The 144,179-nt window shown below is 43.5% G+C and overlaps 1 protein-coding gene and 1 pseudogene across 1 annotated transcript; both read right to left on the reverse strand.

Annotated features, from left to right (window-relative positions):
- Nucleotides 1-1,206: 1,206 nt before the first annotated feature.
- On the reverse strand, nt 1,207-1,292 carry LOC143950428 (U2 spliceosomal RNA; annotated as a pseudogene).
- Nucleotides 1,293-55,854: 54,562 nt separating this feature from the next.
- Nucleotides 55,855-82,895, reverse strand: LOC143942889 (ETS translocation variant 3-like protein). The gene is made up of 5 exons (XM_077464295.1): nt 82,851-82,895; nt 77,646-77,883; nt 63,581-63,764; nt 62,389-62,509; nt 55,855-57,937 (listed from the first exon to the last, which is right to left on the reverse strand). The coding sequence occupies exons 1-5, from the start codon at nt 82,888-82,890 to the stop codon at nt 57,354-57,356; spliced, it is 1,167 nt and encodes a 388-aa protein (XP_077320421.1). The 5' UTR covers nt 82,891-82,895; the 3' UTR covers nt 55,855-57,353.
- Between the last annotated feature and the right edge of the window lie 61,284 nt (nt 82,896-144,179).

Consider the following 144,179-nt stretch of genomic DNA (forward strand, 5'->3'; position numbering starts at 1 on the left):
GGGCCAGTCTGGAGATGTGGGGGCCAGTCTGTGGATGTGGGGGCCAGTCTGTGGATGTCAGGGCCAGTCTGTGCAGTATGTGGGGGCCAGTCTGTGTATGTGGAGGCCAGTCTGTGGATGTGGGGGCCAGTCTGGAGATGTGGGGGCCGGTCTGTGGATGTGAGGGGGGGCCAGTCTGGATGTCAGAGGGGCACCAGATGTAAGGAGGGGCTCCGCTGATGGACACAGATGTGAGGAAGGTACCTCTGATTTCGATTGAAAAAGCCCATGGCGTGCAAACACACCCAAAAAACTTCCACCCGGTGCATGAAAAAAGTGAACACACATCAAGAGTGACACACTAAAAAGTGCAGACGGGCGTCTGATGTCCTCCCTAGGAAGGACCATACCCTGATCCCCCGGGGCGTTAGGCTCCTGACAGGGACTGAGGTACCAGACTCATCTAGTGGTCATCTAGCCGAAGCCAGACGACTGCCTTTCCCCGGGAGGACTGCCGAAACAGAACCTCCCAGGTACTAGGTACTATGGGGCTTCCCCGAAGGTAGGCCCCCCAATGGAGGTTGGACCAAGCCAGAAGGCCTATGTCCGCCCTCCCACAAGACTTTCAGGATTGGTCCAAGGACCGACACCCTACTCATCAAAAACGTGAAAGTGACAAATGTGATACACAAACACAAATAAAATAAATAAATAGTGAGGAAAGGGATAGTGAAGAGGAGAGTGAAAAGGTGACCATTGTGTAATACAATGGCCAGGCCCTCCAGCCAGGAATCAAAAATTCCTCTGGTCCTAGCCAAAAGGCCGGGCTCTAGAGGCAGGTGTAAAAAAGCGTGTAGTCTGGTGACGTGACCTAGCTGCCAGATATCAAAGTGCAAGCACAGTGAATATAAGGCACCCCTGGACTGCCACTCCAGGGGCACATCACCATGGGCTTTTCAACAGAAGCATCCCTGACCCCCCCAGCCCAGACCACGACAGCCCCCACCCCAGTCAGGAAGGCATGGAGATCCAGGAGCTTAGTGAGACCCTTTACCATCAGGTCCCACCCTCGCTCCCATCACTCCTACCTAATTACATTCGGGAAGTACTGGCCATTCCCCCCGAAGGCAAAAAGGGGAACAAACGTTCCCTCCCGAAAAACTGACCGGAGCTAAAGCTGCCACAATCCAAGCCAGAAGGCCAGGGTCCCCTCCCCTGGCTTCGACCAGTGGTTCTCCATCCTCACCAGAAGGCTTCCCAACTGATAAGAACAGATACTACACTTGATCTTAGCCAAAAGGCCGAGAAGCGATATGTGTCATCTAGTGTGTGCCAGTCTGTGGATTTTGGGGGCCAGTCTGTGGATTTTGGGGGCCAGTCTGTGTATGTGGGGGCCAGTCTGGAGATGTGGAGGGCCAGTCTGTGTATGTGGGGGCCAGTCTATGGATTTCGAAGGCCAGTCTGTGGATTTCAGGGGGGCGGGGCGGTCTGTGGATGTCGGGGGGGCGGTCTGTGGATGTGGGGGGCCAGTCTGGATGTCAGATGGCACAGTCTGGATGTCAGAGGGGCACCAGATGTAAGGAGGGGCTCCGCTGATGGACACAGATGTGAGGAAGGTACCTCTGATGGGGCACCTGATGTAAGGACAGACTCCGCTTGGGACACCTAATTGAATCTGGTGGCTAGTGACGCGCTCATGGCTCCCACTGATTCTGCATTATGGTGAGTTGAAAGATTTAATTTCATATTACAATGTAATAATAGAAATAATGTGCTTCAATCATCCTGACACCATAACAATCATAATAAATATATATATAATAATAAAAATACTACCACGTGAATATGCATTTCATGTACAAATCCCATTCTTTCCTGGCTCATATCTATGGGCTGCAGGTTAGAGTAAACAGAGAAGAAATATAGGCTCAACGCCTACGCATAACTATGCATGCTGCAAGGCGAGGACATAGATGGGTTCCTGTATTTTGTACTTTAAGATGCATTGCATTACCATAGCCCATAATTTTTTAATATTTTCCCAATGTACCCCCATAAGTGCCGCTGGCTTTTTTTGGGTCCCCCCTCACATGTACAGCCAGGAAACAGGAATTTTCTAGCATTCACTCAGTAGTAGGTCCAGTCCAGGGTGCTTTGCTTTGTTTTTGGTTTATTAGGGGATAAACTGGGATAAGGATGGGTAGGTATGGGATGCCCAGAACTGTAGTTTGAATGCAACTTGAGGACTTGAAACTGTCATTGGCTAACAAAAGTCACAATGTATAGGGTAGAGCTGTACTGGCTGAGCTGTCCATTGTTACGTGTCCCAGAAGATTGCCTAGATGGAGGGGCCGCCTAGGGGGGAGAGGAAGAGTCACCTATTTGCCGAGAAGCGGAAGAAAGAAGTGGGACAGGAAGTCCCTCTCTAAAGTATGCACCCACCCCCCCCCCCCCCCCCCCCAAAAAAAATGACATGCCAAATGTGGCATGTAAGGGGACGAGGAGTACATAAAGCGAAAGTTCCACTTTTGGGTGGAACCCCTCTTTAATACTTCTGAGTAACAAACAGGCTCATTGCAGCAACAAATGTACTGAATGTATCTGAATACAGTTTGTATAATAATAAGCTGTAGAATAGTCAACTGGCTTGTTGCAAAATATTTTCCAAGATGCAGGCAGTCATCCACAGCATCAAAAGCCATAGGCCGCCTGTCACTCCAATCACCATGCCCTGTCATAGGTTTTATTAGTAGCATTTGTCTTAGTGGGAAAACTACAGCCAATGGCCTGAGACATTACCACTTACCGAAGAAGTCCCTAGCATGCAGTATGATTGGTGTTCGACGTGTTGCACCCGCGCATGCGCCCAATAGATTGTAGATACAAAAAAAAATCAATCCCACACTGCATGCTGCAAAATGATGCTATGAGATTTGGTGTAGCACCCTCTAGTGTGTGCTAGGAGTAGAGCGGGCAAACCATATCCTGACTCCTGCTGTAAATTTGTGAATCTCTAATTGTATCAGGGTTATTGGAGTTCAGGGCTGGATGACTCATTGTGGCAGTTCTCTGGTGCCTCCCTCTGATGTCTGAAAGGTTGGGGAACCTTATGGAATTAGAGGGCGGGGGGAGGAGCTGCCAGTAGTGGTCTGGCAGAGGACTGAGATAACCTCAAAAATAGACATGGACCATGCCAGCAGGGCAGTCGGGTGCATTGTTGAGGAGGCTGTCAGTGGCCATTGAGGGGTGCCCCCTAGTCGGGGGATGGGGTGTCCTGCCTTGGGCCGAGGCTCGGGTGCTGGAAGAATCCTGCCTAAAGGCCAGTGCCCACGATCAGAAAATCGGAAGTAAAGTTTTGTCCAAAGAACGATCTGCCGATTTTATGATAATTTAGTATGGTGCTTTCAATAGCCGATTACGAATTTTCACAAAAAAACTGCATGTGCAGGCTCTAAAAAACTGTCGTACATAAGCACAATGTCCATTTTCGTTCAAGTAGTACAGTTTTGTCCGGAAAAAAGCGTAAGAGCAAGACTACACATGCTCAGAATGAAAGAACACATACAAAACAATTCAACACATTACATCACTTCAGAAGTTGAATTCTGTCGTATGAGAATTTTCGTAGGTTGATTAACCTATTCACGACACAAGAGAGGTGTCAGAGCTGGGCTCAGCCCTTTCTGGCTAGCTGCTCAGCTGCTGGCAAATTGCCAGCCTCCATCTCTCTCCACAGTTACTCAGCTGTTGATGATATCCTGCTCGTCAGTCCTGCCTACTTAAGCCCTCCAGTCCAGAGGATCTCTGCCTTCGCCTTGGTCAACATCACAGAAACTTTCTCCTGCTATCCTTTTCAAGACTGGCTTTGCTGACATCCCTTCTGGCTCCAGATCCTGCTTGCTGTTCCACTACATTGATCCCTGACTTCTGGCTTGGCTGACTATGCATTCTGGTTACTGAACTCTGGCTATGTTTTGACTGTGTTTGTTCTTTATACTTTTATTATTAAACAAGTGTGATTTAACTGTACTTTAATAAACCACAAAAAAAAAAAAAAAGCTACGGACTGTTCTCGGACTCTGCATGCCTGTGAAGATTCAGTGTGCCTGGCTGTGCGGGAGTGGGGGATCCCTGTTCATTTGCAGCTCCTACGTGGGGTGTGCTAAATGCACATAATTCTTTGTAATTGATAAGCAACACAGAAAATACTCAGAGCACACACAGCACATCTGCAACACACACACACACAGAGCAGACAGCACATGTGTAACAAACAAACAGCACATGTGCAACACACACACCATCAGAGCACACAAAGCACATCTGTAGCGCTGGAATTTTTGCCATGTAATACTATTAAAGAGGAAGTAAACCCTGATGGGTTTACTTCTTCTTTCATTCCCTGCAAAGGCAAAGCATAATGGACTACTATGTATCGCATAGTAGCCCATTATGTGTCACTTACCTGACACAGGAGCCAGCGATGTCACCGCTGTCCCCTGTAGTCCGGCACATCCATCTTTTCGGTGGGGTCTCGCAGCTCCGCCGCTGTCATTCGGCGGAGCCGCGATGACGTCACTCCCGCGCATGCGCAGGGAGCCGACACGCGCAGCAGCTCCGTTATTGGAAATGCCGCGCTCAGTGCGCCTGCGCGCCGCTGTCTACGGCGCATGCGCCGTAGACAGCGGTGCCTGTCTTCGGGCAAATATCTCCTAAACCGTATAGGTTTAGGAGATATTTCTTGGACCTACAGGTAAGCCTTAATCTAGGTTTACCTGTAGGTCAAAGTGGTTTGTAAGGGTTTACAACCACTTTAATAGGACCATGCTAATAAATTGGTATTTGGCTCCCTCTACTGGTATGAAAAGGAAAGAGACTTTGTTTAACTTTCACATAACAGCTAAGCAGGAAGTGACTTAATTGTTTTGCTTTGTGAAAGGACTCGCCTACCCACAATGCACACTCACCTACCCATGAACACTGAGTGACTGAACTGCATGCTGGGTAGGTAATAAAAGGCCCGGCACGGCCATTTTCTGTCTCTTTTTGCTGGGACGCGTGGCCTGCCTACAGAGATCTGTGGGTGTGCGTTTGAAGAGCGGCGGCCTGCATCATGCAGGGCGGAACAGCAACCACTGAGTGTGTCTTACCACAGTGTGCTGGAGTAGTGGTGTGATCTGACCAGAGGATCCAGAACGCCTGGCAGAGCCAAACGATGGTACCGGTCATCTTGCCGAGCGGTGCAGCGTGACAGAGCTGGCTGGCAGCAGGACTGAGACCACCGGAGTGGAGGCATCCAGTTATCCAGGCCTGGTGTGGTGAGAGGGCTGTTGCCCAAAAGTTATACAGCACTTTACACACTTAGACTAATCTCATAGTATTGCTGAGACCTGTAGTTTCACGGAACAGTCCCTTTCAATTAGACTGTGCTCAGATAGGCCTCCAAGCCTAACAATTGACGGATGGTGGGGGTACATTCTCAGGAAAGGAGTTTATAAGTGTATTGCACAATTGAAGTTACTGTTGTTCATTACTTTACATCACATTGCCACCTGCAAACCCTATGGAGTACAAATACTGCAATACAATGGCTAGCGGAAGAAAGAAGACAAGAGACTATAGCATTTACTGTAAGGCCTTGCAGTGTTGCTGCGCTATACAAAGAACTGTATTCACCACAGGGGGGAGCTCTTCAGTAATTACATTGTGTTATATTGTTTTGCTAGTGCTGTATAGTGTATTGCAGTTTTAGAGCTCTGTATGGCTGTTGCTGGAAGTGGAAAGGTGCCCAGTGCCAAGAGTTTATCACTCTGAGCATTAGTCCCACTTGGAGACATGCTTGCAGAGATCATTTAAGTAATCTTTGGGTGTAGCCATTTGCAAGTACTCACCTCAGTATTGTGTCAAACTTGTGCCAATACAATTCTTGTGCTTATTCATATTCAGTAAACTCATATTTTGGTTAAAGTGCAATTGTTGTGAGGCTTGTTCATTCTCCTAGTAGGTGGAGCAGCGGATACCCAGGTAATAACCAAGGTATGGTGTATGTAACCTGTCATTGTTGAATTGTTCTTTTTTTATTGGGTTTCGCACCAACACTGTTACACAGCTGTGTCAAGCCGGTTGAGCCAAATTATTGAGGGTGGAAAAGTAGAGTACAGGCCCATTCAATTACCAGCAGCTCCTTCGGGGGTAAGTGCTACACATGTGTAACACACAAATAGAGCACAAAAAAAGCACACATGCAACACACAGTCAGAGTACACAGCACATGTGTAGCACACACAGTCCAAGCACCCACAGCACATGTGTAAAACACACAGTCCAAGCACACACAGCACATGTGTAAAACACACAGTCCAAGCACACACAGCACATGTGTAACACATACACAGTCAAAGCACACGCAGCACATGTGTAACTAGGGTTGTCACCTGTCCAGGATTCACCCGCAGAGTTCAGATTTGTAATCATTTTTAGACCCGGACACATTATTCAGACAGGACTACGGCTTCCCAGTAGAGTTGCTGGCTGCAGTTGTCTAAACCGAGAGTGTCTGTTACACTCGCTTTCACACTACCCAAAGCCAGCACTAATAATCCCCCCCCCCCCCCAACACAGACAGGAGAGGAGAGAGGGCTCAATCTGCTCCTCTTCCTCCCACCCCTACCCCTCTGTGTCTGCCCACACTCCTCAGAAAAGCAAAGCAAATAGTGCAGTTGTTAGATGAAGGCAGGATAGGCTTCTCTGGAGAGGAAAGCTTTCAGGGATCGCCTAAAAGTGGATAAATTTGGAGACAGTCTGACAGATTTGGGGTAGTGAATTCCAGAGGATGTGCGAGGCTCGGGAGAAGTCCTGGAGGCAGATATGGGAGGTAGTGATGAGGGAGCTAGAGAGCGGGAGGTCTTGGGAGGAACGAAGAGGGCGATTAGGTTGGTATTTTGAGACTAGGCTAGTGATGTAGCTGGGGGCAGAATTGTGGATGGCTTTGTAAGTAAGTGTTAGTATTTTGAATTTAATTTGTTGGGCAAGTGGCAGCCAATGGAGGGATTGGCAGAGAGGGGTAGCAGACACTGAGCGGTTGGTAAGGTGGATGAGTCTGGCAGCAGCATTCATGATGGACTGAAGGGGGGAGTGTATTTAGAGGTAAGCCAATGAGGAGGGAGTTGCAGTAGTCAAGGCGAGAGATAACCAGGGAGTAAATCAGGAGCTTTGTGGTTTGCTTGGTTAGAAAGGGACGTAGCTTGGAAATGTTGCGGAGGTTGAGGCGGCAACTTTGGAAAGTGATTGGATGTGGGGCCGAAAGGAGAGTTCAGAGTCCAGGATAACACCTAGAACCTTGGCATGTGGTGATGGGTGGATGGTTGTGCCATGGCTCTTGATAGAGAAGTCAGGGGAAGAGGCGCGCGGGGGGAGGAAATATTATAAGTTCGGTTTTGGACAAGTTGAGTTTGAGGAAGTGTTGTGACATCCATACCGATATGTCTGTTAGTAAGTTAGAGATGCGGGAGGAGACTGGTGGAGTGAGTTGAGGGGTGGAGAGATAGATTTGAGTGTCGTCAGCGTAGAAATGATATTGAAAGCCATGAGAGGCTATCAGCTGATCCAGGGAAGAGGTGTAGATTGAAAATAAAAGAGGTCCAAGAACAGAACCTTGGGGAACCCCAACAGAGAAGGGAAGAGGAGTGGAGGAAGTATAATTGTAAGTGACACTGAAGGTGCGTTGGGATAGGTAGGATGAGAACCACTGAAGAGCACAGTCACGGAGACCCAGGGAGTAAAGTATTTTGAGGAGGAGGGGGTGGTCAATAGTATCAAAGGCAGTTGAAAGGTTCAGAAGTAGGAGTACAGAATAGTGTCCGTTTGGTTTTTGCAGTTAGTAGGTCATTTGTGAGTTTTAAAAGAGCAGTTTCTGTTGAGTGTTGAGGGCGAAATCCAGATTGAAGGGGATCAAGAAGGTTATTCTTAATGAGGTGGTCACCAGGCGTTCAAGGAGTTTAGAGGAAAAGGGGAGCAAGGAGATAGGGCGTAGGTTGTTAAGATTGGTAGGGTCCAAGGATGGCTTTTTAAGTATGGGGGTGACCAGTGCATATTTTAGAGCATTGGGGAAAATGCCAGAGGTGATGGAGAGATTGAAGATGTGGGTTAGAGAGTGTAGGATAGAGTCAGATGGCGACCGTAGTGTTTGAGAAGGAATAGGATCCAGGGGGCAGGTGGTAAGGTGGTCGTAAGAAAGGAGTTTAGCAACTTCGTCTGTAGTATCAGTTTTGAATAAGGGGAGCGTTGAGAGTACCTGTTGTAATGGGGTCTTAACTTGGGGAGATACCTGTAGAGTGGAGATTTCATCACGAATTGTATCAATCTTGTTTTTGAAGTGATCAGCAATCTCCTGGGCAGTGAGTGAGTCAATGGGTGGAGGACGAAGTAGAGAGTTGAAGGTAGAGAAAAGTTTACGAGGACTGGACGAGAAGGTGTTAATAAGAGTTGTAAAATAGGTCTGCTTGGCAGTGCAGAGGAAAGAGTAGTATTTTTGGAGGGCAGATTTGTATTGGTTGAAGTCTTTGAGAGACTTGGTCTTGTGCCACAGACGCTGAAGAGCGCGACCATGTTTTATATGTTTTTTATAGATATTTTTATACAGTTCCATACAATAGATCCAGCTTGGCCCAATGTAATTCCATACAGTATATAACATACCTGTGGGGCCGCTCTAGAAGCTGGAAGTCATTATTTAGACACGGCTACTCCAGTGACCTCCACAAGAGGCGTCTGCCCTGCTCTATTATGAGCACAGGAGGTCGGTCATTCGGCACGGGTGCTGTTCAGAAATCCCTTTGCATTTTCTCAATGTAAAAAAAGGCATTCTCTGATTGGACGAGAGGGAGAGGTGGGGCACGACGTGATTGAACAATTTTCCGTTTTAATTATTTTTGTCTTTGTTCTTTATACTGATCTCAGCATGTAGTGGTGATATGATCATTATTTTCTACCCAGATGGGGAGGTGGAAAGATTTTTGTTTAAGGCCCAATTTACACTTAGCGATTTTATAAAAACATTGAAGCATGTATGACCACCATTAGATCTACCACCGAATATGTAGTAACTTAATATTGATGGAGTGGATTGTTTAGGTTTATCCTTATATTACATATTTTGGCAAATCTAAAGAAGATTGTACAGTGCGCGGCTAGTCTAACAGTCGCCATACACGTTTTAATTTTATTATCAGAAATCAATCGAATTCCCTTCTGATTGATTTAGACCTGGTTTAGTTAAGATTCAACTGATTTGACTGGCCAGGGCAGAATGTTTTATTGATTGTTTATGTCAATTGACAGCACTGAGCTGATTCAATCATAAATTCAATGGCAATTCGATTGATCAGATTATGACATTGCACGGGGGAAACAGAGATATGATGGATAACTTACAACCGCATCTTCGAACTTAGGCCGCGTACACACGGGCGGACTGTATGGCCTACTTAGTCCGTCGAAACACATTTCAGCGGACAGTCCGCTCGTGTGTGGGCTTCAGCGGACTTTTTCAGCGTGCAGTCCGGAGTACTAAGTATTTCGGAATTTCCATAATTCTGTCCGTCATACTTTGGTTTCAGCGGACAATCCGCTCGTCAGTAGGCTAGTTCGACGGACTAAGAATGGCGCATGCTCAGAAAGGATTTACACGGCGGAAGGGTGCATTGCTGTGTATTGGACTTCCTATTTCTAGTCCCGTCGTACGTGCTGTACACGTCATCGCGCAAGCTTTCGACGGACTGTTTGTGCATCTGTGTGTGGTCAAGTCCGTTCATTCGAAAGTATGACGGACTAAGTAGGCCATACAGTCCGCCCGTGTGTACGCAGCCTAAGTGTGACCGAATCCAATCAATACTGAGTCTAAATTGATCAAAAGGGAAGTTTTGGCTATTTTATTGTTTGCAAATGTAATCGTTTAACGAATTGGAGCATGTATGGCCACCATTAGATCTTCCACCAACTTTTAAGTGACTTAATATTAAATGGAATGGATTATATAGGTCTATCTAGACATTACAAAGTTTTGGTAAATCTAAAGAAGATTGCACAGAGATTGTACAGTGTAACGGTGGCCATGCACACTTTGATGTTATTATCCAATTGATGTGCGATTTGATCAAAGTGATTGAATCAGAAACTGGTCTAAAAAATTCCTTTCCGGTTGAATTAGGACAGGGGTCTACACATTTTCTAAACAAAGGGCCAGTTTACTGTCCCTCAGACTTCAGCGGGGCCATACTGTAGCCAATGGGAGTAAAAAAATTCCCGATGTCAGTGCGGAAAAAACACTGACACCATCTTTGGTGTCAGTGGGAAGAATTGTGACCCATCATTGGTGTCATTGGATCCCATAGTTGGTGTCATTGGGAGAAATTGTGCCCCATCATTGGTGCCATTGAGCCCCATAGTTGGTGTCATTGGGAGAAATTGTGCCCCATCATTGGTGCCATTGAGCCCCATGGTTGGTGTCATTGGGAGAAATTGTGGCCCATAGTTGGTGTCATTGAGCCTCATGGTTGATGTCATTGGGAGAAATTGGGGAATTATGTCCTTTTTGTTATTATTACTGTCCTTCAGACTTTAGGGGGGCCAGACTGTAGTCACTGGGAGTAAAAAATTTCCCAATGTCAGTGCAGAAAGAAAAACACTGTCACCATCTTTGGTGTCAGTGGGAATAATTGTGACCCATCGTTGGTTTCATTAGATCCCGTGGTTGATGTCATTGGATCCCATGGTTGGTGTCATTGGGAGAAATTGTGCCCCATCATTGGTGCCATTGAGCCCCATGGTTGGTGTCATTGTGAGAAATTGTGACCCATAGTTTGTGTCATTGAGCCCCATGGTTGGTGTCATTGGGAGAAATTGTGCCCCATCGTTGGTGTCATTAGGAGGAATTGTGCCCCATCACTGGTGCAGTGGGGGGGGGGGGTAATTATGTCCCTTTTGTTCTTATTAGTTGGTGTCATTGTGCCCCATAGTTAGTGTCACTGGGAGAAATTGTGGCCCATAGTTGGTGTCATTGAGCCCCATGGTTGGTGTCATTAGGAGGAATTGTGTCCCATCATTGGTGTAGTGGGGGGTAATTATGTCCTTTTTGTTCTTTACTTTACTTCCCTTCAGACTTTAGCAGGGCCAGACTATAGCCACTGGGAGTAAAAAAATTCCTGATGTCAGTGCAGAAAAAACACTGACACCATCTTTGGTGTCAGTGAGAATAATCGTGACCCATCGTTGGTGTCATTGGATCCTGTGGTTGGTGTCATTGGATCCCATGGTTGGTGTCATTGGATCCCATGGTTGGTGTCATTGGATCCCGTGGTTGGTGTCATTGAATCCCATGGTTGGTGTCATTGGATCCCATAGTTGGTGTCATTGGATCCCATGGTTGGTGTCATTGGATCCCGTGGTTGGTGTCATTGGATCCCATGGTTGGTGTCATTGGATCCCGTGGTTGGTGTCATTTGATACCATGGTTGGTGTCAATAGGAGAAATTGTGCCCCATCGCTGGTGCAGTGGGGAGAATTATGCCCCATTTCTGATATCAGTGGATGAAATAGTGCCCCAAGGGACAGATTAAAGCGGGAGTCCGCCGGGACTCCGCGTTTTTTTTATTTTTTTTAAAGCCAGCAGCTACAAATACTGCAGCTGCTGACTTTTAAAATAGTGACACTTACCTGTCCAGCGCGCCCGCGATGTCGTCACCCGAAGCCGATCTCTAGATCGTCTCTCGGGTGCTGCCGTCGCCATCTTGGGTATGGGAATCAGGAAATGAAGCCTTTCGACTTCATTTCCCGGTTCCCTACTGCGCATGCGCGAGTCGCGCTGTGCAATAAGGATGGTCCCCGCTGCCTCTGGGATCTGTGTGTTTCCCAGCAGGCAGCGGGGCACTTGCGGAAAGGGGCGTAATCTACGCCCCTTTCCGCAGAGAGCTATCCCGGAAGTGGGTGCAGATACCTGTACTGTACAGGTATCTGCACCCCCCTCCCCCCTGAAAGGTGCCAATTGTGGCGCCGGAGGGGGGGAGGGTTCCGATGAGCGGAAGGTCCACTTTAGGGTGGACCTCCGCTTTAAAGCAAGCAAAGGGCCACAGTTTGGAGACTACTGATTAAGGGCATGGGTTTGATAAAAATTGATCAAGCTCAGTTGATTGGCCAGGGCACATTGTTTTATTGATCATTTTACATCAATCAGCAGCACTGAGCTGATTCGGCCATAAATTTTATTGTATTTCAATCGATCAGATTATGAGGTTGTGCAGGTAAATAACTTACAACACTCTTCCAACTATCGATCCAAATCCTCTTCCCTGTGCAAGGCATATTGATTGATTGCATTATAGACTATCGATTGATTATCCCTATTTAGAGAGCTCGATTAGAAAAGAAATCGATCATCGATCGAAGCATCTATTGGCCACCATAAGACACTATTTCTGAGTCAGTGCAGTCATGTGAAGGGCGATGTGATGTATCTTCTGGTGCTGGCAGCGCTCTCCCATGGCAGACGCCGCTCTCCCGGCAGGAAGTTCCATTGCGCTGGAAAACATTACAGTAGCCACTAATGAAGTAATGACTTGTGTGTAGCGGATGTGAGGCTGTCTTGTTTTCTCCCAGCTGGACGGTTATTCTCATTCTATTAAGCACGCAGATTCCATTTAACCCCCGATCGTCCTGCGTTATCTCCTCCGGACAGCCGGCTCCTCTGAGATCTTGGCGGTCTGCTCTATATTCCAGGGATGGAGGGATCATCCATAGCTCATCGCTCTTTTTTGATAAAGTTTATCTGGAGTCGTATCATTTTGCCCCAGTATAACTGACATTTTTTTGTAGATCTGTATAAATAAAGCTTATATTTAAAGGATAACACCTTTTTCATGGGAAAAAAAAAATTGGAAATAAAAAATAAAAATAAAGCATATACGGTACATTTGTGACACAAGTCATATTGTAAATGAATGTTATTATAAATCACCTTTCCTTTTCAATCTGCAGCTCTGTCATTTTCTGTAAAATGCAATATGACTACTTGGAGGTGCCCCCCCCAGAAATGTAATTTTTCTGCTTGTGTGATTAGCTCACTTATTTTCCCAGAAGTCTGCACTAAGATGCAAGTTCGATTTTGAGCATCCTCTGCAACAAAAATGTTATTTTTGGTGAGATACTTCAAAAAGGAAAGCACGCCTAAAGGGATGCAGACCCTGCTACTTTCCTCATTAGAGCCCTGCAGGTGCAGCAGTTGATTGATAATTATAAAATCACTTACGTACAGATTCACTTAGCACAAGGACACCAACAAACAAACACCTATTTCTTCAGAGTAACAGGTAGGAATCTGCAACAACAATGTTTGTCAAAATCCCTGCAATGTACAAAGATCAAGGGGAATGCTTATTTTTCTTCGTTTCTGTTATAACATTTTTCAAATAAGTAATTTTTCTTCATTGATGTGCGTATGTGTACTGATGAGGAGGCACTGATAGGCAGCACTAATAGGCGGTACTGATGAGGCTGCACTGATAGGTGCTGCTGATGGGCACTGATAGGCGGCAATGATGAGGCTGCACTGATAGGAGGCACTGATGAGGCTGCACTGATAGGAGGCACTGATGGGCACTGATAGGCGGTACTGATGGGCACTGATAGGCGGCACTGATGAGGCTGCACTGATAGGAGGCACTGATGAGCGGTACTGATGGGCACTGATAGGCGGCACTGATGAGGCTGCGCTGATGGGTACTGATAGACACTGATAAGGAGGCACTGATACGTGGCACTGATAAGGAGGCACTGATATGCAGCACTGATGAGGAGGCACTGATAGGCGGCACTGATGGGGCTGAACTGATAAATAGGGCACCAATGATCAGTGCCTTGATTATCTGTGTAAGGCCCCTTTCACACTAACGTCCCGTTCAGGCCCGCCTGTCAGTTTTTCAGGCGGACCTGAACGGGTGCTCCATAGAGCTCTATGGAGCGTCGGATGTCAGCGGTGACATGTCCGCTGACATCCGACCCGCTCCGATCCGAAAAAGTGTGACGGAGGAAAAAGCTATTTTTCCATCCGTCTGCGGATCGGATCGGATGACGACGGGCACTGCGGTCCGTCGTCATCCGATCTCCCATAGGGGAGAGCGGCGCTGTGACAGGTCCGTCCCTGCACAGTGTGCAGAGACAGACCTGTCATCTCCCTGCTCAGCGGGGATCGGCGGAGTGATCCCCGCTGAGCAAACGGATATCCACGGGGCGGATCAGAACTGATCCGCCCCGTGTGAAAGGACCCTAAGTGTCCCCTGTCACACTTGCCAGTTACGGCTCCTCTCTTTACGCTGAGACAACATGTGAGGAAAGGAATGCCGATAACCGGCAAGTTCGTTTATATAGGATCAACTGTTATTAGACACGTGATAAAGGGCCACTGTGATTGGCCATTTACCCTGATCTGGGAACAGCTGCGCCCGAAGTACACAGCAATTAAAGAGTGGGCTGGATGCGCCTCCCCAGGGGAAGTCATTCTGGGAGTACGTCCATAATGGACACAGTATGCACGAGGACCTGGGAAGTTAAGCATAGAGATATCACCAATAGATACCCCAAGAGACATAGGAGCTCAGCCCAAACCCAGAAATGTCTGTTTGGAGTGCACTGATCCTTTAACGGCTCTCTCTTTCCTCCCTCCTGGAATGAGAGAGCCACGCTGTAGCCGTCTTTCAGATATAGCGCAGTTATCAAGTGGTTAAAGCAGGGGTAGGCAACTTGGGGCCCTCCAGCTATTGTGGAACTACATTTCCCATGAGGCATTACAAGGCTGGCAGTTAGAATTACTCCCAATGGCATGATGGGACTTGTAGTTCTGCAATAGCTGGAGGGCCCCAGGTTGCCTACCCCTGGGTTAAAGGATCAGTCAACTCCAAACAGACATTTCTGGGTTTGGTAATAATTACTGATGTCAGTCAGTGCTGCCTTTCAGTGTCTGCTCATCAGTGCTGCCCATCAGTGCAGCATATTAGTGCCTCTTCATCAGTGCCACCTAATCAATGCCCATCAGTGCCCCTTCATCAGCGCACATATGTAAAGGAGAAAAAAATCTTATTTACAAAATTTACTGAAATAAACTAAGAAAAACTTCTTTTTTTTTTTTCAACATTTTATGTGTTTTTTTCTTTTTTTTCAAGCAAAAAATAAAAAACCCAGGTTAAATACCACCAAAAGAAAGCTCTATTTGTGTGAAAAATGTAATTTGGATGTGGTGCAATTGTTATTCAAAGTGTGACAGCGCTGAAAGCTGAAAAGTGGGCTGGGCAGGAAGAGGGTGAAAGTGCCCAGTAGGCAAATGGTTAAATGTATCTTAGTTAGATGCATCCCAATAGAAAGGATCCTAATATCATAAAAAATAAATGTGATATGTGTACCAACATCATCAATCCAATTACAATTGGAAAAAAAGAAACAAAAAATGGAGACCCAACTATTCCAATGTGACACAAAAAATACCAATAAATAAATCAGTAAACATAGATCCTGATGGAAACCCACCCACTATATGCAAATGTCCAAATTAAACAGTTATGTAAAGGATGGTTCCACCACCACTGCAAATCTTGTCATGTGTTCCCACTTGTGAATGACAATACACAGCCTTGTGAATTCAACACCGCCAGCCTCTTACCAAGTGATAAGACCCCCAAATTATAGGTGGTCTTATAACAGCATTTTATCAGTAATCATCCATCCACAGTCTTGCAACCATATGGGATCACAGCAACAGGTTGTTCAATGGCACCTCAGGAACTCCAGTGTACATCAGCAGGGATTCATTGTTTGCACCTTCGCTCCAACAGATGATTAAAAGTTCAACAGATGATTAAAAGAAATGTCAGTAATCAACCAAATTAACAAGTCCAATTTCTTGAAACATGTGCTGAATAAAGTGCTGGGTGCTATGAACTCCAAACAGTATCTTTCACCAGTTGACTCACCAACATAAAGTAAGGCTGTACTCTTACCACACATGGTGGACCCTCTGTTATGGAAGGTCAAACAAGCATAGGAAATTGTCAGCTCCTGGCATAAAAGGGAACAGTGGTATAAGGGATATGCCTCTCTCTGACAGTTCCTCCAATGGCCAGATCAGAAACTCATGTCCACCGAGCAAATTCCCAAAGGAAATAAAAAAGGAGGGGCTTCTAATAGTGTAAAAATACTTTTTGGCAAGGCGTTTTATTCAGACACTGTGCACAACATAGAATACATGGTGCATCAAGGCTTAAAAACTGCAGCTGAGAGTTTAAAATTTGCGGTGGCAGGATAGTGTCTCCTCGCCCGACCGGTTTCGTCACTAAAGGAAGTCCTCAAGTGATATTAAGCCCTTTAGGTTCAGAAGCAGAGGTCAATACAAACTTTCTAAACAAAGGGCCAGTTTACTGATATTCAGACTTTAAGGGGGATAGAGTGTGGCCAGTGGAAGTAGAAAATGAACTGGCATCAGTCACTGGAGTAAAGAAGGTCCCATCGTTGATGTCATTGGAAGGAATAGTGCCCCCATCGTTGGTGTCGCTTTTTATACTCACTGTGGAACCTAAGGGGTTAATCCTTTGCATTGGGAGAAATAGTTTCCCCATCATTGGTGTTATCGATGCACAAGAGTGCCCCATCGTTGATGTCAGTGGAAGCAATAGTGCCCTATCATTGGCATCAGAGGAAGGAATAGTGCTCTATCACTGGCATCAGTGGAAGGAATAATACCCCATCGTTGGTGTCAGTGGGAGGGATAGTGCCCCATTGTTGGTGTCGGTGGCAGAAAATATGTCCCATTGTTGGTAGAGATGTGCCAGATAAAGGCAAGCCAAGATCCACATCCATCCCCTGGGTCGTAGTTTGGAGACCACTGCCCTAGATCAGTGGTTCTCAACCTCAGTCCTCAAGTACCCCCAACAGGCCATGTTTTCAGGTTTTCCTTTATCTTGCACAGGTGCTTTAAATCAAAATCAATGGCTTGGTATTGTGGACTGTTTTATCTAAAGCCCCATACACACTATCAGTTTTTCTGCTGAGTTTTTCCTTCAGATTTACCAAAACCATATAATATGAGGTCAAACCTTAGGCCGCGTACACACGGGCGGACTGTCTGACGGACTTGGTCCGCTGAAACGTGTTTCAGCAGACAATCCGCTTGTGTGTGGGCTTCAGCGGACTTTTTCGGCGGACAGTCTGGCGGACTAAGTCTTTCGGAATTTCCGTAATATTGTCCGTCCAAACTTGGTTTCAGCGGACAGTCCGCTCGTGAGTAGGCTAGTTCGACGGACTAAGTATGGCGCATGCTCAGAAAGGATTTACACGGCGAAAGGTTGCATTGCAGTGTATTGGACGTCGTATTTCTAGTCCCGTCGTACGTGCTGTACACGTCATCGCGCAAGCTTTCAGCGGACTGTCTGTTCATCGTGTGTGGTCAAGTCCGTTCATTCGAAAGTAGGACGGACTGTCTGTCGGATTGTCTGACGGACTTAGTTGGGCAGACAGTCCGCCCGTGTGTACGCGGCCTTAGGAGTTTCAATTTGTATGCAATCAGGCAGACCCTTGTACTACATGGTTTTGGTAAACCTGAAGGAAAAACTCAGCAGAAAAACTGATAGTGTGTATGCGGCTTTAGAGAAATTCCCAAAACATGGCCTGTTGGGGGTACTTGAGGACTGAGGTTGAGAATCACTGTCCTAGATGATTCTTCTTGCTTTACAATTGTCCCTTTCTATCCCTTTTGGCAGGTCCCCAAGCAGCTGACCCCCACCCTGGGTTTCTCCTTTAGCTGGCTGGGCTTAAGAGACACTTGTGCATGCGCATTTCTGTTTGCAAGATATAATGTTTGTTTTGTCAAAGGTGGCCTTATGGAGGGTAATACATATCTTAATGCATGGTTTCATGGCAGCTAGTGTCCCAACCTCTTCTCTTTCTCTCTGGAATGTGGGCGGGCCCTGCTATTATCACTTACAATGCAGGACAAGCAGCGGCCCTGCATTGTATGTGATGACATTGGCAAGAAGGGAGACTGCATGACCAAAGAAGGAGGGGGGCTTCATGGGAATGGGCATCATAGGTAGAGTGGGGTAAGGTGGGTATTCCTCTCTTTGATCCATTATATTCTACATAAACCAAATGGGGGTAACGCACATTTAATTTGTAATTTTTTTGGCCAGAGCGGAGTCAGGCTTTAAAAATTAGGTCTACATTCATTTGGCTCAAACCAAATTATCAACCCTCGGTAATGAGCTCAAGGCAGATTAAAACGGACTCCAAACAAGATTTCTCTAATGCCTATGAATACATATAGACCGGTTTCAGGAGATTATCAGAGGAGATGATATTTGAATTGATGGTGGCACAGATATGAAATGTATTTTTGAACACGTAGATGACTTCCTGTCTAGTAATCCCATCAAGGAAAACTGGCAACGATCATTTGGTGCCACCTTTTGTGAAAATAGCAGCTAACATGGATGCCAAATATTGGAATGTTTGCACAGGTGTGGGAAGGTCTACACTCATAGTAGTGAGTGTGACTAATAGATCTTTTATGTCAATTACTTTCCTGTTTTGTTTAAAAGGAACCTCTTATTAGAAAAGCTGTAAAAACTATTATTTATTAAAATTGGAGTTTATCAACAGAAACATTTTGCAGAACAGGAAACCTTCAGTTTCACAATTTTAAGAAAAATTAGCTTAAACAAAAAAAAAAAACGAAAGTTTCCAAATGTCTGGCAGGCTGGATTTTATTGTAGCAGAGACTTTGTTGTCTTCTCTCAACAAAATAAGTTTTCCTACCTGCCAGCAATGTTTTTGTGAATGTATTCTGCTCCATGCATGCGCAGGTCACTGTACAGCCTCGGCATCTGCTGTGTGCTAAATGAATTAACTCCAGCTCATATCGTTGGGAGTTATGTCACCCTGGGCTAGTCGTTGAACCTGGAAGAAGACCAAGCAAAGAGGTCAGCGGCAGCGATGGAGCAGTGAGGGATATCGCTACTGTAGCAGCACTGAAGTGGGGTGCTTTGGCAGGTAAGTGACCCGTAATGTACAAATAGGCCTGCCAGAAATGTGTTATGTAAATATATACTAAGACAAATATGCACAGCTCTGCTTACAATATGGCATCTTCTGGGTCCCTTAAAGAGGAAGTAAACCCTTCCAAACAACTTGGACCTACAGGTAAGCCTAGATTAAGGCTTACCTGTAGGTCCAAGCAATATCTCCTAAACCTATATGGTTTAGGAGATATTTGCCCGAAAATGGGCACCGCTGTCTACGGCGCATGCGCCGTAGACAGCGGCGCGCAGGCGCACTAAATGCAGCAAATCCATGAATGGATTTGCCTAATTTGTCGACTCCCGTGCGCATGCGCGGGAGTGACGTCATCGCGGCTTCGCCGAGTGGCAGCGGCGGAGCTGCGAGACGCGACTCCCGTGCGCATGCGCGGGAGTGACGTCATCGCGGCTTCGCCGCTGTGATTCGTCGGAGCTGCGAGACGCCACCAGCAACATGGATGCGGCGGACTACAGGGATCAGCGGCGACTTCGCTGGCTCCTGTGTCAGGTAAGTGACACATAATGAGCTACTATGCGATGCATAGTAGTCCATTATGCTTTACCTTTGCAGGGAAAAAAAGAGGAAGTAAACCCATCAGGGTTTACTTCCTCTTTAATGAACTAACACCTGTGTGCATGCACAGGAAATAACTTAGGCTGGTCAATCCATATGGCAAAAGATGTCCAACCTGCACAGATACTAGCTGAAGATGTCAGCGGCAGCAATGGAGAGGGAACATCTTGGCCGTTGCAGTGTTGAAATGGGGCACTTTGATTGGTACAGTGGGGCAAAAAAGTGGGGCAAAAAAGTATTTAGTCAGCCACCAATTGTGCAAGTTCTCCCACTTAAAAAGATGAGAGAGGCCTGTAATTGTAATCCTAGGTATACCTCAACTATGAGAGACAAAATGTGGAAACAAATCCAGACAATCACATCAATCAAATCTGTCTGATTTGGAAAGAATTTATTTGCAAAAAATGGAAAATAAGTATTTTGTCAATATCAAAAGTTCATCTCAATACTTTGTTATATATCCTTTGTTGGCAATGACAGAGGTCAAACGTTTTCTGTAAGTCTTCACAAGGTTGTCACACAGTGTTGCTGGTATGTTGGCCCATTCCTCCATGCAGATCTCCTCTAGAACAGTGATGTTTTGGGGCTGTCGCTGGGCAACACGGACTTTCAACTCCCTCCAAATGTTTTCTATGGGGTTGAGATCTGGACACTGGCTAGGCCACTCCAGGACCTTTAAATACTTCTTATGAAGCCACTCCTTCATTGCCCGGGTGGTGTGTTTGGGATCATTGTCATGCTGAAAGACCCTGCCACGTTTCATCCTCAATGCCCTTGCTGATGGGAGGAGGTTTGCACTCAAAATCTCACGATACATGGCCCCATTCATTCTTTCATGTACACGGATCAGTCGTCCCGTTCCCTTTGCAGAGAAACAGCCCCAAAGCATGATGTTGCCACCCCATGCTTCACAGTAGGTATGGTGTTCTTTGGATGCAACTCAGAACTCTCTCTCCTCCAAACACAAAGAGTTACGTTTCTACCAAACAGTTCTACTTTGGTTTCATCTGACCATGTGACATTCTCCCAGTCCTCTTCTGGATCATCCAAATACTCTCTAGCAAACCTCAGACAGGCCCGGACATGTACTGGCTTAAGCAGGGGGAGACGTCTGGCACTGTAGGATCTGAGTCCCTGGTGGCGTAGTGTGTTACTGAAGGTAGCCTTTGTTACGTTGGTCCCAGCTCTCTGCAGGTCATTCACTAGGTCCCCCCATGTGGGTCTGGGATTTTTGCTCAACGTTTTTTTTGTGATAATTTTGACCCCACGGGATGAGATCTTGCGTGGAGCCCCAGATCGAGGGAGATTATCAGTGGTCTTGTATGTCTTCCATTTTCTAATTATTGCTCTCACAGTTGATTTCTTCAAACCAAGCCGCTTGCCTATTGCAGATTCAGTCTGCCCAGCCTGTTGCAGGTCTACAATTTTGTTTCTGGTGTCCTTCGACAGCTCTTTGGTCTTCACCATAGTGGAGTTTGGAATGTGACTGAGGTTGTGGACCGGTGTCTTTAATACTGATAACAAGTTCAAATAGGTGCCATTAATACAGGTAATGAGTGGAGGACAGAGGAACCTCTTAAAGAAGAAGATACAGGTCTGTGAGAGCCAGAAATCTTGCTTGTTTGTAGGTGACCAAATACATATTTTCCACCATAATTTGCAAATAAATTCAGACAATGTGATTGTCTGGATTTGTTTCCACATTTTGTCTCTCATAGTTGAGGTATACCTATGATGACAGTTACAGGCCTCTCTCATCTTTTTAAGTGGGGGAACTTGCACAATTGGATGCTGACTAAATACCTTTTTGCCCCACTGTAAGTCTGCCATAATGTGCAAATAGGATGTGCGTACCTGCACATTATAGCAAAAAACCCAGGCATAGTCTCAAGGGGACTCAATTGTGTCCCAGTTGATATGGCTGTTAACTGTCTTTGGGTATCTTAAGATCCACACTATCCATCCTTAATAGTCAGTTGAGAGGGGAAGGTGAGGAAGAGATTGGGAATGGCAAAAGTCACAATTCTTAACCAATCTATTCAATTGTTCCTCCAACTGCTCATGGTCTCCAAAGGCCAACTGCTAATGGTCTCAGGGGGAACAACCAATTTATACCCCTTAGTTTTTGGTAGCTTAAGCTCCACATTGTCCATCCTTATTTAATAAGAGGGAAAGGCGAGGAGGAGTTCGGAAATGGCAAAGGCCACTGTTCCTAGCCAATCCAATTAATTGTTCCTACAACTGCCAACTGCTCATGGTCTCCAAAGGCAAACTGCTCATGGTCTCAGGGGAACAACTGATTCCTACCCCTTTGTTTTACCAACAACTACCTTTGGGTAACTTAAGCTCCACACCGTCCATCCCCGATAGTCAGCTGAGGGGGTAAGGTGAGGAGGAGATTGGGTTTGTCAGAAGCCACATTTCCTAAACAGTCCAATTATCTGTTACTCCAAGAGAATTTGGCTTACTCTCTGATGGGGAACAAACCATTCATACTCCTTGATTGAGCTAATAACTGTCTTTGGGTAGCCAACTGCCAATGACTCATGGTTTCCAAAAGCCAACTGCTTGTGGTCTCAGGGGGAACAACCAAATGCTACCCCTTTGTTTGGTTTATTACTGTCTTTGGGTAGCATAAGCTCCACACCGTCCATGCCTAGCAGTTGAGAGGAGAAGGTGAGAAGGAGATTAGGAATACCAAAAGCCACTATTTCTGACCAATACGATCAATTGTTCCTCCAAATGCTCATGGTCTCCAAAGCCAACAGCTCATGGTTTATGGGGGAACAACCAATTTCTACCCATTTGTTTGGCCAATAACTGCCTTTGGGTAGCTTAAGGTCTATCCCTAATAGTCAGTTGAGAAGAGAAGGCGAGGGGGAGATTAGGAATGTCAGAAGCCACATTTCCTGAACAGTCCAATCAACTGTTCCTCCTGAGATAAGTTGGTTTATAGTCTGAGGGGGGAATAACATATGGCTACACCATGATTAGGCCAATAACTATCTTTGTTTAGCTTAACTGGTTCCCGACTGGCTCACGCAGATATCCTGATACCCCGTATGGGTAAGTCCTTCCGATTTTCGGCCACCAGAGGGCGGGCGCCTGCTGCAGTGCGGGAGACCCAATGTGCATGCCTGGTGGGCATGATCGCCGCTGGCCACACGCGATCGCATGCATGAGCGTCAGCATGGGAATTTGTGGTTGTAAACACACAAACCCCTGTGCTGTCAGGGAAGAGGAAACAGATCGTTTTTCCTACTTAGTAGGAAGAAACAATATGTCTCCTCTACTAGTCACTTCCATCCCCACACAGTTAGAACACACTGAGGGAACACACAGTTAATCCCTTGATTGCCCCCTAGTGTTAATCCCTTCCTTGCCAGTGACATTTACACAGTAATCAGTGCATATTTTTAGCTCTGATCGCTGTATAAATGTCAATGGTCCCAAAAAAGTTTAAAAAGTGTCCGATCTGTCCATTGCAATGTCGCAGTACCACTAAAAATTGCCATTACTAGTAAAAAAAAAAAAATAAATAAAAAATTCCATAAATCTTTCCCATAGTTTGTAGACGCTATAACTTTTGTGCAAACCAATCAATTTACGCTTATTGCGATTTATTTTTTACCAAAAATATGTAGAAGAATATATATTGGCCTAAACTGATGACATTTTTTTATTTTTTATTTGGGGGATATTTATTATACCAAAAAAAAGTTGAATTTTTTTTCTTTTTCAAAATTGTCACTATTTTTTGTTTATAGCAGAAAAATAAAAACTGCAGAGGTGATCAAATACCACCAAAAGAAAGTTCTATTTGTGGGGAAAAAAGGACGCAAATTTTGTTTGGATACAGCATTGAACGGCCGCGCAATTGTCAGTTAAAGCGACGCAGTGCCAAATTGTAAAAAGTGCTCTGGTCAGGAAGGGGGTAAAATCTTCCGGGCCTGAATTGGTTTTCAGCTCTTTAGCGCCACCATTTGGGCTCCTTCTGCTAATTTCATGTTAATAGAAGTCTGATGAGTGTCAATTCACGCTTTTCATTCTGCGCTTTTCATTTAGCGCTTTTCAGTTTGCGATTTTCATTTTGTGATTTTCAGTTAGTTTCTGAATGCTGTTTGTCAACCAGACATGTTGCTGAATCGGAGGAGATAGTGTGTTATCTATTATTGGCCTTGGAGTTATTGCTTTCAAGTCCAGTCCAGGAACAGGAGGAGGAGGATTTCTTGGAGCAAAAATTGGTTGCTTTATTAATCGTGACCAATTATGTCATATGCCTTTGCTGTGGGAGCTCCAGGAGAATAATCCTGATGATTTTTGGAATTATCACCGGTTGACGGACCCCTGCTTTCACCAACTCCTGGCATTGCTGATCCCCTATTTTAAGAAGCAGGACACATGCATGAGGCTTTTATTTTATTTTTTGGTTGAATAATAATTATTTGATTTGTTATATTTTCTATATTTTTGGATGCATAGAATGCACTTTTTGGTTAAGTTCTATTGGCAGATAGCATGTCTAATTTTATTTGTTTTCTTTTTTTAATGCACAATAAAAAAAAAATTGTAGAATAATACTTGGCTATGTGTTTTACTTCAAATGACAGTTTGGGAGTAGGCAGTTACATTTTAAAAAATATGTAAAATGTAAAATTAACAAGGAAAACACCAACATAGTTGTATCTTTGATTTAAAAACTATGGGATAATGGTGTTGTGGTAACTTGCCCAAAAAAAAATCATACCAATATTATTCTTGATATCAGTAGAAAAAAAAAAAAGCCTTTGAAAATTTGTTTGCAATAACTCCATCAGTATCACCAGCAAAGCAGCTTCATTATTATCCCATTAAAGAAGAAGAGAATGTGCGCTGCATTTGGAGATTTCATAATTTGCCACGTCACGAATGTTAATTCTTCATTACGAACGCTAGTTTACAAGACCAACCACTTCTGGCTCATCCTTGCTTCCAAGCATGAGTGTTTGTACTTTAGACTTTTGTCCGACGGACTTACATAGTTACAGAGTTAGTAAGGTTGAATAAAGACACCAGTCCATCCAGTTCAACCTGTGAGTGAGTGTCTACAATTGTCCCTATCCCTGTACATTGCACACTCACATCGGTACCTACCCTCAAGGAGCCCACAATCCAAGGTCCCCACTCATATACTAGGGCCAATTTTGGACAGAAGCCAATTAACCTACCTGCATGTCTTTGGACTGGTATACACACGCTCCGAAAATCCGACAACGGACACTTGTCCGTGGAAAATTTTCAAACCTGCCGTTCAACATTTGTCCGTGGAAAATCCGACAACAATTGTCCAATGGAGCGTCCAAAGGTTGGATTTGGATTCCGCCAACATCCTGTCATCACACAATTCCCGTCGGAAAATCCGATCGTGGATTTAGCCTTGCGTCATCCACAATCGAAACCCAACTCCAATTTTATACTTTCTCTACAGTTTCTTAGAACTCTTTAACCTTCTAACCTTTTTTTTTCTTGTTTTTCAGTCCCAACTATCACGTACAAAAAATGTTGCTGCCCTCCAGAATCTCCATAAAAGTCCAGTAGAGGATACCAGTAGAGTTTATTTTGAGAGGGCTCCTCAAAGCTTGTCCCCTAATATAGAATCTTTTTCGAAAGTACAGCAAGCTTCCTAAATCTTTGATCCCATTGTGTCACGATTCTTCCCAGCAACAGCAGGATATCGCTGGGAATTCATGCTAATAGAGGCATGCAGTTCCTATCAGAGGTCAACAAGAGCAAGACGGCCGTTTAACCCTTTGGGTGGATGAATGAGTCATGTCCCACAGAACACATTTTAAAGCCCAGATATGTCAAACCAGCACTTCTCGCCCTTTTAAAGAGATTCTATCTTTAATACTATTGTTTTTAATTCTTTACATATTTGAATATATGATAATTGTCTTTAGAGTATATCTCTGCCCACTTTGTTTCATTTTGGATAATGTACTGCTGTTCGTTTTTTAGCCATCTGAATTGCGTTAGAGAGACTTTTCTTCATTTCCTACCTTTAAGAGTCAACAGGAAGTAAAAGGATATCGTTCCAATATGAGCGATATCTCCTCCTAGAGAGTTTCCATAGGAATAAGTGTCCCCATTGAAAGACGTCCCCTTTATTTGCGTTCTGGTGGCAAATCAATGTTTGAATTTACCTTACTTTTATTCCCGATGAGACTGGGGGTGAGGACTTTTGGAGAAAGTCAATCTCCCTAATGGGGGCACATATGGCAATAAAAGCCTGACTGTTCTAAATATGTATTTTAAATAAATGACAGGTGCTCTCTACATAAATATGCATTTGGAAGGTCTTGAAAGTCTTCCTTATCTTTGGAAATTCATTAACTGTTGGTGGGTCCAAAGTTCAATTGAACTAGACTCTACCAGCATGGTGTGTGGAAGCAGTGGACTCTCTGCTAAGTTCCAACACACCTCTGCTGAGTCAGACTAATAGCCCTACATTTAGAAAAGTTTACACTTCCTGCCAGTTTAAGAGCTCTAGCAACGACTCGGCAAGGGGTGTGATTGACACCTTCTGAGAACCCACTGCTTCCACACAAAACGCAAGGGTCCTTCTCTATATCATGCTGGCAGGTGACAGGCATTTCTACTTAGCTCCAATTCCCAGCCACTCTGTGAATTTGGCTCCTGCGGGCCTGGTATATGGTGGAGGTCTCCTATGCGGCTTGCCTTGACAGGAATCAAGGTGGGGCCACCGTAAAAAAAAAAAAGGAGGAATTTGGAAGCAGCAGTCTATCTGCTCCAGATCGCCTCTTCAAATGAGCCAGAATACTGCACTACACTTTTCACTGAAGCTGGAAATGAGACAAAATGTATCCTTGGATCCCCTTCCCCACACTGCAAGGGTTAAATGCTCATTTAGTCTAGTTGTGCAGAGATAAGGTGTATTAACTTACTTTTGCCTTTAGCAAGGTCTCTCAATTAATGTACTGAAATCAAGAAATAAACAGAGGGCACACTGGCCTAGTGCATTATCCTGATTTGACTTTATTGGATAAAACTCCAGTTGGCTCTGATGAAGAGGCGATACCTCGAAACGCGTCAACCAGTCTTACTGTGGGACGTTTCATCTGTTTTGTGATACCATGGAGGTAAAGCTGCCTAGTATTTGCTATGCTCTGTCCAAGCGCATGTTTGTGAGTATCATTTTTATCTAATAATAATAGTAAAGTAATACTACTGTGGGGCCTGTCTTCGAGCTTGTTGTTTATATTGAACTCTTAATTATTGTGACTGGTCCACCCCAGTGTCCTCTCTAAGACACTTTAGACCGTAGTTGCAGACTCACCCCCTCATGCACAGTACGATGCAGGGTTTGCATGATGACAAAGGGGGACTACTCCAAGCCTGAAGCTTCAGGACAGTGCTGGAGCCTGAAATAAGGTAAGTAATACACCTTATCCCTGCACCCCTGTACTATCACAAGTATTTGACTCTTGGGTGGGGGGCACTGCAAGTGTACATTTTTTCTTATTCCCAGAGTTCAGCTTTAAGCCTCTAAATAATGGTGTAGCGACCTACTCTAGTTAGGCTGTCAGGCTAAATCTTGTTTTTGGCATCACTGTAGTGGGTGGAGCAGTGATCTATTGTTTTTGTCTGGTCAGGATTTCTTAAGCTGGGTGTTTGATTTCTCACACCTGTTTTTGGAAGAAGCTTCCACAATATAGGCCAGGAAGAGTCAAATGACCAGTATGAATATTTATCATGCTCCATTCCCTAGAGGGAGGCATCCATAAGGTGGCTGGGGAGGTGATAATGATCTGCCAGGAATTTCTAGAGTGTTTGCTCCTCTCCAAGGAATACAAAAACAAACAGGTTCCTCTGTGGGACTTTTAAAGGCAGAAATTCCTTGACAAATAAATGTAATGAAAATATATTTCCAGGGAGGGTTCCAGTACTCCTGCGACTGCTGCCTCTGTGGAATGTTTATTGATAAGAAGAAATTGCAGTCTGGGCCTCAGCAGGAGCTGGGCTGAGGGCCCAGGGGAGACTGGTAAATGATTAGTCCAGGAAGGTACTGTCTGAAGTCCTGGTTTGGAGAAGGACCTTTTATCTCCCATCTAGGATCTCCTGGTGGAAGATGGATGGTGGTCAGCTCCTGGGACACTGTGAGTACAGTAGGACCTCATTCAGGACCTTCATGTGTGACTGCACTTAGGAGGATTTAGTGTAAAGTGGGATTTTTCTCACTCTCCCCTCTTTGCCTGACCAGAGACCATGTTGACCTTTCATTGGCCCTTTAAGATTGTTCTCTCATGGCTATCGTCGTTTTGGAGTATCCTAAATCCCTTTAACCCCTCTCCTGTTCTTCAGCAATAAATTCTAAAAAAGATATCACCTACCTAGACTGAGCCTGTGTTGTTGGTGTACATGGAACGCTGCTTGTAGCAGCCTCTGTCTTAGCAAGGGAGACCTGGGCATATTCTCAGCAACTCCTCCAGGGTAAGTGCTCCAATTGCATTAGGCATTTTGAAAAGTATGGAGGAAATGTAGAGAAAAAAATTATTTGTGGGTTTAAGGGCTCATTCACATGGCTGACTTTCTAAAAAAAATAAGCAGTGCTCAATGCATATTCTTTTTTGTATCTGCTTTTTATTGGGAATTTGACAAGTAGAATTATTTTCACTTCCTGTCACTACTGCCATACTAGTGAATTCTTCTTTATATTCAATTAGGCTACAACACTGACATCTGCTGGCCACATAGAGAATTGCAATCCCCTCCTTTGTTGTATTTTTCATCATCTGCAAAAGGCATGAGCTTACAATGCAGTATGGCCAATTCTTATGTATGCAGCATGGAAAAGTGTGCGATATCACATGCATTCTTACAGCAGGCTATTTTCTGGCAGGCGTGCCAAGGTGCCATTTATTCTTAATGGCATCTTAAACACACCAGCCAATTCACTGCGCTGAATCACACCGCAATGGTATCCTATTGACATATTGTAGTGCGATCTGATTGAAAGACGCCCGTTCTTATTTTGTGTGATTGTTGCATGAAGGGCAACCCATTAAAAAATGAACATAATGCACCTTAATGCACAAAAATGCAAGTGCGCCGTCACATCCGCATAGATGGAAAGCAGCCTTAGCCCTTGTACACACGGTCAGACATTCCGACAACCAAATCCGTCGGATTTTGTCCGACGGGTTTTCTCTGAAACTGTTGCATACACACGGTCGGACAAAGTTATCGGAAAATCCAATCGTTCAGAACATGATGACGTTCATTCGTTACGACGGGACTACGTTCAGGCTAGTAGCCAATAGCTTTGGTGTAGGAATTTGATCTGAGCATGCGTGGCACTTTGTCCGATCGGAATTCTCTACACATGATCGGACAAAGTCCGATCGGATCATGTTGTCGGAAAATGTTTTATAGCCAAGCTGGAAAACTTGGTCCGTCGGATATTCCGACGGAAACAGTCCGATGGAGCCCACACACTGTCGGATTATCCAACAACACGGTCCGATCGGACATTTTCTGTCGGAATGTCCAACCATGTGTACAAGGGCTAAGGCTATCTTCACACTTTTGTGCTTCTGTTTGAATGCATTTTCTATGTGTTTTTCAATGCAAACGCATTTTTTTTGCATCTTGTGCCTTCATACATCATGCGTTTTTCATGTTGCCTAATTAGAAACTATTTGGGCTTATTCACACACAACTCATACTCACACAAACAAGACATTTTTGGAGCATTTGTCTATGCGCGTTTTCAGGCTTGAGCGTTTTTATTTTAGCCAATAGAATGATAGTTACCAGGAGAAGGAGACACCAAAAAATTACACAAAAAAAATACTTATGCGCATGCCTCCCATCTGTGCACTGCATTTTTTTAAATATCTCAGTGCAAATTATTTTGCCCACTTTCACGTTCTTTGGGGCCAATAGAAGTTGTTGTGTATGATGCATTTTTCATGCGGTTCCAGCCACTGTTAATAAACCTAAATAGTATTTTATTGCTCAAAATAAAAAAATCGCACAATGGACGAAAACACATCAAAAACAAACATCAATGGATGTGCAAAACATTCAGCATGCATTTGAAAATGCATTAAAAACACATCACAGCTATTACCCTGTTTCCCTGAAAATAAGACCTAGCTTGATTGTCGGTGATGGCTGCAATATAAGCCCTACCCCCCAAATAAGACCTACAAGGACTTTAACTAGGGCTTATTTGGGGGTAGGGCTTATATTGCAGCCATCACCAACAATCATGGTCTTATTTTCAGGGAAACAGAGTATATTCATAGCTCCCAACTGTCCCTGATTTCGAGGGACTGTCCCTGATTTGGAGCAATGTCCCTCTGTCCTTCATTCCTCCTCATTTGTCCCTCATTTTGGTCTGATCTATATAGTTATATATGTTTCCCAGTGCTAAACCTTTAATCCAAATTCTAAATTGCTGCATTTGTAAATTTAAAAAAAGCCAATATAAAGTAATAGCAGTGGTATCTGTATTGGGGTACCCACTCCTGAGTCCTGCACCCTGTGCAATGCCCACTCCTGAGTCATGCTACCCTGTGTAATGCATACACTATGTGAATGTTTTTAATCCCCTGTACTTTAGGATCAGACTTAAAGTGTGAGTGTCTTGGCAATGTCCTAGAAACAAGGCAGGATGGTGGGATGTAATTTCTGGGAGTTTTTCAGCCAGGCTTCTGGAGGTATGCAAATGGTCTTCAGCTATAGCAAGGGCATTATTCAACTTCAGTCCAAGCTGCACAGTTTATTTTTATCTAAGGCGCCCCTTATTTTAATAAGCATTTTTTTTTTTAACATTTAAAGAGGAAGTAAACCCTGATGGGTATTTCTTTAACTACTTGCCACCCGCCCACTGACATATGACAGTGGGACGGTGCAGCTCTCGTTCTGGGATGCCGTCATATGCGCCCATGCATCCCAGAACCGCTGCACAGGCGCACAGGGATCGCGGCCACGATGTGTTGCTAGGACATGGTGAAAGCCTGATCTCTGTAAAGAACCGCATTCGCGGCTCTTTAACCATGTGATCGGCTGTGTCCAATCAGCTGATAATCACTCTGTCAGTGTGAGGCAAGGAGAGCCGATCAGTGGCATCCCCTCGCAGGGAACAACAAAACATGTAATCAGGGCACTGATCATCAGTGCCCTGATTACAATATAATGCCACCATGTCACCAGTGCCAGCAATCAGTGCCCACCAGTGCCAGAAATCAGTGCCCACCAGCCCCACCAAGTGCCACAAATCAGTGTCCATTAGTGATGCCAGTGGGTGCTGGCTATCAGTGCCGCATATCAATGCTGCCTATCACTGCTGTCCATCAATTCCCATCAGTGCCGCCCATCAATGCCCATCAGTGCCGCCTATCAGAGCCCACCAGTGCCAATCAGTGCCCATCACTTCACCTATCAGTGTCCATCAGTTCCACCTATCAGTGCCACATATCAGTGCCCCATCAGTGTCTATAAGTGCGGCATATTAGTGCCTCCTCATCTGTGCCACCTAATCAGTACCCATAAGGGCTGCCTCGTCAGTGCCCATAAGCACCACCTCATCAATGCCCACCAGTTCAGCCTATCAGTGCTGCCTCATCAGCGCACATCAGTGAAAAAAAAAAATTACTACCAAAAGAAAGTTATATTTGTGTGAAGAAGATTATAAAAATTTTAATTGGGTACAGTGTAGCATGACCGCGCAATTGTTATTCAAAGTGTGACAGTGCTAAAAACTGAAAAATGGCCTGGGCAAGAAGGGGGTGTAAGTGTCCTGTAGGCAAGTGGTTAAATAATAAAACATTTAACAATAGATGACCAATACAATTCTGTACATATTGGAAACTTTTTACAAGAAATAAGCTAAAATAAAAAGCTTCTCCCTCTAAGACCTTGTTCACATACTACAGCGGGGTCCCATATGAGAACCGTGTTTACTTGCACAGGGATACTCCATGCATCCCCGTGTAGTCAGACCCACTCATGGTACTAAGGACATGGCGGCTACATGGAGGGAGCCAGTGCTCCCAATCTGACATCCATGTGGTGCGGGTGCAAGGCCCTCAATGCAGACAGTGTGCATTCAGGGACCCCGTAACCTGCATACACCCACACAGATGTCAGACTGGGAGGAGCAGCTGTGTCCATGCAGCCGCTGCAAGAAATATGTCACAGCACCAAGGAACTCCAAGGAAATGGCCCAACACTTATTTGATCCAATCACAGCAGTAAAACGTGATGTTTTGGAGCCATGCAGGACCCCTTTATCAGGCATGTGTGCCCAATGAAGGGGTCCTGTGTGGCTCTGAAACATTGCTATCTTCTGCTGTGACATAAAAAAATCAATCGGTGCAGCGTAGAAAAAAATGTTTCATCCTTCAAATCTTTTTGTTCTCTTGTCTTAAAGCGGGATTCCACCCTAAAGTGGAACCTCCGCTGATCGGATCCCTCCCCCCCTCCGGTGTCACAATTGACACCTTTCAGGGGGGAGGGGGGTGGAGATACCTGTCAAAAGTAGGTATTTTCACCCACTCCTGGGCATAGACTCCCGTGGGAGTCTACGCCATTTCCTGCCCTGCCGCGCTGTCTGCTGGGACACACACGGGTCCCAGTGACAGCGCGGAGATTTCCTACTGCGTGGCGCGGCTCGCGCATGCGCAGTAGGGAACCGGGAAGTGAAGCCGATTCGCTTCACTTCCTGATTCCCTCACCCAGAATGGTGGCGGCAGCAGCCGAGAGCCGAGCGATCGATCGGCCTCGGCTGCCGGCATCGCTGGAACCCGGGACAGGTGAGTGTCCATTTATTAAAAGTCTACAGCTGCTGGCTTTTAATATTTTTTTTTTTGGTGGAATCCCTCTTTAAATGCATTTTTAAATATATCTAGTGTAACTACTTGGATTTGTCTTTCATTAAACTTTTAATACTCTGTACAATAACACTCAGACTGAAAGAGGGAAGGGTAGCACTAGGAGCCCAATCAGTGCACATGAACTGGTAAGGCGCATTCTGACAGAGGCACGACCAATCATCTCAAAGTCATAGGCTGAAGGTGGGGAGCTGACCAGGCTGTACTGCTAAACTGCAGTAAAAAAAACAGGTCACTAAGCTGGCTGTGCTATCTGGCAGGGCTGAGGACTGGCTGAACAGCTCTCATATTCTGTATGTATTTTATGTGTTTATATAGCTGTCTGCATAAAATCCAAATAAAAAAAAGAACTCCAGAAGGCTATAATATAAACCTCCCGTTCATAGGCGTGCGCAAGGGGTGTGTCGGGCGTGCCTAGGCACACCCTATTCACCATGTGCGGTGCAGATTCCTCCTGCTGATATTTCACCAAAGCAATGGGGCTCCTAAAAAAATAGAAAAAAATTAATTAAAAAAAATAATAAAAATAAAAAAACTACTGACACCATCCACTGCCCTACTGACATATCCACTGCTCTACTGACATATCCACTGCTCTACTGACACCATCTATGTTTTAATACATTTGGGGTGCACACCCTAATGCAATAAGCTGCGCACACCTATGCTCCCTTTTAATGAAAGTACACTGTAATCAGGACAACCAGCTCTATGTAAGAGTCCGCAAGGATCTAAGAGTCGCTAAGCTGTAGATAGATTTAAAAATTCATAACTCTCACATGGATTCTAATCTGCATTCATTGCATGCATGGCTAAGTCGTGGCACAATATACAAAACTCTGCATCCCCTGACATAAAAAGGTTATGTGCCTTACCTTTTTCAGCCACTAAATGGTGCTGTTGCATACCCTCCAGCACCAATAGAAAACATTTTTCTTTTCATTCTGCCAATACAAGGAATTTTGGTACCACCATGTAGCCCATCCATTCTGTTAGCGTGTACCAGCCGCCTACCTCTGAAATGCGTTGGCTCATTCTATACATTTTTATATTTTCAATAAACATTTGTTTTCTCCAGCTAAGAGTTGCATCAATTCGGACACTGGGCGCTCTTTCCTTCCCATTCAAGTATTGAGGGACAACGGAAGTCTTAATCTTTTGGGTTATGCTGCCTCCTACAGGAGGACTGGACACTAGCAAACAGAAAACTGTAACAAGCCTAGGGTATTACCCCTCCTACTACCAGCATGTCTTACTTTTTTGCTTGCAGGATGGATGTCCTTTCTCATTTGCACTGGTTTAAGACTTAAGACCTTCTCATGCTATGCTCCAAAACTATGAAATTCACTTCCTAAGAACGTCAGAGAGTCATCTTCTCTAAACTCATTCAAATCAAATCTAAAAACGTTTTTCTTTAGACAAGTCCTTTTTCCCTTATGTTATGTTATCCTGTGTATTTCATGTGTCTTCCTTGTAAAGCGCTTTGAGAAGCCACCTTTAAAGGCGCATAAAGTTGATTAATATTATTATTACCTTACTTTAATTCCTTTTAAATCCAGATTTTTCCATATCTAGTTGTATGCGGTTTCTTCACTTCCTGGCAGCTACCCGTCACCATAGTTTTGACTTTCAGTCCTAAGCTGGCCAGACACTAGTAGAATTATGGTCAATCTTTATTTTTTTAGGACAGTTTGTTCAATTTTCTAATGGTTAGTGTGGTCAAATTGACATTCATTTTCAACTATAGTAATGAGAAAATTTAAAGGAGTAGGATGGATAATTGTTATGTATGTGTTTTTTCATTTAGGAAATTACACACGTTAACCACTTCAGTCCCGGAAGGATTTACCCCCTTCCTGACCAAGCCCTTTTTTAGCGATACGGCACTGCGTCGCTTTAACTGACAGCTGTGCGGTAGTGCGACGTTGTACCCAAACAAAATTGACGTCCTTTTTTTTCCCCACAAATAGAGCTTTCTTTTGGTGGTATTTGATCACCTCTGTTTTTATTTTTTGCGCTATTAACATAAAAACATAAAAAAAAGGCCGACAATTTTGAAAAAAAAGTAATATTTTTTACTTTTTGCTATAATAAATATCCCCAAAAAATCTAATTTCTTCCTCAGTTTAGGCCAATATGTATTCTTCTACATATTTTTGGTAAAGAAAAAATCACAATAAGCGTATATTGATTGGTTTGCACAAAAGTTATTGCGTCAACAAAATAGGGGATAGATTTATGGCATTTTTATTTAAAAAAAATATTTTATTAGTAATGGGGGCGACCTGCAATTTTTATTGTGACTGCGACATTGCAGCAGACAGATCGGACACTTTTGACACTATTTTGGAAACATTGACATTTATACAGCAATCAGTGCTATAAAAATGCCACTGGCAGGGAAGGGGTTAAACACTAGGGGACGATCAAGGGGTTAAGTGTGTTCCCTCAGCGTGTTCTAACTGTAGGGGGATGGGCTCACTAGGACATGACAAAGATCACTGCTCCAGATCACTGGGAGCAGTAGATCCCTGTCATGTTGTTAGGCAAAACAGGGAAATGCCTTGTTTACATAGGCATCTTCCCCTTCTGCCTCTCCATGCTACGATAGCAGGCCACCGTTGGACATTGAACCCATGGTCATGCTCCAGCGGCGTGCGCCCGTTAGCCGCCGATTACGGAGTGACATACGAGTACGTCGTTTTGTGCACACCAGTGCCACTTTGCCAATGTATATCGGTGTGAGGTGGTCGGCAAATGTTGTTAAAAGAAAACTCAATTTTTTGCAGTAATTTTGAATCAACATTTGTCAAGTCATCGAATGTATCGAGAATTTTCATACCATTATTCGTATGAACGTTTGTTTAACAATCTACTACGGTAGTATATGGCCAGCTTTACTATGATTGGACCCCGCTGGATTGGACTTCATGGGCTGAGCCTGGAAGTTACCGTTGGGCACTGAGCACATCACTTTCCAGGTGTAGAGTTGTTGGCATTGCCTCTGAACTTCCTTCATTAAGATAAAAAACCTTCTACCTATAGAACCACTTTAAACTGAGAAAATGTATCATTTTAAGAAGGTCATTTTGAAATTGATGGCAGCAACAAGTCTCAAAAAAGTTGGTACAGGGCCATGATTACCACGTTTTAGTATACCTTCTCCTTTTAACTATACTCTGTAAACATCTGCGAACAGTGGAGACCAGTTTCTGGAGTTTTGAGAAAGGAATGTTGTCCCATTCTTGCCTGATACAGGATTCTAACTGCACAACATCCTGGGTCTTCTTTGCCGTATTTTTAGTATCAAGATGCACCAAATTTTTCAATTGGTGAAAGGTCCGGACTGCAAGCATGTCAGTTAAGCACCCATACTGTTTTTCTATGAAGCCATGCTGTTGTTATAGATACAATATGTGGTTTAGCATGGTTCTGCTGAAATATGTAAGGTCTTCCCTGAAAAATACATCATCTGGACGGAAGCATATGGCATATGTTGCTTTCAAACCTGGATTCATCTTTCAGCACTGATGGTGCCTTTCCAGATGTGCAAGTTGCCCATTCCATGTACCCCCATACCATCAGAGATGCAGGCTTTTGAACTGAGCGCTGATAACAGGCTGGAAAGTCCCTCTACTCTTTAGTCCAGAGGATGCAGCACCCATGGTTGCCAAAAAGAATGTCTTTGATTCATCTGACCGCAGAACAATTTTTCCACTTTGCAACAGACCATTAAATGAGCTTTGGCCCAGAGAAGATGGCAGCTTTTCTGGATCATGTTCAGATATGATTTCTTCCTTGCATGATAGAGCTTTAAAATGCATTTTTGGAAGGCACAGACAACTGTGTGGAAGTATTCCTGAGCCAATGCAGTGATGACTGTCACAGAATCATGCCTGTTTTTAATGCAGTGCCATCTGAGGGCTTGAAGATGACATCCAATATTGCATTTTGGCCTTGTCCATTGCGCACAGAGATTTCTTCAGATTCTCAGAATCTTTTGATATTATGTACGGTAGATGAAGATATATTTAAAGTGATACTTTATATTTAAAGTCTCCTTTTTTTTTTCCTTTAAAAATAACAAACACGTCATACATAACTCCTCTGTTTAGTGTTTTTTCACAGAGCAGCCTGGATCCTCCTCTTCTCAGGTCCCTCTTCGGTGCTCCTGGCCCCTCCCTTCTGTCAAGTGCCCCCTCAGCAAGCAACTAGCTTTGGGTTCACTTGGAAAGCCATATGAACCCAATTGAACTCTCCCCTCAATGACCTTAACCATCAAACGATTCAGATCTGGGATCACATCCTGTCCAGAGGGGGCTTATCGAATCACCTGAGGCCTATGACCCCCCGTCTTTGGAACCCCGGCCTTCCTTTCAGCTATGTACGTAACAGGATTCGAATCACGGCGAAAAGAATATCATAGGAGGCTTGCCCAAGTCCTTAGAGCAGACCACACGCTAAGGACAGATACCCCTTCCGATTCGCTTTCCCGACACCCCATGCAGTGGCTTCAGAGGCTACAAACTCCTTCTTACATTCAGACTTTCCCATCCATACCAGACATCCTAGCTGAAAAAGACAGGATTTGAGGAACTGCTCAAGTAGGCAGAACCCTCAACGCATGTGGTCTCTCAACTTTACTCCCCTTTGCTCAATATTTCTTCTCCTGACCTTCCACCATTTACAAAGGCCTGGGAGGCAGAGCTACGGCACTCTATCTCTCTTATTGACTGGCAAAAATGCTTTATCCTGATGCACAAGCAATCCCTAGCCACCAAGGGAAAAGGATTTAAATGGGTAAGAAGATGGTACGACTTTACACCATTTCAACTCAACAGTGCCAGATACCTGTTGGCGGTGTCTTGGCTCCCGGGGTATCATGCTCCACATCTGGTGGGCATGCCCTCCTGTACAGGGATTTTGGCAATGGATCTTCAAACTTCTGTAAACTGATGGCGACATCTATTCAACCTTCACCTGAGGGAGTTTTCTTATCTATACTCCCTGGAATGTTCAAATCCATTAAAAAAGATGTATTGCGACACTTTCTGGTAGCGGCCAGAGTAGTGATTCCCCATCACTGGAGATTGACAACCATGCCTTCCCTGGGGGATTGGGCTACTGAAGTGGGCCGCAATAGGGACCTTAAACGTCTGTTGACTGAGGAATATGGTAAAGATGAACAGTTTTCTCTCTTTGTGGTCCATCTTCCGATACTCCTCGGAGTTTATCTCCTGGGCTGAGAGTAGCCTGGAGGACATCACTTCATGACTAGGCAGTAATGATACCACTTGTAAATGTTTCACTTCACACTGCAGCTGGAGGTTCGTTTGGGTGGTCGCTCTGGAATCTCCATAGGTTCTCCTCATATTATTTCCCGTGCTGGTCAAATGTTCTTAGTCTATAGTATTCGGCTATTTTCCGTATTGATTGGTGATTGTTAACTCTCATGGTCAAATGTTCTTAGGAGTATTTTATTCTTGATTTTTTCAGATATTTTTTATTAGGATCGAACGTTATGGAATATTAGACCCCATTCAAATGGGGCGGTATCTGTCCAAGCGGGGTGTCACCACTGATCCTCACCGAGCAGGCGGATAACAGATCCCTGTCCGCTCCACTATGCTGTCCAATGACATATGCTGCCCCATAGAGAACAATGGGTGGTCCGATCGGGTCTGCCTGAAAAACAGACAGGCGGACCCGATCAGTCCACAGGTTTGAAAGGGGCCTTAGATTCGCTTGACGAATGCCAAAAAGGAAACTATAAGCCCTTGTACACACGGTTGGACATTTAGACGGAAAATTTCCGATCGTACCGTGTTGTCGGATAATCCGACCGTGTGTGGGCTCCATTGGACTTTTTCAGTCGGAATGTCTGACCAACAAATTTTGAGAGCTAGATATAAAATTTTCCGACAACATGATCCGATCGGACCTTGTCCGATCGTTGGTAGAGAATTCCGATCGGACAAAGTGCCACGCATGCTCAGATCAAATTACGAGACCAAAGCTATTGTCTACTAGCCTTAAGCCTCATACACACGATAGGACTTTGTACAAACTTTCCCTTGGATTTTTGTACAAAGGGCGTCGGCCCTGAACTTGTATTGCATACACACAGCAGGACTTTTTCAGCCAACTTTCACCAAATCATGTGGTTTTTCTGCTCTTTACCGCCACCTTTGGTCAACTTCTGTATTGTTGTCTGATCTTTTGCATTGGTCCTGAGCATGCCTGTTTGTACTTTGTACAAAAGTCCTATGGTTTTCTGTACACACGATCAGACTTTGCTCCATCGGACTTTTGTTGCCAGAAAGTTTGTCCGTTCGCACAGCCAACAAAAGTCAGATGTAAACCAAAAAAGTTTGTCCGATGGAGTGTACACACGGTCGGATGTTGCTCCAAAACAGCTAATTTGCATGTTTGTTGTTAAAAAGTCTGATCGTGTGTATGGGCCTTTACCGTAGTGCCGTCGTAACGAACGAATGTCATCATCGGATTTTCCGACAACTTTGTCCGACCGTGTGTATGCAACACCAGTTTCAGACAAAATCCGTCATAAAAAATCAGACGGATTTTGTGGCCGGAATGTCCGACCGTGTGTACAAGGGCTTACACACATATTATAAACATTACAGGTATTATGTGTAAAGGCCCATACACACGATCTGACTTTTTGACAACAAACATGCAAATTAGCTGTTTTGGAGCAACATCCGACCGTGTGTACGCTCCATCGGACAAAATTTTTCTGTTTTCATCGGACTTTTGTTGGCTGTGCGAACAGACAAACTTTTTGACAACATAAGTCCGATGGAGCAAAGTCCGATCATGTGTACGCAAAACCATCGGACTTTTGTACAAGGTACAAACACGTATGCTCAGAACCAATGCAAAAGATCAGACTACAATACAGAAGTTGACCAAAGGTGGCGCTGGAGTAATTGAACGTCCTCTGTTGAAGTGTCATCAGTACGTTGAAACGTCACTACGATCGTGTTTGTTGCCTAAAAAGTAGGACTACGCCCTTTGTACAAAAGTCCACGGGAAAGTTTGTACAAAGTCCGATCGTGTGTATGAGGCTTTACAGTTGCACAAATATTAAAGGCCCATACACATGATCAGACTTTTTGACAACAAACATGCAGGGCTGGTGCAAGGATCTTTGACACCCTAGGCGAAACCTAATTTTGCCGCCCCCCCCCACTGCTGCGCCCCTGACTCCACTTTACCCTGCCCTTGCTACACATGTGACCTATCTGACCCCTACACTGACCCCCTGACACATATACTAATCCACCTGACTCCTACTTCCTGCACTACTCACATCACACTGACCCCTACACTGACCTACCTGATAATTACACTGACCTACCTGGCACCTACACTAACCCACCTGACACCTACACTGACACCTACACTGACCATGACACTGACACCTACACTGACACCTACACTGACCATTACACTGACACCTACATTGACACTGACACCTACACTGACCATCACACTGACACATACACTGACACTGGCCATCACACTGACACATACACTGACACTGGCCATCACACTGACCATCACACTGACACATACACTGACACATACACTGACACTGGCCATCACACTGACCATCACACTGACACATACACTGACACTGGCCATCACACTGACACATACACTGACACATACACTGACACTGGCCATCACACTGACCATCACACTGACACATACACTGACACTGGCCATCACACTGACCATCACACTGACACATACACTGACACTGGCCATCACACTGAGACATACACTGACACTGACCATCACACTGACACCTACATTGACATTGACACCTACACTGACCATCACACTGACCATCACACTGACACATACACTGACACTGACCATCACACTGACACCTACATTGACATTGACACCTACACTGACCATCACACTGACCATCACACTGACCCATACACTGACACAGGCCATCACACTGACACATACGCTGACCATCACACTGACACATACACTGACACATACACTGACACATACACTGACACATACACTGATACATACACTGACCTACCTGACTCCTAGTTCCTGCATTACTCACACACAAACCCCCTACATACAGCTCAATGTAGATCAGGGAAGAACCACCCTCCTCCTTACCTCTGCTCTTTGATGCTTCAGCGACCATAATCAGGGCCTCTCCTCAGCACTGGGTGTGCAGAATTGTTCAGGAGTCCATGCCAGCGCCGTCCACCCGCTCCGCCTCCACGATGTCCTGCCAGGGCCAGGCCAGCGCCGTCCACCCGCTCCACGATGTCCCTCCAGGCCAGCACCGTCCACCCGCTCCACGATGTCCCTCCAGGCCAGCACCTAGGGTTGCCACCTTTTCTTCAAGCTAAACCCGAACACTTTAACAGCGCACAGCAAATTTTTGCCTCTCCTTAGAGACCCCCCATTAGAACAGAGTGCCCTTATATCAGTGCCCTATTAGATTAAAGACCCCCATTATATGAGAGTCCCTTTATATCAGTGCCCCCTAAAGACTTCCATCAGTTCAGGAATCCCCCTTTCACATTAAAGTCCCCTTTAGATCAGGAGTCCCCCTTCATCAGGTTTTGGGAGTCTGGCGTCCCCCTTTACACCAGGAGTCACCCTTTACATTAGGAGCACTGTACTGTGCATCAATGGTCCCCCTATGAGATCAGAGTCCCCCTCTTCACATCAGAGTCCTCCCTCACAACAGCAGGGGCCCGTTATATCAGTAACTCCACATATCAAGGGCCCCTTTACATTAGGAGTCCTCCTTAAATCAAGAGACCCTCTTTCAAATCTCAATTTACATTAGTAGTCTTCTTTACATCAGTACCCCGGTGTGAAAGTAGGGGGCAGAGTGATAGGAGGGTAGCAGAGTGTGACAGGGGGGCACATAGTGACAGGAGGGGGGGCAGAGTGTGACAGGAGGGGGATGCAGAGTGTGACAGGAGGGGGATGCAGAGTGTGACAGGAGGGGGATGCAGAGTGTGACAGGAGGGGGATGCAGAGTGTGACCGGAGGGGGATGCAGAGTGTGACAGGAGGGGGTGCAGAGTTTCAGGAGGGGGCAGAGTGTGACAGGAGGGAGGAAGGGGTGCAGAGTGTGACAGGAGGGTGCAGAGTGTGACAGGAGGGTGCAGAGTGTGACAGGAGGGGGTGCAGAATGTGACAGGAGGGGGTGCAGAGTGTGACAGGAGGGGGTGCAGAGTGTGACAGGAGGGGGCGCAGAGTGTGACAGGAGGGGGCGCAGAGTGTGACAGGAGGGGGTGCAAAGTGTGACAGGAGGGAATGTGGTGTGACAAGAGGGGGTGCAGAGTGTGACAGGAGGGCGTGCGGTGTGACAAGAGGGGGTGCAGAGTGTGACAGGAGGGCGTGCGGTGTGACAGGAGGGGGTGTGGTGTGACAGGAGGGGGTGCAGGGTGTGACAGGAGGGGGGGCAGAGTGTGACAGTGGGGGCAGATGTGACAGGAGGGGGCCGAGTCTGACAGGAGGGAGTGCAGTGTGTGAAAGGAGGGAGTGCAGTGTGACAGGAGGGGGTGCAGAGTGACAGGAGGGGGTGCAGAGTGACAGGAGGGGGTGCAGTTTGACAAGAGGGGGTGCAGAGTGTGACAGGAGGGGATGCGGTGTGACATGAGGGGGTGCAGAGTGACAGGAGGGGGTGCGGTGTGACAGGAGGGGGTGCGGTGTGTGACAGGAGGGGGTGCAGTGTGACAGGAGGGGTGCAGTGTGACAGGAGGGAATGCGGTGTGACAGGAGGGGGTGGAGAGTGACAGGAGGGGATGCGGTGTGACAAGAGGGGGTGCAGAGTGTGACAGAAGGGGGTGTGGTGTGACAGGAGGGGGTGCGGAATGACAGGAGGGGGTGCGGAGTGACAGGAGGGAATGTGGTGTGACAAGAGGGGGTGCAGAGTGTGACAGGAGGGGGTGCGGTGTGACAGGAGGGGATGCGGTGTGACAGGAGGGGATGCGGTGTGACAGGAGGTGGTGCAGAGTGTGACAGGAGGTGGTGCAGAGTGTGACAGGAGGTGGTGCGGTGTGGGGTGCAAAGTGTGACAGGAGGGGGTGCAGAGTGTGACAGGAGGGGGTGCGGCGTGACAGGAGGGGTCCGTGCAAATACAGAGGAGTGGGGCAATTACAGAGAAGGGAGGGACAATTACAGAGGAAGGGGGTGCAAATACAGAGGAGAGGGGCAATTACAGAGGAGGGGAGGGCAATTACAGAGGAGGGGGGTGCAAACACACAGGAGGGGGTGGCAAACACAGAAGGGTCAAAACATAAGGGAGAGAGAGGCGACAGGCAGCTGCTGGTGCAGAAGTTTTTAATAAAATAAATGCTTAAAAGCAATCCACTCACTCTCCATGTCAGAGCTGTATATGTCAAGTCATATGTCAACTTCTGTGAAGTTGGCTGTCCCATTCTCCCCTCCGATCCACGCTGCTCTTATCACTGAATCGGGAAACTCATGTGAACTCATGTGAACTGTCAGCCTCTGATGATGGAGGCGTGGTTAAGCCTCTGGATTGCTCTGATTGGTCACAGCATCCCATGCTGACAGCTCACTGCAGTCTCCCCGCAGCTCTGTATCCTTGGCTTCCTCCAGCGATTCAGTGATAAGAGCAGAGTGGATCGGAGGGGAGGATGGGACAGCCAACTTCACAGACTGACATATACAGCTCTGACATGGAGAGTGAGTGGATTGTTTGCTTTTAAGCATTTATTTTATTAAAACCTTCCGCACCAGCAGCTGTCTGTCACCTCTCTCTCTCATATGTTTTGATTGCTCTGTAATTGCTCTCCCCACCCGCCGCTCCGATGCCCCTGCTGTCCAGGTCCCCCTGTGTGCTGGGGCTCGTAACGGGAGGCCCCATGGTACCCCTGTCAGCTGTCCGGGTGTGAGGCAGAGGGAAACCCGGGCACAGCCTCCCAAACCCGTACTGTCCGGGTCAAAACCGGACAGGTGGCAACCCTACCAGCACCGTCCACCCGCTCCACGATGTCCCTCCAGGCCAGCGCCGTCCACCCGCTCCACGATGTCCCTCCAGGCCAGTGCCGTCCACCCGCTCCACGATGTCCCTCCAGGCCAGCGCCATCCATCCACTCCATGATGTCCCCGCCGGGCGGGAGGTCAGCTGACAGACCTCTCAATGCTCCCATCTCCGCCGAGCCCCGCCCCTCCGCTGCACTCATAGAGACACACAGCGCCTCTCCACAGGGACAGGCTGGAGCAAAGGAGTCCCTGAGCGGCGCTGTGAGATAAACCCATGTGAGCACAGCGGGGCGCTCAAGGGGAAACATGGGGGATTGGTGGCGCCGGCGGCACATCACTGGGAGCGAGCGATCAGGAGAGCTGAGCTCACACTGGACAGAGGCCGTGGTTGCGCCCTAGGTAGTAGTGCGCCCTAGGCGGCTGCCTACTTCGCCTAGTGGTAGCGCCGGCCCTGCAAACATGCAAATTAGCTGTGTTGGAGCAACATCCGACCGTGTGTATGCTCCATCGGACAAACTTTTTTGGTTTTCATCAGACTTTTGTTGGCTGTGCGAACGGACAAACTTTCTGGCAACAAAAGTCTGATGGAGCAAAGTCTGATCGTGTGTACAGAAAACCATAGGACTTTTGTACAAACTACAAACAGGCATGCTCAGAACCAATGCAAAAGATCAGACAACAATACAGAAGTTGACCAAAGGTGGCGGTAAAGAGTAGAAAAAAACACGTAATTTGGTGAAAGTTGGCTGAAAAAGTCCTGCTGTGTGTATGCAATACAAGTTCAGGGCTGACGCCCTTTGTACAAAAATCCAAGGGAAAGTTTGTACAAAGTCCTATCGTGTGTATGAGGCTTTAGACATTTGAAAGGTGATGTATTTATTTTTTAATAAATTGATCCCTAAATGTATGCTGCTTTTCTGAAAATTGACTTTCTTTCAGTTCTGAAGGCCAGGTACACCAACCTTTTATGTGAAGACCTCCTTAAATTCATACATGAGGAACACACTGGCACAGAATATTTACACAATGACATAAAAACGGGTCACTCAACAAAAAAAAAAAAGCATTTTGACATTTCATAAATCATTCCATCTATTTAGTAAAACAAGCTTATGGAAATATTTTTGGTCCCTTTTTGAAGCCAACGCAATTGTTCTGTCTGGGAAAAATAATAAATGTGGTGTTTCCAATTTGATTTTAAAATTCATGGTGGTGAAAGAGTTAAGTTTTTGCAGACATGACTCAGATGAGAAAGTTCATTTTGTGGTTTGTCCAAGAATCTGACATGGATTCTTTTGTAATGGAAGAGAGAAAAAAATTTAGCATGGAATACAGAGGGCAACTTCACCCACCCATAAAAAATAGATGAAACAAAATCTCAATTGTATTAATTTTTTTTTTTGGGGGGGGGGGGGGGGGGACACTATTCCATGTTAGTTATGTATGTAGGTGCATTTTCTGATCCTATAATTGTTAAGCAAGGGTCTCTAAACTGCAGCCCACTACAAGATTTTATCCAACCCAAAGCGGGTAAGTAAGGGGCGCTTTGATGTGAACTCTGATGTAAGGGGGGACTCTGATGTAAGAAGGGACTCGAATGAGGACTCTGATGTAAGAAGGGACTCTAAAGGAGATCATGATGTAAGAAGAGATTCTGATGGGAACTCTGATGTAAGAAGGGACTCTGATGTCAACTCTAATTAAGTGGGGCTTTGATGTGGATTCCAATGTAAGGAGGGACTCTGATGTGGAGTCTGATGGGGACCCTGATGTAAGAAGAGACTCTGATGGGGTCCCTGATGTAAGAAGGGACTCTGATGAAGACCCTGATGTAAGAAGAGACTCTAATGAGGAGCCTGATGTAATTTTCTGATTTTTTTTTGGGGGGGGGACTCTATTCCCTGTTAGTTATCCTTTATAGTTGCTTTATGAAGAAGCATGTAGGTGCATTTTCTGATCCTATACTTGTTAATCTGTAGAGCAAGGGTCTCTAAACTGCAGCCCACTACAAGATTTTATCTGACCCGGAGCAGGTGTAAGGCTGGATTCACATCTATGCAGTTTTAGTGCTTTTTGCATTTTGCAGATTTGCACTACAGTCCATGTAATATGGATTCCTAGGGAGCACGTTCTGTAGAGCAAATCTGCAAAATGCAAAAAGCACAAAAAATGCATAGGTGTGAATCCAGCCTAAGGGGGGGGGGGGGGGGGACTTTTATGTGAACTCTGATGTGGACTCTGATGGGGACCCTGATAAAAGAAGAGAGTCTGATGAGGACCCTGATGTAAGAAGGGACTCTGATGAAGACCCTGATGTAAGAAGGGACTCTGATGAAGACCCTGATGTAATAAGAGACTCTGATGGAGACCCTGATGTAAAAAGGGATTCTGATGGGGGCGCCAACGTAAGAAGAGACTCTGATGGGGGCCCTGATGTAAGAAAGGTCTGTGATGTGAACTCTAATTTAAGGGGGGCTTTCATGTGGTTTCTATTGTAAGGAGGGGCTTGGGTGTGGACTCTGATGGGGACCCTGATGTAAGCAGAGACTCTGAGGAGGATCCTGATGTAAGAATAGACTTTGATAGGGACCCCAATGTATGAAAAGACTCTGATGAGGACCCTTATGTAAGAAAGTACTCTGATGTGAAATCTACTTTAAGGGGGCTTTCATTTGGTTGCTATTGTAAGGAGGGACTCGGATGAGGACTCTTAGGGGGAACCTGATATAAGCAGAGACTCTGATGGGGACCCTTATGTAAGAAGAGACTCTGATGAGAACTCTAGTTTAAGGGGGGCGTTTATGTGTCTTCTGATGTAAGGAGGGACTCTGATGTGCACTGTGTGTAACAGGGGCACTGATGTGAACTCTGGTGGGGATCCTGATAAAAGAAGAGACTCTGATGGGCACCCTGATGTAAGAAGAGACTCTAATGTGAACTCTAATTTAAAGGGGGGGGGGGGGGTTGATATGGATTCTGATGAAAGGAGGGACTCTGATGTGGACTGTGGTGTAACAACAGGGGCACTGATGTGAACTTTGATGTACAAAGGGACTCTGATGTGGGCCCTGATGTAAGAGGGGACTCTGATAGGAACCCTGAACTAAGAAGGGACTCTGATGAAAACTCTTATTTAAGGGGGGCTTTGATATGGATTCTGATGTAAGGAGGGACTCTGATGTAGACTGTGGTGTAACAGGGGCACTGATGTGAACCCTGATGTAAGGAGTAACTCTAATGGGGAACGATCCTCCCTAATGTAATTAATGTAAGGAGAGACACTTTACTGGACTTTAATATAAGGGGGCTCTGATAAGGACTCTGATGTAAGGAGGGACTCTGATCTGGACTCTGGTGTAAGAGGTGCACCGATGAGGACCCTGATTTTAGTGGAATTTAGAGTTTCCGCACTGGCTCTTTAAGCCTGCAGATTTCTGTGTGAAACTGCCTACAGTGGGTATAAAAATTGAGACTTTGAACTCTAATTTAAGGGGGCTTTGATGTAGATTTGGATGTAAGGAGGGACTCTGATGTGAACTGTGGTGTAACAGGGGCACTGATGTGGGCCCTGGTGTAAGGAAGGACTCTAATGGGGACCTTGATGTAAGGAAGGACTCTAATGGGGACCTTGACGAAGGATAGACTCTAATGGGGACCTTGATGTAAGGAAGGACTCTAATGGGGACCTTGATGAAGGATAGACTCTAATGGGGACCTTGATGTAAGGAAGGACTCTAATGGGGACCTTGATGTAAGGAAGGACTCTAATGGGGACCTTGACGAAGGATAGACTCTAATGGGGACCTTGATGTAAGGAAGGACTCTAATGGGGACCTTGACGAAGGATAGACTCTAATGGGGACCTTGATGTAAGGAAGGACTCTAATGGGGACCTTGACGAAGGATAGACTCTAATGGGGACCTTGATGTAAGGAAGGACTCTAATGGGGACCTTGATGTAAGGAAGGACTCTAATGGGGACCTTGACGAAGGATAGACTCTAATGGGGACCTTGATGTAAGGAAGGACTCTAATGGGGACCTTGACGAAGGATAGACTCTAATGGGGACCTTGATGTAAGGAAGGACTCTAATGGGGACCTTGATGTAAGGAAGGACTCTAATGGGGACCTTGATGTAAGGAAGGACTCTAATGGGGACCTTGACGAAGGATAGACTCTAATGGGGACCTTGATGTAAGGAAGGACTCTAATGGGGACCTTGATGTAAGGAAGGACTCTAATGGGGACCTTGATGTAAGGAGGGACTCTAATGGGGACCTTGATGTAAAGAAGGACTCTAATGGGGACTTTGATGTAAGGAAGGACTCTAATGGGGACCTTGAAGTAAAAAAGTACTCTAATGGGGACCTTGATGTAAGGATAGACTCTAATGGGGACGTTGATGTAAGGAAGGACTCTGAAGTGGACTGTAATAAAAGGGGGGCTCTGATAAGGACTCTGATGTACACTCTGGGGTAAGGGGCACCTTGACTTTAGGGGAATGTAGATTTTCAGGCCCGCAATGCACTGACCTTTCTATCAGAACCAGCATTCACTTTTTCAGCAACTTGAGTTCCAGTGGCTCTTTTATTAGAATGACTACATGGACCAGCCTTCCTTCCCGGGGCACCAATGAGCCTTGACCACACACGGCCTTGTCGCTGATTTGACGGTTTTCCTCCCATGGACCACTATTGGTCGGTCCTGACTACTGCAGACCAAGGACATCCCTGGAGCTGCCGTTTTGGAGACCCGGTCATCTATCCAATACAGTCCGGCCTCAAATCCTTGCGCTTGTCCATTCTTTTCCTGTTTTCAACATAACAACTTCAGGGACAACATGTTCACTTGCTGCCTAATATATCCCACCCACCATTGTAATGAGATAATCAATGTCATCCACTTTACCTGTGGTCATAATGTTATGGCGGATCGGTGTATATTCTGTAAATCAGCTTCATCTGTGATTTATATTAGAAAGCTCTGTGATTGGCTCCTCCATGGCATCCCATAATAGTTCTCGTCGCCCTCCCCGCGCTCATTCCACTATAATCAGCTGTTTTGCAGAGATCCCTGAAACGTGTTATCCAGATTATTACAATTAAATCATAGCCGTATAATTACTCCTTGTCTAGGACTCAGATAATTAGATGGCAGTAGTTTAGGTGGTTAGGCAAAATTAAACACGTCGTCAAATGAAGGGGCTTGTCTCCATAATAACTAAAATACATTCAAAAGAATTTTACATGAAGTAAAAGAACTCAGCTGAGCAGTACCAGTGTCCAAAATCACAGAATTCATAACAGATCCCTATAAAACCCTCTGTAATAGGAACTTCTTATTTAACCCTTTCAGTACCGGACACTTTCACCCCCTTCCTGCCCAGGACCATTTTCAGCTTTCAGCGCTCTCACACTTTGAATGACAATTACTCAGTCATGCAACACTTCACCCATATGACATTTTTTTATCATTTCTTTGAGACAGAGCTTTCTTTTGGTGGCATTTAACCACTTCACCCCCCCCCCCCCCCCCCCCGGAAGAATTACCGCCTCAATGACCAGGCCATTTTTTTGCGATACGGCACTGTGCCGCTTTAACTGACGACGTTGTACCCAAACAAAATCAATGTTCTTTTTTTCCCACAAATAGAGCTTTCTATTGGTGGTATTTGATCACCTCTGCGTTTTTTATTTTTTGCGCTATAAACAAAAAAAGAGTGACAATTTTGAAAAAAAATATATATATATTTTTTTACTTTTTGCTATAATAAATATCCCTCAAATAAAAAATAAAAAAAAACAATTTCTTCATCGGTTTAGGCCAATATATATGCGCCTACATATTTTTGGTAAAAAATCGCAATAAGTGTATATTGATTTGGTTTGCGCAAAAGTTATAGCGTCTACAAACTATGGGAAAGATTTATGGCATTTTTTTTTTTTTTACTAGTAATGGCTATTTTTAGTGGTACTGCGACATTGCGACGGACAGATCGGACACTTTTTACACTTTTTTGGGACCACTGACAATTATACAGCGATCAGTGCTATAAATATGCACTGATTACTGTGTAAATGTCACTGGCAGGGAAGGGGTTAACACTATGGGGTGATCAAGGGGGTTTAATGTGTGACTGACAAAAAAAAACAATATTTTTTTACTTTTTGCTATAATAAATATCCCAAAAAAAAGTCTTCATCAGTTTAGGTCAATATGTATTCTTCTACATATTTTTGGTAAAAAAAAATTGCAATAAGCGTATATTGATTGGTTTGCACAAAAGCTATACCATCTACAAAATAGGGGATGGATATATGGCATTTTTATTTATTAATTTATTTTACTAGTAATGGCGGTGATCTGCGAGTTTTAGCGGGACTGCGACATTGCGGCGGACAGATCGTACACTTTTGACACTTTTTTGGGACCATTGACATTTAAACAGCGATCAGAGCTAAAAATAGCCACAGGATACTGTATAAATGTCACTGGCAGGGAAGGGGTTAACACCAGGGGGCGATCAAGGCGTTAAAAGTGTTCCCTCGTGACTGTTTCTAAATGTTGGGGGATGGGACTGACTGGAGGAGGAGACATATCGCTGTTCGTAATTACTACGAACAGCAGATTTGTCTCTTCTCTTCTGTCAGAATGAGGATTTGTGTGTTTACATACACAAATCCCCATTCTAGCTTTCATGCCCGCTGGCCACACGCATTGGGTTCTCTCTTAAAGGAGCCGATGTACGAGTACGTCGATTCGCGGGAACGAACCACTTTGCTGATGTATATGTGCGTTTAGCTGGTCTGCAAGTGGAAAAACAGCACTGCGTTTATTTTTTTTGCTATATAAACCAAAAAAGACCATTAAAAAAAGTCCAGATCTTCCTCTTCCGAGTTCCCTCGCTGGCGCTCCTGGCCCCTCCCTCCTGTTGAGTGCCCCCACAAGCAGCTTGCTATGGGGGCACAGGAACCAAGCTGCATGCACTGTGCGTCAATTCAGATATATAGGCTGTGGTTTGCCCCACCCCCTCTCTCTCCTCATTGGCTCACTGACTTTGATTGACAGCAGCGAGAGCCAATAGAGCTACGTAGGCATCTTAGCCAATGAGGAGGGAGGGTCTCGAACAGCCGAGACACTTGTGCAGCATTCCTGGATTGAGATCGGGCTCAGGTAAATGTCCCTATAGGGCTTGCTGTGTGTTGACTACATAGGTCTCCCTCGGATTACCTGCAGGAAGTTGCTAGGGGTTTTCACATATCCCCCCTTACTCCCGTTTGCTCTTTACTCAGTCCAGGGTGTTTTTATTTATTTATTTATTTTTTTTAATATTTATTGCGGAACTTGAATGGGAGAAGGGAATAGTAGGATACTCCAACTTGAATTATTAACAATAGATGAGGACAACTCTCACTTGGCCTCACCAGATTACTTGTTGAAGCAGACACACTGATTTTACCATATTGCCACATGCTGGTGCTCAAAAATTTTGGGGGAGGCGCAAAAAAACTCAAAATTCTGAAAAAAAAACCCATCAATTGCAGCCTCACTGTACCATCAATCGCAGTCAATGTGCCCATCAATTGCTACCACTGTGCCCATCAAACGCAGCCACTGTGCCCATCATTTGCCGCCACTGTGCCATCAAACGCAGCAACTGTGCCCATCAAATGCAGCCACTGTGCTCCATAAAATGCAGCCAATGTGCCCCATAAAATGCAGCCACTGTGCCCATCAATTGCCGCCACTGTGCCATCAAACGCAGCAACTGTGCCCATCAAATGCAGCCACTGTGCCCATCAATCGCTGCTACTGTGTCCATCAATTGCCGCCACTGTGTCCATCAATTGCCACCACTGTGCCCATCACAGCTAAGTGACCTGCGAGCGCCCAGTACATGTGCCTTCTTGAGGAGGGGGACCTTGTGGGCGCTGTAGGATTTCAATCCATAGCGGCATATTGTTTTACCAATGTTTTTTTGGTGACTGTAGTCCCAACTACCTTTCACAAGCTCCTCCCGTGTAGTTCTGGGCTGATCCCTCTCTTTTTTCTCATGATCATCCTTACCCCATAAGGCAAAACCTTTCATGGAGCTCCAGACCGAGGGTGATTGATGGTCATTTTGTATTTCTTCCATTTGCACATAATCACTCCAACAGTTGTCTCCTCACTAAGCTTCTTGCTGATGGTTTTGTAGCTCATTCCAGCCTTGTGCAGGTCTACAGTCTTATTCCCAACATCTTTTGAAAGCTCATTGTCCATGATGATGACATTTGAATGGAAGAGATTCTGTGGACAAGTGTCTTTTATACACATAACGAGTCGTTAGGAGCACCTTCTTAAATTGTCTGTGGGAGCCAGAATTATGGTTGGTTGGTAGGGGATCAAATATTTAGTTTACTCACTGAACTGCAACTCAATTTATAACATTTGTATCATAATGCACACGACCAGACTTTCCGGCAGACTAGGTCCGACATGATCAGTCCGTTAGATAATCCGATCATGTGTGGGCTAATCTGATCATTTTTCGTTATAAAAATACAAAGAAACCTAGAAATAGAACATGTTTCAAATCTGTCCAACCGACTCAATTCCTATCGGGAAAACCGTTCGTCTGTATGCTGGTCCGATGGACCAAATACGACGCAAGGAAAGCTATTGGCTACTGGCTATTGAACTTCCTTTTTTAGTCCCGTCTTACATCATCACATTAAGGCTGGGTTCACACTGCTGCGGGGGGAAATCCGGATGTGATTCGCACAGCAAATCACATCCGATCTCCGTAGCAATGCGAGTTCAGCCATACAGATAGTATGGCTGAATTCGCAGCGCTCCCGCAGCAAACTCGCACGGGACCCTTTTTTGGGTCCGCAACAGAATCGGATCGCATGGGGGTTCACACCATGCGATCCGATTCCTGTGCGAGTCGGCAGATCGCACTGCGATATGCGGACGGATCTGGGGGTGTCATTAACATAACATTGACACTCCCAGCCGTCCGCATAGGGCAGTGTGAACTGCCGGCGGGAGGTGTGCGATGCGGGAAAACGCCGCGGATTCGCGGCGTTCCCGCATCGCTATAGTGTGAACCCGGCCTCAAAACGAACGGACTGAGTCACTTTGTGTGTGGCCAAGTCCGTTCGTTCGGAAGTCCGTTGGAACTCTGCTGAAAAGTCCGTTGGGAAGACCGTTGGACCTAGTCTGCCAGAAAGTCCGGTTGTGTGTACGCGGCATACGTTTTTCTGGATTTCTTCTTGATATTCCGTCTCTATTATTTAAAATACACCTATAATAACAATTATAAGCCCTTCATTTCTTTGTAAGTGGGCAAACTTACAAAATCTGTAGGCCATCAAATAATAATTTATAATAATAATAATATAATATATAATAATTAATATAATATATAATTAATATAATAATAATAATATATTAGAAAATTGATCAATTATCATGTACCTATTTCTGCAGACCCTAAAATGCCAGGACTTTTTGGAAAGTAGACAGTCCAAGAGATTTAGCAAGAGCCATAGTAAGTTTTTGTCCAAATTTTTGGGAAAATTAAAAAATTTAATCAAATTAGATTTTTATATATTTTTTTTATACTGTCACCAGAGCAGTACAGTGATATATGACTGGTGTGCCAGTTGGAAACACTTTGTTGATCAGCAGCTGCAGGTGAGTGCCACTGCCAGAATACTACGTCCTGTGAGGGGATTCCTCCCTTGACCTCGCCTGTATTAAAGGAGGAATGTGTTTTTTTTTTTTGTTCAGCCTAGTGCCTGATGAAAAAAAAAATACTCATCTATGGCAAGCTTTACAAGAATGGCTTAATGTCTTTTTCCGTTTCTGTAGGGAACGTAGGAAAACAATTTTTTTGTTATATTTAATGATTTCAACACCCCCAGTTTAAAATTCTGTTTAGTTCTTGAAGAAGACACAATGCATATGCTGTGTACAATACGGATTGTTATTTTTAGCCAGGTGATTGTTAATTATAGCTCTCATTGCTGAAAATAATAAGCATTATGTCAGATTATGAAGATTATACTTAGAGTCTAAGCCCTTGTACACACAGTCGGATATTCCGAGGGAAAATGTCAGATCGGACCGTGTTGATGGATAATCCGACTGTGTGTGGGCTCCATCTGACTTTTTCAGTCGGAATGTCCGACCAACAAAGTTTGAGAGCTGGATATAAAAATTTTCCGACAACATGATCCGATTGGACTTTGTCCGATCGTTTGTAGAGAATTCCAATCGGACAAAGTGCCACGCATGCTCAGATCAAATTCCTAGACCAAAGCTATTGGCTACTGGCCTGAACATAGTCCCATCGTAACTAAATAATGTCATCACGTTACGAACAATCAGATTTTCCGACAACTTTGTCCGACCGTGTGTATGCAACACCAGTTTCGGACAAAATCCGTTGGCCAAAATCCGACGGATTTTGTTGTCGGAATGTCCGACCGTGTATACAAGGGCTTAGGTGGCCATACGTGGTTAGATTTTCATTCAAAGGTTTGTAGAAAAGTGTTCATCAGAACATTCGATCTTGCCGGGAGCAAGTCAACTAATTTTGTTCAAAATTCCTTAAAATGTCTTCCAGACCTGCTATTTGAATAGAATCCCAGATGCAATAAACAGGTTTTATTACAATATATATGATTTTTTTTCCAAATGAAAACCACATTTACAGTTAGAACTTTTTTCCATCCTGCTCCTTCAAATTTTCTTGTCACTACAGTCAAAATCTAAATTTTTGACTTCATTAACCATTATATAATGATGATACTTGTATATGGCCAGAATAATGGTTCTAATTAGAAGAGGCCCTGTCAATTTGCCCATTCACGATGATTTGGGCCAATTATACAATCATTGGTCTAATCTACTGATACTTACCTATTCAGCAAAACTTCATTATGCCTTTTTCTACCTCGACTGCTAAATAAATACCAGGTGCTTCCAAATATGTGACCACCTCCCATGTGGCAAAGCTTGGGTCTAATGGCCGAGTACTGTCATATGATGATCACAGCTTACTCTAGGCCTTTCTCAACCTTATTACCCACTTGGAACCCTAGAAATAATCACCAGGTTTTCAAGAACTCCTACTGAAATGAATTGATTTAGGTTAATGGGAAAAATACATTTGTGGCAAATAGGAAGAACATTCCTTACATTGGTGGCGAGTAGGGAGAATGTTCCTTACAAGGGTGGCGAGTAGGAAGAATGTTCCTTACATTGGTGATCAGTAGGAAGAATTTTCCCTACATTGGTGGCCAGTAGGAACAATGCCCCTTAAATTGGTGGTCAGAATATCAATTTTACATCCAAAACAATCATTGATGCCATGCAGCTGGCTCTGCCAAGTAATGTTGGCTCATAAACTATGCAAGGACTGTTGAATTGGAGGTCAATCAGCCACAGATCAGGTAATTCCTAGCAACTTTTGGGGGTACACTAGGGTTCAACACATGGGCTAACTGGCAAGTTTTGGCACAGGGTCAAGTACAACCCAGAGGCCTATGGTGCAGTGACTCGCCCTCCCTCTCGCTCTGCCTCTTCCCTGCCTCCTTCTAACCCCATCCCAGGCTTAAACTCTGCACTAGGCATTCTTGGTTCAATGGGCAGGACAGTGCCTGCTGCACTGACTCTGGGTTCATGACCTGGCTGGCAGGGGGCTGCAGGGGGGAGCTGGGGCAGCTCAGTTGAGGCTGGCCAGAGGGAGGAGATCCTCCAGTGGGACACGGAGCTGGCCTCTGCTCTGACATGGCGTACACTATCCTGCGCTCTTTTCTCGTCCTCATCCTGCACTCAGTAGGACAACCGTGGGGACTTCTTAGTCCTCTTTACCAGAAAACTTTTAGGTATGACTGCGTCAGAAGTGGTATGGCCTTTTTACAGGGCACCACAGTGGCCCAGGGGACGATTGCCCCCCTGTCCTATGGCCCAGTCCACCCCTGGTTTCACAGAACTCTGGTTGAGAATGACTGCTCTAGGCTCTGACACCTGCTGACATTAGTTATTTTGGGGACCAAAGAAATGAGTGTCGTGGGATCCCTGGAGAGGTGAATATCAGTGGGTTTGGGCAAGAAGGGCACACGCTCACTGTGATCACTGGACACAGAATTTTTAGTAGGTTGGGGGTAGGCAAAAGGCAGCTTTTACACTGATGCTGCTACTGAATGGTCAAAGCATATGTTTCTCTTTTTGAACTTTAAACACACAAAAAAATCAGGTTGTCACATCTTTATTGACATTTTTTAAATAAATATGCAATTTACATTTATATACAACCATCACATTGGTGCAGTCTTATAATATAGAGACTTACATAACTGGACAAACCCTTTTTGTAATACATCAGATGGGGGCTCTTTAACTGTTGTTGCCTTTTAAAACAGGAAAAAGTAATGTTTTGACAATTTACATAAATTCAATCCTTAATGTTTAGTTGACTGATTCAGGTGTCGGGCAAATGGGACAGGAAAATGCGACAGTCAGTAGCCAAAAAAGAAGTAAAAGAAGACTTCGCCCAAGTGAATTGTCAACAGACAACAAGCACATATTTTCAGAGATAGCTTAGATGGAATCAGAAAGAAAGAGATTGGGATTGAATTACTCAAGGAGTAGAGGTTGTTCACTTAGCACAGTCATTGTTTACGGAGCAAATAAGGAAACAAAAAAAATAAAGCTATGTTTAGTTCAGTCAACTTTTTCAGAATAACTGCACCCTGTGCACAAAGTCAGATCCATTTAAACACAGTTTAATGAGTTTGGTGTAGAGGAAATAGAGTGGCAGGCACAATGCCTTGGCCTCAACCCTACTGAAAATCTTTGGGATGAATGGGGAATGCCAGTTGCTTCTCATACAAGTAGGGCTTCTCATCCAACCTCAGAACCTGACTTCACAATTGTTCTTTAGGGGGCACAAATTCCCCGAGCCCTTGTACACACGGTCGGACATTCCGCCGGAAAATGTCCGATCGGTCCGTGTTGTCGGATAATCCGACTGTGTGTGGGCTCCATCGGACTGTTTCCGTCTGAATATTCGACCAACAAAGTTTTAGAGCTGGGCTATAAAATTTTCAGACAACATGATCCGATCGGACTTTGTCCGATCGTTTGTAGAGAATTCCGATCGGACAAAGTGCCACGCATGCTCAGATCAAATTCCTAGACCAAAGCTATTGCCTACTAGCCTGAACGTAGTCCCGTCGTAACGAAAATACGTCACCACGTTCCGAACGATCGGATTTTCCAACAACTTTGTCTGACCGTGTGTATGCAACACAAGTTTCGGACAAAATCAGAAGGATTTTGTTGTCGGAATGTCTGACCGCGTGTACAAGGGCTAAGACTTCCCTAAGATTCCCTAAAATTTTGTGGAAAGCCTTCCTAAATGAGTAGAGGTTGTAATACCAACAAAGGTTGTAATACCAAAAAAGAGGGAGCAAACTCTAAATTAATGCCTGTGGTTTTGAAATGGGATATCGTACAAGTTATGAAAGGTGTGGTGGTCAGTTGTCTACAAACATTTGGTCATATAGTTTATCATGCACTTTGCTAAATGAACTTCCTCTACTTCTTTCACAAACTAACCCCACTGTGTTGTCTTGACTTGAGAATGTTAACCCTACTGATGAGTTTCTTTAGCTTTCTGATTATTGATTCTGAGGCTTAAAGATTATACATATACATTTTACATAGAAATTAATGTCAGTAGATCTTTTATGCCAAAGACTCCTAGGCAGGTTTCAGCAGCCAGTTCTTGGTGGTAAATGGTTGGCCCGCTTCCACTGGGTGCTTACTTTGCACAATGTGCGTTTCAGATGGACTTAAAGAAACCTTTATGGTTTCTTTACAGTTTTTCAGCATGCTGTCCTCTTCTAAAGGCTTATACTGGTTCTCTGGGTCAGGTTTCACAGTTGAAGTTGGCTGGTAGTTGCTTTTCGCCCGTTGGGCCTCCAAAACAGGTGATATGATAGGCTGGTTCTCCATGGGTGGCATGGTCTGTTGCCCTAAAAGGGAGTTTGAGTGATTGCCTCCCATTAACCTGTCATGTATCCCCCTATGGCCAAGGCTCTGAAATCTTTCCTCCAAGGACATCAACGTTAAACTGTGGTGGAACGTGTGGCTGGCACACAGTGGCCACTCGACTGAGCCTGGTAGGGTGGCTGGAGTAGAAGAGTAGAGAGGTCGCCCAGGGTGGAGGGCTACCCCAGGATTGTGAAGCTCTGTGGATGTGCCAGGTGAATGGAAACGCCCACTGCGCAGGCCAAAGTAGCAGCAGGAGCCTGAGAAACATGGAGTAGGAACTAAATTGCACCCTGGAAAAACAAGAATAGAAAAATAGGTTTTCTCAGTAGAGGTCTATAATGTATATAACTAAAAACATACCTCAGCTGACGTTTAAAGTGAAGCTATGGTCAGGCAAAGGACACCCATTTACTTATTCATGCTTACCAGGTTTAAAATGAGCTTAATACAAGCTCTCTTTGGCCTCTGTAGCTGCAGGCCCTGTGGAGTAAATACCTTCTCAATGTTCATAGAAGAAGCACTAAAGTCATTCAACTAAATTATTCAGGAGGCTCAGCTCACCCCGCTCATCCTTCTCAGAACCCCTGATCTGTGATATATTAGAGATTAGAAGACTAGAAGGTTGCTGAATTATTTCTGGGAGGTGGGAGCAGAAGAGTTGAACTGGAGAGTCACTGACGGGAGAGGGAACCTGACTTGCTCAGTCATCTGCCAGCCAGCAGATACTGCTGTGCACAATGGCCGCGGCCACCCTGAGGGATGCAGAGCGCACCCCCCCCCCCCCCGGGCCAGGTCCCGCCTATGCTGGGGATTCCTCCCAGCCCTAGTGGCCAGAGAAGGAGCCTGTCTCTTTGCCCTGGGCGCTGGAGGGTCCGCAATCGGGCTCCCTGAGTAGCGGCTCACCCTGGGGGATTCCTCCTGTCTGAAGCATGCAGGAGGCACAGACCTCCTTGCATGTGGACCGGCAGGGGAAGGGGAAGCAGCAACCTACCCTGACCCCCACAGGAGCACAGCCAGCTCTGGGCCGTTCGCTGTGGCAGCTGAGTGCAGCGGTCCCAGTAATCAATCAATATTTTTCATTGTGTGTGCAACACAGAAACATAAAGTTTCTATGGTGTTGCCTCTTTTCCTGCTCACCCCCAACTGACTAATCCCCACCCCCACTAACCATGTTACCTATGTAAACCACACCTTTTATCTCTCTCATTGCACCAAAAGCATTCTAAAAAAAATTCAACCACCACCCTTCCAGGATACCCTGTGCAACCACTAACAGCAACCCCCAGTCATGTGGGTCCTCCATCCAAGTTCCCTTTGCTCCAGGCCTGTTCTATCTCTGGAATGAAAAAACTAAGTATAAACAATATATTTATAACAAAAACAATGAAACAAAAGGATGACTTTAAGAAGTGCATAAAAAGTCCAACAAGCATGCGACTCTTCTTAGTGATAAATAAATAGCTAGCTAGTATCCCCAGAAGACCTACATGTGCACAAAACGCGTTGGGCGGAGCTACAAGCTGACACCACGCTGTCACTTCTGGGACCGACGTAATTAAGTGGTTGTACCCACATGGTAGATTTACACTCTGCTATACCTGTAAACTTTGATGCATGGATTTAAAGTGATTGTAAAGTCTCGTTTAAAAAAAATAAATAACAAACATGTTATTCTTACCTGCTCTGTTGCAGTGGATTTGCACAGGGCAGCCCAGAACCTCCTCTTCTCATTTCCCTCTTCACTGCTCCTGACCCCTCCTGTTGAGTGCCCCCACAACTAGCAGCTTGCTATGGGGGCACCCGAGCTGAGTCACAGCTCTGTGTGTCCATTCAGCCCCCTCTCTCCCCTGATTGGCTAACTGACTTTGATTAACAGCTGCGGGAGCCAATGGCGCTGCTGCTGTGTCTCAGCCAATCAGGAGGAGAGTCCCAGATGGCTAAGACACTCGTGGACATCGCTGGAGAGAGATGGGGCTCAGCTAAGTAATTAGGGGGTGCTGTGGAGGCTGCTACACACAGGTTTTTATCTTAATGCATAGAATACATTAAGATAAAAAAACTTCGAACTTTACAACTCCTTTAATGGATGGATAGAAACTGAATTTACAAATAAACTACTACACTATATACCTTTTTCTTTGGCTCCGGAGTGGTGAATGTTCCTCCTAGGGCAGTGATGGCGAACCTTGGCACCCCAGATGTTTTGGAACTACATTTCCCATGATGCTCATGCACTCAGCAGTGTAGTTGAGCATCATGAGAAATGTAGTTCCAAGACATCTGGGGTGCCAAGGTTCGCCATCACTGTCCTAGGGCTTGATATATTGGCGGTGCTGGCGGTCCCCTGGACTGGAGGATTACAATGCAAGTGGATTCCCATACTGTGATGCCTTATGTTTTCTAAAAACGCTGTCTGTTGCCTTTCTGATGCAGCTTAGTAGCTGGTGAGTGTGCAAAAGTGGTAGTTTGGAGCAACATGTGGTGATATATTTGACTATTGGATGAACAGTATACATGGATAACTTTTGGAGTTTTTTATTTATCACTAAGAAGAGTCATATGCTTGTGGGACGTTTTATGCACGTCTTATAGTCATGCTTTTGTGTGGTTGTATTTGCTATAGTATATTGTTCACACTTTGGTTTCTCATTTGTGGAGCACCCACTAAGAAGCCGCAAGTAGAAAGGGATCCCCCACCCTGCACAGCCAGGCACACTGCATCTTCACAATCACACTGTAGTCAGGAAACAGTCCAGTGCTTTGTTTTTTTGTGTGTTTTATTGAGGGGGGTAGGGGTAATATGGGATGCCCACTTGACTTGCAAACTTCAGGGACAACTTCTTCTGTACAGTCTATTTACACACGCCTCAATTTCCTTCAGCACATCACTTGCTTGCAGTTCAAAAATCCCAGGACCAGATGGCACCGTGTTAGATGATCTGACAAAAATGCCCAGTTAGATAAAGTATATGCCCCTCTACAGGCGGGGACCGTGGGCCCCATGGTTATGTAGCAAATCCTAATGCCCAGCTGTCCTTCTGTGGCTACTGATCCCAGCACCATCTCTTCAGGCACTGCCAGCCCAACTGGCTGCAGCTGCCCCTTTCACTATCCCTCCTGGCTAAACTTCCACAGTCCTCCCAGACTCCTCCCAGACTGACTCTGCATCCATCTCAGACTGCTCTTACCCAGTCCTCTCTGGCTGCCTCTCAGTCCTCCCTGACTGTCTCACTCACCAGCCCACCTGGCTGTCTTCTCACTGGAGATCTCCTGGATGTGCTCACTGGCTCCTGCTGTTCTCACACCTGCTCCCATGCCACTGGACACAATTTTACCTTGGGATATCAGAGGATTCCTCCTGCACCTGGGCTCCCAGGCCTGAGGTCACCCCCCAGACTAGGGGGTTACTCTCAAAGGCCCACCGACAGCCTCCTAACACTCCATCTCCAGCTTCCACCTGAATTGTTCTGCCATTCTGGGCTGACCTTAAGTATTTGAGGGCACCTGCCCCCTGCCAACCCATCTGTTAGGGATTGGTCAGGGCCCTCATGAATACTCCAGGCAGCTCCTACTAACCTCCCTCCCATTCTTACGGAGGTTTCCAGCAAGTTCCAGAAGGAGGGGAGAGGTACAAGAGATGCTGCCTGTTGAGTCATATCAGCCTCTCTGGATCACTCACCCAACCCAGATTCAAACACAGACTTGTCTGCCAGCCAAGCCAAAACATTTTAACCATTCTAACAAAAATCCTAACATTACCTACACTAGCACATTAGAGGGTGCTGCACATTATAAGATTGTTATATCCATTCTTGATCACTTAGGTGCTTTTCCTAGGCACTTTTCTTTTTACACCTTATTTTTCTTTTTATACCTTATAAAAAGAACCTGGCGTACATCCTTACCTTACTAACTGCCTAAATATCGTACTTGTTTGATTTTAGAAGCTAAGCAGGGTTGGGTCTGGTCAGTAATTGGATGGGAGACCGCCTTACGTTACTTGCTAGCTGCATAAATATTCTCCTTTTCCTTACTGCTTACTATTTCTTTTGACTTTATTATTTTGAAAAAACTATGTAAAAGAAAAATAGCGGGCAAAATACTCGTATCTAAGCATGTGGGTTATATGGAAGGTGTCAGCTCACAAGCTTTCTGGCAGGATCAACGGTTATTGTCTGCTCTTATCAAACAATTATAACAAAACACTTCCAATGGTACATCTAACAGGCCAAACGGTAGAACATAAGAGAAGTTCATTGTTAGGGTTTACATACCCTTTCATTTTTTTTCAAATGTACATAGAATGGAAACACACCAATAAGGCGTGAAAAGCTAATAGTAAACAGATATTGATATTACGGAGATGGGTCATAAACGTATGGCTAAACAAAGTCGGTTGACAGATCTGCTCATACAATTATAATTGTAAAAATATGCATGCGTTGAGCATTTTTATTAAAAGAAAATTTGCAGGGTAGATCTGCCACTAAGACCTTGGCACAATATGATTGCCATGCAAAGGGGATCCTAATCCTGTGTTCATCTAGAGTTAAATATTGTGTGGAGTTGGCCTATGGTGTTGCCTTGGACTAGAGAACCATTCTTTCCTCCCCCTAAGTGCTGGGAGCCTCATAGTGTGCCAAGGTCCGGGTACCAGAAATCCATGTCCTGACAGCTGGGCACTGCTGGAGGGAAGATGACTGTTGGAAGGCTTAGAATAACCAATTACTATTTGACTTACTTGCAGCTCCCAGCGTCTTCTTCCCTGCGCTGTTATCATACTCCATCGGATTCTGGGGAACTCTGCGGCAGGTAAGTTGGTCTGCGAAGAGCTTATGTGCTAGGAGAGTGTTCTGTAACACCTGTAGTGAGGGTAAGAGGAACATTGTAAAAAAAAGCTTTATAGATAAAAAGATAGACCAACCATTCTCAACCAGGGTCCCTTCAGAGGGTGCTAAGAGCTCCTTGATCTGTGGTTAGTTGACATAACCTTTGATGGGGCCTTCATAGATTTGGGACCAATGCCACTTGGCAGAGCCAGCTGCATAACAACAATGATTTTTTTTTTAGCTGTCTGCAAGGGTGGCATTTTGAGCACCACTGTAAGGGGGGAATTCTTCCCACTGACCACCAATGTAAATGACATTATTCCCACAAACCACCAATGTAAGGAGCATTCACAAATGTAGAGGACATTATTCCCACTGAGCACCCATGTAAGGGGTCTTCTTTTCACTGACCACCAATGTAAAGGACATTCTTCCCACTGACTACCATTGTAAGAGGCAATCTCCCATTCACCACCAATGTAAGGAGCATTCTTCACACTGACCACCAATGTAAATGACATTCTTCCCACTGACCACCATTGTAAGAGGCAATCTCCCACTGACCACCAATGTACGGGGCATTCTTCCCACTGAACACCCATGTAAGGGGTCTTCTTTCCAGTGACCACCAATGTAAAGGCTATTCTTCCCACTGACCACCATTGTAAGGGACATTCTCCCACTGGCCACCAACGTAAGGCGCATTCTCCCACAGTGTACAAAGCATTCTTTCTCCTGACCACCAATGTAAGGAGCATTTTATTCTACTAACCACAAATGTAATTTTTATGTTTACATTACATTTTACACATCATTGTAATCTGATTAGTGAAAACTTATTTCTGACTGATTGCTGTGGGTTACAACTCCTTTTAGATGAGCATTGGTTCATGCACTGCCTAAGTGAATAAGTGTATCTAAGCACCAGTTTATTAAAAAAAAGTGTCAAACTGAAATGTTTATGTCATAATTATAATAATAATTATTATCATGTGTTACTATTATTATTATCACCATTGTCATCATTATCATTGTAGTTTCTCTTCTAGCATGAAATATGTACAAATGTATTAAAAAGGAACTAGAGAAATGTCCGTGCATTACCTCTCTTTGAACACCAGATGGCAGTACAGCTGTATGACCCATATTGTTCCCAAGCAGAAGGGACTGTGAGTGGCACCTCATGTCCCATACTGGGTAGTTCACAAAGATAAGTTTGCTGAAGTTAAACTTGTATGTGAATCTTTTCCCTTTTGTCTTGTGCAGTATTCTCTTATTGTAGTAATATCTGAAAGCATAACATTTAATGATGAAAAATAAAAATGTTGCTTGAATATAATATAGTATATATGTACATTTATTGCATAGCACCTATTAGAGTGCCTATCATACTTTTTAAAATTTAAGAGAGCAGATTATAGTTGTGCAGTCTATATATATATATATATATATATATATATATATATATATATATATATATATATATATATAATTTATTTATTTATTTACATTTCAGTACATAATAATTTAATGCAATCAGACTTAATTTTTTTTACCTTTATCATTCACAAGTTGATTTATTGTTAGGACATTACGCAACTCTGCTGAACCAGTCACCTCCAATCATGAGAAAATAAAATGACCATATTGATGCACCCTTTATTAAAGCCTCTCCAACCCTTTATTGAAAAAATTACCTTTTTCTTGATAGAGTGGGAATATTTTAGCCTTATATTTCTGCTGTGACACCATTGGGGAGATTGTCTCACACTTCCTATTCAGGTGACACACGTATGAACAAATGAATGGGGTTGTCACCAGAATAGGAAGGAACAGGTGCAATAAAACATTGTTGGAAGTTCTAACCCTTCCTCACTCTACTAACAGTGTATATGGAATTGTATGATTTTTTTTTTTTTTTTAATTGGTTGAACTAGATGGACTAGATGGACACTGCCATAGTACTTTTTGAGCTTTACATTGCACAAACTGTCAGTGGCGGTAGTAAAATCCAAATTATATGACTTTAGCAGAAAATTGTTCAGAGTTCAGCCATATATATAATTAAACAACACATAAGCCCTGGTGAAGGTTTCCTAACCCCTGAAATGTGTTGTATTTATTTTTTATCGTTTATTTAATAAAATTTGGATTGGTGGGGTGCCTCCGTTTTCTGTATAGTAAAGAAAGAGGGAGTTTGGGACTTTGAATGAGGCACCAAGAGTAACCGGATGTAGAACAAATCCTTTATTATTAAGCCATAAACATGACATTATGCGGTGAAGAATGAAAATTGCAGTCAAGATGTTATTTACAAAAACTCAAGTAGAAAAAGTATTAAACACAAGTGGTATATGATATATAATAATTTTCCCTATCGGGGCTCTCTTGCGATTTTTTAATCGCAAACTTTATGCAATTTGTGGTGTTTTATCTGTTCTAGATTGTTCAGATTTCATGTGTATATATATTCCTTTCTCATATTAATACTCTCAAGTTTTCTGGCAGGATCCGAGGGACCTGGGGCTATCGGTGTGTTTTCCACTTCCGGGAGTTGCGATGTGCCTTTGGCCGGCCCCCCGCCTCCCCTCTCGCTGATTGGCTTGTTCAGGGTGGGGGGAGACTGCATCCATTCCGCATCGGCGCCACATACTGGGCCGCCGCTGGGACGCCGTTTTCTGGATGCCGCAGCGCCGGCCGATATGTACCATCAGGCACTGGCTGTGGGAGGGGCTTTCACACGCTGTGTGGGCGGCTCACGTTGCTTGGTGGGAACGCTCCTCCATTCACACCATGCCCACGTGACGCTGGTGGGAGGACCCTCGGGTGGTGGGGCGGGCTATTTATATCCCTGCTCGGTTTGTTTGTCTTCACTGCTTGTGGCTGCTGGTTGCGGTTTCTACAGATCCGTATACTTTGATATAGGACTCATTCAGGTATACTGGTTATTGTGGGTGGTGATTCAGTCACCCCATCCCCTTATTATTACTTGCCCCCAGGTTATTCAGGGGGTTATACGCTGTTATATTTGCCCCGTTTCCTAGTATTTAATTATTATTTGTTATTCTTTTGCTTATGAATGTAACAATTATCCATTAAATAATTTTCATTTTTTAACAATGGGCTCCTTCATTTTATTATTATTATCTTTATTTAACGCCAACAAATAGATGGGTATTTTACCATATACTTTTTGTGGGTGGTGATTTAGTCACCCCATTTCCATATTACTATCTGTTCCCAGCTTATCCAGGGGCCTATATGCTGCCTTATTTGCCCCTTTTTCTAGTATTTATTTTCTACTCTTTTGTTCATGAATTTAACAATTATTTATATATTTTTTCTGTTTTAACAATGGGCTCCTTTATTCTATTTCTATTTTTATTTTTATTGTTTGGCATTAATATACGGATGTTTTTTTTTACCATATACTTATATCAGTTATATTTCCCATAGACAGTTTTGAGTCCGCACTGATACCACCGGCCGCAGCAGTGGAGATTTCTTTTCCTTGTTGGGGGGTATTTGCCCTGCTCTGTTTTCCTGTCCTGGGGGGTTCCTCCTACCTCAGCTCCCGAGGGAGGCATTTATGGTGCCCCTTGATCTCTCGGTGATCGCCAGTGACATGTTGAGTCTGTCAAGTGAGTAGTGATTCAATGGCAATTTCCCGTTTATGTCTCCGTTTCCCCTATATCTCCGTTGGTGATTGGGGTCAATATATAGTCAATGATATATACTTTTTTCACAGATGTGTCATATGCATCAGCTCCTGATGAGGCGGTATTATTCCCCGAAATGCGTCAAGCTTACAAAGATGCACAGCCTGATGACAGCATCTATGAGGACACTTATTTCTCCTTCTTTTAAAAAGTTTCCGGAATGTTATTGTATATCATATACCACTTGTGTTTAATGCTTTTTCTACTTGAGTTTTTGTAAATAACATCTTGACTGCAATTTTCATTCTTCACCGCATAATGTCATGTTTATGGCTTAATAATAAAGGATTTGTTCTACATCCGGTTCCTCTTGGTGCCTCATTCAAAGTCCCAAACTCCCTCTTTCTTCACATTGCAACTAGGGATGGAAGCACCTCTTGCCCCGAGGTGCTTCATTCAAAATCCCAACCCGTTCTTTTTTCGCTCTTTTCTGTATAGTACGACCTCCCTTTAGACCAGGGGTCTGAAACTGGTGGCCCTCCAGCTATTGCAGAACTACAAGTCCCATCATGCCTCTGCCTGTGGGAGTCATGCTTGTAACTGTCAGCCTTGCAATGCCTCATTGGGAATTGCAGTTTCGCAACAGCTGGAGGGCCGCCAGTTTGAGACCCCTGATCTAGACCTTCCCCATGCAGGGGGGCCCTGGTATAAGTAAGTGGCCTAAACCAAAGCTAGTTAGCATGATCAATGAGGAGGTTCTTGTTAATACTGGGTACTAAAAAGAGAAGATCTAGTGCCTCTGTTTGTCTGTAATAGGGTATTATTTCTGCCTGTGACAACAATAGGAAGATGTTGGGCTCAGGTGACACACATACAAGCAATGAGGGAATGTCACTGGGTCAGGAAGGAACAGACAGCAAGCTCTAACCCCATTCTATGGAAAATGTGTTTTTGTCTGTGTCCTTATTGGTGAGGTGGATTGCCAATTTCCTGATTTTGGCCAATCCTGGTTACTGGTTCTAGAATGAGTAGAACCTTTAAAATGGCGGGATGGCGTCATGACTGGGGTTTGAGGAGGCTCGTTGGAGAGGGCGTGCGGAAGAAACGAGAGGAGACGATCGGAGGGTGAGAAGCTCCGACAAGATTCGGTGTACCACAGCACGAGCCCGCCGCCGCATGAGCCCGCTCCGACACCTGCCTACCCGCCGGCCAGGACACAATAAGTACCGCTCGTGACGGATTCCCGTAAGGAAGTTGGGAACAGCATCTATGATATAAATTGTTTGTAAAACTTCCTATTTGCTCTTAAGCAGATGGTCAATATGGACGGTCATAAGCTTTACTTAAAGAGGGATTCCACCAAAAAAAAAAATATTAAAAGCCAGCAGCTATAAATACTACAGCTGCTGACTTTTAATAAATGGACACTCACCTGTCCCGGGTTCCAGCGATGCCGGCAGCCGATCGATCGCTCGGCTCTCGGCTGCTGCCGCCACCATTCTAGGTGAGGGAATCAGGAAGTGAAGCGAATCGGCTTCACTTCCCGGTTCCCTACTGCGCATGCGCAAGTCGCGCCGCGCAATAGGAAATCTCCGCGGCAGGGCAGGAAATGGCGTAGACTCCCACGGGAGTCTATGCCCGGAAGTGGGTGTAAATACCTGTCTTTGACAGGTATCTCCACCCCCCTCCCCCCTGAAAGGTGTCAATTGTGACACCGGAGGGGGGGAGGGATCCGATCAGCGGAGGTTCCACTTTAGGGTGGAATCCCGCTTTAAGTGGACAGCATCAGGAAATACTGAGGAACAATACTTGGATCAGATAAGTTGGGCTGTCGCCCGGTATTTTTTTATTTTTTTTCTTCATCTATCTATATATGATCTATATTGAAACAAATGTTAACCAAACAGTAATAAGCAGGAAATTCTATAAAGGATAAAATAATTGGAAAACTTCGAGTTGAACATAAGCAGACGTTTACCCTGTGATGCTCATATAAGATTACCGGGTGGGATGATGTCAGGAAATGCAGGGGAATAACGCATGGGACTAATAAGCTCAGTTGCTGCTCTGTATTTTCCTGTGTTTATTTTTTTACCCGGTAAATCCTCTGCCATCCATTGGAAGCTTACAAAAGATCACCAGGTTGGACAGTATTACGCCACGCAGAGGAACAACGTTTAGAACTGAGAAGTTTGACCGCTGTACTGGATCTTTTTCTCTTTCTTCTCTGTCTTTACTTTTGTTTACTATTTTCCCTATTTACTGGAGAGATGAATTATATACCCATCTGACTGTTCACTAACATCGTAGTAATAGCCAGGAAATATTACGCATAATATCTTAGTCTGGTAAAACTTAGCTGCTAACAAGTAGATCATTATAGCGGCTGGCTATAGATGGCTAAGGGTTAAATGGCAATTTATACCCCCAGATAGATATGATCACGGCCGTGAAGGAACAACTCGAGATATTATGCACTTGGAAGGTTGGCCTGAGAGCGATATACAGGAATACTGGCGGGAATAGTTAAGGTGGCAAGGTGGTTAATAATATAGCACTCTCCAAATACTGGCGGCTAGTTAAAACAAGAAAATCAGAATCAGGGAAAAAAAAAGAATGCTGACTGAGGAGTGTTGTTGTTTGCCATTTTGAAAAGTGAAAACGGAATATCTGAAAAAACTCCCTGCAGGGGAGCAGGGAATTGTTGAAACTAACAAACTGGGGAAACGAGTACGTGAGAAAAAGAGAAGCAGTATGAGTAGATCCTCAAAACAAACCGCCAAGGGAGGCGGCCCTAAGATTCCAAAAAATACATCTACTGAAACTACTATAAAACAATACATGACCCAAGGAGCCAGTCCGAGGGGGGCGAGAAGGAAAAACCACCCCCCAACCTGGGGATGGATAGGGGGACAGGGAAAAAAGTTAGGGAAGCTTCGGACCAATCTCGAGACGAAATAACCACTGAGAGTGAACTAGAACTAAGTAAAAGTGAAGATCAAAGAGTGGATGACCAGGCGATAATAAAAGGGATGATGAGGGAGATGCTTCTAAAATTAGAGAACGCTCTAAAATCAGAAATAAGCTTGCTAAGAAGTGACCTGGGACATCTACTAACACGAGTAGAGGCAGTAGAAGAAAGAATTAATATACAAGCTCAAGACTTAATTAAAGTACAGTAACAAACTAAAGCAGTATATCGAAATCAGAGAAGCATTCTATACCGACTTGAAGATCAAGAAAATAGAAATAGAAGACAAAATTTGAGAATACGAGCGGTTCCAGAAAACAAGAAAGAGGAGCTAAAGGAAATTATAGAAGACATATTCAGCCCAATAATGGGGAGAGGAGAGGAGGAATTTCCCAGGATTGAAAGGGTGCACCGGGTCGGGAAGAAAAAGTTGGAGGAAACTGGAAGATCAGGTGACATTATAGTTAGATTCGAACATTATGAAGACAAAATGGAGATCTGGAGAAAACTCAGGGGAATAGCCCCATTAAAATATGCTGGAACTGAGATACAAATCTTCCCAGACCTAGCACCCGAAACTTTGGCCTGGAAACGCCTCTTAAAACCCTTACTGGAACAGCTGAGAGCCAAGAATATAAGATACAGTTGGGGGTTCCCGGCATGTTTTTAGCATATAAAGATGGAAGATCTGTTAGGCTGAGTTTCCCAGAAGAGTTAGGAGACTTTTGTGACAAATTGGGAATCCAAGCCCCAACTCTTCCAGGCTGGATAGATGTGCATGGGGAAAAATTATGAGAGTTTGGTTTTTTGGTTATAGGACAGGGGGGATGGGAATTGGTGCGGGGAGGGGCGGGGAGGAGATTGTAGGTAATCGTGGCTGGAGGGTAGGTGGGCCCATTACCCCCCTCCTTTTTGAAGGTTACATCTAAGGAGAGGGGGTAGGGAGGCAGAACAAGAGCAATCCACCTCCGAACATCAAAGATTTGGAAATGGACAGAGATCTCAGGTCCATTAACGAGTCGAGGGCCGAATCATGGCCAAAAAGGGGAGGGGGGGAGGGGGTTGGTGGGTTGGGGCGATGGGGGGGTGGGGAGGGTTTGGGGGTGAGGGGGGGTAATGTCAGTAGTAAAATCCTCGGGAAAAAGAATAAAAAACAAGGTCTAAATAGAAAATATGGATAATAAAATAATGGAGATTAATTTTCTGTCCTATAACGTCAAGGGCCTCAATACAGCAAAAAAAAGGTATAACATTTTGGAAGAATTAAAACAATGTAAGGCAGAAGTAATTTTCTTACAAGAGATACATATTTCACATACTTCAAAGATCAGGCTTTACTCTAAAAATTACCCGAGTTGGTACTATGGCGACACAATTACAAACAGGGGGAGAGGGGTAGCAATAGGATTTGGAAAAAATACTCGTTTCGTACTAGAGGGAAGAGAAACGGACCCAGAGGGTAGATATTTGTTCCTAAAGGGGAAATTAGGAAATATAAGATATACCTTGATTAACATTTATTCCCTGAATAATAATCCTATAAAATTTCTACAGGAAATACTGGCCAAGGTGCAGGAATTTATAAGTGGATATGTGGTAATGATGGGAGACCTGAATTTTTGTCTGGATCCTCGACTAGATAGTACATCCCGTGCACAGGGAAGGAGTAACGCACAATAAAAAAAAAAAAATCTAAATCTGAGTAATAGTCAATTAGTTGATGTATGGAGGGTACAACATCCAAAACAACGGGACTATACGTTTTACTCCCCTGTGCACGGGACCTATTCTAGGATAGATTATATCTTTGTGGAACATAGAGTATTAGAGACTGTGCTAGAAACGAGTATTGAAATAACAACACAGTCAGACCACGCTCCTGTAAAAATGAAAATGCAAATCCCTGGCTATAATAATCAAGTTAATAGGTGGCGGCTAAACGAAGATTTAATTCTAGATAAAGAGGGAGGTGAAGTAATAAGGGGAGAATTAGAAAAATACTTCTCAATGAACGAGACTGAGGGGATATCTGGACATGTCTTATGGGAAAAAAAAAAAGAACGTACCGCAAAGAGTAATAAACTAAGGGAAGAAATCTTGAACATAGAACAACAGCACAAACAAGGTATTGTGGATAAAAAAGTATACCAAAAATTATTATCTAAAAGGGAGGAACTACGGAGGTTAATGGAACAAGAAACAAAAAACGTTTTTAATCAACTAGAGAGAGTCCGGTATCAAGATTGGAATAAACCCACCAAATATCTAGCTAAAGTGCTTCAAAAGAAAAAAGCTACTAATTATATAGAGAAAATTCAAACGGAATGTGGGGAGATGGTGTATACCACAAAAGAAATAGCAGAATCATTCAAAGCATACTACGAGAGATTATACGCAGTGAAAAACAAGGAGAAGAAGATAGAAGGGAAAATAAAAGAAACAGAAGCATATCTTAAGAAAGCTAGACTCTCCAAGATTGATGAGATAGATAAAGACAACTTAGATCGCCCCATAACAGAAACAGAAATAAATAAGGCGTTAATGGATTCAGCTCAGGGGAAAAGCCCTGGATGGCATGTAAATATATGAATGGAATTGGGACAGAGTACGAACTGAGTAAGGAGGCATTGATAGCCTCAATTACTGTCATCCGGAAGGAAGGAAAAGATAAGACTAGGTGCTCTAGTTATAGACCAATATCACTGTTGAACGCAGATACTAAACTATTTGCCAAGGTACTGGCAACCAGGATGAAGACAGTAATGAACTCACTGGTACACCCCGACCAGGTAGGGTTTGTCCCTGGAAGGGAGGGCAAAGACAACGGGGTTAGAACCCTATTGGTGCTATCTCAGAGGGAGGAGACGGAACCCCCGGCCTTATTACTGTCGACAGATGCACAAAAGGCCTTTGACAGGGTCGATTGGAGATTTATGTTTCTGACACTTGAAAATATGGGTTTCGGGCCAAGGATGGCCAAATGGATTAAATCATTGTACCATCACCCAAAAGCAACTATAAATATAAACGGGTTCCCTCCCCTCCCTTTGAGATGGAAAATGGGACTAGACAGGGATGTCCACTTTCACCCCTTCTCTTCGTACTCGCGCTAGAGCCCCTACTGTCGACAGTCAGAAACAATCCAGAGATAACAGGAATTATGGCGGGGCAGGAGGAGCATAAACTGGCAGCATATGCGGATGACGTATTGTTTTATATTAGTAAACCTACAAGCTCAATACCTAAGATAATTGAGGCCCTTGACGACTATGGGAAATTATCAAATTTTAAAATCAACCAAATGAAATCTGAAATTCTCAATATAAACGTTAGTAAACAAGAAGCACAACTAATCCAAGAGTATTGTAAATTTAAGTGGGTGAAAAAATTAAGATACTTAGGAATAAAACTGGCCCGCACCTTGGGCAAGATCTACCAGCTAAACTACATCCCATTATTAAACGAAATTAGAACGGAAATCAGGAGGGTAGTCAATAGACCTTTATCCTGGCTGGGCCGGATAAACGTGTTTAAAATGTTTATTCTACCCAAAATTTTATATAAATTTCAGATGATGCCGATTGCAATACCCCCTAGTTACTTTCGTAAGATAAAAACTCTAATGAGTAAATATATATGGACCAACGAAAAAACAAGGATCTCCCACACGGTTTTAAAACAAGAGAAAAGCCGAGGTGGACTGGCTGTCCCAGATTTGCAATATTATTATAAGGCGGTAGTATTGTCTAGAATTGCCGAATGGGTGAGGGAGAAAAAAGATGAGAAAAGGTGGGTAAGCTTAGAATGCACATATAGTAAGGCACAACTTAGTAAAATAGTTTGGAACCCCCCAAAATTTAGGGTATTAGACCCGGACACGAATGTATTGACACGGATTACACTCAAAATATGGGATGAGGTGTATAAAAGATTAAACGGACACTATAATTCACCTTTGATAGAGTTGAAAGATAATGAGTTTTTCACTCCTGGTAAATGGGGAAATTGGTGGGAATTGGATAAAAAAGGAAAAATTACAAATAAAAGATATTATGAATAAAGGGAAACTTATATCACTAGAAGATTTAGTGCACAAGGGATTGACGTGGATTGATAGATGGCGTTATCTCCAGCTGGCTCACTTCATAGAGGGGCTGCCTCAGCCAGTCAGATCCGAAGATGAGCTGACTGGGGTGGAGCAGCTCTGTACCTCTGATAAGGCTAAAGGTACAATTTCAAAGATGTACGGGTTATTGTTATCGATCAGTCAGCCGGAGGGGCCGCCATATATAAAAAAATGGGAAAAAGAATTAGGAGCACAAAAAGATAAAGGAACTATTACCGTATATACTCGAGTATAAGCCGAGATTTTCAGCCTCTTTTTTGAGGCTGAAAGTGCCCCCCTCGGCTTATACTCGAGTCATCGCTGTCTGCCCGCTCGATCAGCGTGTCGAGCAGACAGACAGCGGCCATTCTATTCAAAAGCCGCGCCTCCGGCTCCGCCTTCGCCTGTGATAGGCGGAACACTGAATTTCCCAGCAGCCTGTGTTCCGCCTATCACGGACATCGTATCATCCTCGTACTACGGACGAGGATGATACGACGTCTGTGATAGGCGGAACACAGGCTGCTGGGAAATTCAGTGTTCCGCCTATCACAGGCGAAGGCAGCGGCGCAGCTTTTGAACTTTACAATGGCCGCCGACGAAGAGGGCACGGGACGGAGGCAAGGGAAGGCACGGCACGGGACGGGACGGGACGGCGGCGGCAAGGCACGGCACGACACGGGACGGATGCAAGGAGGCAAGTCACGGCACGGGACGGAGGCAAGGAGGCAAGGCACGGGACGGAGGCTCGGGACAAAGGTAGGCTGGACACACACACACACACACACACACACACACACACACACACACACACACACACACACGGATGGAGACACACACAGGGATGGATGGATGGATGGAGACACACACACACAGGGATGGATGGATGGATGGAGACACACACACACAGGGATGGATGGATGGATGGACACACACACACACAGGGATGGATGGACGGACACACAGGGATGGACGGACACACAGGGATGGACGGACACACAGGGATGGACGGACACACAGGGATGGACGGACACACACACAGGGATGGACAGGCATGTCTCACCCTCGGCTTATACACGAGTCAATAAGTTTGCCAGTTTTTTTGGGGGTAAATTGGGGGCCTCGGCTTATATTCGGGTCGGCCTATACTCGAGTATATACGGTAATAAAATTTTGAAACTAACACACAGTTCTGCAATAGATAATAAAACCGCCGAGATGAATTACAAACTTTTATCTCGATGGTATAATACCCCAGATAAAACTGCTAAATATCAAGAGGGAAGATCGGCTGAGTGTTGGCGGGGTTGTAAAATACTAGGAACAATGACACACTTGTGGTGGGAATGTCCCAAAATTAAGATATACTGGGGGAAGATCTTGCAAATGGTAGAAGAAAAAACTAAAACAACGATGAAGGTGGATCCCTGGATGGTACTTTTTCATAGTACAGAGGGAGGGGTTAAACAATATCAAGATACAATCATCCCCCATCTCCTAAATGCGGCGAAAAAATTGATTCCCAAGAAATGGCAGGATGTAGATTGCCCAATGACATGGGAGTGGGTAGATGCCGTGGAGGAAATATTTAATAAGGAAAGCTTAAGGATTGGAGATGAAGGCGAAAGGGCAGCATTTATTAAAAAATGGAGAGGTTGGACAGAATTCAAAAGAGAATGGAGTTACAAAGAACAATTAAGACCATAAAGACCTTGTTATAGAAGAAATCTGGAAGAGGAAAGTTACTGACATATTAGGGGAGTGGGAGGGTGGGAATGGTGAGGGGGAAAATATTTACAAGGGGCGGGGGCACAAAATATTCTTAATTAATAAATAAAATAAATTTGAATTAAAACTTTTTAATGAAGGGGAAAAAAAAATGCAAATAAAAGATATTGCCACAAGGATGTGAAGAGTAATAACAAGAGACAGGGATGAACGTAAAGTTGATTTAAGTCTCTCTTGGTGATTCGCTGAGGTGGTAATAAAAAAAAAAAAAAAAGAGAACCTTTAAAATGAAGGTCGCTTAACCCCTTATGCTGCAACCCAGGGCTTATTAACAGGGCTTTTATTCTCCAGAGAAGGCATGGCTTCTATATCATGTAACCTCTGTGATTGGCTCACACATCGGCCACATGAAAGGAAGCCTACCCTGCATGCTCCCAATCAGAAGGCTTGACCAAAAGATGTCAGTGACAGCTCACTCACAGCACACAACCTTCTTTTGCTCTGAATGTGAATGTGTGGTGGTTAGACCACCTTTCTTGCCACCGCATACCGTATATACTCGAGTATAAGCCGAGATTTTCAGCCTCTTTTTTGAGGCTGAAAGTGCCCCCCCTCGGCTTATACTCGAGTCATTGCCGTCTGCCTGCTCGATCAGCGTGTCGAGCAGACAGACGGCGGACATTCTACCATTCAAAAGCCGCGCCTCCGTCTGTGATAGGCGGAGCACTCAATTTCCCAGCAGTCAGTGGTCCGCCTATCACGGACATCCGCTCATCCTCGTACTACGGACGAGGATGAGAGGATGTCCGTGATAGGCGGAACACAGACTGCTGGGAAATTGAGTGTTCCGCCTATCACAGACGGAGGCGCGGCTTTTGAAAACAGGAATGGGCGCCGACGAAGAGCGGCGATTCTGGCAAGGCACGGCACGGGACGGAGGCACGGCACGGGACGGAGGCAAGGCACGGGACGGAGGCAAGGCACGGGACGGAGGCACGGGACGACGGAGGCTCGGGACACAGGTAGGCTGGACACACAAGGCTGCACGGACACACACACAGGGATGGATGGATGGACACACACACACACAGGGATGGATGGATGGACACACACACACACACACACAGGGATGGATGGACACACACACACAGGGATGGATGGACGGACACACACACACAGGGATGGATGGATGGACACACACACACACAGGGATGGATGGATGGACACACACACACACACACACACACAGGGATGGATGGACACACACACACAGGGATGGATGGACGGACACACACACACAGGGATGGATGGATGGACACACACACACACAGGGATGGATGGACACACCAGGGATGGACGGACACACAGGGATGGACGGACACACACACAGGGATGGACAGGCATGTCTCACCCTCGGCTTATACACGAGTCAATAAGTTTCCCAGTTTTTTTGGGGTAAATTGGGGGCCTCGGCTTATATTCGGGTCGGCCTATACGAGTATATACGGTATATGCATTTGGCATTGTTTGTTGTACACATGAATGTATTTTCTTCATTTACCCATTGAGATGGTACTCCATCATGAGGTGATGTGTATATAATAATAATCATTGATGTGCGCAGCCTATTGCATTAGGGTATGCACTGGAGAGCTCAAACACACCTGCATGTATGTATTTATATACAATATGTAGCGCAATGGACGTGTCAGTAAAGACAGTGGATGGTGTCAGTCAGTAGAGCAGTGGACAGTGTCAGTAGGGCAGAGATTGGTGCCATTGGGGCAGTGGACGGTGCCAGGAGTTTTTTTATTATTATTATTATTTTTTTTTATTACTTTTTACAATTTAGTTTTTTTTATTATAATTTTTTACAATATATATATATTTTTTGACAATTTCTTTCGTAGCCCCACTGACTTTGGTGAAATATCAGGGGTCTAAACCCCTGTTGTCTCACTTTCTCTGCGGCCTCAGCTGCACCGGAAAGTAAATTAATTGGAAATGCTCTGTGCTGAGTGGCTTCCTGTTCATTCACAAACCAAAGCATAGTAAACACAGTTTCTAAAGAAGGTGTAAAGAAGGTGTAAAGAATGGTAAATTACATATTTACCGGCTGTTCCCCTGCTCTCCACTGTGAAACATCCCTGGCGGGGGGGGGGGGGGGGGGTTGGGTTACACTGATGATATTACTATAATTATTTGTATTATTGTTATAAACAACTTCTGTTATTCCCTGCCTCCTCCTCCTGCATTTTGTGCTCCTTCTCCTTGGCTGGATTTGGGTGTCTGCTGGGGGTCTATCTCCCTGGGGGCAAGGGGGGGGGGTCAGTCCTGGGTGTTGTATGTGAGCCTGTGAGTTTATGAGGATGGGTGTCTTTAAACATTGAGGTTTCCTGATGAAGCTATGGGTGAAACATGTCGAAATCACCAATTAGCACAAAACTCGCCAATGGGACCTTATTCACTAACTACTGTTTTCCAAACTAACTTTTGTTTTGGGTTTTGGTCAATAAAAATTCCATTTGCTAAGGTTTATGTTTTCTTCATTGGCATCTTAAAATTCCCACTTTCTTTGATTGTTTTAAATTTGCGGTTGGCTAGAAGTTAATTCAAATATGTTATAAGTCATTCTACCAAATCAGAGCTTTCCTGTCTATCCTGGTGGTGCTTGAATTTGCATGTTATTAAGAGATATCTTCTCACCTGAGTGCCCGGCTTAGTTTGTCATAGTTCATCTGGGGTTTACACTTCCGCCGGCCCCACAGCCTGGCCACTTCATCGGGGTCCTTGATGACAAATTCGCCATACTCCCCCTGCTGCCAGGCGATGACATGGCGGAACTCTTCCTTCTGCAGCAGCTCCAAGATGAAGTGCCACAGCTGGATCTGACGGGAGCCTGGGCTCGACTCTGCCTTGTATGCCCAGTCGGGGAAGGCCAGACCTGATGATTGAAAGAGTTTTTAATGAATAGAAACTTGTACAAAGAGAAGTACGCATTCTACTCCTGCAGATCCTCAAATTCCCAGTCACTTGTCTAGGAAAAGCATGCAGGCATAAAAGTTGTTTATATATTTTATATTACTTTTGTATGTCTGCATTGGTCTCTTCGATAATAGTAGTGTGAATGCATTTTATATGGATATTTCTCTTTGTTTGTTTTATACCTGAGTATGTTATGCCTTTTACTATAGATAATATGTTAATTGTTTCCATATCTGTTATAATTGTATTGTTTATGTACAATGACAAGGAAACCAATTAAAAAAATGTAATAAAAAAATAAAATCAGGAAACCTTACTCGCATACTTGTTTCAAGGTACTGGGGGTTGATTTACTGTTCTCCTTGCAACATCAATCTTTATGATGGAAGGGAATTTTTACTAACTGAATGTGGTCAAAATTACTTTGTTGTGAAATGGAATTAAGGGGGACCCCCACAATTTTTTATTTTATTTTGGTTCGGGGGTTCCTCTGTGGGGAAATTCAATGCTGTTTTTATCAATGAACTTTTATGTGCATTGCCGGACTGACAATTCATTATAGCCAATGCTAGCGATAGTACTTTTAAATTACTTTTTTTCTTTTAGAAATGTAATTTTTCCCTCGGACTGTTCTACGCACGTTAAACATGCGCCACTTTACAGGCATACTATAGGCACCCCCCCCCCCCCCCCCCCCCAGGTACGAAAGTTAAAGGAATATTACACTTTTATTGTTTCACTTCAAGCATTATTATAATTATTATTATTATTATTATTAAAATCACTGCTCCCGAAAAAACTGCAGTTTTTAAAACATTTTTTTGCATTGGTACACATCCCCTGGGACAGGACCCAGGTCCCCAAACACTTTTTATGACAATAACTTGCATATAAGCCTTTAAAATTAGCACTTTTGATTTCTCCCATTGACTTTTAAAGGGTGTTCCGTGGCTTTCGAATTTGCCACGTACACCCCAAATTGTTCGCTATTCTAGGGAATGGACGAACAGCCAATGTTCGAGTTGAACTCATGTTCGACTCAGACATAAAGCCCATCCCTAGCACCCTCCCAAGGGAAAAAAAATACTCTCTAGCAATATACACCAAACTGAGCATGTACAGAGTTATTCCAAAGACTCTGTTATCAGGAGACATATTGGGGACTGTGAGAGAAAAGAAGATTCCCGGCCACGAAAAATTATTTTCTGTAGCAACATGAGGTAAAATTGAAGGCTTGGTCGGCCGAATTTCGAAAATCAATGGTGGCATCATTGGATCACAAAAAAAAAACGTTCTGATTTTGAAAACAAAATTCATGCAAAATTCGACCATGTATGTCCTGCATAAGATGCATAAGACGCCCCTGCTCTTCCCTCTTTATCCCTTATCCACACTAACAGACTGGCTGGAGACTGCACTGTGCACTGTTAACTCTTTCCCATGAAGACCGGAATTTCAGGCAAGCAGCACTACGAGGTCAGGAGCCAGCAGAATTGAAAGTTGTAAATGGTAAGTGTTGGGAAAATATTTTAGCAAATCGTTTTGTTATTTTATTGTATCAATGTATTAGGCATAAAAAAAAAAGCTGAGGGTTTATATACTTAAAGAAAACTGTAGTTTAACAAATGTCTTTTTAAATATGCATGTGCATGATCAACCTTATGCAAACAATATTATCAGTGTTTGATAATGTATTAAAAGTTTACTGTTTAATTGTATAGTTTCTTAATCACTCATGGACCAGAAGAATTTGCCCCCTTAATGATCAGGCCATTTTTTTTTTGTGATACGGCACTGCGTCGCTTTAACTGACAATTGCATGGTCGTGCGACGTTGTACCCAAACAAAATTTACGCTCTTCTTTTCCCACAAATAGAGCTTTATTTTGGTGATATTTGATCACCTCTGCGGTTTCTATTGTTTGCACTATAAACAAAAGAAGAGCAACAATTTTGAAAAAAATAACAATATTAACTTTTTGCTATAATAAATATCCCAAAAAAACCCCAAGAAAACAAATTTCTTTATCAGTTTAGACCACTATGTATTGTTCTACATATTTTTGGTAAAAAAATTTCAATAAGCGTATATTGATTGGTTTGCACAAAAGTTATAGCATTAGGGGATATATTTATGGCATTTTTCATATGTATTTAATTTTTACTTGCAACGTGCACCTTTTAATTTTTAATGGCGACGATCTGCAATTTTTGGTGGGACTGCAACAATGCAGAGGACAGATCAGACACTTATGACACTTTTTTGGGACCAGAGCTAAAAATAGCCACTGATTACTGTATAAATGTCACTGCAGGGAAGGGGTTAGCACTAGGGGGGACGATCAAGGGGTTAAAGTGGGGTTCCACTGCCTAAATTTTTTTTTCTTTTTTTGGTACAATGACATAGATTAAGTTATTTAAAATTATAAATCACTTGTTACAGTTTTTATGTCTTTAAGATGTCAGTTTTCTCTTTAAAAATGTACTTTTAAATCTTCTTTTTGGCGGTTCTCATCTTGCCTGTGGGCATGTGAAGCCCACTGGCATCCTCTTCCGGGATACAGTGCCGCTGATCAACCAGCATGCACTGCATGTTGTATCCCTGTTGTATCCCTGATCTCGCGCATGAATTCGGATCGCCGTCAACAGCTCAGGTTGCCATCGCAACAGGTGGCGTCATCGGAAGTCCCACCTGAAATCCCGCGATAAATCACCCCAGGCTGCCACCCTGACTCCTGGGAACAATGACACAAGCTCCCAGGAGCCAGTGCGGCTCTCAGGAAATTACGAAATAGCCTCACTAACCACACCTATATCCAAACATTAGAGATACAGGAAGTACAGAAGATTACAATCACAAGTAAGGTACAATGGCAAAAAAAAACAAAAAAAACATTAAATTTTTACATTAGGAGTTAGAGTTTATTGTATTGGCCTAATGTCTTAAAATCGGGTGGCGCTCTGCTTTAAGTTATTCCTGGGAGGTGTTTCTAACTGTGGGGGGGACATGTACTGACTGGAGGAGGAGAGAGATCACTGTTCCTGATTACTAGGAACAGCAGATCTCTCTCTACTCCCCTGTCAGAAAAGAGATCTGTTTGTTTACATTGACAGAACCCCTGTTCTGGCTCTCTTTCAAGCGATCGCATTTGGCCGGCGGACAACGTGTCTGCCGGCCACACGCATAAGCTCCGGCATCATGCTGTGCCCCCTCTGTCACTCTTAAGGCAGCTGACGTACACCTACAACAATTCACCCAAGAGAGCCAACCTGCCGAAGTATAATGACGGCGGCTGGTCGGCAAGCGGTGAAGTGCTATAAGCTAAGCTAAGTAAACATCCTCAGTTCCCTTAGGAAAACAATCCCTGTGTAATTCTACTTGCTATTCAAAAGAAGAATAGCTTTACTTTATTTACTGAGCTAAGTAAACTTTCACTTTCCCAACTTAAGAGTCTCTGCTCCTATGGTAATTCAACCTCAATGTCAGTAAAACAAGTTCAATTCTTAAGCCGCGTACACACGGGCGGATTGTATGGCCTACTTAGTCCGTCATACAATCCGACGGACAGTCCGTCATACTTTCGAATGAACGGACTTGACCACACACGGATGCACAAACAGTCCGTCGAAAGCTTGCGCGATGACGTGTACAGCACGTACGACGGGACTAGAAATAGGAAGTCCAATACACAGCAATGCAACCTTCCGCCGTGTAAATCCTTTCTGAGCATGCGCCATTCTTAGTCCGTCGAACTAGCCTACTCACGAGCGGATTGTCCGCTGAAACCAAAGTATGACGGACAGTATTAGGGAAATTCCGAAATACTTAGTACGCCAGACTGCACGCTGAAAAAGTCCGCTGAAGCCCACACACGAGCGGACTGTCCGCTGAAATGTGTTTCGACGGACTAAGTAGGCCATACAATCCGCCTGTGTGTACGCGGCTTTACTTGTATTTTTCAGGCTGTGCTAGAAAAATGGCAGTTAGGATTCAATCTGTTCTATAATGTTGAAGACTTTTTGTTGCATATCCAAGCAACTTCATTCAGTTCTAATTACTGTAAGAAAGAAACCCCAGCACTGGTAGCCAAGTTAGTCACCTTAATCTATTCACCATAAAAAGTGTCTGAATGTAACTAACTACTACTAGTTAAGCTAAGTGCACAGCAGTTACCTTAGAAAATGATCCCTTCTGTGTACTACTGGGTATGGTAAATAATCACAGTTTTATATTACTTACTAAGTTGACTGAACTTTCACTTTCCCAAGTAAAGAGCCCAGACTCCTACAGTAAATCAACCCCACTGTCAGTAAAAACAAGTTCAATTCATGGTTGTATTTTTCAAGCTGTACTAGTGAATGGCAGTTGGTCTGTAATCTGTTCTGTAATGTTAAAGATGTTTTGCTGCATATCTTCTTCTTCTGTTCTAGTTATTGTCAGCCATATACCCCAGCACTGATAGCCACACTGAGTCACCTTAATCCAATCACCATGGAAAGTATCTGAATGCGACTAACTAATACTAGCTAAGTGCACAACCTCAAATCCCTTAAAAAAAAAAAACTCATGCTGGGCATTTCAAATAATCACAGCTTTGCTTTATTTACTAAGTTTAGTGAACTTTCACTTTCCCAAGTGAAGAGCCTCCACTCCTATAGTAAATCCAACATCCTTTCAGTAAAAGCAAGTTAAATTCATGCTTGTATTTTTCAAACTGTACTAGAAAAATGACAGTTGGGCTGTAATCTGTTTAGTTACTATTTATGACACACTTTTAATAAAGCAAGTTTTAATACACCAGCGTTGCAGTATATCAGATTGTAGCCAATGAAACAAAAATATTTGAAATATACCAAATGTTATTGAAAGCAATTTTAAGAAGAATAAAATTGTAATAATAATATGAGCAATTTCTCAATGCCTTACCTGGTAACCAATATGAGCTGGGTGCACAACCACAGTGCATTATAATTCCTGCAATAATGAATTTCAGTAAATTAAGTTATCCTTTTAAACACAAAAATCTGCATTGCTCTCACCCATTGTACAATATGACATTAAATATATGCAACAAAAAAATAGTAACATCCATTTTAAAGTTTTAAATTGTGCACAAAAAGTTTTTATATGTATTAATATTTTGTACTTAAAATTTTAATTAAATTAAATTATTTTGACATTGTATTTGACAAGAATTTAATCAACAACAATGAAAAAATAAAAAAATCCCAACATTGTAAATGTTTTCTATAAACAAAATATTCTAGCAAACACAAGCAAACCCCATAGTGAGGTACTAAAATGCATTAGTAAATACAAAGCTATTATTATCTTTCTAATATACTTTATGCACATGCATGTTTAGTGTTTTCAGGTTGTTCTATAAACTCCCCAAAAACAATTTAAGGAAATGTATGGAAGAAAACAGGCACATAAGTAATATGTTTCACATTCCTAAAATAAAAAATGTCTTCAAATGTTTACATTCCTTTTACTGTAATTATTTACTCTGATTTACTTAATTATATCTAGATAGATTTTAATCTTCCCAATCAGTAAACTGTTAAGATATTGCAAAGGATTTACATAATATTAATATACAGCATACAAAATACAAATATAGTCCAATTAAAATGATGATTTTAAAGAAAAAGTGTCATTTGAAATGATTGCATTTTTAAGTTTAAATTTCAATAGATAATTATCATAAATTGATATTTTTTTAGAAACAAAAATGTTTTAACGATTTTATGATATGCATGTTGTTTAAAACATTTTAAATCTTGATTCAGACTTATTTATATTATGGTTTTATATGCTTTTTTTAAACAAAGCATGGGACATAAAAAATGAATACATTTATAGCCAAAAGTTATGATGAATTGAAATAATTGAAAATGATATAAACCAGCTTTTTAAAAAATAAAATAAAGTAGAATAATTAGGAATAAAGTGACTGTTAACTACAAAACCTAGACAAATACATTACAAATATAGTAAAAATAATAAGTATAGCATGAAGATCCACACTTACATAAATTCATAGAGAAAAACTCTTGACAAATAATCTGGCTAGAGGATAGATGATGAATGTCCATGAAGTGTGTCAGATATAAAGGATATCAAGTGGAGGGGGGATCTTTTCACCCTTATCTTCTTAACTCCCCTGAAATAAGTAGTAAGTTACACCAAGGCTTAAACATAGATTTATCCTACTGCAGTTGGTTCTAAAAGGATTTTATACTCCTCCCTTGGATTTTCACAGGCCAAGGAAACTATATCATTAGTTTAATCCCATTTTCTTCAAAAACATTTAAATATATAATTTGATTATTGGGTATGGGATTACCAGGAGTTCCATGACCTGGTCCAATCAATCTGGCATAGTTTATACTATGCAAAAAGGTTCAAGTGTCTTACCAAATGCTAAAGGTTAGTTACACTTTGCCCAACAACTTTGTCTGTATTTATGAACTATAACAGGAAGAAGTAAAAAAGTAAAAAAAGAGGAAGATCTGTATTTCCCATAGCATTTAGATTATTTATTTTATTGAAAGAAAAAAATGTAACACTGAAATACTTTGGGCAACACAATTTTTGAAATCCTTTTATCTTTGAGGACCAGTGGGCAACACAATATTTATTTTTATTTTTTTTTACCTTTGAGGACAAGTGTCATCAAAAATTTAAAGACTTGGTCAGTCCAAAGACAAGTCAGTCTGCCCATGTTTTAGCACCTGGGTTCCCAGCTCCATCCAAATGTGGCAACCATTATGTAGGTCCCACAACTATTTTTTTTTTGTTCCTTATTATAATTTTATGGAACATGGGAGGAGAACTAATACAATATTCTGATAAATGGAAAGAGATCTCACCTTTACTGCTTTGAGTGATATGTTAAAGTCGCTAATTCAATCACTCATAATTTGTTTTCATGGAGTAACCCTTTAATTAGTTGAGGTCCCAGGTGCTCATGGGAGAATATCTGAAGTTTTTTACGTTGCTTATCACCAAGCCTTTTCTGTTAGAGCAGGAGTTGACAAAGGTTAATCTGTGGATAACAATGTACCAAGCACAGAGTACAAAGAATTAGCAGCAAGGCTTAAAGCCCAACCCCAATCTAGAATTTCGATTTTCTTTGAAATAGTTCCCCCTTTTTTTTGGGCTCTGTGTCCTTATTGAACAGCTTTTTCCTAATTTACTATAAGGATAAAATGTTATGTGCAATATCTTCAATTTGCATGCAAACAAGAAAAAGCAAAAACACATTTTTAGTAGATTGGGGAAGAGCTAAAACTTCAGAAAATGTTTTTATTGCTGCCTGTGGCTTTTTCTCCTCGTGACAACTGCACCTAACATTTCTTATATAGGTGTCACAGGGACAGGACGTGGGGGCTAATAAGTGTCTTTTTTTTAAAGTTAACGAGGTTTGAGCAGTAAGAGTTACAGGTGGAGTAATATTTTTATAGAATATTAGGCAAAGGAAAAGAGAAAATCAAGTTGCTGACAATTAGTTACCCAACAACGAAATATAAGGGATGTTCCAAAAGTAATGCAAAAGTGGGCATAACCTTTGTATTTTTACCTAAACTTAAATAGGTCTTCCAAATTTCAAATACTTCCTCTATAGTAAGTTTTTCTTCTTATTTTTCATTGCAGGTAAATAATGAATTCCAAGCAGAAGCAACGGGCTGTCATTGAGTTCTAGATGAAGGCTGTCTGACATCCACAGAAGACCATTAAATGTTTACGGAGGTGACACCAATGACAAGACCAATGTCTTGTCATTGGTCACTCCTGTTAATGGTATCATCTCCGTAAATATTCTGTAGTCTTCTGTGAATGTTGGACAGTCTGAACACCTCTTTTGTCAAGAATGATGGCATGTTGCTTCTGCTTGGGATTCATTATTTGCCTGAAATGAAGAGTGTATATAGTACAAACCCTAAAAAACAAATAATATGCTGCAGAGTATTATATAATTGTAGAGTAATAGTACAAATGATAGAAGGTAATGCAGTGAAGTAAAAAAGAATTTGATCCCTGCTGATTTTGTACTTTTGCTCACTGAAAAAGAAATGATCATTCTATAATTTTAATGGTAGGTTTATTTTAACAGTGAGAGACAAAATAACAACAAAAAATACAGAAAAACACATTTCAAAAAAGTTATAAATTGATTTGCATTTTAATGAGTGAAATAAGTATTTGACCCCATCGCAAAACATGATTTAGCACTTGGTGGCAAAACGCTTGTTGGCAATCACAGAGGTCAGATGTTTCTTGGTCACCATGGACGTCAAGATTTCCCGATTAACTCTATTTATAAAATGTATATAAACATTTACTTAATGAGCAATGCTCATGTTCTGATACAGTCTTATTTGTTTAATTTTCTATTTGTTTTTCTTTTAACGTTATGCTTTCTCACTGTTACTTTAATGGTAGCCTGCAAAACACAGGTGATAATATATATTTGATAACCTTTTATAGCAAACCTATGACTATCCTAGCAAGGGTACATGGCTTTCACATTGTGTTGTAGGATGCTTGTACCCTCTGAATTAAAGAAGTACACACAAGTGTTCTATTTGTAAATAAGCTATACTACTGTTGCCTAAGATCCTATGCAATGCTACTGTTGTAATTTACAATGTTAAACCTCAATAAAAAACAATTGAAAAGAGGTCAGATGTTTCTAGTTGGCCACCGGGTTTGCACACATCTCAGGAGGGATTTTGTCCCACTCCTCTTTGCAGATCCTCTCCAAGTCCTTAAGGTTTCAAGGCTGAAGTTCGGTAACTCGAACCTTCAACTCCCTCCAGATATTTTCTATGGGATTTAGGTCTGGAGACTGACTAGACCACTCCAGGACCTTAATGACCTTAATGCGTTCTTCTTGAGCCACTCCTTTGTTCCCTTGGCCATGTGTTTTGGGTCATTGTCATGCTGGAATACTCATCTACGACTCATTTTAAATGCCATGGCTGAGGGAAGATTTAATGGTACATGGCCTCGTCCATTGTCCCTTTGATGCAGTGAAGTTGTCCAGTCCCCTTAGCAGAAAAATACCACCAAAGCATAATGTTTACACCTACATGTTTGACGGTGGGGATGGTGTTCTTGGGGTCATAGGCAGAATTCCTCCTCCTCCAAACACAGTGAGTTGCATTGATGCCAAAGAGCTCGATTTTTGGTCTCATCTAACCACAGCACTTTCACCTAGTTCTCCTCTGAATCATTCAGATGATTATTAGCAGACGTTAGACAGGCCTGAACATGTACTTTCTTGAGCAAGGGGACCTTGCGGGCACTGCAGGATTTTAGTCCTTTACTCTGTGGTGTATTACCAATTGTTTTCATGGTGACTATGGTCCCAGCTGCCTTGAGATTGAGAAAATTCTCCTGTGTAGTTCTGGGCTAATTCTCACCATTCTCCTGATCATTGAAACTCCACGAGGTGAGAACTTGCATGGAGCCCCAGACCGAGAGAGATTGACAGTTATATTGTGTTATTTCCATTTGCGAATAATTGCAATAACTGTTTTCATCCTCTCGCCAATCTGCTTGGTGATGGTCTTGTAGCCCATTCCAGCCTTGTGTAGGTCTACAATCTTGTCTCTGACATCCTTGGACAGCTCTTTGGTCTTGGCCATGGTGGAGAAATTGGAATCTGATTGATTGATTGCTTCTGTGGACAGGTGTCTTTTTTACAGGTAACAAGCTGAGTTTAGGAGCACTCTCTTTAAGAGAGTGCTCCTAATCGCAGCTTGTTACCTGTATAGAAGACACCTGGGAACCAGAAATCGTGCTGATTGATAGGGGATCAAATACTTATTTCACTCATTAAAATGCTAATCAATTTATAACTTTTTTAAATGTGTTTTTCTGGATATTTGTGGTGTTATTCTGTCTCTCGCTGTTAAAATAAACATACCATTAAAATTATAGACTGTTCATTTCTTTGTCAGTTGGCAAATGTACAAAATCAGCAGGGGATCAAATACTTTTTCCCTCATTGTGTGTAATACTATGATAACAAACATAATATCTATTTAAAGGACCAGTAAGTATGCACTGGCATTGTTCAAGGACATCAACAGGGTCTCAGGATTTTCAGATAAGCAATACAACTTGGTCATCTTACTGCCCCAGGAAGGTCACTAGACATTGAAGGAGCTTCACTGCACCAAAGAGGCTATCATTCTGCTCACTCTTATCACTTTCTCCTATCAGTTATCTTTGAAGTTAGATTGATAGCACATTTCAGCTATGGACCTACTCAGCAATTACATCAATTAAGAGATTGAGGTGATAGATATATTGAGTTTTTTAACATTTAATTTAGAATTCAGTAGAAGAAGTAAAAATACAATGAATCAATATTTGGCTGGTCCCCGCTGAACCGGTAGAATTTTGATGCGTGTATGGCTGGCCTTACTGTAGTGTTGTGTACAAACTATATTTGCAATTTTTTGTTCGTGACACAAAGGACAAAATGCATGGTAGTGTAAAATATATACACTTGTAGCACAATATCGAAAAAACGTATTTGTTTTTGTATTTATTTACACTGAGCAAAATTTTAAATGCAACACTTTTGTGTTTGCCCCTATTTATCATGAGCTGAATGCAAAGATCTACAACTTTTTCTATGTGCACAAAATGCCTATTTCTCTCAAATTTTGTTCACAAATCTGTCTAAATCTGTGTTAGTGAGCACTTCTCCTTTGCCAAGATAATCCATCCACCTCACAGGTGTGGCATATCAAGATGCTGATTAGACAGCATGATTATTGCACAGGTATGCCATAGGCTGGCCATAATAAAAGGCCACTCTAAAATGCGCAGTTTTATCACACAGCACAATGCCACAGATGTCGCAGGTTTTGAGGGAGCATGCAATTGGCATGCTGACTTTAGGAATATCCACCAGAGCTGTTGCCCTTGAATTGAATGTTCATTTCTCTACCATAATCCGTCTCCAAAAGTGTTTCAGAGAATTTGGCAGTACATCCAACTGGCTTCACAACTGCAGACCACATGTAAAAACAGCAGCCCAGGACCTCCACAGCCAGCATCTTTACCTCCAAGATCGTCTGAGACCAACCACCTGGACAGCTGCTGCAACAATTGGTTTGCATAACCAAAGAATTTCTGCACAAATTGTCAGAACCATCTCAGGGAAGCTCATCTGCATGCTCGTCATCCTCATCGGGATCTCGACCTGACTGCAGTTCGTCATCGTAACCAACTTGAGTGGGCAAATGCTCACATTCGATGGCATCTGGCACTTTGGAGAGGTGTTCTCTTCATGGATTAATCCTGGTTTCACTGTACAGGGCAGATGGCAGACAGCATGTATGGCATTGTGTGGTTGAGCAGTTGTCTGATGTCAATGTTGTGGATCGAGTGGCCCATGGTGGAGGTGGGGTTATGGTATGGGCAGGCATATGCTATGGACAATGAACACAGGTGCATTTTATTGATGGCGTTTTGAATGCACAGAAATATTGTGATGGGATCCTGAGACCCATTGTTGTGCCATTCATCCACGATCATCACCTCCTGTTGCAGCATGATAATGCATGGCCCCATGTTGCAAGGATCTGCACACAATTCCTGGAAGCTGAAAAGATTCCAGTTCTTGCATGGCCAGCATACTCACTGGACATGCCACCAATTGAGTATGTTTGGAATGCTCTAGATCGGCGTGTACAACAGCATGTTCCAGTTCCTGCCAATATCCAGCAACTTCGCACAGCCATCGAAGAGAAATGGACCAACATTCCACAGGCCACAATCGACAACCTGATCAACTCTATGCGATGGAGATGTGCTGCACTGTGTGAGGCAAATGGTGATCACACCAGATACTGACTGGTTGCGGACCCCCGGACCCCCCCCCAATACAATAAAACTGCACATTTTAGAGTGGCTTTTTATTGTGGCCAGTCTAAGGCACACCTGTGCAAAAATCATTGCACCTTGAGATGCCACACCTGTGAGATGGATGGATTATCTTGGCAAAGGAGAAGTGCTCCCTAAGACTGGATTCATATCTATGCAGTTTTGGTGCTTTTTGCATTTTGCAAATTTGCACTACAGTCCATTTAACATGGTTTCCTATGGAACACATTCTGTAGTGCAAATCTGCAAAATGCAAAAAACACAAAAAAATTATAGGTGTGAATCCAGCCTTATACAGATTTAGACCGATTTGTAAATAATATTTGAGAAAAATAGGCCTTTTGTGTACATAGAAAAAGTCGTAGATCTTTGCGTTCAGCTCATGATAAATAGGGGCAAACACAAAAGTGTTGCGTTTATAATTTTGCTCAGTGTAAATAAATACAAAAACAAATAATTTTTTTCCATATTGTGCTACAAATTCAAAAATTCTAAGTTAAAATGGGTGCACAAATGATGGCAGAAAAAAGACTACTAAGCATGGAGAAAGGATTTGAGTAGGCTTAGTTATCAATAACTAGGGGGTCATCAGTGGCTACTTTTTTGTAGGTTTGTTGCTGATACATTGAAGCTGGGTATAATTTTGTTTGAATATTTTAATTTTAAGACTGTTCATTTGATTTTCCAATCATTAGTGGGATCAAAGCAACATGATGATGAAAAGATTTAAATGGACAGGTCACAGGAGGGAACCCACAAATTTCTAACAGTATATGTAGGCTTCATTTGGTTGAGTCCATTCTTTCCACAATTGAATGTTAAAAGCAAACAAAACTACTTTCAAAAAAACATTTGTCAAGCCATCCAATGCATTGAAGATTTTCATTCTTTCCTGTCCTTAAAGGAACCAAGTCATCATGAAGTGAAGTAGTAAAAATCTGTGCAATAGGATCTCTCAGTGGTTCTCACCCTTTTCCATTCCACACCCAAGAAAAGTTTTTTTTTTTATATATAGTGTAATTTTAAATGTTTTAATTAACTGCTTCACACTTATTTGATTTGATTTGATTTATATTCACCTGCTCTTGATCCTGGCAGATCCATTCTGTATGGCCTCTGGAAGACAGCTTTAGAAATTCTAAGAGGGTCTTTTAAGCATGCACAGACAACATCTCAGCCATGCTAATAGATTTGTCCTCTTATACAACCCAGGAAGACTTTAGGACCGTCTGGCAGAGATTTTAGCTCATAGAACACAGCTTGGATCTGCTAGGATCGTGGACAGGTGAGTATAAGACCTTTGGGGAAGGGGGGGGGTCATTGAGAAAACAGCTTAACAAAAGAAGAATTATCCGTTAAAACATTCACGTGTATTAGGATTCCAATAACTAAACAGAAAATTAGATTTGTAACATTTATGGAAGGTTATTGTGAATGCTATTGCTGTATGCTAGCTACAACGCATACCTACACCTTATCACTCCATATATGTAAATAACAAGGGCTGAATCAAATTCTAAAATTTGACATCAATGCCTTAGAAATAGATTAGTGATCAGGGCACCTTATTTTATTGGCTGTTCCAATTTTATTTCAATGAGCTATTAGACAAAACAAACCGAAAATAAGGAGATTACTGGACGAAGGACAGCCTCAAGACTTGGGAAGAGAGAGAATCTCACGGTTTTTAGTTCCAAACAAACAGGCTAGCCAGTGTTAGGAGTAATTCCTGAGACCTGCTTGAGTTCATCCTGCTAATTCCAAGAGCAAGCTCATTAATTCCCTCTCAGGGGGCTGTCAGGCTCATCACAGCCGATTGGGTCTTCTCTGGTTAATATAGCTCAGGGCTGAGGTCAATACCCTTGTTTGTTTAAAGCCGTTTAATGCTATTATACCAAGAAGATTATGGTACACTGGAAGAACAAATGGACAGAGCACAAAGGATTCTGGGATGCTCATCTGACAATAAATACACAGGATCAGTGAACATTGTTGGTATAGAGATATTTATAGGATAAAATATAGAGAAGCTTGGACCTTTACATTGAAATTGGTGCCATGTTGAAAAATATATTTAGGTATAAATGTTATATAAAACACTGCAAATATTCCCAGGTTGGGCTCCATTTATCAATCCCCCACCCAATAGCTCAGAATATAGCTCTGAAATATTCTCATCATAAAGCTCATTCATTATATGGAAATCAGTACAATGATTTTCGGCAGATGGTAAATGCCATAATTGTTTCCTGGAACAGTACCACTGGTACAAGCCTTTTTTGTGTATTTCAGCAGGAATAAATTGGATGAAACTGTTGTCTATATACATTTGCCACCAAAGTCTGGGGTGCACACAGTCATATCTGAAATCCCAAAACAAAGTTCATCCCAGGACCTGGCCACACAACCCTTAAGGCTGTCATAGGCAATAGAAAAGTTACTGATAACTATTTTGTAAGTTGGCCTACTTGATTGGATATAAATTGGTTGGATTTTTCAGGTAGGGTCTCACACAAAATAACGAATTACCTGGCCCTGCCCCATATCAACCCTTAAAGATCACTTCTGATCTGTGATAATGGCAAATGTAATGTGCCAGATGCCGATAATGAATCTCAAACTTGAGGATTGAGTGAGGCTCTTGCTGAGAAAAATAATGTAATACTTGCATACCAAAACACCTGGGATTTGGGGAACTAATTAGGACCGATCTGATATACAGATATCTTCTATGTAGTGCTAAAAGTATTATGTAAAAAGTATTACAGCTTGTGAACCAGTATAAGAGCCATTACCAAGTATTTTCAAAAGGAGATCCATTTCAACAATGGTAGCCTCCATGTTTCTCCAGACCTGGTTTCCTTCAACCTCCAGCTCTAATGGTAACCTATATGTAATCTCTTACAATTGATGCCTTAACAATGAATTGTTTATTGGTGTAAAAGCATTAGTCCAAAGGCCTATGTCATTGTAATACAAAAGAAAATGGATGTACCTTAAAAACATTAGGTTTCCTTCCAAAACAAATCCATGCAAAACCATGGCAAAACACCCGTAACCCTGTTTTGGGGGTCATGTGAGATGACTATCCCCTGGCAGTTTACATCAAATTTCTCTGTAGCACTGGGTAAAGCAGACTATCGAAGTCTCCCTATTAGTGTAAGACTTTCCTGAATTGTCTATGTATAGAGCCTCCACTTAGAAGGGCCTTGGTCTTTGCAAGAGGGATCCCCCTTCTGAGAACACATTGTCCCCAAGCTGTTCACTTACATTCCTTCTGCACTAGTTCAGTCCATAAGTTTTTTTAAATGTTTTATTTATGGACTCACAAGAAGATGAGATGGTGGAATACCCAAATTACAAGCTCCTACAGCATCTCTTGCTGACAGTCTCTGGGTGAAGTTCAACTTCAGGAGCACATAGCTACCATTAAATTAACTTTCAACAAAACTCCAGGTTCTATTTCTCTGACTGCAGCTTATAGATAATGGCTTCTCATGCACACAGAAAAATTTCACAGAGTACACAATCTGCACCTCCAGGTACCTAGCCTGCTCCTCCAGGAACACAGCCTGTAAGAGCACTAAGCCCTCTAGGCACAGATCTGCAGTCCAAAAGCTTCCAGCCAAGCTCACAGACAACTGGTCAGGGACCTCTCTCCAAAGGAACACAGCTTGCTCCTCCAGGTACCTAGCCTCCTTTTCAAGCTACATAACCTGCAAGAGGCCCAAGTCCTCTACATCATGAGTTGAAGCCCAAGGGCCTTCAGACAGCACATAGACTGCTGGTCTGTGACCTTACCTAAAGGAAGAACTAAATGATATTTCTAGAATTATGCTCAATCTTTTTGTTAAAGCTTGGTCCAATTCCCAATGACAAATTCAGCAGAAATCTGTCTCCATCATACAAAAGTGCTAGTCGATTGTTCTTGTCCTGGCCTCCTCTGATTATAGCATCAAACCACTTTGATGAAGTTTGGCTATTGAAGGGTCTTACTGATATTTCAAGAAGACATTTCTAACCATAAATAGAATATCAATTTTGGTAGAGTTTTTAAAGTTTTATATCTAGTATACTTTGTCTACTTTTTCTTGGGAAGGGTCAGCAAAAAGAAGAGTTCTTGTTAGATTAGAGGTGGAAGAAGAGGTGGGAGCACTTTTGGGAACAATGTTCAAATTGAAGACAAAGGCTGGTCATAGATGATTTATTTTTCTTTGAACAGTTAGAGGGCTAATAAAAAAAATAAAAAAACAAGAAAAACTAATGGATTTCCCCATCCACACAATAGAGGAATCCTCCCCATTGTGGTATTCTGACAGCGGGGACTCCTCGGCTGTCAAAATACACTTCATCAAACATCAATATTGCAGCCGCTGATCGATTTAACATTTTCCAACAGTCCCATTCAACAGAAGTTGATTGTTAGATTATCAAGCAGGAACAGCTATAAATGGATAGAAATTTGGCAGGCCCCTGTCGAATTTCAATTATTCTGTGGACAGCTTTGATGGCACACTTGCCAACTGACTTTTTGAGACTTGCACTGATTTTTATGCATATAAGTTACACAATCTAATTATAATACATTTTTAAATAATGTTGGGTACACAGATGTATGGATATATTTATTTTGGTACACTGTACAAAGTTTTAAACAAAAAATGAAATTGGGTGGGTGGGTGCAGCATTCAGTACAATCACTGAACACTTTCCTAACAATGGCAAAAGCTTAAAATGTGCCATGATAGTTCATGCACGTTGGCTTAAAAAAAATGGCAGTTCTGTTTGGCAGAAAAAAGCGATATTTTTAAGCAGGTTTTTCTACTAGCGTTTAGGAGCGTTTAGCATTTTTATTTTTAAACGCAAAACAGAAGAGGTTATTTTTCCTGCCTCTAAATGCTGAGCTTAAAATATGCCTCTAAATGACATAATGTGCATGGACACATAGGATAACATTAGTTGCTTCTACATGCAAAATGCTGAACTCCTCTAGGCGGTACTGGGACAAGGCCATCCAGCACCCAGGGCAAAGATGCCAAATTGCGCCCCCCCCCCTTTTCTCAGGGTAAAGGTCAGGTGTCCACATCCCTTCAATAAACAATTGCGTCCAGGGCGGCATTTTTTTTTAAGCCAATGTTCATGGACCCTGAATGTTGCTAAATGCAAGGGAAAGTACTTTCTGACATTTGGGCCTTGTGGTGCAATAAACATGGCCTTCAACAAACACATACAATCTAGTAATTACTTGTGATCGAATTTTTGACTCCTGTTGGTGTAAAAATGATCAAAATTGACAAAAATCGTCAATTATGTATGGCTTAGCTTTGGAGATATAATAGAAAAACAGAATAAAATACAGGAATAAGCTTCCCCCTAGTGTAAAAAAGGATTCAGTGCTGGCACCTACTGTCCCGGTTTTAAAATGATAAAAAAAAGATTATTATCATTTATCACAATTTAATTGTTTATCATTACAAGGACATGCTGTTGTGCAATGCAGAAGACAGAGTGCTTTAGTTAATTAAAAACAGTGCAAATAGTAGAGGAGGCATTGTAAATCAGATCCCATCTGTCATTCCTCTAAAGCACATTATACAGTCATGCAGATGACTCAAAGTTGCTTGAATTGGATGAACCAATGGTACATTTGTCGAGAAAAAAAAAAAAAGGTAGAGAAAAAAATAACTGTCCCGTGACCTCCTCCTTTTAACTGACGTCCAAGCAAGATGGCTTTTACATTTAGGATTTAAACGGGTGCTGCTTTGCTATATGATGCATTTGGTGAAGGGTCCATGTGCGCAAGGTATTATTAGTCATTATTAGCATTCTGCTATTTTTAGATCGGACGGTATTCATTTCACGACTTTCGGAAAAGACCCAGACCCTGATAACAGAGATGTCACAGCCTGAGATAAAAATGAAAATCTATTCTTGCTGCATTACGTCGGACCGACGATGCTGTAATGTCGATATAAATAAACCTAAGTCTTGACCCGTGTTTACTTTCAACACCTACATTATTCTGGGAACTACCGAGGCATCCGTGTCTTTGTGCTCCTGGCAGCTCTCCCGCAGCTGATCAACGCCAATAATTAAAAATATAGCTCTCTCTTGACTCTATTTCCACCCTCCCAGCACTCCCCAGCAGTCTACCGCTGACTCTCTGCATTTCCTTGCTTTGTGTCTCTAGGGGAAATGGGATTTAAAAGGCTTTTGTACTACAGTCAAACAAGAAATCCTAAACGAGAGGGGAAAAACGCAAGTCATTTGAAATAGGACCGAGAAGTGGTGGTGGGGGGGGGGGGGGGCACACATGACAAAATAAAGTAAATATAGACTTTTTATCAGGCTGCTGTCTGTGTAAATCCTACTGTAAATTGCAAGCTCTTGGGGGTGGGCAAAGGAACCTTTCAACTAATATCTGTAACAAATTTTGACTACTTTTACTAAATTATTTGACTTTTTTTTTTATTTTATTTTTTTGTACACTATTTCTGACTGCAGAGTGAATACCACATTTAATAATGAATGTGTATTTGAAAATATCTGGAGTGTTTTAACTGTGCATTGGTATCTTTGGGGTTTATTTATCAGTGTTTTCACCCAAGATTTAAACAATTGTCACACATTTTTCAAACTGAATCTAATATGAAAAAGTGTGAATCTTGGTTAAAAATTGTGTAAATCTAATATATAGTGCCTTGAAAAAAAGTATTCATACCCACATTTTGTCATATTACAACCAAAAACGTATTTTATTGGGATTTTATGTGATTTTATGTGATAGACCAATACAAAGTAGAAATGATAAAGGTTTTAATTTTTTTTACAAAAAAAAAATCTAAAAAAGTGTCGAGTGCATTTGGTGTCCGCCCCCTTTACTCTGATACCCCTAACTAAAATCTAGTGTAACCAATTGCCTTCAGAAGTCACCTAATTAGTAAACAGAGTTCACCTGTGTGTAATGTAATCTCAGTAAAAATACAGCTGTTCCGTGGAGTCCTCAGAGGTTTGTTAGAGAACCTTAGTGAACAAACAGCATCATGAAAGCCAAGGAACACACCAGACAGGTTAGGAATAAAGTTGTGGAGAGGTTTAAAGCAGGGTTAGGTTATAAAAACATATCCCAAGCTTTGAACATCTCACGGAGCACTGTTCAGGCCATCATCCGAAAATGGAAAGAGTATGCAAGACATTTCCGTCTACCTAAACTGACATGCCGGGCAAGGAGAGCATTAATCAGAGAAGCAGACAAGAGGCCCATGGTAACTCTGGAGGAGCTGCAGAGATCCACAACTCAGGTGGGAGAATCTGTCCACAGGACAACTATTAGCCCTTGTACACACGGTCGGATATTCCGACGGAAAATGTCCGATTGGACCGTGTTGTCGGATAATCTGACCGTGTGTGGGCTCCATCGGACTGTTTCAGTCAGAATATCCGACCAACAAAGTTTTAGAGCTGGGCTATAAAATTTTCGGACAACATGATCTGATCGGACTTTGTCCGATCGTTTGTAGAGAATTCCGATCGGACAAAGTGTCACGCATGCTCAGATCAAATTACGAGACCAAAGCCATTGGCTACTAGCCTGAACGTAGTCCCGTCGTAATGAAATAACGTCATCACGTTACGAACGATCGGATTTTCCGACAACTTTGTCCAACCGTGTGTGTACAACACCAGTTTCAGACAAAATCCAACGGATTTTGTTGTCGGAATGTCCAACCGTGTGTACAAGGGCTTAGTCGTGCACTCCACAAATCTGGCCTTTATGAAAGAGTGGCAAAGGGAAAGCCATTGTTGAAAGAAAGTCATAAGATGTCCTGTTTGCAGTTTGCGAGAAGTCATGTAGGGGTCACAGCAAACATGTGGAAGAAGGTGCTCTGCTTAGGTGAGACCAAAATTTAACTTTTTGGTTTAAAAGCAAAATGCTATGTGTTGGCGGAAAACTAACACTGCACATCACCCTGAACACACCATCCCCACCATGAAACATGATGGTGGCCTGACCATGTTGTGGGGATACTTTTCTTCAGCGGGTACAGGGAAGCTGGTCAGAGTTGATGGGAAGATGGATGGAGCCAAATACAGGGCAATATCAGAAGAAAACCTTTTAGAGTCTGCAAAAGACTGGGGCGGAGGTTCACCTTCCAACAAGGCAACGACCCTAAACATACAGCCAGAGCTACAATGGAATGGTTTAGATCAAAGCATATTCATGTGTTAGAATGGCCCAGTCAAAGTCCAGACCTAAATCCAGTTGAGAATTTGTGGCAAGACTTGAAAATTTCTGTTCACAGATGCTCTCCATCCAAACTACCAGAGGTTGAGCTATTTTGCAAAGAAGAATGGGAAAAAAGTCACTCTCTAGATGTGCAAAGCTGGTAGAGACATCCCCAAAAAGACTTGCAGTTGTAATGGTAGTGAAAGGAGGTTCTACAAAGTATTAACTCAGCGGGGCTGAATACAAATGTACCCCACACTTTACTGATATTTATATGTAAAAAATTTGGAAAACCATTTATCATTTTCTTTCTACTTCACAATTACGTGCCACTTTGTGTTGGTCTATCACATAAAGTTCCAATAAAATACATTTGCGTTTTTGGTTGTAACATGACAAAATGTAGAGGTTTTCACGGGATGTGAATACTTTTTCTAGGCACTGTATATATTTTATATATATATATATATATATATATATATATATATATATATATAAATGTTTGGATGAATTGTCTTGGATAAAAGTTACGTGAAAGTTCCATTTTCGGAGGTAACCTGGAGAAACCTGCAAGGTGCCATATTGCATTGAATTTTACAAAACGGTACAGCAGCTGCATATTTTAAAGGAAAAGTATTTTTTAACAACATTAAATTACAATATGGCTTGTGTAGTAACTGTATATGATATATATACTGTATATATATTATATATTTTTTCCACATTACTCTTTAAAGTGACTATAAACATTATTTTTAGTTTTAGATCGAATGTGGAAGGGTTTGAATCTACGTCAGGATCTGTCCCTAATGGGGATGTTTTCTTTTGCTATTGGTCCTGGTGACCTTTGGCCTTGTTTCAGAAAGTGAAAGGAAATCCAAACACTTTGAGTTTTAACAGGAAACTGAGCTTTGAGGAAACCTTTCTGTTCTAGTGACAAACAAGAGGGGGATATCCACTCCCTTTGGAGAGATCTTCTCTTATTTCCTCTTTTGTACTGGGGAGAAGAAGTAAAGGGAAATCTCCCACTGGGACACAGACAGAACCCCCCCCCCCCCCATGATAGAAATTTGGAAGGGTAGCACTGGGACTATACAGGTATCCAATTTCTATAGGGGGCAGTGCCAGGACAAGGCCATCCGGCGCCCAGGGCAAAGGTAACAAACTGATCCCCCACGTCTCTTAGGGTTAGGGTCAGAGCACCCACATCCCTGCAATAAACCTTGGCAGCCGCACCTCCTGCCCACCCCTTGTGCTGGCCCAGATAGGGGGTATAAAGGTATTTGACTAGAATGTCTGGATTCCTGGGGCTGGCAGCTTCTCCATTACTAAGGATTTTCACTATCTGCTTGATTTGTAATTGAGTAAATCTAGAATTGATGTGCCACACTAAATATTATTCGTTCTGATATAGATTTATTGTAAGGAAAGATGAAAGACTTTATCACAAAGCCAATGCATGTTGGTGGTCAGACGGCACCCCTTTCATCAGGGACTCACTCTGACCCCCGAAACACATTGGCTTGTGATGAAGTCCTTTATCTTAATTTGTAAAAAATCTCTATCTTGACAATTAGTCAAGAACCTGACAGTGAGGCAGCGGTATTTTCTATTAAAACTACACTTTATTTTAATTTAAGTTATTAGCCATAACAATCAGTGCTGAGATCTTGGCATCAAGAAGAGCTAGATTACAGAATACTTATTATCAAGAAATCCTAAAAGACTGTGAGAAAGGAAATATAACCTGAAAACAGGTTAAATATTTCAAATAGACAATAATCCAATACACATTTTAAAACAAAAAGGCTAGGGTCTCGAAACGGCCTTCATAGTCCCTCAGATATGAATATAATTGGAAATCCATGGATTGATCTCAAACACACAATGCATGACACCATAAGATTTAGGCAGCCCATAAATGATCTGTTTGAATGAAAAAAACCTGACTCAATACCCCCAATCCACACATTCAAGGTGGATGGGGGGGAATTCTCCTCTCTGAGCCATTGTGTTCTGAAAGCGGGGAGACACCGTGCCTTGCGAATGCACCGATTAGCGTTGCATGCTATAGTCGGCTGCGCTGATTGAGCAGCAAAAATCTGCCACGGTGGTTGTACATTAGTCGAATGGTAGATAGACTTCTGTACAAACACAGCGCCCATACATGAATTGAAATTCAGCCGGTCCCAGCTGACCCAGCCAATTTCAATCCAAGCATGGCATGCATGGTAAGCATACACAGGTGTCATACTCAGCAGCGAGTCAAATTCAGCATGCCTCCATGAAAAAAAGTAATTGAGTTTGAGACCAGCTTGGGATGCCTTTGAGATGCCTTCACCAAATCTTCCTATTACCGGTACTTGTTTTGAGGAATAAAGGCAACCCAAAAAACTTCATTGCAGAGTCTTTAAAGATGATTCACAAATACATTTCTGAAGAAAAAGGCAAATTCTTGTAAGTACTAATTCCTAGGGAATTTCTGACCTGGAAGCATATGCCAAGAAAGAGTAGGAAAAAAATTCCAATGCCTGGAACACTTACAATAAATTAAATAAAACGTATGCACATTTGCAGAAACAGGTCATATTTACTGCAGAATTTCTATCTATCTATCTATCTATCTATCGTATCTATCTATCGTATCTATCTATCTATCTTATCTATCTATCTATCTAATCTATCTATCTTATCTATCTATCTATCTATCTATCTATCTATCTATCTTATCTATCTATCTTATCTATCTTTATCTATCTATCTTATCTATCTATCTTATCTATCTTTATCTATCTATCTTATCTATCTTTATCTATCTATCTATCTATCTATCTATCTATCTATCTATCTATCTATCTATCTATCTGTCTATCTATCTATCTATCTACATAGACTTAGGGGCATATCAATAATGCAATTAAATTGACATTTGCTGAAACATTCACTGCAGGTAAATTCTCCTGATGCATGTGTTTTAAACGACTGTCATTGATTCACCACCAGTGAATGTTTGCTTAAACATAACGTTCACTTCTTTATAAATATGTTTCTTAGAGTATCTTTCCCAAATCTATCTATCTATCTATCTATCTATCTATCTATCTATCTATCTATCTATCTATCTATCTATCTATCTATGTTTTTTTCTATTTATCTGTCGATATAGATTTGCCAAAATCCATCCATACATCTAGCTAAGGTCCTATTGATATGTCTAGGTATACTTTGGTATATAATTATAAAAATGAATATCACCATGAAATAAAATAATTTAAGAAATTCCATATCTTTAGACTTTTAAAAGACCATTTCCCTGCCATTATCACCTAAACTTATGTTCCATAAAAAAACAAATATTAAATGAAAAGAAAAGTCTTTTATATCTAGGCATATATAGATAAGCGCCACCTTACCTGAAGAGCGCAGTGATGTTGTCTGTCTCCGGTCTCTCTGGTATCTGTCACCAGTGAGTGGCAGTTTTCATCACACGCTGTATTAAGAGTTACTTAAAATGATAGTCCTGTCTTGTGTGGTCCCAGGAGGGAACTGTGGTTTGCAGGCAGTTAGCTTAACCCTTTAAATAACATTGAACTAGTACTCAGATTATAATTCTGTTCCTGCATGAAACAGAGAACAATTCGGGTAAAATAAGTCAATGCAGTTCTATTTTTTTCAGTAATATTCATTTATTCTCTACATATTTTCTATGCAGAGATTTAAGTACTTTTTCATTTACAAAGTTACAAAACACTGATATGCTTCTTGTGTTTTAAAGCCAGCGCTATATAATATACTGTACCTGCCACAGTATGTAGAAGATTTTAATTTGGGCCCTTTTTAGGGAACCAGTGAAAGTTTTTTCTTCTTTGTATTCCAGCATACCTATATGTACTTTTTTGTTTTTTTTTAAGTGTGAATTTAAAGAGTTTATAAACCCAATTAATTGTATTCTGTTGCAGTTTACAAGTCTTTAGATGTGGTGGCTGTATTTGTTTTCTTTTTCAGGCTTTTTTCCTTTATTTTAATCTGATGACATTGCTGGTAACATATTTCCTGTCCTGGGGTGACTACGCTCACTCGCTATACTGTAGCATTATCACCCAAGGACAGGAATGCAGAACATCTCCCATTCTCCTCTTCCCTATAACACAAGTGAGGTATTTGTTAGTCCAAAAAGATAGCCGAGAGCAATAAAATTACACTTAATGGTATATTTATCAGATCAAAAGAGAACAAATATAAAAAGTTTATTGTTAAAGGGCCAACTTCTTTTCTAGTTTTATCTAGGATTAGCACCCAGGTCAGGTTTTACTGCAGTTGGAGGCCTGTTGGAGAGACTCCTTCACTTACTGCCTAGTAAAAAGGTTGTCCCCAGGACAGGGAGTAAGAGGAAATATTGGTAACAGCAATACAGATAGAATGGTTAAGATTTTTTTTTTGCCTTCGTCTGGATCAACATTGGGTTCAGGGTTCTGTACAGGGGCATTTTCTGAATGCAGGGGGCATGTGGGCAAGAACATAAGTTGGGACCCACTGTGGGTCTGTAACAAAGTAGAGCCATGCCACACTGAAACCATCTACATATGTACATTTTTTACCATGCCCCCATACCAAAAAACTATTTTTGTGAACTGAAGAAGTGGCTTGGATAAGTTATGGAATGTCAGGTGCAAGTAAATGTGAATATTAGGCTTATTCGCTGTAGCTTTTTAAGGGAAGTTAGAACTCAAATACTTCTTCTATAGCTTTATTTTGAACTTTATTTTCGCTTTACACATGGGGGGGGGGGGGGGGGGATTTACTAAAACTGTCACGCACAGAATCTGGTGCAGCTGTGCATAGTAATCAATCAGCTTTTAGTTTTTTTTTATTATCAAAGCTTAATTGGAAGCTGAAGTTAGAAGCTTATTGTCTACTATGCACAGCTGTACCAGATTCTGTGTGCACTGATTTTAATAAATCTCCCCCAATATATTGTTGTGCATTCCTGTTTGAAAACGTTTTTTTTTCTGCCTAATAAATAATAAATGTATATATCTATATCTATATATAGATATAGATATATATACACCAATGTAGCCATATTTGCTGGTTATATAAATTCTTCATTCAAAGAAGTAAAATAAGTGTAGCATCCTCCTAGGTGGGTGCTAAGATGGTTAAGATAATTGTTATGCCCTGTACACATGGTCGGACTTTCCGACGGAAAATGTGCGATCGGATTGTGTAGTTGGAAATTCCGATCGTGTGTCGGCTCCATCTGACTTTTTCTGTTGGAATTTCCGACACACAAAGTTTGAGATCTGGATCTAAAATTTTCCGACAACAAAATCCGATCATTTAAATTCCGATCCTGTGTAGACGATTCCAACACACAAAGTGCCACGCATGCTCAGAATAAATTACGAGACTAAAGCCACTGGCTACTGGCCTCTCTATAATCCCATCATACGCGTTGTCGTACGTGTTGTATGCCACCTCGTTCTGAATGATCGGATTTTCCGAAAACTTTATGGGACCGTGTGTATGCAAGACAAGTTTGGGCCAAAATCCGATGGATTTTATCATCGGAATGTCTGACCGTGTGTACAGGGCATTAGAGTGTTTTAGTGTGGCTATAATTTTAGGTAGCTAAAAGCATAGTTTGGTTCACTGTACCAAGTGAGCTGTAATTGTTTAGCTAGGTCTGCTCTGTGTTCTCTGCTGCTGCCAGTCTGCAGGATACCTCTGTATTCAGGTAACTTGAGAAGTTTCTGGATGATAGGTGTAGAGCTATGCAGATAGCAGCATGAATTTTGATACAGCCCTGGCATGCTGGGAGACTATATTTATTTTGGGAGCACAAAAGCTCTGGGTCTTGTCCCAGAGTGGATTAGTCCAGCCTGAGGTGGCACGCTGCCCTCTCAGGCACAAGCTGCAGTGAGGAGGCCTCAGGTGGGCAACCTGAGGGAGGAATGCTGAGATCCAGGTGTTTGGAAGAAGCTGACTGTGGGGAGCTGTCTGCCATAGATCTGTTTGGTATCACTGGAGGGCATAGTGTGAAAGATTGGAAGGGGGCTCCATCTGTCCTTGGGCCTTGTGAATACAGACATTGAAAGATCTTGGGGACCTTGTGCTTTAGCTACCCCTCTGTTGCCTTATTATAGTGAGCTGTGGGTCTATCTTTTCTCTTGTTCTATTAAAGGGGTGTCAGACACCATGAAATCAGACCGAGACAGAAGTACAGTTAAATCACACTTGTTTAATAACAAAAGTAAAAAGAACAAACGTAGTCAAGACATAGCCAAAGTTCAGTAATCATAACGGATAGTCAGTCAAGCCAGAAGTCAGGGATCAATGTAGTGAAACAGCAAGCAGGATCTCGAGCCAGAAGGGATGTCAGCAAAGCAAGTCTTTAAATGGGAACGCAGGAGATAGGCTCTGTGATGTTGAGCAAGGCGAAGGCAGAGATCCTTTGGGCTGGATGGCTTAAGTAGGCAGGACTGACAAGCAGGATATCATCAACGGCTGAGTAACTGTGGAGAGATAGGAGCTGGCAATTAGCTGACAGGTGAGCAGACAGCTCTGAGAAGGAAGGGCTTAGCCCAGCCCTGACAAGGGGACAGCGGCTGGTGTCCTGAAATGCTCTGTCCAGACACTTTCCTACTTAAAGGGACTTAGCTTTAATGGCTCTACTTCTACTTAAAGTGGAGGTCCACCCCAAAAAAAGTCATTAATGTGCATGAAAAAATGTAACAAAAAACATTTGGAAAGAAATTATTTTTTTACTTACCTTTTTATGCCTGTTGCTATGTGGTCCCTCGAAATCTGCCTCCTTCAGCGCCTGGGCTCCTGACATCACTTCCCTTGGCACAGGAAGGTAGATCACCTCTCCACCTCCCTCTAGGCAATCATCTAGGACACGTGACAGGTCCCAGATGATTGCGCGTCCAGTCACGACGAGCAGCAGCCACAGCCAGGCGCCCAGAGTTAAAATGCCAGCGCCACTGAGCGGAGGGGGAGACGAGCGGGGCTTCGATCCCACGCATTGCTGGACCCTGGGACAGATAAGTGTCCGATTATTAAAAGTCAGCTGAAGTCCAATGTTTTTTACAAACCTGAACTTAATCTTAGCTTGTCCTAAAGGAAAACCATGTCCTCAGCTGTACATAGTTGTTTTTCTTGAAGTATCCCACAACTTCCCTCATTCCTACCCAAGTTCTCCAAAAATCAAAAAACAACAAAAGCAACATCCCCTAGATATTTCTGGTCCATGGAGAAAGAATGAATGAGCCTGTTGTGTGCCTGGCTGTGAGGCAGAAGTTGTGAAGACCTGGAGAGTAATTCCTGCAGCTCCTGCAGAGTAGCGCTATAGAAGAATATGAACACAAAAGTGGATTGACCATGGATATTTTAAAGTGACCCTATCAGCACAGGCTTACCTGTACAACAAGCCCTACTAACAAAAAGGCAATCTACTTACCTTTCAGATTAATGGATGTTTGGGATATCTGCTGCCTCGTCAAAATAGTGATTGCTCCTGCTGGCTCATACGTCACTACAGGATGTACAAGGTGGCAGAAGGAACCATTGAATGTGGCAGGAGAAACAGATATTAAACACATCCAACAGGTTAAATACTTACATTGGAGCTGTTTAGGAGCAGAAAAGTGGGGGCATGTCAAGGCATGGGCCTCAGGAAAAATAAGCACATTGCCTGTATGTTTTAGCAGGTGGGCTATTAGAGTGCAATTGACCTTGTGCAGACAAGATCATTTTAACATTGATATCTTCTTGCTATAATTCACAACTGTTCCTTTCAGTCTGGAAGTTTTGGATGTTCTTGCCACCTTCCATTGTTCTGGATCCTCCTGCTGCATGCTCAGTAATAAAGGCCTTCTTAATGATCACAGTAGGTGTACAGACCCAGGCACCCAGAAGTCTCAATCATAGATTCCCCAGAGTTAAGGATGGGTTTGTGTTTGCCATATGAGTATAGGCCCAAATTTGGAAGTCAACTGTCATTCGTGGGATTTCCCACCTTGCAACTGAAGTATAAAAAGGGATGAGGATGCTCACTACAACATTGACCTAATGTGGCCACATGGCGATATGGTCAATGATATTGACCAAATTTGACCATGTGGGCATATTGTGTCAATGATGTCACAATCACCCCTTTGTGCATGACAGCTGAAGGCAGGAGAATCCCCTTCCTGCTGCTCATTGGCCCAGTGAACCTATTCAGAAAAAACACAAGTATATCCCTACCTAGAGATATAAGAGACTGTGGGGTTGATTTATCAAAACTGGAGAATTAAGAATCTGGTGGCTCCTTAAGAATCAATTTAGAGAACTAGGCTGCAAGTTGAAGGGAAGGACCTCCAAGGTGATATTCTCTGAAATATTGCCTGTGCCATGCGCAACACAGGAAAGGCAGGGGGTGATTAGAGAGCTGAATGCATGGCTAAAGACCTGGTGTAGGGAGGAGGGATTTGGGTTTCTAGAGCACTGGGCTGACTTTTCATTGGGGTGCAACCTATATGCTAACGATGGTTTGCACTTGAATGGAAGGGGGTCTGCTGTGCTGGGGGAGAGGTTTATGGTAAGGCTGGAGGAGTATTTAAACTGGGTTTGAGGGGGGAGGGTGAACCAGAATTACATTGGGCAGACAGGTCAGTTAGGGGTCAGTCATTAATGGAGGGTGAAATGGGGATAGATGGAGGGTGGGATATGGCAGGTGACAAGAAATTTCCCATGTTGCAAACAGCCATTGAAAACTATAGGGCAATTTGTACTACTAAAAATATGAAAAACACCAGAGCAAAATGTAATAATGCATTAAAGTGTTTGTACACCAATGCCAGAAGTCTGCCAAGCAAAATAGGTGAGTTGGAAGCTGTGGTGCATGAGGAGAGCTATGATGTAATCGGTATTGCTGAAACTTGGCTTCAATCCTCACATGACTGGGCTATTAATATTCCTGGCTATGCACTCTTTCGGAGAGACAGGGTAAAAAGGAAAGGTGGCGGGGTCTGTCTCTATGTGAGAAGTGATCTCAAAGCAAGTGTGAAAGAGGACCTGGTGGATGGAGAGTGTGATGAGTCTGAAGCATTATGGGTGGAACTGCATTTAGATGGGTGTAGTTCAAAGTTAATCGTTGGAGTTTGTTATAGACCACCCAATGTTAATGAGGAGGTGGAGACTCAGCTCCTTGCACAGATGGAAAGGGCTGCAAGGGCTGGGACAGTGATAATAATGGGGGATTTTAACTACCCAGAAATTGACTGGAGTAATGGCACTGCTGGGACAGTTAAAGGGCAAAAAATGATAAACCTATTACAGGACAATTTTATGGTCCAGTTTATTGAGGCCCCAACTAGGAATGAAGCTCTGTTGGACCTGGTAATCTCAAACCATGCAGAGCTTATTACTAATGTCCAGATAAAGGAACACCTGGGTAGCAGTGATCATAACATGATTTCCTTTGATGTTAGCGCTAAACAAGAAATACATACGGGTAAGATAAAAACACTTAACTTCAAGAGAGCAAATTTTCCAAGGATGAGGGCTGCTCTCCAGGACTTAGACTGGGAGAGAATATTTGCTTCAATGGGCACAGAACAGAAATGGGAATTCTTCAAAAAGACTGTTTGGGACCTCACTGCAAAGTATATTCCCATGGGCAATAAGTTTAAAAGGCTAAAAACAAAACCTATGTGGCTCACAGCCAAAGTTAAAAAAGCTATAAACTATAAGAGAAGAGCTTTTAAAAAATATAAAAATGAAGGATCACTAGTGACATTTAAATGTTACAAAGAATTTAACAGAATATGTAAAAAGGAAATCAAGGATGCAAAAATTCAAAACGAACGACAGATTGCAAAAGATAGTAGGACAAACCCCAAAAAATTCTTCAAATATATTAATAGTAAAAAGGTCAAGTCTGAGCATGTAGGCCCTTTACAAAATAATCTAGAGTGGGTGACTGGGGACAAAGAGAAGGCTAATTTATTAAATACTTTCTTCAGCTCTGTGTACACAAAAGAGCATGGGGGAGCGCATGTCCATAATGGGGGTGATAGTGACACAGCCCCAAACGATCCACAATGGCTCAAAAGTGATATGGTCCAGAAATATTTAGACAGAATAAAGGTGGATAAAGCACCTGGCCCTGATGGCATCCACCCACGGATCCTAAAAGAATTGAGCTCTGTAATTTCAGAGCCATTGTATCTCATTTTTAGGGACTCATTAATGATGGGAATAGTCCCACTGGATTGGCGCAGGGCGAACGTGGTGCCTATATTTAAAAAGGGATCAAAGTCTTTACCAAGTAACTATAGACCTGTTAGCTTAACTTCTATAGCTGGGAAGATACTGGAGCGTTTAATAAAAGACCACATCGACAAGTTCTTGCTGAACAAAAACACTTTAAGCAACAGACAGCATGGATTCATGAAAGACAGAAGTTGTCAGACAAATCTGATTTCTTTTTATGAGGAGGTAAGTAAAACCTTGGACAGAGGGGTGGCGGTGGACGTGGTATACTTGGATTTTGCAAAAGCGTTCGATACAGTTCCCCACACACGGCTCATGTGTAAGGTAAAGTCTACAGGTTTGGAAATATCAGTTTGTAAATGGATAGAAAATTGGCTAAAAGACAGAATTCAGAGAGTCGTGATTAATGATTCTTTTTTTTTTTAACAGAAAGATTTTTTTTATTGTTTTTGTCCTTTAAAACAAGGTGATAACATAACAGAACAATATCAGTATGGCATTTATGCAAAACAAAATCACAAGACACATAAATATCACATTCTAGGCACCCGAGAGGGTATCAAATCATAAACACAGCATCCAATAGCATCGAGTCCTAGCATCCCTCTCCGCCCAATAAGGGACGACAGGTTCTCCTGGTTGCATCTAGTAGGGCACAAGTACTATCTACCCCGGGGGGGGGGGGGGGGAAGGCACCGGGGCCCACAAATAATAATACGGGAAGGGGCCCATTGATACAGAAAGGATGGCACCAGGGATCAAATCCAGCCCCACAGCCCAATAACCGCCATGAGGGGGGGGGGAGGGGGAGAAGGGGGGCGGGAAGGGAGAGGAAGCCCACCTCCGATACAGGGCAAGCCAGGCATCAGGGGGGGGAGCAGGCCCGCACAAGACCCACCCCGCCTAAACACGGTCAGCCGCATGCGTCAATCCAGTTTGACCAGATTTTGTCAAATTTTTTCGGACAGTTTCTACTTTCATAGGTAATACGGTACAATGGGAGGACATTGTTGATCGTTTTCCGCCACCCTGCCGCAGACGGCGGATCTGCCTGCTTCCACCGGAGTAGAATTTCCCTCCTGGCGTAAAATAGCGCGTATGTCAGGCATAGCTTGACGTAACGGTCACTCTCTATGTCATCCAGGCGACTAAGCAAAAATGTCGAGGGATCCAGTGGTATCGGCATCCCACAAACTTCTCCAAGAGCATCCGCCACTTCACTCCAGAACTGGCGCAGTCTTGGGCATGTCCAGACCATATGAAAAAACGTCCCCACCTCCGAGTCACACCTAGTACAGTTGGGGCTGAGACCTGGGTAAATGTTCGCAATCCTCTGAGGGGTATAATAGGCCCTATGAATAAATTTGAGTTGTATAAAACGGTCCCTGGCCGCAATCATAGAGGGGATGTAGGTGAGTAGGCAATCTTCCCACTCCTCCACATCCAGAGAGGGAATATCCCCCTGCCATTTAAGTCTGGACCGGCAAGTCGTAATGTCATGGGCAACCGTCAGGTGAAGGTACAGGGAAGAGAGAGGCTTCTCCAGGCCCGCCGAAATCAGCAAGCTTTCAATGGGGTCAGTCTCCAGCGCAGGGCGGGAAGGGAACTGAGCTCTAAGGGCATGATGAAGCTGCCAGTATCTAAAAATGAACGTCCCCGGTAGGTGGTAGGCCCGACGCAAGTCCCGGAACGTAGCTATCTCCCCCCTCGGCATCACCTGTCGGAGCGTCACAATCCCCCTCTTAGCCCAAGCCGCAGGGTCTGGGACCGTGAGCAGATGGGGCAGCGAAGGGTTAGCCCAGAGAGGAGTGTGGGGAGAGACGCAGCCCGGCCGCCGAACAGCCACCCTGGAAGCCTTCCACACCCGGAGCACAGTTGCCATGGGCCCAGTCACCCTAGGGTCGGCCTTTTCCCCCCTATAAGGGAGGTTGGACAGTGCCGCATAAGAGCCGAGGTGAGCGGCCTCCAGAGTAACCGCCGGATTTTGACGGGGCTGTGAGAACCACCACCGAACCGTAACCAGGACCGCCGCCCAATAGTACACTAGGAAATTAGGAAGAGCCAGACCTCCCCTTGACAGCGGGAGATACAGGATCTTCCTAGACACCCGAGGGGTCTTCCCCGCCCAGATAAAGGCCAACACCACACCATCAAGTTTGTGAAAAAAGGATCGGGGAATGGGAACCGGGGTCTGCCTAAAATAATACAAAAATTTGGGTAAGTAAATCATTTTCAGGAGATTACCTCTACCCAGAGGTGAAAGGGGGAGGTTCCTCCAGGCGACACACTTCTGCTGCAGCTGGGTGAGCAGTGGGTGTACATTCCTATCTATATAGCCTGACAGGTCTGCCCCGATCCGCACACCCAGATAGGTGAACTCTTCCACCCACTCCAGTGGAGTGCCCGTGTCTTCCCTGGGGAGAGGTCGACCTAGCGGAAACAAAACTGATTTATTCCAGTTTATGCGGATGCCCGAGTATCTGCCAAACCTGTCAAAGGTCTCCAGGGCCGCCCGCAGTGAGTCCCCAGCATCCGCCAGATACAGTAGGGAATCATCGGCGTACATGGAGATCTTATCCTCCACCACCCCTACCCGTATTCCCTTAATGGATTCATCTGCTCTAAGAAGGATAGCGAGGGGCTCCAGAGCCAGGGCGAACAAAGCCGGGGAGAGCGGGCAACCCTGTCGCGTGCCTCTCCCCAGCCTAAACGCCTCCGACAGGACCCCATTTGTCCGGACACGAGCCCCGGGCCGCTCGTAGAGCATCCGGAGCCACGCACAAATTTCAGGGCCGAATCCGAACCTAGCCAGGACCTCCCAAAGGAAGCCCCACTCGACCGAGTCGAAGGCCTTCTCAGCGTCGAGTGAGGCCACCACTCCCGACCCCCCAGGCGAAGCCAAGGCAATATGTGTGTGGAGCCGTCGGAGGTTTATATCCGTACCCCTACCCGGCATAAATCCCGTCTGGTCCGAGTGCACCAAGGCTGTGATAACAGAATTGATCCTCATGGCCAGTACCTTGGACAGGATTTTAGCGTCCACATTTAGTAGGGATATAGGACGGTATGAGGGGCAGAGGGTAGGGTCCTTCCCCGGCTTATGGATGACTACAATGACCGCCTCATGCATAGAATCCGGGAGGGTACCGTCAAGTCTGGCTCTAGTCAGCAGGGCCTGGAATTTCGGGGCTAGTTGTTCCGCGTAGAGTTTATAAAACTCCACCGGGAGGCCGTCCGGCCCCGGCGTCTTACCCGCCTGCATGGACTTCAGCGCTCTAAGTATTTCCTCAGTGGATATAGGGGCATCCAGGGCCTTAGTGTACGTGGGAGTGAGAGTCGGTATGTCAATCTCCTGGAGGTAGTCCTCCAACTCCCTCAGGTCGTAGGTTACACGGGAGCTATAGAGTTGTCTGTAGTAGGAGACAAACTCTCGGTTGATGTCCGCCGGGAGGGTCAAAATGGAGCCATCGGCCGCCCTAATCTGACTGATACTCCCACCCACCGATTGTTCCCTAGAGAGCCAGGCCAAGAGGCGTCCAGTCCGCTCCCCCTGTTCAAATATCCTCTGGGTTTGATAGAGCAGTCGTTTCTGCGTCATCTGCGTCCGCAGAAGGAGTACATCTCTCAACACCGACTGCAATCCATCATGATGGTGCGGTTCTGGGGCCCGAACATAGAGCGCCTCCCGCCTGGCTGCCTCTGCCTCCAACCTCGTAAGCTCAGCCCCACGCTCCCTCCTAACCCCCGCTATAATAGCTTGGTATTGCCCCCTCGAGTATGTTTAAAAGCATCCCACACAGAGGAAGCGGAGGCCGAGTCAGCGTTAGATCTCCAATACGTGACCAACGCTTCCCCAAACCTCGGCTCAACCCCTTCGTCCGTGATCCAATATCTGGAGAGGCGCCATAGTCTGTCCGAAGGAGCCAGGGAAAGGTCCAGGTCAAGGAGAAGCGGGGCATGGTCCGAGATACCTCGGGGAAGAATCAGGACATCCCTGACTTTGGGAAGAACAGGGGTACCCGCGTAAATCAGATCGATTCGGGAAAACGTTCTATATGAGGCAGAATGACACGTATAGGCCCTGGTCTGGGGATGGCGCCATCTCCAGACGTCAACCAGGCCATAGGTCTCCGCCCACTCTGCCAGGCCCTGTCTGCTCACTCCCGAAGGGAGAAGCCGATCCAGACCCGCATCAGGGACGAGATTGAAATCGCCCAACAGCAAAACCCGGTCAGTAGAGAACTCTGCTATTTTGGCATTAACCTGGTTCAGTACCTGTAGGGAGGCCGGAGGTGGGAGATAGAGGCCCGCAATCACCCAGGGTTGGTTGTAAAGTAGAGCATGCATCACAATATACCTACCCCCCGGGTCAAGGGCCAGGTCAAGTAACTTAAACGGGAGGGACTTCACCACCAATATACTAACCCCCCTTGAAAAGGTAGAGTGGGTCGCATGATAGTGGTGACCCACCCATGGCTTCTTAAGGCTGAATGTTTTTTTCCCCATCAGGTGAGTCTCCTGGAACACGCAGATGTGCGGATGGTAAGATTTAATAAACTGGAACACCAATGAGCGTTTCACAGGAGAATTTAAACCTCTCGTGTTCCAGGAGAGGACCCTAAGAGAAGCCATCAACAAGGACGGAAAATAAAATGAGATGGGAGAGTGGGACAGTGGGATATCCGTCTCCCCATCCAATCACCCAGACCCGGAAGGCCAGGCACAGGACCAAACCATACAGAGCATTAGGACAATGTGACTCAGCAGTGATAATGTCGAGCATAACCCAATCACCCAACATAAAAATAAGAACAAAAAAAAACCAAAACAGGGGGTCTGCAACGGCAGACCAACACAACCCCACCAACCCCCCCACCCCGCCCATCCCCCAACTCAGCAGGAGGGCTTTTCTTCCCAAAACTACGATGGATAAATATCCACCCATGGAGGCCGTGTGCAAGAGGAGCCTTGCCTCCTGCCACATTGTTGTGGAAAAAACAGAACAGCTTCAGTCCAGCAAGGATATGAGGTGTAGATCTCCCGGAGCCCCGGGGGCACATACTTCAGGTCCAAAAAAAAAAAAAAAAGAAAAAAGGGGGGAAAATCCCTTGCAAGATCCTCAGTCCATTCCCCTCCATACGGAAAAATTCCCCAGCCACGGGGTAGTAGGAGACAGCATCCCCAAGCACTGACACGTGTCCAAGTCCCCCAGCAATCGAATAGATCCTGTCCCATCTCACATAGAGGAGGGGGGGGGAGAAAATTAGTGTGTACACAGGATGAGAAGGCAACCATGGGAAAGTCTCGGTCTGTACGAAGGTGTACACCGTCCAACCATCGAGGTGCAGGGGGGGGGGGAGCCGTCTCAGAGGAGAGGGGAAGAACATTCGGCTAGGCAAAGTCAAGCAAACAGCGGGGAATGAAGATCACATACCGGGGTAGTCTCAACGCGGGAGAGTCTCAGCCCAGTCCGCAGCCTCCCGGGGCGAAGTAAAAAAGATGGATTTCTCGCCGTCTTGAACCCGCAGTCTGGCCGGGAAAAGCATACTGTATTTCACCCCCCGCTGTCGCAGCAAGCTTCTAACGTGGTCGAAGGACTTCCGCTGTCGCTGGGTCTCAACCGAGTAATCCGGGAATATGAGGATCTTTGCATTTTCAAATTTAAGTTCCCCCTGCAGCCGCGCCGCCCGGAGCACTGTGTCTCGGTCCCGGTAGTGTAGCAGTTTAAAGATGAGAGTGCGGGGTGGGGAACCCTGTGGGCCCCTGGTCGCCGGCATCCTATGGGCACGCTCAATGGAGAAGTGCGAGGAGAATTTGGCCTTAGGGAGCAGGGACGGAAGGAGCCCCTCCATAAATGACACCGGGTCCTGGCCTTCGGCCCCCTCAGGGAGACCAATCACCCGTAGATTATTGCGACGGTTCCGGTTTTCGGCATCCTCGGCTCTTGCTTCTAGATGTCGAACCCTGACTTTCAGGGCCTGGATATCAGCAGCATGGGCCCCCTGAGCATCTTCCACCCCGGATACTCGGCGCTCAACCTCCGTCACCCGGTCACGGAACTTGTCCATGTCCCTCCTGATCAGGGCCGTCTCGGTCTGAACATGATCGATTTTTGTGGTCAGGGTGGTCTGGCAGGTAGAGATAGCCATCATCAGGGCCTCAAACGCCTCCGAGCCGGCATGGATAGCCCCGGCTGGGGGAGGATCCGTCTGCACCTCCATGTGGTTGACCGCGTGTGCGGGAGGCCAAGGAGCCGAGCGGGCAGGAGTCAAAGCGGACTTTTTCTGGCTAATCCGATGGCCACCGGGCATCGCCCAAAGCCCCTCGAGGTAGTCCTACAACGGAACGCACTGCCGGGAGTCTTCTACACCAGGGTGATAGTAGGATAAGCAGCCGGAGGCGAGAGCTCAGTTAAAACACGTCTGCTCTCGGCGCCATCTTGGACACGCCCCCCGATTAATGATTCTTACTCTGAATGGTCTAAGGTTATCAGTGGTGTACCCCAAGGTTCAGTGCTGGGACCCTTACTTTTTAACATCTTTATAAATGATATTGGGTCTGGGATCAAAAGTAACATTTCTGTCTTTGCAGATGACACCAAGATATGCAGTGGAGTAACAGCCTTACAGGATGTCTCCAATTTACAAGCCGACCTCAATACACTGTCTAATTGGGCGACTATGTGGCAGATGAGGTTTAATGTTGATAAATGTAATGTTATGCACTTGGGGGCTAAGAATATGCATGCATCATACATGCTAGGGGGAGTACACTGGGGGAAACCATAGTGGAGAAGGATCTGGGGGTTTTGGTAGATCATAAGCTCAATAATAGCATGCAATGCCAAGCTGCTGTTTCCAAAGCGAGCAAAGTCCTTTCTTGTATTAAGAGAGGTATGGACTCCAGAGAGAGAGAGATATAATTTTGCCCCTGTTCAAATCATTAGTAAGACCTCACCTGGAATATGCAGTTCAGTTTGGGCACCAGTTCTCAAAAAGGATATCGGGGAACTGGAGAAAGTGCAGAGAAGGGCAACCAAACTGATAAGAGGCATGAAGGAACTCAGCTATGAGGAAAGATTAGAGGAACTGAATTTATTCACTCTTGAGAAGAGGAGAATAAGGGGGGATATGATCAACATGTTCAAATATATTAGGGGTCCATATAGTGAACTTGGTGTTGAGTTGTTCTCTGTACGGTCAACCCAGAGGACAAGGGGGCACTCTTTACGTCTAGAGGAAAAGAGATTTCATCTTCAAGTACGGAAAGGTTTCTTCACAGTTAGAGCTGTGAAAATGTGGAATAGACTCCCGCCAGAGGTGGTTCTGGCCAGCTCAGTAGATTGCTTTAAGAAAGGCCTGGATACTTTCCTGAATGTACATAATATAACTGGGTACTAACATAGGGAAAGTTGATCCAGGGAAAATCCGATCGCCTCTTGGGGGATCAGGAAGGAATTTTTTTCCCCTGCTGTAGCAAATTGGAGCAAGCTCTGCTGGGGTTTTTTTTCGCCTTCCTCTGGATCAATTGTGGGCATAAAATTGGGTATTTGGATTGTACGATTATTTTTTATTTTATTTATTTGTTTTTAAGGTTGAACTGGATGGACTTGTGTCTTTTTTCAGCCTGACTAACTATGTAACTATGTAACTATGTAACTATGTAACTATGGTGCAGCTCTGTATAGAAACCAATCACCTTCCAGGTTTTTGTCAAATCATAATTGAACAGGCTGAAGTTAGAAGCTGATTGGCTACCATGTACAGCTGCACCAAATGTTGCACTCTCCAGTTTTAGTAAATGAACCCATGTAGGTGCTGTAACTCTCCGGTATCTATCAAAATCTGAATAATCACTTTTGGGTGAACTGATCCTTTAAAGAATTTATACTGGGGATGGCAACTGCAGAACCTGCAATCACTGCATTGACATTTCTATCCTGAAAGGTTGCTTTTAAAGAATATCTCATAAATTATTATTATTTTTACAGGCATTCCAGCAGGCTCAAATATTCACACCAGAAAAAAAAAACTTTGTGGTTCAGAAGACAATGAAAGCCAATAGTCAACAACAACAAATCACTCTGTACAGTGAGGATTAAACAATCTGAGGTCAGAGGTCCAAATAAATCTTTACTTCCTGACATTGTCTTTCCTGATAGTGGAGACGACGAGACCAAACACAAAAACACATTCACTGCATACTTTGGCCCTTGTTGTGGAGATGGTTTGCAAATTGCTGGCTCTCAGCAGTCATGAGAAAGTCGCTGATATGTTCATCTCTAATTTGGAAAACATTTTTAAATGGTCTTTATATACCCAGTATTACCAAATATACGTTTACACTCAAACTGATAGAATGAATAATGGTAAAATTACACAAGAGGGATTAATCATCTACTGGTGTAGGAAGAGGGGTCACAACTGGGCTGCATGACCCATACATCTATGCTGGTAATGTTCAACATGCTGTGAAGAGATGCTAGTCCTAATACCCTGAGCAAAATGGCAAAGGGAACCATATTGGGCTAGCTCAAAATGCAGGGACACTTTTCCACGTGTGATATGGTATCTCATTTTTGTGTCCTTGAACCCATCGTGATATGAAACCCTGAGGAAGCAGAAATTTTGAAGCCCTGTAAAGCGTTGGCTACCTACATTTGTATCACGTTTAATAAACCCTCTATTGGATTTTTTCAATTGTTGAGGTGCTCTCTTCTTTTGTATATCCTGTTCTTGCTCTACAATCTCCTGCATGTTTTAACATTCAATAAAATATGGATTTACATTGGATTTTGCCTCCTTATCAAGGATGCGGTAAACAATATATTTCACTTCAACTGGTCAGTGTAAAATGTTATGTTGTATTATACATTTTTGAATCAAGGTGGGAATTTACGTGAACCCCCTACAGGGCAAAAAACAAGGTACAGGCATACCCCACTTTTAAGTACACAATGGGTTTTATTTACTAAAGCTGGAAAGTGCAAAATCAGGCTCCCTTCTGCATAGAAACCAATGAGCTTCTAACCCCAGCTTGTTCAATTAAGCTTGGATAATAAAACCTGGAAGCTGATTGGTTTCTATGCATAAGTGAGCCTGATTTTGCACTTTCCAGCTTTAGTAAATAAACCCCATTGTGTACTTAAAAGTGGGGTGTGCCTGTACTTGAAGCTCATCTCTGGCCAAAAACATTTACCCATGCAGTGGGGCTGTGCCTGTACTGCACAGGTTAACTACTTTTTATTGTCTAGGGGAAGGGAGAAATGAGATATACTTACCCAATCCTCCCAGCAAAATACCGGTTCGGCAGCCCTGTTCTCCAGTGGTCTTGAGTTGTGGACTGTTCCTGACATCATCAAGTCCAGAGCAGGCTCCACAGACCAGCAAAAGTCTACCACTGAACCATGGGGGAGTGCCGTTTTCCAATGGAATAAAGGATCGGGTGAGTATAAGCTTTCTCCCCACTCCTAGACAAAACGATCAGTTGAACTGTGCTGTGCGGGCACAGTCCCACTGCATGGGAAAACTTTTTTTTTAACCCCAGAGTTGGGCTTGTTGGAGGACATACTCCCCCCACCACTCAATTTGGCAAACAAGAGTGAAAACATATGTCTGGTACTTCAAAATATGGGGGACATGTGACTTACTCCCTTTTTATCCCATGACAGTGATGGCACTTAGTGATTTGCTTCTTAAGCCCCGTACACACTATCAGATTGTCTGCTGAGTTTTTCCTTCAGATTTACCAAAACCATATAATATGAGGTCAAACCTTAGGAGTTTCAATGTGTATGCAATCAGGCAGGCCCTTCTACTACATGGTTTTGGTAAATCTGAAGGAAAAACTCAGCAGACAATCTGATAGTGTGTACGGGGCTTTAGGCTCCTAGATTTTTGTTGTGCAATGAGAGATGCATGCTGGGCTCCATGTCCTCCATGTGTGCAGCTGACCAAATTGTGTGTGTGTGTGTGGGGGGGGGGCATGTGCATGTTTTAATCTATTACTGCTTGGACATAGGATGGTCCCCTAGACCTGGGCATTTTGGACAGGGGATCCTGTCCAATACAGTCTGGCCTTTCCAGCACCCACAGGCAGATTGTCCCATACCTTCCTCTTTTCTTACTGCAATAAAGCCAAAGAGTCAAGACGAGGAGCTTGTTGCTTTTAGGGGGTTTATCCAGAGTTCTACATCCCTTGCATGCAGGATGTGTTTAGTGCCCAAAGTCCTACAATGTTTCTCAAGCCTTGCAGCCTTGCTGCAGCTTAGCCTTTCAGACACTTCCAATGGTGATCCAAGGTGGACATCCACCAGACTATTACAGTATACAAAGCCCTACTTCCCAAGATACTCCACACTGACATGGGCAGGGCTGGCATAACCTCACTATCTGTGATCACACCCCACAACTAATCTGAGGGCCTCTATCTGCTACTTAGGCTTAGGGACCCCTTTTAGTGAGGGGCACTGTAGTGTCCTATGTTAAAGGCTAAATATGGCAACACCTAGTGGTCAAACTTGGAAACTACACTAGGTATTTCTGTGCTCCTATCCAACAGTTGTTATATTGGGTGTGGGGAAGGAAGCCTCAGCCTTCTGTAAGCACCAAGCTACAACCCAGGGTTTTTACCTCACCATTACTGATGGTCAAATGGGGCTGCAAGTAAACGATGGAGGGTTAGTATGTGCAAATCTGGAATGTGAAAGGTAAATAAAACTGTTGTTTTTCCCTGCATGGGCACAACACAATTTTAATTAAGGTATCTTTATCTTCCTGTTAGATGCAGAAGATAGAAGTAGGCATCTAGGATGTGTTTTATGTCCTGACTGGTATTTGAGGATAACCAAAGAGCATTCATGCATTAATAGGCCAATTTGTCTCAAGACAAAATTAAATGAGATGATGTAATTTCCTGATCATAATTGTAGAACCCATATAGTGCATGCACCAGGGAGACTGCACAATTCTGCCACACTTAGATCTTTTAACACCATGGGGTTTATTTACTAAAACTAGAGAGTGAAAAATCTGGTGCAGCTGTGCATGGTAGCCAATCAGCTTCTAACTTCAGTTTGTTAAATTAAGCGTTGTTAAAAAAAAAATAGAAGCTGATTGGTTTCTATGCAGAGCTGCACCAGATTTTGTATTTTCTCATTTTAGTAAATCAACCTCATATGTCTATGGGTACTTTTAGTGCTGCCTCGGGTACTCGGGTTTAACATTTTTTTATAACACATCAAGGAAACAAACACAATAAGAAGGGTGCTTCCAAACAGTTGTATTGTTTCTGTACTCCAACGTGGCTGCACTCAGAAGCCATTACTGTGGTATAATTGGTATTAAGAAATGTGAGCAGTATGGAATGGCGGGCAAAACAAACCATCCCTGGAATAAAGATGAGGCCGTCCAGAGAGAAATTGGCATGCAGTGAGATAGGTCTGCTATGGCTTTTCATATCCCATTATTGCCAATGAAAAGTGACAGTGGCAGATCAATAACAATTCAGAGAAAAGGACTGAGTAATGAACCTATTTCAGTTAGATTTAGGCATGGGTTCTGTGATGGACCCCCACCCTCCAGCGTGTATCAAAAATAGGAGGCTAGCCAACGTTTATGAAAGACCTTGAGAAACCTTACATGAGGACAGCGCTGTGGCAGACCATCAAGTCTTCACTTCCTTTAAACATTTTAAGGCCATTTCCCGACCTAAAGTGGACCTGTTGGTAAATAGTCCATGAGTAGAGCACACCTCGGGACTAGCAAATTACAGAAATCCAGCATATTACATAAAGCCAAGGCAAAGATCACATGATCTCTGGCTGCTAGAAGCTTTATGATTATTTTATGCCATTGGTTACTGTGGAGAAGCTTTTATTTTCTATCAAATGGACCCTCACCAGTATATTTGCAATAAATACCAGTAAGACACAAAGATTGTGCTACACCGCCAAGCAGGACGTATATGTAATGAGCAAATATGGCTGCCTCCATACATATACAGTATATTGTTACAAATTAATCACACAAACAAGGTTTTTAACACTTTTAATATTTATATAGAGCTGTTTCATGTACAGGTATATCTATAAATAATAATGCTATATATAGTTAGTCTGGTGGAAAAATTACCATTTAGTTCAACCAATAGAAGGGGAAAAATGCAATCTATATATAATCCTATACCCACAGTTAATCCAGAGAAAGGCAAAAAAAAACAATAAAGCATGATCCAATTTGCTCCAACCAGGGAAAAAAATTCCTTCCTGATCCCCCGAGAGGCAATCGGATTTTCCCCGGATCAACTTTACCTATAAATGTTAGTATCCAGTTATAAAATGTGTATCTAGGAAAGAATCCAGGCCTTTCTTAAAACAATCTACTGAGCTGGCCAGAACCTTCTCTGGAGGGAGTCTATTCCACATTTTCACAGCTCTTACTGTGAAAAAGCCTTTCCAAATTTGAGGATGAAATTTATTTTCCTCCAGACGTAAAGAGTGCCCCCTTGTCCTCTGGGAACTTAAAACCAAGTTCACTATATGGACCACTTATGTATTTCTACATGTTGATCACATCCCTCCTAATCCCCTATTGCTGTTCCTTAAACTGAAACAAATTCACCATCTATATACTGTACACTTACCAGCTACTTTATTAGATACACCTTGCTAGTACCGAGTTGGACCTCTTTTTGCCTTCAGAACTGCCTTAATTCTTGGTGGCATAGATTCAACAAGGTGTTGGAAAAATTTCTCAGAGATTTTGATCCATATTGACATGATAGCATCACGCAGTTGCTGCAGATTTGTCAGCTGCACATCCATGATGCCAATCTCCCATCCCACCACATCTCAAAGGTGCTGTATTGGATTGAGATCTGGTGACTGTGGAGGCCATTGCAGTACAGTGACCTCAGTGTCGCATTCAAGAAATCAGTGGTGAGATGATTTGAGCTTCATGACATGGTGCATTATCCTGCTGGAAGGAGCCATCAGAAGATGGGTACACTGTAGTCATAAAGGGATGGACATGGTCAGCAACAATACTCAGGTAGGCCGTGGCATTTAAACGATGCTCAACTGGTACTAATATGCCCAAAGTGTGCCAAGAAAAAATATCCCCCACACCATTACACCACCACCAGCCTGAACTGTTGATACAAGGCAGGATGGATCCATGCTTTCGTATTTTTTATGCCAAATTCTGACCCTACCATCTTAATGTCGCAATTGAAATCGAGACTCATCAGACAAGGCAAAGTTTTTCCAATCTTCTATTGTCCAATTTTGGTGAGCCTGTGCGAATTGTAGCCTCAGCTTCCTGTTCTTAGCTGACAGGAGTGGCACCTGGTGTGTTCTTCTGCTGCTGTAGCCCATCTGCTTCAAGGTTTGTGCATTCAGAGATGATATTCTGCATACCTTGGTTGTCATGAGTGGTTATTTGAGTTACTGTTGCCTCTCTATCATCTCAAACCAGTCTACCCATTCTCCTCTAACCTTTGACATTAACAAGGCATTTTTATCCCCACAACAGCCGCTCACTGGATATTTTATATTTTTCGGATCATTCTCTAAAAACCCTAGAGGTGGTTGTGCATAAAAATCCCAGTAGATCAGCAGTTTTTAAATACTCACACCAGCCCACTTGGCACCAATAACCATGCCACGTTCAGTCACTTAAATCCCCTTTGTTCCCCATTCTGATGCTCGGTTTGAATTTCAGCAAGTTGTCTTCACCACGTCTAGATGACTAAATGCATTGAGTTGCTGCCATGTCATTGGCTGATTAGCCATTTGTGTTACCAAGCAATAGAACAGGTGTACCTAATAAAATGGCCGGCCGGCGAGTGTACATTGAAATGATTCTCATATATTTCCATGCAAATCCTTATCTGCTTAGACTTTGTAGATATTAAAGCGAGTCATCCGAATGCACTTGCTGAAATACCATGCTAGTCAACATATTTATTCCAGTCCCTGGGACACGATCACTCTCCCCTACTGTCCACACTTACCACTTTTCAGGTGGTCCCACTCTGATCATGGCCACTTTCTGGGTGGCCCTGATGCAGACCACTCCCACTTTCCAGATGGCCCCGCCCCTAGTTATGCAGAAACCACCTACTTGCATCTACAACCCCCTTTCTTTTGGTGGTATTTGATCACATTTTATTTTTACGCTATAAACAAAAGACCAACAATTTAAGAAAAAAAATAATTGTATTCATCAGTTTAGGCTGATATATATTCTTCTACATATTTTTGGTTAAAAAAAATCGCAATGTACGTATATGATGGTTTACGCAAAAGATATTGCGACTACAAACTACGGGATAGATTTAGGGACTTTTATTTTTTTCTATTGTTTTTACTGGTAATGGGCGGCAATCTGCAATTTTTAGAGGGACTCCGACATTGCGGCGGACAAATCTGACCCCAAATGACACTTTTTGGGGACCAGTGACATTATTACATTGATCAGTGCTATAAAAAAACACTGATCAATGAATTACACTGGCAGGGAAGGGGTTAACACTTGGGAACAATCAAGGGGTTAACTGTGTTCCCTGGGTGTGTTCTAACTGTGGGGAGGGGGGGTTGGCTTACTGGAAAATGACAGAGATCACTGTCATGTCATCTGGCAGAACTGGGAATCGCCTTGTTTACATAGGCAGTTCCCCGTTCTGTTTAGACCCCTCATATCTCACCAAAAAATAAAATTAAAATAAAAAAACTTCTGAAACATGTGCCGCTGTCACATGACATTTTAAAACAGTATCAGTACTTGTGCTCGATCTTAAAAAAGTGGTATTGGGGCAACCCTATTATTTATCATGGGTACTTATATTTCATGTGTATTTGCTTTTTTGCACAGAGACAGAGGGCTTCTTTCTCTTCCAAACCGGGATTCTCCATTCCTTGGAGGACCAACTTCAGCAAGTCCTCAAGGAGCGGGGCTTTGGCCAGGTAGACCATAGAGTGCACTGCCCTATCAGCAGGCTTGTACTGTGGGGGGTTCAGGCAAGGCCGGGAAAAGAACGGGGGACAGGAAGGGTGGATGCTCTGAGCGCTGTCATAGCTCCCAACTGTCCCTGATTCGGAGGGACTGTCCCTGATTTGGAGTAATGTCCCTCTGTCACTCATTGCTCCTCATTTGTCCCTCATTTTGGTCTGATCTATATAGATGTGTATAAAATGCACTTTTTATCTATCAAAAAGTGTTTTCCAGCGCTAAACCTTTCATCTGACTTCTAAATTGCTGAATTTGTAAATTCCAAAAGCCAATATAAAGGGTAAAGGGTAAAAAGCACTTTTGAGTTTAACCAATCTTTTTATTTTTTTGTAAAATTCTCCTTTAAGGGGCAAGGGGTGTGTCCTATACCTGCATACTTTTTGCTGACATCTCAAAAAGTTGGGAGGTATGCGCTGTTGTATCATGTGAGGTGGGGGGACACATATTGGGGAGTTCCTACAACTTCAACTGGACAGGAGTTGTAACAGCAGCATCCCTACACCTGTCAGCATGAGAAAGCAGAAGACAGCTGGGAGGAGGTGCAGGTTGTGCTCGCTAACCCCTACAGCTCCTCCTCCTGCCATTGCAGTGCTCCTGTATTAGGATTGTCAGATCGGGGAGGTGCAGGGTTTCTTTACCTGCCTCCATCTTTTTCCAGCAAAGAGAAGATGAGGGTGGGTAAGTAAACCCTGGAGGTCAAAGATTTGTGCTGGGTGGGGGGATTTTTACTGGACAGAGGGGGAATTTGTTTTGGGGTAGGGTAGAATTTTGTTTTGCAAGGAGAATATATGCTTGGGGTGCAGATTAGTGCTTGATTTTTTTGTGGGGGGCCTGGTTGGCATCTTCACCCTTGTTCTAGTTTACCTTGTCCCCACATTCTGTACCCTCATGCTCTTTTTTATTCACTGAGGATTGACAAAGCATAGCACCATGGAGCACCACAAAAAACACCTTGTTCCCATGTTGATGGGGACAAGGGCCTCATCCCCACAACCCTTGCCCGGTGGTTTTGGGGGTCTGTGGGCAGGGGGCTTATCGGAATCTGGAAGACCGCTTTAACAAGGGGACACTCAAATCCCGCCCCCCCCCCATGTGAATGGGTATTGGGTACATTTTACCCCTACTCATTCACCAAAAAAGTGTCAAAAATAGTAAAAATGACAGTAGACAGTTTGGGACAAATCCTTTATTAAAAAAATAAAACATTTCCTGAGGTGTAAATCCATCGTACATTGTGCCGCCCAACGAACCGAAAAAAAACATTTACGTCACCGGGTGGCCCCACCCTCAGCTATATAACAGCTGTCATCGAAAAAAAGGCTTTAGTCAGCGGGAACCTCCCATGGAGGCGGAGATGTTGCCTTTTTTTGGGTTTGTTGGGCGGCATGATGGATGATGGATTTACACTCCCTGTCTCCACCTTCAGGATCATTGGGCAGGAGATGCAAAAGAAGCCTCCACAATGTTCCAGTCTTCATCGGGTACATGGTAGACCTTTACCAGACCAGTAAATTGAAGTATAGCTGATCTTATGAAATCAAGTTCCTCCTTTCTGTAACAGGATGTAAAGGGGAATCTTTAGAATGTCTGACTTCTTAGTTGTTTTACATTTATAATTTTTTCCTGTTCTAGATGGAATACAGCTCGGAGCTGTAAAGTCAGCTGAGAAATGTTACCTCTTGCCTGGGGCTGACTGTACAGGAGTCAACATGAAACCCTGTTTTTCATGTTTGTTGAATTAATTTATCGTTCTACAGGTATTTTCCAGTTCAGCGCTTGCACCTGTATACCTTAGATTACAGAAAATTTAGCAATCACCGATTTTTTATTTGCCAATAATTTTGCATACATCAAATTTTTCGGGACAAACAAGGAAAACATTTTCAGGTTGTTTAAACTGATGCCATATGCAGAACAAATGTCAATCATTTGATCTACATATTAACGATACAAAGGAAATACAATAAAACAATGTTGTTACAATGTATTTCAAAATTATATTTTCAAAAGTTATGATTCAGAGCGGGTCTTGGCTGTCATTTTGGGTGAACAGAAGGAATAGAGCACCAAACATTTAGCTCAAAATTCCATATGTTTTTCTCTTGACAGTATAATGACAGCCAGTATAAATGCAGTAGCCAGAGCATTTGAAGGACCCCCTTTATTGAGGCTTTGGCTAAGATTGTTGGAGGTCCTTTATAGACTGTGGTGAATTCTCCTAAAAGGGTATCCTAATCTGAAAACAGGCAGATGTGAAGAGCTTAGTGGCTGCATAATGGCATTGCTGGTTGTAAAACTTCACCAATTGGCTGTCATTTTGACAGCCTGAATTTGCCATCAATAGCTTTGGAATCCAGATGATGCTTTATAGGTCATATCCCCTAAATCCAAGGTTCAGAAGGTCCAAAGATTCTGTCACCTTGTAGGGTAAGGGCACAGAATTTAAAACACTTTTCCTTTTTAGAAATCACTGCTCTCTGATGAATGGAATACATTTTTTATCTTGTGACATTAGTACATATTCCCCAGGACAGTGTCTACTCCCCTTATGCTATTTTTAATTTGACTCTCAATCATTTTTTTGGGGTTTGGCATCTGAACTTTGAAATTTGAACAAATCCTGCTCAAACTGAACCTTGGGCATGCTATTAACAAATCCTGCTCAAACTGAACCTTGGACAGTTTAGCCCATCCCTAATGCAGATCAAATGGAATCCTGGTGGTATACATATGAACAGGGCCGCTGATAAGGCAGTACAGCCAGCCCTCCTGTACTGGACCCAGGCCTCATCGATTCAGAAGGGGGGCCCGGGCACCTGCTCAGCAGGAGGACAAACAGTACTGATTTACTGCCGACACTTGTGACTCTTATGCAGCGTTTCCAACTTCTACTTTTCTTTTCTCCCTCCAGCTGTGCTGCAGGGGGATAAGTTCTAGTATCAGCACTCCCTGCTGTCTGGGACCCCTATGTGCCCCCTTTTTCCACAGTGCTGCCGGTTTCACTCTCCCCCTGGTGGCAGCTGCTGAGGACACACGGGGGGGGGGGGGTATGTCAGGATGGTGAATGTGGGGCTCACCTTCCTGAACAAACACACCATCCTGAATGAACACAGTGAGTGATCGGTACTGATCATTCATTGTGGGGGCGCAGATATTTCTTCCGTGCCACTATTCACTTGAATGGGTCTTGTTTGACAGGGTATAATTTTTTCCATGACTGAAAAGCATAGCATTGCCGCTATTAAATTTTAACAAAAATATGATTTCATATTTTTAGAGGAGGTCGCCCTTGTCAGGTAGGTTGGCCCCATGATTTCTATCCCTGCATATGATATAATAATATTTCTGTTAAAATGTATTTTACAATTGCACCTACATACATTATCTGCAAGTGTCATGATACAGAGCAAGTCCTGCCAGTCATTTTGACAGCCGGATTTGCCAGTAATAGCAGTCAGCTGTTGCTGGCAAGAGAGGCCAGGAAGCATAGTAGATATGCCCTAGGATCCTTGCTGATTTTTTTTCCAGGGTTGTCCAGGGTTCAGAAGTGGCTAAATTGACTCTGTAACTTTGTTTGCTTAGGGTAAAGTCATAGAATCTCTTGAAAGGTGTTATTCAATCCAGATGAGGACCAGTACTGGACCACAGAACTGTAAGGCCTGATTCACACAGGTGTACTATAGCTAACACCCATGTGTGGGCCATGTTTGCCTGTATGGGGATGCCCTGTGCACAGTTCAAGCAGTTCCATTCATGCCATTAGGGACACAGCCGCTGCTCCCAACTTGACAGTCGTGCGCATGCACTGCTCCGAATGCACACTGTGTTTGGGGCTCTGCATCTGCACTTGCATGGCTGTCAAATTTGTGCAGCTACTGCACTGCTACCAAGTTACAATTTACATGAACGGGACTGTCTGCCCCGGTATGCATGGAACACCTATGCATCCCTGTGTGTGCAAAGATGGTCCTCACTTGGAAGTACGCCCATGCAAACAAGGCCTAAGTCTGCAAGAAAGCTTTAGGAACAAGGTGAATGGTGTAGAGCAGGGATATGCAATTAGCAGACCTCCAGCTGTTGCAAAACTACAAGTCCCAACATGCCTCTGAGTGTCATGCTTGTGGCTGTCGGATTTATTTATTTTTAGAGTTGTAGCTGATTTTTTGCCTCCCACCACCACACTGATGACATCATCCCAGGCGCTTTCCTTGCGGTAAGACCCCACTGAGCACCTTCTGAATTCAACTTTCACACAGGATGTGTTATTTCAGTAAAGTACATATTGAAATAAATGACACTTGGTTGATTTTTTTATTTTATTTTAAAAAGGAAATGAAGGGAATCGGGTTTCAACCGATTTGAGGGGACTGCTCCTTGAAGAGTTTTCACACCTACATACTGACAGTTAAGTGAATTTATCACATTCATAACCTATATCCCTCGTGGATAGGAAGGGGCTGGCTGGTTTACGGTCATGTCAAATGTCAGACTATTATTACTTATTTTGGCCTGGGGTTTATTGCATGGAAGCCAGCATGGAAGCCTGTTCTTCGTGTTTTTGGATACGTAGCATAATTAGCATGCATACTGTATATACTGGTATTGTAGAAAGCCCTAGTTAGGAAAAAACTCAGCTTAGGCCTCAGTGATATCGCACTTGGTATTATTGCGAACCACAGCTCTGCGTATTTTAGGAATCAGATCTTCTAAATGTGGAAGTGTCTGAAGATGGGTCACACTGCATTGTGTGTAATGGCTTGTATTCAAAACATACAGCTAATCCCAGATGCTTATCTTGCTCTTATGACATAAAAAATATATGCATCACTAACTGGTGAATATCAGGTGACAAAAATTTTTTATGTGTTTTGTGTGTAAAGATCTTTCTAAAAGCTTCAGGAAAATAGAAAAAAAAAACAAAAAAAAAACAACTCTTAGTTCATAAACTGTGAAATTACTTTTAAGATGTGCCATTACCTGAAATCTGTGTTTGGGCTGTCACCTGAAATCAGGCTTGTGGTGGGATAGTACTTTTGTTAGCCACTAAGTAGGAGGGGGAGGTACTGAGGTGGGCTGATACAGAGGAGGGCTCGGGGCTGTTGTCACCCGGGCGGTGACATTAAAGTGACACTAAATTATATCCTTATTCTCCAAAAATAAAACAAACACATCCACCACTTAATGGATTTGTAAACGACTTTTCATGAAATAGTTTTTTACTGTTTTTTCTGCCTCCCTGTAACGTCCTCTTCCACCTCATTTCTGTTTGTTAGGAACATGCAGTGTATATTAGTTGTGGTCAGGTGCACTGCTCTACTACAAATCCCAAAGTCTATAGTCCATCTTGGGAGTAAACAAAAGAGGGTGGCTGCTTACTTACAGTGGGACCATGGAGAATTAACAAAACGGTGATCTCCAAACTGCAGCCCGGGGGCTGAATGTGACCCTTTGCTTGCCTTTATCTGGCCCTTGGGGCACTTTTCCTCCCACTGACACCAACAATGGAGCACAATTCCTCCCACTGACATCAAAGATGGGGCACTCTTCCTTTCACTGCCACCAACAATCGGGCACAATTTCTCCCACTGATACCAATGATGGGACACTGTTCCTTCCACTGACACCAACAATGGGGCACTATTCTTCCCACTGACACTAGTGACGGGGCACTATTTCTCCCACTGACACCAACGATGGGGCACTATTCTTTCCACTGACACCAATGATGGGGCACTATTCCTCCCACTGACACCAACAATGGAGCACAATTCCTCCCACTTACATCTAAGATGGAGCACTATTCTTTTCACTGTCACCAACATTGGGGCACAATTTCTCCTACTGATACCAATGATGGCGCACTATTCCTCCCACTGACACCAATGATGGGGCACTATTCCTCCCACTGACACCAATGATGGGGCACTATTCCTCCCACTGAAACCAATGATGGGGCTCTATTCCTCCCACTGACACCAATGATGGGGCACACCAACGCCAGGGAGCTATTCCTCCCACTGACAAAAAAGATGTGGTTTAATCCCACTGATGGCAGGAACATTTTTATTACAAAATCCCCCTAAAGTCTGAAAACAGTAAACTGGCACTTTGCTTAGGTCTAAAAAGAAATTGTATATATAAAAAAAAAAAATTTGAAGATTTGAGAAAGATGAAAGCAATAGAAGGACTTTTTTTGAGTTAGGAATATATACTGGAATAGAATTTCTTTTTTTTTTCAAACCAGAGTTTAGTATCACTTTAACTATTACTGGCTGTCCTCCCCCACCTTTTACCTTTCGAAAATCCATGGTGACATGACACGCTGGGCCCCAAGTCTTCAATCTTCTTCACTGCAGATTGGAAGTGTCCGTCTTGGGGTGACTACGTCACCAAAAATGCATTTTTAAGGCCATTTCATACCAGGAATCGATTGTAACAAAACGTTCGTTTGTGATTAACATGCAGTTTTGTGCAGTGCGATTTGCATGCACTACTTTTGGAAGCTCACTGCAACCGGATCGCATAGCACTTCTGTACCATGTGATCTCATCTGGACAAATGCACTGTGTTTGCAACCTACGTTTGGGGTGTTTGGTAAGTTTACAATGACACCCTCTGCAGATCGCAACAGCAGCACGTTTTAAATATATTTTCTGTTTACTTCTGAAATATTGTTTTCACCCTCCATGAGCCCTATAGCAGCAATCTCACGTATGCACAAACTGGAATAGCCAGGAAGTGAAGATGTTGCATGAGGCTCGCAAGAATGAGTGCCTATGTTGTGGTTTTACAAAAAAAAGCTTTGTGGCTAAAAAGTTATTTGTATCCTTGTATATTTGGGGATCCAAAAAAGCAATGGAATGAGAATAACTGTTCATCATGACCTTTAAGTTGTAGCTGTTATGATTACTCTTATCCATAAATTAATTTAAAGTATCTTCTGTAACATTCCAAATTACTAAAATGTTGTCTATATAGCAGAACAAACACAGCACATGGTTCATATACAGACTAATGTTGCGGACTTTCCGGCAGACTAGGTCCAACACATAGTCGAATCATGTGTGGGATAGTCCGATCGCTTTTCTTTAAAAAATTACAAAGGAGCTAGAAATAGAACAAGTTTCAAATCTGTCCGACGGACTCAATTCCAATCGGGAAAACGGTTTGTCTGTATGCTGGTCCGATGGACCAAATAGGACGCAGGGGCAGCTGTTGGCTATTGAACTTCCTTTTTTAGTCCCGTCTTACATCATCACATTCAAAATGAACGGACTTTAGTCCGTTCGTGTGTGGGCAAGTCCGTTCACTCGGAGGCCCGTCGTAACTCCGTCTAAAGTACGTCGGGAAGACCGTCTGACCTTTTCTGCCAGAAAGTCCGGTTGTGTGTACGCGGCATTAGCGTATGGAAGTGTATATTATATGTTGATGGATGACATTGTTTGTAGTCCACTACTATATGTATAAATGTATATTTCTTACTACAATTTGATGCACCTCAACAGATCCTGAGGAAGCGACCATCATCACGAAACATGCTGAGCCACAAGTCTACTGGAATACGGAAACCCCAAATGATGTACCAATAGGTTATTGATACAGTACCATATTGTTAATTGACTGATGTAACTTTTTGGGGGACTGCCCTGATTCCATTTGTCAGGGTGCTTTGTTTTTAGGATATCAGTATTGATATTTTAGGTATTTTAATAATATTGTAATAAAGATGATTTGATCCTTATGTGTTGCCTAAAAAGTCATAACTCTTTTTATTACTACTCCTTAACAGTTATCAGGACTTGGCATTTGATATACCCATAGTGTGCCTACAGTACCCCCTGTGGTTATACCTTTCCTTAACTTTCTATACTTAAGGCCAGGTTCACACCGGAGCGATGCGGGAACGCCGCGAATCCGCGGCATTTTCCCGCATCGCATGCCTCCCGCCGGCAGTTCACACTGCCCTATGCGGACTACTGGAAGTGTCAATGAAATCTTAATGACACCCCCAGATCCGTCCGCATATCGCAGTGCGATCTGCAAACTCGGACAGGAATCGGATCGCATGGTGTGAACACCCATGCGATCCGATTCTGCTGATGTGATTTGCACTGCAGTGCGGTGCGAATCACATCCGGGTCTCCCACCCGCAGCGGTGTGAACCCAGCCTAAAGCGGTAGTAAATCCGCTATTTATTTTTTATTTTTTTTAACACCTGCAAAGCAAAAGGCATAATGAGCTAGTATGCACCGCATACTAGCTCATTATGAAATACTTACCTTAGAACGAGGCCCCGACATCTGCCCCGATCCACGCCGAGGGAGCTGACATGCTCCCTCGACGTTTCTTCCGGGTATCGCGGCTCCGGCGCTGTGAGTGGCCGGAGCCGCGATATCGTCACTCCCGCGCGGGAGATTTCATTCCGGCCGGCCGGCCACTGCCGGATTTTCAGGCCGAGAATCCCCTTGTGCGCATGCGCCGCTGCAGTCAGCGGCGCATACCGAGGGGAATATCTCCTAAACCGTACAGGTTTAGGAGATATTTTTTTTACCTACAGGTAAGTCTTATAGGATTTCCTGTAGGTAAAAGTTAAAAAAATGAGTTTACAACCACTTTAATATTATAGTAACATTGCAAGCATGGTGTGTCTTTCATCTGCTGCATTAAGTTTCCTTGGCCATCCACTGTGTCTATGGTCCTCAATGTTACCCAATCAATTGTTAGTACCTGCATAATTCATTGTGTAGCCAGGCAGCTCTCGGCCCAGTGTCTTTCTGCTCCTACAGCAGTTGCATAGTTTTCTATAGCTATGCCCTTGGTTCTGGCATATACACTGATCAGCTATAACTGTATGACCACTGAGAGGTTAAGTGAATAACATTGATTATCTTATTACAATGATATCTGAAAGTCTGTGGCATACATTAGGCAGCAAGTAAACATGTTGTCCCTGAAGCTGATGTGTTGAAAGGGGGGAAAAGTGGGCATTGCAGTTTGTTGTGTATGGGGCCACAGAATGGTTAGCGTGCCCATGCTGACCCATGTCCACAGCCAGAAGTGCCTACAATGGGCACCAGAGGATCAGAACTGGACCACGGAGCAATGGAAGAAGGTGGTGTGGTCTGGTGGCTCACGTTTTCATTTACATCATGTGGATGGCCGGGTGTGTTTTGTCAGGGCTTGCGGGTCAGGGATGTTTTGTCAGCAAAAGGGGCACATACTCAATATTAGATGGGTGGTCATAAAGTTATGTTTTATCAGTGTAAGTATACATATTATTCCAGCTGCCTCACACTGCCAATGGCCTTTGTGAGTTGCTGCAAAGTTACAATGAACAGTCAGAGTGATCTCTGATCACTTTCCCCTGCCTGGAGACATCATCTCTAAGGCCGCGTACACACGGGCGGACTGTCTGACGGACTTGGTCTGCTGAAACGTGTTTCAGCGGACAATCCGCTCGTGTGTGGGCTTCAGCGGACTTTTTTGGCGGACAGTCTGGCGGACTAAGTCTTTCGGAATTTCCGTAATACAGTCCGTCCAACTTTGGTTTCAGCGGACAGTCCGCTCGTGAGTAGGCTAGTTCGACGGACTAAGAATGGCGCATGCTCAGAAAGGATTTACACGGCGAAAGGTTGCATTGCAGTGTATAGGACGTCGTATTTCTAGTCCCGTCGTACGTGCTGTACACGTCATCGCGCAAGCTTTCAGCGGACTGTTTGTTCATCGTGTGTGGTCAAGTCCGTTCATTCGAAAGTAGGACGGATTGTCTGTCGGATTGTCTGACGGACTTAGTTGGGCAGACAGTCCGCCCGTGTGTACGCGGCCTTAGGCACTTGCACTGAGCTCAACGACTGCTTACAATGACAGAACAGCTCTTTAACCACTTGCCGACCGCCGCACGACGATATACGTCGGCAGAATGGCACGGGCAGGCATATGGGCGTATATATAAGTCCCTGCCTGCCCGCGGGTGGGGGGCCCGATCGGGCCCCCCCCCGGTGCCTGCGGCGGTCGGCATTTCTTCGAGAGCGATCCGGGATGAGGGGGCGGCCATTCATTCATGGCCACCCCCTCGCGATCGCTCTCGACGAATGGAAATCCCCCGTGACATCACTTCCTCTCCTGTAATGTAAACACAGGAGAGGAAGTGATGTATTCTCTCCTCCGTGTCGGTATTTTCCGTTCCGACACGGAGGAGAGCGGATCGGTGAGTTGCACCAACACTCTACACACACAGTAGAACATGCCAGGCACACTCACACCCCCCCTTTACCCCCCGATCACCCCCCCAATTACCCCTGCCCCCCAGTCACAGTGACACCAATGTCATTTTTTTTTTTTTTTTTTTTTTTTTGCATTGGTGTCATTTGTGACTGTAATAACTGTTAGGGCAGTTAGAGTTAGCCCCCTTTAGTTCTAATGTACCCCCCTAACCCCCCCAATAAAGGTTTAACCCCGTGATCACCCCCCGTCGCCAGTGTCACTAAGGCTGGGTTCACATTGCAGCGGTTTATGAGAACGAATGTGATTCGCACCGCACTGCAGTGCAAATCACATCCGATCTCTGTGCGATTCGAGTTCAGCCATTCGCCGCACCCGCCACACCCGCCGCACCCGCCGCAAATTCGCACGGGACCCTTTTTTTGGCCCGCAGCAGAATCGGATCGCATGGGTGTTCACACCATGCGATCCGAGTTTGCAGATCGCACTGCGATATGCGAACTGATCTGGGGGTGTCAGTAACATTTCACTGACACTCCCAGCAGTTCGCATAGGGCAGTGTGAACTGCCGCCGGGAGGCATGCGATGCGGGAACCCGCCGCGGATTCGCGGCGTTTCCGCATCGCTCCAGTGTGAACCCAGCCTAATAAGCGATCATTTTTCTGATCGCCGTATTAGTGTCACAGGTGACGCTAGTTAGGCAGGTAGGTATTTAGGTTCGCCGCAGCTTTTTATAGCGCCAGGGACCCCCATATACTACCGCATAAAGCCCCCTGATTGCCCCCTAGTTAACCCTTTCACCAGTGATCACCATATAACTGTTACAGGTGACGCTGGTTGGTTAGTTATTTTTTTATAGTTTCAGGGCACCCGCCATTTATTACCTAATAAAGGTTTAACCCCCTGATCACCCGGCGGGTGTCATTTGTGACTAATAACTGTTAGGGCAGTTAGGGTTAGCCCCCTTTAGTTCTAAGGTACCCCCCTAACCCCCCCAATAAAGGTTTAACCCCGTGATCACCCCCCGTCGCCAGTGTCACTAAGGCTGGGTTCAGATTGCAGCGGTTTGAGAACGGATGTGATTCGCACCGCACTGCAGTGCAAATCACATCCGATCTCTGTGCGATTCGAGTTCAGCCATTCGCCGCACCCGCCACACCCGCTGCACCCGCCGCAAATTCGCACGGGACCCTTTTTTTGGCCCGCAGCAGAATCGGATCGCATGGGTGTTCACACCATGCGATCCGAGTTTGCAGATCGCACTGCGATATGCGAACTGATCTGGGGGTGTCAGTAACATTTCACTGACACTCCCAGCAGTTCGCATAGGGCAGTGTGAACTGCCGCCGGGAGGCATGCGATGCGGGAACCCGCCGCGCATTCGTGGCGTTCCCGCATCGCTCCAGTGTGAACCCAGCCTAATAAGCGATCGTTTTTCTGATCGCTGTATTAGTGTCACAGGTGACGCTAGTTAGGCAGGTAGGTATTTAGGTTCGCCGCAGCTTTTTATAGCGCCAGGGACCCCCATATACTACCACATAAAGCCCCCTGATTGCCCCCTAGTTAACCCTTTCACCAGTGATCACCATATAACTGTTACAGGTGACGCTGGTTGGTTAGTTATTTTTTTATAGTTTCAGGGCACCCGCCATTTATTACCTAGTCTCACTAGTGTACCCCTAAATTTAGGGGTGTCTACTTTCCAAAATGGGGTCATTTGGGGGGGGTTTGTGCCATCTTGGCATTTTATGGCCTTCAAAACTGTAACGCCCTTAGAAAGCCTGAAGGCGGTGCTTGGTTTTCGGGGCCCCGTACGCGGCTAGGCTCCCAAAAAGTCCCACATATGTGGTATCCCCGTACTCAGGAGAAGCAGCAGAATTTATTTTGGGGTGTCATTTCACATATGCCCATGGCATGCGTGAGCAATATATCATTTAGTGACAACTTTGTGAAAAAAAAAAAAAAAAAAAAAAGTTTGTAATTTTCCCGCAACTTGTGGCAAAATATAAAATATTCCATGGACTCAACATGCCTCTCAGCAAATAGCTTGGGGTGTCTACTTTCTAAAATGGGGTCATTTGTGGGGGTTTTGTGCCATCTTGGCATTTTATGGCCTTCAAAACTGTAATAGGTAGTGAGGAGTGAAGTCAAATATTTACGCCCTTAGAAAGCCTGAAGCCGGTGCTTGGTTTTCGGGGCCCCGTACGCGGCTAGGCTCCCAAAAAGTCCCACATATGTGGTATCCCCGTACTCAGGAGAAGCAGCAGAATTTATTTTGGGGTGTCATTTCACATATGCCCATGGCATGTGTGAGCAATATATCATTTAGTGACAACTTTGTGAAAAAAAAAAAAAAAAAAAAAAAGTTTGTAATTTTCCCGCAACTTGTGGCAAAATATAAAATATTCCATGAACTCAACATGCCTCTCAGCAAATAGCTTGGGGTGTCTACTTTCTAAAATGGGGTCATTTGTGGGGGTTTTGTGCCATCTTGGCATTTTATGGCCTTCAAAACTGTAATAGGTAGTGAGAAGTGAACTCAAAAATTTACGCCCTTAGAAAGCCTGAAGGCGGTGCTTGGTTTTCGGGGCCCCGTACGCGGCTAGGCTCCCAAAAAGTCCCACATATGTGGTATCCCCGTACTCAGGAGAAGCAGCAGAATTTATTTTGGGGTGTCATTTCACATACGCCCATAGCATGTGTGAGCAATATATCATTTAGTGACAACTTTGTGTAAAAAAAAAAAAAAAATTTTTTTTTTGTCATTATTCAATCGCTTGAGGCAAAAAAATTAAATATTCAATGGGCTCAACATGCCTCTTATCAATTTCCTTAGGGGGTCTACTTTCCAAAATGGGGTCATTTGGGGGGGTTTTGTACTGCCCTGCCATTTTAGCACCTCAAGAAATGAGATAGGCAGTCGTAAACTAAAAGCTGCGTAAATTCCAGAAAACGTACCTTAGTTTGTAGATGTGACAACTTTTGCGCAAACCAATAAATATACAATTATTGACTTTTTTTTTACCAAAGACATGTGGCTGAATACATTTTGGCCTAAATGTATGACTAAAATTGAGTTTATTGGATTTTTCTAATAACAAAAAGTAGAAAATATCATTTTTTTTCAAAATTTGCGGTCTTTTTACGTTTATATCGCAAAAAATAAAAATCGCAGAGGCAATCAAATACCATCAAAAGAAAGCTCTATTTGTGGGAAGAAAAGGACGCAAATTTTGTTTGGGTACAACATTGCATGACCGCGCAATTACCAGTTAAAGCAGCGCAGTGCCAAAGTGTAAAAAGACCTCTGGTCATTTACCAGCAAAATGGTCCGGTCTGAAAGTGGTTAAACAGCTACAGTATACTGCTTCTGTATATTACATCAGGATTATATTCATTCAAACTTGAAAAGTTACTGAAAGGTTCACTTTAACCACTTGAAGACCAAGCTTTTCCTGGCACATTGAAATCAGTATTTTTTGCTCGAAAATTACTTATAACCCCCAAACATTATACAGACCCTAGGGAATAAAATGGCGGTCATTGCATTTTTTTTATTCCACACAGTATTTGTGCAGTGGTTTTGCAAACACAATTTTTTTTAGACAAAATACATTTTAATAAAAAAAAAAAAAAATATTTACTGTAATTATTTTTTTTTCAATGTGAAAGATGATGTTAAGCCAAGTAAATAGATACCTACAGTAACATGTCATGCTTTAGAATTGTGCACGCTTGTGGAATTACCCCAAACTATGGTACTTAAAAATCTCCAAAGGTGAAGCTTTAAACGCCTTTACAGGTTACCTGTTGAGAGTTACAGAGGAGGCCTGGTGCTAGAATTATTACTCTCACTCTAGCGCACGCAGGGATACCTCACATGTGTGCTGCGAATACCGTTTACATATGCAAGCGCAACTTACATATGCATTCACTTCTGCACATGAGCACGAAGGGATGGAGGCGCTTAAAAAAAAAAGGTTCTTATTTATTTTACTTTTTATTTTTAAACTGGCCCTTTCATTTTTTTTTTAATCACTTTTATTCCTATTACAAGGAATGTAAAAATCCCTTGTAATAGAAATTAGAATTACAGGTCCTCTTTATGGAGACATCTCAGGTCAGAAAGACCCCAAATCTCTCCTTTATCTTTAAAAGCAAAAGTAAAAAAAAAAAAATATATATATATATCTCTTGATAACCACTTGATTTCCGGAAGACTTACCCCCCCTTCATGACCAGGCCATTTTTTGCAGTACGGCACTGCATTACTTTAAGTGACAATTGTGGGGTCATGCGACACTCTATCCAAATAACATTTATGTCATTTTTTTTCCCACAAATAGAGCTTTCTTTTGGTGGTATTTAATCACCTCTGTGGTTTCTATTGTTTGTGCTATGAAAAAAAAAGCCTGACAATTAAAAAAAAAAAAAAAAGACTATTTTTTACTTTCGGCTATAAAACATATCCATAAAAAAAAATGGAAAAATCTAATTTCATCATACATTTAGGCCAATATGTGTTCTGCTATATATTTTTGGTAAAAAAATCCCAATAAGTGTATATTGATTGGTTTGTGCAAAAGTTATAGCGTCTACAAACTATGAGATATTTTGCTTTTATTACTAGTAATGTCGACGATATTGATACTTTTTGGGGACCAGTGACACTAATATAGTGATTAGTGCTAAAAATCTGCACTGTCACTGTACTACTGACACTGGCTTTGAAGGGGTTAACATCAGGGGCGATCAAAGGGTTACCTGTGTGCCTAACCCCTGTTTTACTATACTGTGGGATATGCTTTTACTAGGGGAAGAGATGGAATTTATTCCCTGATTTGCAGAGGCAAAAACTTCATCCCTTCCCTCCTGTCAGAACGGGAATCTGCTTTGTTTACAGTAGGGGATTGCAGTTCTGGCTCTCTACCTAACGATTGGCGGGTGCCAGTGAACATCGGGTACCGTGCTACTGCTGATCGGCTTTCGCTGTGTGTAAGTAAGCTGTCGGAAGTGTCGGATAGCATCATAGGCGTGCGCAGCCTACTATATTAGGGTGTGCACCCCAAAGCTCAAACACATGCGTGCGCGCGCGTGTGTGTATATATATATATATATATATATATATATATATTTTTTTTTTACAATTTTTTTAGGGGCCTCATTGGGGGGACTTTGGTGAAATATCAGGGGTTTAGACCCCTGATGTCTCACTTTTGAGACAGAGAAAAGGACTGAGGACAGAGATTCCCCAGTCCCTTTCTCTGCAGCCAAGCAGCAGGGGAAATCTGCACAGCACTGGGTGATTAGGGTGTGCCCAGGCACACCTGGCACACCCTGTGCGCATGCCTATGGATAATGTATATATACATGATCTGGCACACAGGTGCCGCCCTGTAGCAATAAAACTGCTCCGGGCAGACCTTAAGCGGTTAAAAAACAAAATACTTCTTTACTTCCAGCCTGGACCGGAAGTGAAGTCATGACGGTCCTCCAAGGCCAGAGGCAATCAAAGCGGATCTACTCTTTGATCGCCTGTGTGGCCAGCCAGCGGCACCATAAGATTGTTTCTAGGGTAACCTGGCGGAAACAGAAAGCCTGAGAAACACTGGTGAGCGGAGTGGGGGGGGGGACGGACACATGCCCTCCTACCACTTTTGAAAGTGTTCCAGTGGCTCATGAGACACTCGGACCGCTTTCATAGGAAAGCCAGTCGCCGGCTGTAAAAACAATAACCAGGGTTATGGCTGTTATCTTCAGCCATAGTCCCACTAAACCACTTAAAAACTGCAATGTATATTGCAATCAGCTAATGGTTAAAGCGGTATTAAACCCAAAACAAAAAAGTAATATATTACAGTTGAACAATCATTAGATGTGGTGGCTGCCTTTGTTTTCTTTTCTTTTTTCTGTTTTTCACCTGGGGATCTGGCCAGTAACACACCTCCTGTATTAGAGTGCCCCCACTCTGGATGAAAGAGCACAGGGTGCACCTTATGACAGCAGCAACAGTCAGCCTGGGGGAGAGAGGGAGTGTTAGATGTACTAGCAGATTTAAATACACTGACAAATTGAAGCTACACCCCAGCTAATACTTTATAAGCAGTAACAGCAAACAGATTTGAACTTTTTTGGGGATAAATGTTTTACATAAATAAAATAAAAATGATCATTGTAAGCACCCCTGCCAGTGTTAAATGGTTTGTCTTATCTCTATAACTGAAAGAACTTGTTCTTTTAATTAATTACAGACCACTGCACGCCCATATACGTCCTAACTTTGAAGAGGAAGATGATTATTTTGGCAGCAGCTAGCTGCCATAACCCCAGTATTATCTTCTTTGGCCGGCGATCCCCTTTCCAAAAATAGTCGTCTCTGTGGTGGATTCGCAGTGAGATCACTTTTATCGGCAGTGGGAGAGGGCCCCCCCCCCCCCCCCAGCTGGGCTCCAGTGCCCTCCGCCACTTACCAGAGCCATCAGCAGCGGCGAAGGCAATTGGTCCTCTCACATAAGTGGAATGGAGATGAGTGATGGGAAGATGGCCCCACCCATCTCCATGCCATTGCAGGGCATAGCTCTTAGCCCTTGTTTCCTATCGGACCGTCTTGTCGGATATTCCGACTGTGTGTGGTCTGCATCGGACTGTTTCCATCGGAATATCCGACGGACCAATTTTTCCAACTTGCCGGTAAAATTTTCAGACAAAATGCTCCGATCGGACATACTCCGATCATGTGTAGCCTACTCCGACGGACAAGGTGCCACGCATGCTCAGATCAAATTCCTAGGCCACAGCTATTGGCTACTAGCCTGAACGTAGTCCCGTCCTAACGAAATAACGTCATCACGTTATGTACAATCAGATTTTCCGACAACTTAGTCCGACCGTGTGTATGCAACATCACTTCCGGACCTCTTCCGGAATTAATCCGTCGGAATTACTCCGACGGATTTGGTTGTCGGAATCTCTGACCTTGTGTACAAGGGCTTAAAGGGCCATTTTTTAACAATTTTTTAAATGACAACATTTTTTTTTTATTGCATTTTAGTGTAAATATGTGATCTGAGATCTTTTTGATCTCAGATCTCATATTTAAGAGGTCCTGTCTTGCTTTTTTCTATTACAAGGGATATTTACTTAAAAAAAATAAAAATATAAGGGAAAATAAATAAGAAAAAAAAATGTAAACACGCCACGCCACGCCAAGCTCGGGTGCAGAAGCGAATGCATACGTGAGTAGCGCCTGCATATGAAAACGGTGTTCAAACCACACATGTGACATATCGCCGCAATAGGTAGAGCGAGAGCAATAATTCTAGCCTTAGTTTTAAATGAATAATTGTGCTAACATTAACCTAATAATATTGCACAGTGTACCACCAAATTAAGGGAATAATTATGAACATATAGTGAACCATACAAAATATAAATAATATATAAAATATATAAAATTCCTTCTGTGTAATGGTAACAATAGAGCAAACTTTTGCCACAGGTAAAAGAATATCACATTCCACTGTGTACAAACCAAAGTCTCTGCCAATAAATTCACATATGTGGGACTAGATAATCAAGCCTTAAGTGAGTCTTCTGAGTAACAGATGGTTCATTCTAGCCCTAGACCTCCTCTGTAACTCGAAACATGCAACCTGTAGAATTTTTTAAATGTTGCCTATGGAGATATTTAAGGGGAAAAGTCTGTCGCCCTTCCACGGGCAGGCGCAATTTTGAAACGTGACATATTGGGTATCAATTTACTCGTAACATTATCTTTCACACTAAAAAAAAAAGTATTTCCAAAAAAAGTGCGTTTGTAAGACTGCTGCGCAAATACGGTGTGACAGAAAGTATTGCAACGACCGCCATTTTTTTCTCTAGGGTGTTAGAAAAAAATGTATAATGTTTGGGGGTTCGGAGTCATTTTCTAGCAAAAAAATATGTTTTTAACTTGTAAACAACAAATCTCAAAAAGAGGCTTGGTTCTTAAGTGGTTAAAAAAAAAAACAACAGACTTACTTGGCAGATCACCAGATGAAAATAGAAGAAAGAAAGCCTAAAAAAAAAAAAAAAAAAAAAAAAAAAAAAAAGAAAACGAATGCAGCCATCGAATCTAAGAATTGGTAAGCTGCAATATAATAAATGTTTGCTGTTGGGTTTAATATCGCCTTAAGACAAAGGTCATGTTAACAGAAGTATTGTGAAAGAATTCCGATTTTTTTTTCTATAAATAGGCTGATTACCTGCTGGCATTAAGTAACATAAAAGGTTAGGCTATTCAATCATTCATCGATTTAATAATAGATCTACTATTAGGAAATGGGCACAGGACAAATATTATTCACACATCTTTGTGTAATAGTTACATCATACAGACCAGGAAATGATGGCATATTAGTATTACGGCTGGTGGAGCGGGATGGACAGGGCAGCCAGGAGCACGTGGGGTCACACCCCGGTGATTCAGACAGGGCATTGCCTGTGGATTTGGGGAATTACTAAACAACCCGGTGAATCAGCCGTTTGACAAACACATTAGACTCTAAAAGATTGCCGAGCCGTTCTGCATCCCTGACCGGCTATTACCTTTCATCTGTATAAATGGAGAAGCTATGAGTCAGAGACTCTGATGTTTTCTACAAAGGTATGTGAGAGCAGATCAGCCTGGAACAACACACCTTTATATCTGTATCTAATCATCCGACCAAAACATAGGGGCATAGTTATAAAGCCATGAATGTGACTTTCACCAATATTGTGCTAACAGTAGGAGGGGCTTTGAATTTGAGTGCATTTTGTACAGAGCGCAGGGGTTAGGAGTGCATATTGTACAGAAATCTGGGGTCTGGAGTGCATATTGTACAAAACGCAGGGGTCTGGAGTGCATTTTGTACAGAACGCAGGGGTCTGGAGTGCATATTGTACAGAACGCAGGGGTCTGGAGTGCATATTTTACAGAACCCAGGGGTCTGGAGTGCATATTTTACAGAGTGCAGGGGTCTGGAGTGCATATCTCACAGAGAATAGGTGTCAGAATTGCATATCGCACAGAGTACAGGGGTCTGGAGTGCATATTGCACAGAGTGCAGGGGCCAGAAGTGCATATCGCATAGACAGCAGAGGTCAGAAGTGCATATCGCATAGACAGCAGAGGTCAGAAGTGCATATCGCACAGAGCACAGGGGTCTGGCGTGTATATCACACAGAGCACAGTGGTCTGGCGTGTATATCACACAGAGCACAGGGGTCTGGCGTGTATATCGCACAGAGCGCAGGGGTCTGGAGTGCATATTGCACAGAGCGTAGGGGTCATAAGTGCATATCACACAGAGCGCAGGGGTCTGGATTGCATATTGTACAGTGTGCTGGGGTCTGGAGTGCATATTGCACAGAGCACAGGAGTCTGTATTGCATATTGTACAGTGCGCTGGGGTCTGGAGTGCATATTGCACAGAGCACAGGGGTCAGAAGTGCATATTGCACAGAGCATAGGGGTCAGAAGTGCATATTACACAGAGCACAGGGGTCTGGAGTGTTTAATGCACATAGTTCAGGAGAGTATATTGCACAGAGTGCAGAAGTCAAGGGTGCACAATGCACAAAACACTCTATATTATACAGCGTGATCTGTTTACCTTTCCCTGTACCATGCATAGTTTCATAGTTTCATAGTTAGTAAGGTTGAATAAAGACACCAGTCCATCCAGTTCAACCTGAGTGAGTGTCTACCCCTATCCCTGTACATTGCACACTCACATTGGTCCCTACCCTCAAGGAGCCCACAATCTAAGGTCCCCATTCATATACTAAGGCCAATTTTGGTCAGAGGCCAATTAACCTACCTGCATGTCTTTGGAGTGTGGGAGGAAACCGGAGTACCCAGAGGAAACCCACGCAGGCACAGGGAGAACATGCAAACTCCAGGCAGGTAGTGTCGTGGTTGGGATTTGAACCAGCGACCCTTTTACTGCTAGGTGAGAGTGCTAACCACTACACCACTGTGCAAACCAATTAAATCAATAAATATCGTGCATACAATTAAACATTTCTAAATAAAATGTCCATGCAATATAACAATCTCTTATATATTTATAATAATTTCTGCAATGCCATAAAGTTCTGTTGTACTGTGCAAAAAATCTTCCAAAATGTGCTGTTGTGATCCACCACTGACACGCGAGAGAACTCACCGACTACACATGACCACTCACTACAGGTAAGTCATATAGTAAGTCACAATCTGCAGCAGCTCTGAGACATCAACCTCTCCTCATTAAAATTGGGATACAATCATAAGTGACACATATGGAAGACAAGGGAGATTCACCATAGTGTAAAGTTAAACCATTAACTTTTATTAAAATGTAAAAACTTTATAATTTTACTCACATTCAACAGTGCTATGCCTTGTACCAAGGATATATCACGTATTAAAAAAATAACTTAGTATCAAGTATAATGTGTTCCAGCATCTTGTTCATACATACTCCTGGCTAGCGATCTCTTCCAGCTTGATCCCAGATGTACAATGACATCACTTCTAGGTCTACTGTGCGTGATGAAGTCATTTTTGGTTACACCTCAACGCGTTTCGTCACTCTGGTGTTCTCAAAGGGTGCGCAATGC

This window comes from Lithobates pipiens, unplaced genomic scaffold (assembly GCF_037356315.1).
Source record: "Lithobates pipiens isolate NorthernLeopardFrog02 unplaced genomic scaffold, aLitPip1_a1.2 Scaffold_30, whole genome shotgun sequence".
NCBI lineage: Eukaryota > Metazoa > Chordata > Amphibia > Anura > Ranidae > Lithobates > Lithobates pipiens.

Bases quoted from the DNA above. Each gene is read 5' to 3' on its own strand.
- LOC143942889 (XM_077464295.1), bottom strand. From the start codon at position 82,890: ATGCACTGTGGTTGTGCACCCAGCTCATATTGGTTACCAG. The intron at 63,765-77,645 runs GTGAGAAGATAT...TTATGCTTTCAG, and splicing joins AAACTAAGCCGGGCACTCAG to ATATTACTACAATAAGAGAA. The intron at 57,938-62,388 runs GTAAGTCAAATA...TTGTTTTTCCAG, and splicing joins GAAGACGCTGGGAGCTGCAA to GGTGCAATTTAGTTCCTACT.